The sequence below is a fragment of the Pseudorca crassidens genome, chromosome 3 (genome assembly GCF_039906515.1).
Source record: "Pseudorca crassidens isolate mPseCra1 chromosome 3, mPseCra1.hap1, whole genome shotgun sequence".
Lineage (NCBI taxonomy): Eukaryota > Metazoa > Chordata > Mammalia > Artiodactyla > Delphinidae > Pseudorca > Pseudorca crassidens.
Window position 1 is genome coordinate 169,660,609 of NC_090298.1, and position 140,690 is coordinate 169,801,298.

General features: G+C 44.3%; 4 protein-coding genes, 2 long non-coding RNA genes and 1 pseudogene across 16 annotated transcripts; 6 read left to right on the plus strand and 1 right to left on the minus strand.

Annotated features, from left to right (window-relative positions):
• The first annotated feature begins 7,982 nt into the window (after window positions 1-7,982).
• Window positions 7,983-13,931, plus strand: LOC137222659 (uncharacterized). Its single transcript, XR_010942532.1, has 3 exons — window positions 7,983-8,240; window positions 8,574-8,746; window positions 12,730-13,931. It is a non-coding gene; the product is annotated as an uncharacterized lncRNA (long non-coding RNA).
• Window positions 13,932-16,822: 2,891 nt separating this feature from the next.
• On the plus strand, window positions 16,823-33,537 carry LOC137222663 (zinc finger protein 555-like). The gene is given in 5 exon segments (XM_067734242.1): window positions 16,823-17,539; window positions 27,990-28,116; window positions 28,549-28,732; window positions 29,491-30,893; window positions 30,896-33,537. Coding segments are annotated over 5 exon segments (1,758 nt in total). The 5' UTR covers window positions 16,823-17,536; the 3' UTR covers window positions 30,937-33,537.
• A 4,601-nt stretch (window positions 33,538-38,138) lies between these two features.
• On the minus strand, window positions 38,139-48,555 carry LOC137222665 (zinc finger protein 709-like). Its single transcript, XM_067734246.1, has 4 exons — window positions 48,414-48,555; window positions 42,955-43,081; window positions 42,041-42,101; window positions 38,139-41,650 (listed from the first exon to the last, which is right to left on the minus strand). The coding sequence occupies exons 1-4, from the start codon at window positions 48,414-48,416 to the stop codon at window positions 40,609-40,611; spliced, it is 1,233 nt and encodes a 410-aa protein (XP_067590347.1). The 5' UTR covers window positions 48,417-48,555; the 3' UTR covers window positions 38,139-40,608.
• Window positions 48,556-48,727: 172 nt separating this feature from the next.
• On the plus strand, window positions 48,728-50,100 carry LOC137222660 (uncharacterized). Its single transcript, XR_010942533.1, has 2 exons — window positions 48,728-49,112; window positions 49,994-50,100. It is a non-coding gene; the product is annotated as an uncharacterized lncRNA (long non-coding RNA).
• A 4,323-nt stretch (window positions 50,101-54,423) lies between these two features.
• On the plus strand, window positions 54,424-84,919 carry LOC137222664 (zinc finger protein 77-like). Of its 2 annotated transcripts, XR_010942534.1 has the most exons (5): window positions 54,424-54,568; window positions 77,872-77,998; window positions 79,044-79,221; window positions 79,627-81,198; window positions 83,866-84,919. XR_010942534.1 is itself a non-coding variant. In XM_067734245.1 (4 exons), exons 1-4 carry the CDS (start codon window positions 54,566-54,568, stop codon window positions 80,816-80,818), a joined length of 1,500 nt encoding a protein of 499 aa, XP_067590346.1. In that variant the 5' UTR covers window positions 54,424-54,565; the 3' UTR covers window positions 80,819-84,919. The 2 variants fall into 2 exon arrangements, 1 of the variants encoding a protein (XP_067590346.1); XM_067734245.1 differs by having other exon boundaries at window positions 79,627-84,919.
• A 3,753-nt stretch (window positions 84,920-88,672) lies between these two features.
• LOC137222666 (heterogeneous nuclear ribonucleoproteins A2/B1 pseudogene) lies at window positions 88,673-90,807 on the plus strand (annotated as a pseudogene).
• Window positions 90,808-92,884: 2,077 nt separating this feature from the next.
• Window positions 92,885-136,603, plus strand: LOC137222662 (zinc finger protein 77-like). 10 transcript variants are annotated; one of them, XM_067734234.1, is made up of 6 exons: window positions 93,166-93,295; window positions 94,701-95,641; window positions 96,008-96,145; window positions 103,905-104,031; window positions 106,091-106,271; window positions 106,686-112,579. In XM_067734234.1, the coding sequence occupies exons 2-6, from the start codon at window positions 95,639-95,641 to the stop codon at window positions 107,791-107,793; spliced, it is 1,557 nt and encodes a 518-aa protein (XP_067590335.1). In that variant the 5' UTR covers window positions 93,166-93,295; window positions 94,701-95,638; the 3' UTR covers window positions 107,794-112,579. The 10 variants fall into 10 exon arrangements, with proteins under 10 accessions (XP_067590342.1, XP_067590332.1, XP_067590340.1 ...); XM_067734238.1 differs by lacking the exon at window positions 96,008-96,145 and adding an exon at window positions 97,554-98,051; XM_067734241.1 differs by lacking the exons at window positions 94,701-95,641; window positions 96,008-96,145 and having other exon boundaries at window positions 92,885-93,295; window positions 106,686-107,003; window positions 107,086-107,319.
• The last annotated feature ends 4,087 nt before the right edge of the window (window positions 136,604-140,690 follow it).

The following is a 140,690-nucleotide window of genomic DNA, read 5'->3' on the forward strand; positions in this document are numbered from 1 at the left end:
TCCTCCTTAAAAGGATAGTTTGAGTTGGGCATTGTGTTTCTCATAGCTGCAAACTACAACCCAACACTATTGCATATTTTATCAGTCACCGAAAGGAATGGACCCAGAATGACGCATCCAGAGAGGGTTAGAAGAAATCACGTTTGCTAAAAGCTGCTTGGAACCCTATTTATCTGCTGAATGAAAGGATGAAAAGACAATTGATATGGTCATTACCAAAACAATACGTTTCTTAGGCAGAGAGCATTGGATTCCTTCAGTGAATCTCTGCACATCACCTTTGATTTAAAAATTCAACATATTCAATTAACTTTGAATCACTGCATAATTTTACATTTGCCCAAATTTGGAATCGCAAGTTTGTTCTTTAAGTATGATGAAATAAAATTTATATTTTAAGGCAGGATGAGAAAACTTATAAAATTCTCTCTGTGTCCATTTGGACCTCCTCCCTCCCTTCCATCTGCATTACACATGAACCAGACCTCCTCAAAGATGGAAACACCTGCTCAGCCTCAAAGATCAATTTTTTTCTTGCTTCTGTCACTCTCAATGTAACTTCTTAAAAGAATAGTGTTCTTTCCCAACTTTGTAGAAGGTCATGATGACTTACTACTCACTTTGTATGTGCTTACCTAGACTATGTGTCTTTGGTGAACTTTGTATAAAATGTCATTATGTCATTTTGATGTACGATCTTTTGTCTTGAAAACGTTATGTGACCGTGCCTTCCACTTTAACAGGTGGAACAATCCTCAGAGCTTCTGAGAGCCTGTCTCCTGGGTTATAATCCTTAGTTTGGCTCGAATTAAATTCTTTTTTCTTCTTAACTTGATTGTTAATTGAATTTTCATTGCCAACTACATAAATATTCAAAGCTTTAATTTGGCAAATGTCACCATACACAGGTAAAAGAATAAAATGAAACAATATTTTCAGCTTATATAGTGGGGAGGATGGTATTTATAAAGAGTTGTTAAAATCAACAAGAAGATGACAATACTCTGATAAAATATGAAGCATGGGTTGGGGAATTTAGCTAATACATATAGGAAAAGATATTCAGCCTCACTAATAATCCAGGAATGTGCTATAAAATGACGGCATACCATTTTATTAGCAAAAGCTGTTTACAGTTGCAAACCCTAGTGGTAAAGGGATGAGGTTTTTGGTAAATAGGTACAAAGCATTTGAGAAAGCAATTTGGTAAAATGTATCATAGGGCCTTAAAATGATGAGTATGTACATATGCAAATGACTCAGCAATTGCATTTATAGGCATTTATCCTACAGAAAATCAAAATGTGTTTTTTTTAAACTTTTTATTGGTGTATAGTTGATTTACAATATTGTGTTAGTTTCAGATGTACAGCAAAGTGAATCAGTTATACATATATCCACTCTTCTTAAGATTCTTTTCCATTATACATTATTACAAGATACTGAGCAGACTTCCCTGTGCTATACAGTAGGTCCTTATTAGTTGTCTATTTCATACATAGTAGTGTGTATATGTCAATCCCAATCTCTCAATTTATCCCTCCCCCCTTAGCCCTTGGTAACCATAAGTTTGTTTTCTACATCTGTGACTCTATTTCTGTTTTGTAGATAAGTTCATTTGTACCCTTTTTTAAGATTCCACATATAAGTGATGTCATATGATATTTGTCTTTCCAAAATGTTGTTTATACACTATTGGCCCAAGTGTGCAAAAATGCATATACAGGGATAGTCACTGTATCCCTCCCCTTCACTTGCAATGAATTTCCAGTCTTCAGTTCTAATTCCCTCCTACGAGTGCACCACTCATGAAGTGACTGCTTAAGCATGCAAATCTGATGATGCAATTGTTTAAAACTGATCCTATGTGCTTCTGGGTAGAGTTCACACTCTTTAGCCTATAGCAGGAGATGCATTTTATCTACTTGAAATCCTCCAAGCTTGAAATGCTCCTGGCTCATTCCCTCCCCTGTGCCCTGGCACATGTTTTTCTCTGACTCGAGTCTCCCTCTCTGTTCATAAGGGTGTCACTAGAAAACAGATGGCACCCTTCAAGAGAGTGATGGAAGAACGTTCCCTGAAAAGACTATGTGCAAATACGTGGATACGTTTAAAGAAAGCCAACAAAGGATTCTGTGGCATTCTGCAGTGGGCAAGAGTGGGAGCGGTTACTACCTTTGACCTCAAGGGGAAAAAGGGACTAAATCATGGAACCCAGCAAGAGCTCAACATGACAGCAGCTGAAGCTTTCACTAGACCAAGAGCCATGGCCAAACCATGACCCAGCATGGAGGGAGACAGGAAGACATATCTCTTAATTATTTCCCCTCCCTGCCGATCTTGTGCTGCCGATCCCAGTTGGTCAAAGCCAAATGGAAGTCAGGAGGCAAATGACCTTGGTTGGTGTGATCCGCAGAAGTCAGTTTCCCAGGGTAGAGGGTGGGGCAGAAACACGTGTACGGTAGGTCTGGCAGAGCAAAAGTTTTCTACTTGGCTTCAAAAACTCAGCTCAAACTACATCTCCTTTGGGAATCATTCCCAGATCTTTGAAGACTGTCATGTTCAAGTTTCTTGTGCAAGCTTCTTCTCATCCAGCCTTTTGCACGGTGGTGAAAGAATTTGTGTATTTGCCATGCTTCATTCATTAGACTATAAAATTTCAAAGACCGTGTGATGTAGTTGAAAGAGGAGATTTTGAATTCTATAGACTCAGAATGAATTCTGCACTCTGCCGCTTACAAAGGCTTTGCTTTTAGACGTACTTCCAATTCTTCGAGTAAAATGCTGGTCATGATAGGACTCACCCCGTGGGGCTGTTGTGAGGACTAGACAGCAAAAGTTTCTTTAAAATAACTTACGTGACTGAGGAGATTTTCAGTGAGTGAAAGTGTATTGTATACGTTATACTGGCGGCTGGACATAAATTTGGGATTAACCTTCCTGTGTTTGGAGAAAGTCAAATCTTACAAAGCCAGTCTGACTGGAAAGCTCCCCATGTGGGTGAGTGGTGCAATCAACACAGCAGATAGGCTTCCCTTCCTGAGGGGTTTTCATGAACCCAGGACCACAGCCCTAGCTGCACACAGAGTGGGGAATCAGAACAAGAGAAGTTCTGACAATAAAAATGTCTTATTAGCAGCAGGTGAAGTATCCATGGATCACAAGGAGAATGATAGTGGCTCTTAATCTTTGCACTTAGAATGATATTTCATTGAGTTCAAAGTACTTTCTAATTTCCGTTTTTTTTTGGTTTTTTTTTTCTGCGGTACACGGGCCTCTCACCGCTGCGGCCTCTCCCGTTGCGGAGCACAGGCTCCGGACGCGCAGGCTCAGCGGCCATGGCTCACGGGCCCAGCCGCTCCGCGGCACGTGGGATCTTCCCGGACCGGGGCACGAACCCGTGTCCCCTGCATCGGCAGGCGGGGACTCTCAACCACTGCGCCACCAGGGAAGCCCTCTAATTTCCGTTCTTGTGTCTTCTTTGGCTCCTGGTTTATTTGGATGTCTGGTATTTAGTTTCCAAATATTTGTGGGTTTTCCAGAGATCTTTTTGTTATTGATTTTAAATTTAATTCCTTTGTGATCAGAAAACATCTTGTATAACTTGGATCCTTCTGAGGGTATTGAGGTTTGTTTCTTTCATGGTCCAGAATAGTCTATCTCTGCTCTGTGCACAATCGGGAAGCAAGTGTATCCCACTGTTGTTGGGTCTAGTGTTCTATACACATCAGTCAGGCCAAAGTGGTTGGTAGTGTTTTCCAAGTCTATATCTTTGCTGATGTTCTGCCTACTTGTCCTATTAATTATTGAGAGAAGGGTGTGCTGGTTACTTTTTTGTGTCTCCTTGGCTAGGTTATGGTACCCAGTTGCTAGGTCAAACATCAGTCTAGACGTTGCTGAGGTCATTTTTAGATGTGATTAACATTTAAGTAAGTTGACTTTGAGTGAAGCTGATTGCCCTCCATACCGTGGGCGGGCCTCATCCAATCAGCTAAAGGACTTGAGGAGAAAACAGGCTGATGTCCTCGAAGGAAGAAGGAACTCTGCCTCCGGACTGCCTTTGGGTCTTCATCTGCAATATCAACTCTTCCCTGGGTCTCCAGGCTGCCTGCCTGCCCTGAAGACTTGCCAGCTCCCACAATCATGTGAGCCAATTCCTTAAAATCATTCCCTCTCTATATCTCTGGAAACCTTGACTGATGCAAGGAGTACTGAAATATTCTCCAACTATAATTGTGGATTTATCAATTTCTCCATGAAGTTCTATCCATTTGTGCTTCATGTATTTTGAAGCTCTGTTATTAGGTGCATAAATGTTTTGGATTGTTATGTCTTCTTGATTAATTCGAACCTTTTATCATTATGAAGTGACATTTATCTCTCGTAACATTCCTTGCTCTTAAATTGACTTTGATAATAACACAGCCAATTCTACATTCTTTTTGTTCTTTTGCAATTTTTTTGGGGGGTCCACACCCCTTGGCTTGTGGGAATCTTAGTTCCCCGACCAGTGATTGAACCCAGACCCTCAGCAGTGAGAGTGTGGAATCCTAACCACTGAACCACAAGGGAAGTCCCCAAATATACCTTCTTTTGACTAGTATTGACATGCTATATCTTTCCATTTCCTGTATTTGGTCTTCATACTTAAAGCACATTTCTTGAAGCCAGCATAGTTTTGGGTCAACTTTTTTCTCTGACATTCTGTGACTTATTTTTTTTGGCTGTGCCACCACACAGTAAGTGGGATCTTAGTTTCCCACCAACCAGTTATCAAACCCAGGCCCTTGGCAGTGAGAGCATAGAGTTGTAACCACTGGACCACCAGGGAAGCCCAACAATCTCCGACTTTTAATTGAGGTATTTATACCACTAACATTTAATGTAATTTTTACTTTTTGTCTCCCTTTCTAAATTTTTATTTTATTTATGTTTTATTTAATGTTATTTTTAATATGGTGATATTTGAGTCTATCATCTTGCTATTTATATATTACTCACTCCATCTTACCCTTTTCTCTCTTTTCCTGCCTTCTTTTGGAGTAATTGAGTATTTTATTTATTTATTTATTTGGTTGTGCCTGGTCTTAGTTGCGGCTTGCTGGCTCCTTAGTTGTGGCATGTGAACTCTTAGTTGTAGCATGCATGTGGGTCAGTTCCCTGACCAGGGATTGAACCCATGTCCCCTGCATTGGCAGGCAGATTCTTTTTCTTTTTCTTTTTTTTTTTTGGCAGGTGGATTCTTAACCACTGCACCACCAGGGAAGTCCCTGTAAGTGTGTTTTGACATTTTGTTTGTCAGCTACTTTAGGACTTAGAGTACATGTCTAACTTGTTACAGTCTATCTTCACTTGATATTATAGGACTTTATGTGTAGTATAAGAACCTCACAATAGTGTTATACGTTTCCATTTCTCCCTTTCCTGCCTTTAGGCTATTTTTTTGTTTTGTTTTGGTTTGGTTTTGGTTTGGTCTTTTTTGCGGTACGCGGGCTTCTCACTGTTGTGGCCTCTCCCGTTGCGGAGCACAGGCTCCGGTCGCGCAGGCTCAGCGGTCATGGCTCACAGGCCCAGCTGATCCGCGGCATGTGGGATCTTCCCGGACCGGGGCACGAACCCATGTCCCCTGCATCGGCAGGCGGGGACTCTCAACCACTGCGCCACCAGAGAAGCCCACTGCTATGATTTTTTTTTTTTTTTTTTTTGCGGTACGCAGGCCTCTCACTGCTGTGGCCTCTCCCGCTGCGGAGCACAGGCTCCGGACGCGCAGGCTCAGCGGCCATGGCTCATGGGCCCAGCCGCTCCGCGGCACGCGGGATCCTCCCGGACCGGGGCACGAACCCGCGTTCCCCGCATCGGCGGGCGGACTCCCAACCACTGCGCCACCAGGGAAGCCCTAATTGAGGTATTTATACCAGTAAAGTCAGTCTGAAAAAGCTGGGTTGGAAAATTGTTCAACACATCGTCCTATACCATTGGGGATGCTCTAACGATTACCATGGACTGGGTGGATTAACCACCAATTTGCTTTTCACAGTTCTGGAGGCTGGAAGTCTGAGGTCAGGGTGCCACCATGGTCAAGTTCTGATGAGGAACCTCCTCCAGGTTTCAAACAGCTGACTTCTCCTGTGTCCTCACGTGGTAGAAGGGGAGAGGGAGCTTTCTGGGGTCCCTTTATAAAGGCGTTAATCTGACTAGTGAGGGCTCTACCCTCATGACCTAATCGCCTCCCAAAGGCCCTGCCTCCTAACCTATCACATTGGGGATTTGATTTCAACTTACAAATGTTGTGGGGTCACAAACATTCAATCTGTCACACACATCATGTTTATTATTGAGTTGGCTTGGGCCATATGTCACACAAATTCATACAAACGTCAGAGCTTTCTAACCTGATGTTTAGCTAACCTGATGTTTATTCTATCTAAACCAAAGCTTGAAACAAGTAAAATGTAATTTTAGAGAAAGGATCCTAATCCATTTTGCCCAAGAACCGGTTGATCATATGGCAAAGTCACAATGAGAACGTTTATAATTACATAGCACATAAACACCATCAAGTGCCAGTGGTCATCAGTTGTAACGGAGGAAGCATTGTCAACTTCTCTGCACTTTCTGGGGACTTCATTTCTTCTCTAACATAAAACATGCTGTAGGGACTTCCCTGGTGGCGCAGTGGTTAAGAATCTGCCTGCCAAAGCAGGGGACATGGGTTCGAGCCCTGGTCTGGGAAGATCCCACATGCTGCGGAGCAACTAAGCCCGTGTGCCACAACTACGGAGCCTGAACTCTAGAGCCCGCGAGCCACAACTACTGAAGCCTGCGCGCTCTAGGGCCCGTACTCTGCAACAAGAGAAGCCACCGCAATGAAGAGTAGCCCCCGCTCACTGAAACTAGAGAAAGCCCGCGCGCAGCAACGAAGAACCAATGCAGCCAAATAAAACAACAAAAACATGCTGTAGGGGAGAGGACTTGGGATATTGCAGAGACAGCATCACATAGAGAGAAAAAGAGTGAGAGAAGTAGTATCAGGGAAGAGAGATAACACATTATGGCTTGGTCCAATAGTAACAATAATAATAATTTAAATACATAAAAATATTTATATAATTTATTAATAAATAGCTATTGTTTTATCAGTGAATGATAACATTTACTATATTATATAATATATATTTTAATAATATATTATATTGTTTTAAGAATATATTACCAACCTATACTATATTAATTATGGTAGTTTTATTATTTAACAGAATATTATTAACATAAATCAATATATTAATATTACTAATAAATACACATTATCATTAAAACAATTTTACTAGATATATAATGGATTATACACTTATTAATGTGTTAATAAATAATACTGGTTATTATTATTGTTTTATTGGCAAAGCTATGTTTTGGGCGTGGCGCTGAATATACCGTATTTCCTCCCTTATTTAAGAAAAGGCCGCTCATGTGTTGTAGTTTTTCTTAGGACAGGGCCGAAAGTCGGCTCATCACACGAGATGAATTGTGCCGAAACACAGCAGTAGAGGGCTGCCGCTCGCTCAGGCAAAACAGCGCCGTCTGTCCTGCTGTGGTAGCTTTTATTTAAGCATTATCTATGTTTACATTTTAAGACTTGTTTTCTTAACATTCCAGAGGTGCCAAAGCAGCAACATATGCTTTTATTGATTATACAAGCAATAATGGGCTTTCTTGAAAACATGCCGTGCTTCGTCCTTGAGCGCCAAAGCAGCACAAGGACATTGCCTTGTGTTCCCACCATTCTGATTATACTGAGGACATCTCATGGATCAGTGCCCAAAGCACTCAATGCTTATTCGCAGGTCTCCGGTTTGCCGGGGGCGCTCAAAGCAATCAGGACTGTTTGCAGTTCTGGCTTATTCGCCGGCCCCCAGTTTGCTGGGCGTGGGGGGGGGGGCTCATGGGTCACGTCTCCTTTCCATGTCCTCAGTTATTCCACTACACTCATGCGCCTGAGCTTCTCAGGGAGCGCGCGTGTGCGCCTGGGACCGGAGGAAGTGCTCAGCTGCAGGAGGCATCTCAGTCCTGAGGAGACACCGCCCGCCCTCAGAGAGCGCTGTGACTCAACTCGCTGCCCCCGGAGGGACGGGGACCCTGGGTCGCGCCCGGAGCCTTCTGGGACTTGTAATTCACGGCCTCGTGGCGCGCAGGCGCACTGCCGGGTCCGTCCTGGGCGCGCGTCCGGGGGCGGCGGCAGCGGCGTGAGTTAACTGGGGCGCCAACGGGGGGCGCGGGCGGGCGGACGGGGTGCTGACGGGTATCCGGGACGCGCTGCACCGAGGGCCTCCGCCGCGGCGGGACCCGGGCAGGACCCGGCGGCGCCGGAGCGCTCCCCCACGCCTGTGGCCGCAGCACCCGGGGAGCGTTTGTCCGAGCCGCGCAGCCGCGCTGGGATGCAGACCCCGAGCCTGGCCCCCGCTCCTGTGCGGGTAGTTAGGCGGGCGGGGGTTTGGACGGGGTCTGGGGCGGGGTCCCGGGCGGGAGGGGTGGCCTGGGGTGTTCCCCTTGGGTTTGCTCCACCCGTCACTCTGCAGGCGGCAAAAGAGAGGCAGAGAGGTCGAGCAGCTTGCCCGAGGCCGCCCAGCACCCAGAATGGCAAAGTCCGAGCCCTGCCCTGTGGAAGTGCCCCTGGATGACAGGTCCATGGGGCAAACTCTGTCGTGAAGTAAACGGAGTTTCCAGAGGCCGGACGTTACAGGGAAACGAGGTAAACCGAACGCCCGGAATCCGGGGTGTAGACTTATTGGGCACTTGGGCTAACCCAGGGGTTCTCACCTGGGGTGGCTCTGCCCCCCGGCGGACACCGGGCGGTGTCTGGTGACATCTGTGGTTATCATGACTGGGGGGTTCTCCTGACATTGAGTGGGTGGGGGCCAGGGATGCTGCTCAACACCCTACAGCGCCCAGGATGAACCCTCAGAGAACGATCCAGACCCAGGTCGCCCGTGCCAAGGGGTCTTACACCTTAGCGTTGTGATTCTAGTGATAAGGTATCAAAAGTCCACTCCATTGATTCCTGACACACCTGCTCAGGAACAAGCTGACCATTCTGCCAATGTCCCAGCAACAAGCTCACCGACCTCTCCCCTTCCCTGGGGTTGATTGCACTTTTCCCTGCCAGGAAGTCCTCATCAGCCCTTTCTTGTGGAGAAAGGATGAGTTTCAGTGGTTTGAAAACTGAAAGGGAAGACCCTGAACCAGGTGCCACAGGCCTGGGTGAATGAGGGTCCAACGGGATCACTGACATCAACCACGAGGGACGGAGGGTCCTGCGAACCACCCAAGGGTGGGAGAGGATTGGTCTGGAAGAGCTAGGAAAGGACGGGGGTCCTGGACCCATTGCCATCAGCTGCAATTTAAAGTTCCAAGAGCAGAGAGATCAGGGTGTCCCAGGGCTCTGCTCCCTCTGAAGGCTCCAGGGGAGGGTCCTTCCTGCCTCTTCCAGCCTCTGGTGGTGGCCGTCATGCATCACTCCAGTCTCTGCCTCTGTAGTCACATGGCCTTCTCCCTGTGTGTCTGTCTCTCTTTTAAGGACACCAGTCATATATCGCATTAGGACACTCTCTGCCCCAGTATGACCTCATCTTAACTAATTACATCTGCAAACAGCCTGTTTGCAAATAAGTTCCAATAGTAATAGGGTCAGGACTGGAACGTATCTTTTAGGGGACGTGATTCAGCGCATGACAGTCTTAGCAGCAGATGTTCCCCCTGGGTAAAGTGTTCTGTGTCCTCGGGGTGCATCTGGTACAGTTTGGGGGCATGGCTCGGCACAGCATTGTGCGCCCACAGTTCCCACCACCCACGTGGAATGAGTCAGAGCCAGCTCTCGGGAAGAGAATTTGCATCAAATCCCCTCTGGTCCCTCGGAAGCTTAGCGAAAGCTGCCGTCATTTTTAGATTTTTAAACTTTTCTATTTTATCTCGATTTTATTTCGAGAAGCTGACTGCACATCACGTTTTCCTTGATACTTTTCATAATTCCAGGTCCTTGCTGGAGGTAACCGTGATATCGTTTGGTGTCTATCCTTGCTGGCTTTTTGCTGTATATTTACACGTGTGTGTGTGTGTGTGTGTGTGTGTGTGTAGTTAGATTATGTCTAACTCTGGAGCATTCCATCACCCCAAAAAGAAACCCCGTCCCCATCAACAGTCATTCCCCTCCCCCTCCCCAGCCCCTGACAACCAGGAACCCACTCTCTGTGTCTGTGGATTGGCTTGTACTGGACATTTCCCATCGATGGAATCACACACTGTGTCCTTCTGTGTCTGGCTTCTCTCACAGAGCGTCGTGTTCTCAAGGTCCATCCACGTTGTAGCGAGTGTCAGGGCTTCTCTCCTTATGGCCAAATAATCTTTCATTGTGTGGATGTGCCTTAAGGGGATTATCCATTCCTCACTTGATGGACATTTGGGTTGTTTCCACCTTTCACCTGTTGTGGGTTATGCTGCTGTGAACATGGGTGTACAGGTTTTTGTGTGGATGTGTTTTTTTTTTTCTTTTCTTTTGAGTAGATACCTAGGAGTGGAACTGGGTCTTATGGCAACTCTAACCATTTGAGGAACTGCCAGACTGTTTTCCACAGTGGCTGCACCATTTTACATTCTCACTAGCAATGGGTGAGGGTGCCCTTGGCAACACTCATTATTGTCTGTCTTTTGGGGCTTTTTGTTGTTGTTGTTTTAGACAAAGGGGTAATGTGCTATTAAAATTTTATTATAGTGCAGTTTTATTTCTTTGTGCGTGAGCTCTTTACATTTTATTACACCTCTCTTTATTTATTTATTTATTTTTATTGGAGTCTAGTTGCTTTATTTGTCTTTTTTTTTTTTTTTTTTTTTTTTGCGGTACGCGGGCCTGTCACTGTTGTGGCCTCTCCCGTTGCGGAGCACAGGGTCAGCGGCCATGGCCACTCTGCGGCATGTGGGATCCTCCCGGACCGGGACACGAACCCGTGTTCCCTGCATTGGCAGGTGGACTCTCAACCACTGCGCCACCAGGGAAGCCCTTGTCTGTCTTTTTGATCCTAATCATCCTGTTGGGGAGATGAGGTGCTATCTCAGTGTGGGTTTGATTTGCATTTCCGTGATGGCTGGTGACCCCTGAGCATCTTTTCATGTGCTTATTAGCCATTTGTATGTTGTCTTTAGAGAAGTGTCAATTCTTTTTTTTTTTTTTTTTGGCTTCGCCCTATGGCTTGCGGGATCCTAGTTCCCTAACCAGGGATCAAACTAAGGCCCTCGCAGTTAGAGCGCAGAGTCCTAACCACTGGACCACCAGGGAATTCCCTTCTTTTTTTTTTTTTGGAAGTGTCTATTGCCAGGATGGTACGGAGAGTTCCCATGTACCTTCACACAGCTTCCCCTTGGGCAGTGTTCTTAGCCTTTAAAAAAAATTATCACCCCCTTTTTAGGCATTTTTTCCCTAATCAACCTTTCCCATGAAATTCTTTTTTTTGGGGGGGAGACTACTATTTTTTAAAACTTTAAATTTTAAACAAATTACGGACTCATAAGAAGTTGCAAAGACAGGGCAGAGTCCCATATAGCCACCGCCCAGCCTCCCCCTCGGTGGCAGCTCATATAACTATAGAAACAGAGGGCAGGGGTTTTCGCTGAAGTCACTTAGCAGGGTTTTTGCCAAAACTGTGCAATGCAGAGACAAACTCGGGAGCCCAAAGGTCGAAGCCTAGTTGGGACGAGGGATCAGAGGGGCCTAACGTTTGGTCAAGGACAGAGTCCTGTCACTGTGGAGAATTCCAGAATCAGCACAGCCCAGATCCACCTGGAGCTCTCCCGCTGGAAGGCAGGGGGTCCCCTGGGTATGTGGGGAGCTCAGAATTCCCCGCGGGCATTCAGGGCCACGTGCTCCTCTTTCTCATAAGGCGGGGCAGGCCCATCTAGATCCTTCCTGCTACAGCATGGAGCAGTTTGGGCAGTTTGGCCTAAGAAAGGAGGGCGGAGAGGGATTCGGCTGTGGGGAGGGAGAGGTGAATCTGATTGATGCAGAGCCTGGGGATGGGGGGTCTGAACTGAGCCTTACAAAACGTGGGCCTGGGAGGTCCTCCTGGTTTGAATTGTGTCCCGCGCCCCCAAATTCACGTCTACCCAGAAACTCAGAATGTGACCTTTTTTGGAAACAGTCTTTGTAGATGTCATTAGTTAAGATGAGGTCATCCTGGAGTGGGGTGGGGGTGGAGTCCCTAAGCCAGTGGCTGGTGTCCTTATAAGAAGAGGAGAGAGATGCACAGAGACAGAGAGAAGGGGAGGCAGAGACTGGAGTGATGGGGCCACAAGTCAAGGATGCCTGGAGCCCCCAGAAGCTGGAAGAGGCAGGAAGGACCCTGCCCTGGAGCCTTCAGAGGGGGCACGGCTCTGCCACACCTGCATCTCAGGCTTCCGGCCTCCAGAACTGAGAGAAAATAAATTTCTGAGGTTTTAAGCCCCCTAGTGTGTGGTCATTTGTTACAGCTGCCCTGGGATGCTAATACAGAGCGCTTCACAGTAGAACTTGTGTGCTTCCAAGACCTTCTGTATCTTCATCCAGAAAATGGAGCCATTAAGGCCCCTGGCCTGTCCTGGCTTCCATGACCATCCTCTGTGGCGGCGGTCATCTCAAGTGGTGGAGGGGATTCTGGGGTCTGGGGACAGGCTGGGTCTGGTCTTCACTCTGCCTTTCCTCTCCTGCAGCCCTTCCTGCCCGGGAAGCTGCTTTTGCCCAGGAGGGTGGAGAGGATGGCTGCTGGGTGCCTGCTCCCCTGGCCCCAGTGGGGTTTCCTCTTCCCCCGAAAGGCACCCAGCATGTCAAGAGGGAACACACCTGTCAGAAGCGGAGTGCCCTTGCTTTGTGGGAAAGGTGGGAGAATTCACCATGAGTGTCTAGGTCCAGGCACTCAGGCTCCTCCTAAGTGTAGGGATAGGTGCACTGTATCCCCAGAGGAGGGCTGTGCTTCCTTCCCAGGGTCTGGAACATCTCTGTACCACCTGAAGACCCTGCAGTTTCCCCCATAGGGCAGGGAGGGCCCCCCCCCGCAAGGTGCCATCCTCTTTAAAACATTTATATTTTTAAAAATTGTGGTGAAATACACATAACATTAAATTTATCATCTTAACCATTTTTCCTCTTTCAAAAAAAATTTTATTGTGGTTAAATACATATAAAGTTTACCATTTTAACCATTTTTAAGTGCACAGCTCAGTGGCTTTAAGTACATTCACACTGTCGTGCAGCCAACCCCACCATCCATCTCCAGAACTTTCTCATCTTCCCAAACTGAAACTCTGTCCCCATGAAACCCTGACTCCCCACCCCTCCCCCAGCCCCTGGCCCCCACCATCTACTTCCTGTCTCTGTGGATGTGACTCCTCTAGGGACCTCTTGTGAGTGGAATCAGACAGTATTTGTCCTTCTGTGTCTGGCTTATTTCACTGAGCATAATTATTCTCCACATCAGAAAAACAGGGCTGGTCCACAGTTCGGTTTCAGGTCCCCTAGGGAAACAAGCCCTTTCTCGTGGACATTTGTAAGTCTCCCAGATGGTCCCCGCAGCATCCGTGAGATTCTCATAGTTAGAAACCTTGGTCAGGTGTCCTGGATCTGCTTTGGTCCTTGAGTCGAAGTCCTGGTTTTTGCGCCTGGACCCGCTCTCAGGTCAGCCTGGCTGAAACAGCCCACACGGACACGGTCAGGTTTCAGCGCGGAGCTTTGCAAAAAGCAAAGAAGTTGTGTCCCACTAAGACTTTTTTTCCCGCCTTTCCCTGACTGGAATGATCTCTCTGTTATGAAATTATAATAATTATATCATTTATTATAATAATCAGAATAATGGATTATAATAATACTATAATGCTTATACTTATTGTAATATATTATTGTATTTAATAAATGCAAACCAATAACATTTCACACTAATTTTTTATTATGCATCCTATGTTAAGAGCCATTCAATACAGAGCCATTGACATTTTTTTCCTTGCAAATTCACTCAACCCTTTCAGTGATTCAGCAATTGCAGGGTTAACATTAAAGCCGCCAGCTGGAATGCAGGGGGCCCTGGGGGAGTTTGTAGCAGCTGCAGCCACTGGGGGAAAAAGGCTGTTTTTTTCTGCTAGGAGGAATAGGCAACATGGACACTGAATATGTTTTGTCCACTTCCACGCCACCCTCTTTGGGAATGTCTGAGCCCTTGCTCCTCCTGGAAGAGGGAAAAGACCAAAGGCATCACCAGTACTTGCTTTTTTTTTTTTCTTTTCTTTTTTTTTTAATTAAAAATCCCCTCATTTTAGCCCGAATGGCCCAAACCTGCCAGGGGATCCAGCACTCCAGCACACCCACTTTCCTGAGGTTGGGTCTGTCACTGTCCAATTCCACAGGTAGTTTTCCTTCTCAGGACAGCCAGCAGCCCAGCCAGCCAGGTACCATGCATCTGTCACCCCCCACCCCTTCATCCTCCCTTCCCCAAACTCGGCTCTCCCCGAGTATTTCAGGGAGCAGGTGAGTCTGGGGCAGGTAGCAAACCCCACTCCTTCCCCTCTGTGCTTTGTGACGTGGAACTCCAACTCATGGCACCAAAGAACCAGTATCTACGGACCTCAGGTTTGGGGTGAGGGTCTCCCTGGTCAGACAGATTGCTCAGTGTGGCTTCTAGGCTCTCTGGCTCTGTGGGCAGCAGAGGCCACGACCCATGTGAACTCATGAGCCCTCATGACCGCCCTGTGAGGTTGTCCAGGAAGAGTCAGTAATAGACCCTCCATCGCATGACCCTAGAGCAGATCGATCACGAAGAAGCAGGAGCAGCTTCTCAAGTGGGAAGGTCATACTCACGGATCCAGAAGTTAGAATCACCAGTTCAGCAAGAAATGGGGAAAGCATTCCCGGCGGCCCGCGTGCTGGTGGTCCGTGCTGCATTTACTGCGGGCCCAGCGTCTGTCGGTCCCTGAGCTGTAAGCCAGACAGGAACCCACCAGGCACTAGTGGAGTCTGACTTCTGGTTCTGCTGCGTCTGAACTCCCTCCTCTGGACGTTGGTTGGGAACTCCCCCTTTTTTTCCTTTTGGCCGTGCCCTGCTGCATGCGGCATCTCAGTTCCCCCACCAGGGATCGAACCCAGGCCCTTGGCAGTGAAAGCGCCGAGTCCCAACCACTGCGCCACCAAGGAAGCCCGTAGCCAGTTTATTCTTATTACAGTTCTGCAGGGCAGAAGTCCAAATTCAAGGTGTGGGCAGGGCCGGTCCTTCCGGAGGCTCCAGGGGAGCATAGGTTCCCGCCTCTTCCAGCTTCTAGAGGCGCCGCATCCCTGGTTTGCGGCCCCTCCTGCATCCTCACAGCCAGCAGCGCAGCATCCCCCGTCTCTCTCTGCCTCTGACCCTCCCGCCTCCCTCTTATAAGAACCCTGTGATGACACTGGGCCCCCCGGGGAATCCAGGGTCATCCCTGTCTCAGGGGCCTTAATCCCACCCGCAATGTCCCTTTTGCCACCTAAGGTGACAGTCACAAGTTCCAGTGATTAGGATGTGGACATCTTTGGGGACCTTTAATTCTATGGGCTGAACCAACCCACAAACCTTTTGCTTTGTGATGTGGGTGAAAACGCTGCAAACCGCATTTCTGCTTTGCCAGCAGCTTCTGCCAACTGGAGGGGGGACGGAATCTGGAGGAGGGAGAGGGATTGGCCCCTCTCATTCCTTGCGTGGTTGAGGATGTCTTTGTTACCTCTGTGCATGAATAATATCCCAGCGTGGCCTAAATATCTTGCATCGCCCCTCCTTTCCCTCAGATGGCTACACGTGTTACTCTGCTCTCTTGTGGCAATGGGTGTTTGGTGAAGAATTCAGAAACCAGCCTCATTTTTCACCTTAATACATGAAATGACGTGTTCTTTATGTGTGAGGCTCACAGGATAGATCTCTGAGCACATTATGGCAAACAGACAGGAGTGCTTGAGGGCCATGCCAGGACCCGATCTTAAGGCAGACTTCTAAATTCCATGCTGATTTATTGAAACTCGGCATGCATTATTAACCCATATTTTTAAAAGTATATATTTTATCTTTAATAGTTTATAAATCCAATGAGTAACTTATTTTTGCCTTGAAGCTTTTTTATGTTAATTCTCTGAACACTCATTTTTATGAAAACATCTAAAACCTTTTTGAAAACCGTAAAAAATAAAATTTTATTTTATTTATTTAGTTTTTTGGCTATGCCCCACGGTTTGTGGGATTTTGTTCTCCGACCGGGGATTGAACCCGGGCCCTCGGCAGTGAGAGCTCGGAGTCCTAACCACTGGACTGCCAGGGAATTCCTAAAAAAGGAATTTTTAAAGTTCTGTCTGTAAATAGAATGACAAACGATATCAGAATTTGGGCATCCACTTAATGTCAAATGAGAGAATGTTTTCTAAAAGAAGCAGGCATATTAAATGCAGTCGGTGTTTAGCCCCCATCTAGTAAGTGTACTAAGAGTTCTTAGGTCCATCCTAAATTTATATAAGCTTTTTTTGTTGTTGTTTTATATAAGTTAAAATAGGAATTCAGGGACTTTCCTGGTGGCGCAGTGGTTGAGAATCCCCCTGCCAACGCAGGGGACACGTGTTCCATCACTGGAAGGGGAAGATCCTACAGGCCGCGGAGCATCTAAGCCCACGCGCCACAACTACTGAGCCTGTGCTCTAGAGCCCGCACGCCACAGCTACTGAAGGCTGCGCACCTACAGCACGTGCTCTGCAACAAGAGAAGCCACTGCAATGAGAAGCCCGCGCGCTAGGGGGCTTAAACAAATATATGTTTCCACGGTGACCTCGCCCCCGGGCCGACTGCTGACCCCGGAAGTCACTAGACCCTCTCCTCCCCCGTCCCATCCTGTCCAGTGCCGGCTCCGGACAAGGGACGCTCCGCGTGGAAACTGAATCAGGACTTCCCGGTCCAGAAGGAGGACAAGGAGGGGCCGCCGAACTGCGGGAGGACGCCGGGTTCGACCGCCCGAGAGCACGTTCTGCTCGGGGCCCACGTCCCGCGCGGGCGGGTCGGTCCACAATGTGTTACGAGGGCCTGTCACTCAATAACCAGAGGGCGGGCCTGGGAGGAATGTCCAATCAGATGCGACGGGGCGGTGCCCGGAGAACAAGCAGGCGCTCGCGGGCCGGGCCCAGAGAACTGTCCAATCAGGGGCTCCAGGGGCGGGTCTCGGGAAACCGTCCAGTCAGGGGGCGGGCCTCGGGAAACCGTCCAGTCAGGGGCCCGGGCAGTAGCAATGCCCGAAGCACTGTCCAGTCAGGACGGTGGGGCGCGAAGCATCTCCCAATCAACAGCCAGATGGAAGAGAGTGCCAGGAGCACCGTCCAGTCAGAGCACACTCCCAGCCCGTGAGCGGGTAGTTCTCGGCCAGCCGTGCCGCTCCTGCGCACCTGCGCCGCGTGGGCCCAGGTGTCGGTTCCTCGTACCTCTCACCTGCGCGGGCTGCGGCAAGGACGCCTGGGAGAGCCGGGAGCCCGGCAGAGATGGTGAGTCCGCGGGACCGGGGCCCGAGACCGGGAGGGGCTGTTACGAACCGTCCGGAACCGGCTGGAAACGGTCGCGGGGTGGGGTCCCGGCGTCCTGTCCGGCCCCCGCTTGTGGGGCCGGTGTCTCAGGACTATCTGGGTGACCTAGATGTGCACAACTGCTCTCCTTTCGGGGGTCCGGGAACATCAGTCCCTGGTCGGCTCCTCCCAGCCGACAGCCTGCGGGGGCGGGCGGGGAGCCTGGGGTGACCTGCTTGGGGGCCCTGGGCTGGGAGGGCGTCTCCCGGTAGGTCCTCCGTCCTAAATGACCCCAGCCTCAGTTCTCATTTCATGGAGGGACACTATTTGTCAGCTGACTGGACGCCTGAGGGGAAAAGGCGGAAATGATTCCTGCCCCCTGGGTTCTCACAAGAACCACACAAGGGAGAAAAACTAACGCAAAGGTCAAGGAAAGCCCACTGTGAGGTGGGGCAGCACCCCTCACCCCCTCCCACCCCCCAAGTCAAATGCACTGGCGACACAGCGGGGACACAGCCGGTGTCCTTTGTTCAGGGAGCACGTTAGCAGTGGTGCCCCTCGTGGTAGCGTGGTTGCACTTGACCCTGAGTCATCTGTGTCTGGGTACCAGTTCAGCACAACCCCTCCGTGGGTTTTTCACCTTGAAAAGATGTATTCACTTACTGGAACCTCAGATTTTCAGCAAGTGTAAAATACATTGAATTAGTACAGCAGGAAATATAACATAAAATACTTTCAAAGGGGTGAGTTTCAGGTAAAAAAAAAAGAAAATGTCATACATTACGTTTGCTAAACATTCTTTTAAAATCTCCTCCTGTCTGTAGTAAGTTTGTCAGGTCTGTCCCTTCCTGAACAGCTGCAGAGAAGTGAATACAGTACCACATAGTGTGGTAGGTGAAGTTTCACCAAAAATACCAGTTATTTAATTTGTGACGGTAGATGATACTGTTGTTTTTTATTATCTGCAACACACTTTGCTTAAATCTGCAGTAAATTAGTTATTGCCCATGGAAGAGGTGGGAATACACGGATGTTACTTAGATATCAGTTTGTCCTGTCCCATGTGTGGAAGTGTCTGTCATTTCTGCTTGGCTCCCCGTGGGTACCCTGTGGTGAATCAGGTCTCCCCCTCCCCATAGCCACAGGCCTGCCTGGGGCTCTGTTCCTTTCTGTAGATTTAGTCGTCCATTCCTTTACCAATTCCGTCCTGTCAGGAGTTGCTGCTGCTTTAAAACCCTTGCAGTGTGATAGACGGATTCCTGCCTGGTACTTCAGAATATTTTGGCTGTTTGGGGGCATTTGTGTGTAAAGTTAGTATTTGTCAAATCCTAAAAAACATCTGGTTTGGCAATTTTATGGAATTTTATAAAGACTCTGTCTTGGGAGGGTTGATATCTTGGTAACACTGATTTCTTTTTAAGAACATGTGCCATCTTGTCATTTATTTCATTTTGCTTTGTTATTATCCTTCATGTTTTAAAATTTTTGTTAGGTTCTTTTTATAGCCTTCATTAAACTGATGTTGTACTACTTCAATTTGATTTTTACCATGGTATGTGTTATCTTTTTTTTTTTTTTGAGTAATAATTTTTATTGGAGTATAGTTGATTAACAATGTGTTAGTTTCTGCTGTATGTGTTATCTTTTTTACCTTTTTTAAAATTAATTTTTATTGGAGTATAGTTGCTTTACGATGTTATGTTAGTTTCTACTGTACAGCAGAGTGAATCAGCTATACATATACATATATCCCCTCTTTTTTGGATTTCCTTCCCATTTAGGTCACAACGGAACACTGAGTAGAGTCCCCTGTGCTATACAGTAGGTTCTCATTAGTTATCGTTATTTATTTATTTATTTTTTGCGGTATGTGGGCCTCTCACTGTTGTGGCCTCTCCCGTTGCGGAGCACAGGCTCCGGACACACAGGCTCAGCAGCCATGGCTCACGGGCCTAGCCGCTCTGTGGCATGTGGGATCTTCCCGGACTGGGGCACAAACCTGTGTCCCTTGCATCGGCAGGCGGACTCTCAACCACTGCGCCACCAGGGAAGCCCTAGTTATCTATTTTATACATAGTATCAATAGTGTATATATGTCAATCCCATTATCCCAATTTTCCCCCCCCACCTCTCCCTTGGTATCCATACGTTTGTTCTCTTTGTCTGTGTCTCTACTTCTGCTTTGCAAATAAGATCATCTGTACCATTTTTCTAGATTCCAAATATATGTGCGTTAATATACAATATTTGTTTTTCTCTTTCTGACTTAACTTCACTTTGTATGACAGTCTCTAGGTCCATCCACATCTCTACAAATGACCCAATTTCATTCTTTTTTGTGGCTGAGTAATATTCCATTGTATATATGTACCACATGTTCTACATTTAGGTTGCTTCCATGTCCTTGCTATTATAAATAGTGCTGCAATGAACATTGGGGTGCATGTGTGTTTTTGAATTATGATTTTCTCTGGGTGTATGCCCAGTAATGGGGTTGCTGGGTCATTTGGTACTTCTGTTTTTAGTTTTCTAAGGAACCTCCATACTGTTCTGCATAGTGGCTGTATCAATTTACAGTGGCTGTATCAATTTATTCCCACCAACAGTGCATGAGGGTTCCCTTTTCTCCACATTTATTGTTTGTAGACTTTTTTTTTAAGTTAAGTGTTTTTAAAATTAATTAAGTTTTTTGGCTGCATTGGGTCTTCGTTGCTGTGTGTGGGCTTTCTCTAGTTGCGGCGAGCGGGGGCTGCTCTTTGTTGCGGTGCATGGGCTTCTCATTGCAGTGGCTTCTCTTGTTGCAGAGCACAGGCTCTAGGTGTGTGGGCTTCAGTAGTTGTGGCTTGCAGGCTCAATAGTTGTGGCTCGCAGGCTCTAGAGGGCAGGGTCAGTAGTTGTGGCGCATGGGCTTAGTTGGTTCACGGCATGTGGGATCTGCCCAGACCAGGGTTCGAATCTGTGTCCCCTGCATTGGTAGGCGATTCTTAACCACTGTGCCACCAGGGAAGTCCTGTTTGTAGATGTTTTTAAAAAATTAATTTATTTATTTTTGGCTGCATTGGGTCTTAGTTGCTGCGCGTGGGCTTTCTCTAATTGTGGTGAGCGGGGGCTACTCTTTGTTGCAGTGCGCGGGCTTCTCATTGTGGTTGCTTCTCTTGTTGCAGAGCACGGGCTCTAGGCGCATGGGCTTCAGTAGTTGGGGCTCACGGGCTCAGTCATTGTGGTGCGTGGGCTCAATAGTTGGGGCTCACGGGCCCTAGAGCACAGGCTCAGTAGTTGTGGCACATGGGCTTAGTTGCTCTGCGGCATGTGGGACCTTCCCAGACCAGGGTTTGAATCTGTGTCCCCTGCATTGGCAGGCGGATTCTTAACCACTGCGCCACCAGGGAAACCCTGTTTGTAGATTTTTTGATGATGGCCATTCTGGCCGGTGTGAGGTGATACCTCATTGTAGTTTTGATTTGCATTTCCCTGATAGTGATGTTGAGCATCTTTTCATGTGTTTGTTGGCCATCTGTATGTCTTCTTTGGAGAAATGTCTATTTAGGTCTTCTGCCCATTTTTTGATTGCAATGTTTGTTTTTTTGATATTGAGCTGCATGAGCTGTTTGTATATTTTGGAGATTAATCCTTTGTCCGTTGCTTCGTTTGCAAATATTTTCTCCCATTCTGAGGATTGTCTTTTCATCTTGTTTATGGGTTCCTTTGCTGTGCAAAGCTTTTAAGTTTCATTAGGTCCCATTTGTTTATGTATGTGTTATCTTTTTAAAGTGAACTTTCCAACTTGCTGTTGCTATTAATTAGAAAGGTAATGAAATTTATTTTTATGTTGAATTTTTATCCTGAGATCTTGTTCAGAATCTTATTGTACGATTATCTTTGTGTTCTGTTGGTGTCATACATGTGCAGCTGTTGAGTTAGGCATTAAGACAAGTGTCTCCTGGCATTGCACATTTGTGCATTTTCCAGATTGGATTGCTAATGTAATGTTGACTGAGAGTCAGGTCATCTGTCCACACTTCATTTGTACCTGATTGTCTTGGAGAAAACAGTGAATTTCATACCATTTATATGTTCTTTGGTCTCGTTTGACTATTCCTTTGTCCATTTTCCTTTATCCAGTCATGCACATTACCATCTATTCCCCATTGGTAAGAGTGTTTTTTTATGTATGACTGTTGAATATTATAAAATGGCTTTCAGCAGCTCTAAGATGATTACAGGTAAATCCTGTGAATTGATTTTAGAGTTTTCTGTTGTATCATATAACATCAGTGCAGGAAAGTGCATGTGACATATGTACAGTTGACAGAAATGTTTAAAAAAAGTAATCCTCTGTTAAATGAAACTCAGCCCTAAATGTAGAACAAGCTTTCTTAAAAGGCTTGAAATGAACCCCAGTGGCAGGCCCCTCTGCCATTCTCCAAATATGACCAATATGTTGAATTACGTGAAGATATATATAATTATATGTAATTATGTGTGTATATATATGTATATATTTGTTATTTAGATTTTTAGGTGCCAGTTTGCAGTCTTATCTCAAATGGTTATTTTACTGTTCTCCCTTACTCTGCCCTGCAGCCATTCATTCATATATATGTGTATCGATATCAACGTGTATATACACACACGTGAAAATCTCTGCCCCCCCCATATATATATACCCCTCCAAATCCCCTTGCTCTGCCACATTTTCCTCAGTAATTATGTTTGATTTGCTTATTTACTGCTTTCCTCCAAAAGAATTTAAGATCCACGTGGTTCAGAATTTTTGTTTTGTTAGTGCTGTAGCCCTAGTGCCTGCAAGTACTGTAACCTAAACAAATTTTACTAAATGAAAGAGCCAGAGGTCAGGTCTTCAAACAAAGCGTTTTTGCATGGGCACGGGGCTTTGGCAGGAGAAGCAGTGTGAGATGTAAGGATGGAATAGGATGTTTCTGTTGGCTGCTCTCCACAGCGCCCGGCAGAAGCTAGTTTATCTCCTCATCACAGTGGGAAGTAACAGTCACACTAGCAAAACAACTGTGAGGTGTGTGTGAAAGAAGGGCAAGTGTGCCAAGCTGGCATGATGTTATTAATTCACTGTTCTGCATTTCCTCTGCTGTGAACTCGTTTTAATCATGTCTGCTTTACAGAGTTATTATAAATATATTTGTCTTTCTCATATAATGTGTGCTCAATGGCACATTTTAAAAATTAGTATTGTAATATAACAAAAATTTTTTTTAAAAAAGAACGAAGAAAATCTCACAAAAACAAAAAAAAAAGAAAAAAATTAATATTGTAAAGTGTTAAATATTTGATGGTTTCAAGCTAGGTGTGTTGGGAGTCCCTGTCTTAGTCAGCTGGGGCACCTGTAAGCTGGGTGGCTTATACACAGCAGACCTTTGTTTCTCACAGTTCTGGAAGTCCAAGATCAAGGCACCAGAAGATTCGGTGTCTGGTGAGAGTCTGCTTCCTGGTTTGTAGGTGGCCGTCTTCTCACTGTGTCCTCACACAGCAGAAGGGTCCAAGGAGCTCTCTGGGGTCCTTTTTATAAGGGCAAATCCCATTCCTGGCCACCTCCAAAAGGCCCACCTCCAAACACCATCACATTGGGGATTAGGTTTTGACATGAATTTTGGGGGGACACAAACCTTCAGTTTGTAGCAGTCCCCATGACCACTCTAGGTTCAGAGATTCACTAGGAGGCCTCCCAGGCTTCGGTGTATAGTCTGCTCATGGCTGTGATTTCTGACCGCAAGAATAAAGCAAAGTCAACAAGATTGGGTACCTTTCTCCCTGCATTGAGACTGTCCTAATCCCTTCTTGTCTTGTCTGCCTTAGAGTCCCAGCTAAGCCCCTGCTGGGCAATCAGCCTCTGAAGGTCATCCGAAATAGGTTTTCAAAAGAGCTTTTTAGCAAACTGAAAACTTCTACCTAAAATTCCAAAAGTATATCTTTACTTAAAGATTGCCTGTTTTTTCATTTTGTTTACCTCTTTTTTAAAATAATTAATTAATTAATTAATTTTTGGCTGTGTTGGGTCTTCGTCGCTTCATGCGGGCTTTCTCTAGTTGCAGTGAGTGGGGACTACTCTTCATTGCGGTGCACGGGTTTCTCATTGTGGTGGCTTCTCTTGTAGCAGAGCACAGGCTCTAGGCGTGTGGGCTCAGTAGTTGTGGCTCATGGGCTCTAGAGTGCAGGCTCGGTAGTTGTGGCACATGGGTTTAGTTGCTCCATGGCATGTGGGATCTTCCTGGATCAGGGCTTGAACCCGTATCCCCTGCATTGGCAGGCAGATTCTTAACCACTGCACCACCAGGGAAGTCCCTGTTTACCTCTTTTTGAACCTCCAGTGGGTAAAAGTCATAGTAAAAAATCATTTATGGAGACCTAATCTTGTTTCTGATACTTAGGGTTCCAATTCCAATCCAGGCACCAGTTGGAAACAGCAAGGAAGCTGTGTCTCATTTTTCTTAGCACTGATGGGGATGATCTCTCTAGCATTTATAAAATTACAAGCAGATACCATTAGTATCCATTTTTACCATCCAAGCAGGTGCAGTAGCCACAAAACAAAACCATATTAAGTATATAAAAAAAAAAAATCCCCCCCCCCTTTTTTTCCCTCATTGCAGTCAAACCTTGTGTTCATTTCCGAGGGCTGCCATAACAAATTACCACAATGTGGGTGTTCTCTCACATTTCTGGAGGCTGAAGTCCGAAATGAAGGTGTTGGCAGGGTCATGCTCCCTCAGAATTCTCTAGGGTCCTGGGGTCATTTCCTGTCTCTTATACCTTCTGTATCCCCAGGCGTTCCATTGCTTGTGGCAGCATGATTCCAGTCTCTGCGTCCATCTTCTTCCTCTGCTGCCTTCTCTGTGTGGCTCTGTCTTCACATGGCATTTTCCCTGTCTCCTATGGACACCAGTCATTGGATTAGGGCCCATCCTAATGACCTCATCTTAGTTTGATTACATTTGCAAAGACCCTGTTTCCAAGGAAGGTCACATTTATAGGTATCAGGGGTTAGGATTTCAGCCTATCTCTGTAAACGTATTTAGCGTTTACAGCGATAGCGTTACAGCTGGGAAGATACTGGCTGGCACATGTGGGTGGGCCAGGAGGCCCAGCAGCTAGGCTGAAGAAAGGCTGGCTGTCTCCTCCCCTTTGGTTTGTCTAAAATTTTGTTTCAGCTCTAGGAACTGATTTAAGTTTTTTTCTCCTGATGCAGTACAATCTTTTAATATTTTTTGCCTATCCAAAGCTCACTTTTGGGAACTTGCCAGCCCTTTCTCCTCCTGCCTGGAAGAGAGAGCAAAAATCACAGGTGTCACCTGTGCTGAACTTTGATTTTCTTCTCACTTGGCCTCCATGGCCACAGGCAGCTGGTATATCCAGTGAGCCAGACCTCCTGGAGTTGGATTGCTTATTTCTACCTCAGTCAACTTTTTTTTTTTTTTTTGCCCTGGCACAGCTTGTGGGATCTTAGTTCCCCGACCAGGGATGGAACCCAGGCCCCAGCAGTGAAAGCGCCGAGTCCTAACCACTGGACAGCCAGGGAATTCCCACACCTCAGTCAACTTTTAGCCTCACACCAGACAGCTGCCCTTTCATACCCTGGATGACTCCATAGCTACCCTGCTGCAAAGGTTTGCCATCCCCTCCTCCTTCACTCTCCCACTTCCCAGACAGTGCTTTTGCCGTATTTTAGTGAATCAGGGTTGCTCTAGCAAATCCCAGTTCTAATGTGTCTGGTGTCCCCAAAACCGCCCCTAGGTCCTGCAGGTAGGACTCACGTGACAGCGTATCGTTGGAGTCATGACTATGAATTGTTACAACAAAAGAGCACAGCAGAATCAGCAAAGGGAAAAGGCGCATGAGGAGAAATCTGAAGGAAACCAGGTGCAGGCTTTTAAGAGTCCTTTCCCAGTGGAGTCGCACATAACACACCTGATAGCCCCAGCGATGAGTTGTGACAGCATGTGAAATACCATCTACCGGAGGCTCACTGGGGACTCAGTTCACCGGGGGTTTTTATCAGCTCACAGCTGATCATGTGAGCATCCTCTGCGCAACAAGGACCCAAAGCCCAGACTCCCAGGCGAAAAGCAGGTGCTCAGCACTAACAGTGTTGTCTGCACAGTCAGAGACAGGGAGTAATAATTAGGGTGATGTGAAACCTTCAGAAATTAAATTTCCCACACACTGGCCAAGGCCAACCTTGCTAGCAGTCACTGCCAAGGATAAAGTTAAGGTTTGCAATGTCAACTCCTTTCCTGCACACTAAGTAGAGGAAACACTACAGATAACTGTACAGAGAGCATCTCACCTCCAGAAGCTCCAGAAGCTCCTGTTGTTCCCTGTACAGTAGAGATATTCCTGTTATGCTGCTACTCTGTTGAATATGTACTAAATACTGGCATCAGGATTATTATATGAGAGTGTTTTCTTTCCCATGCTCATGGATGTCAGCGGGTTGATGAACTTTTTAAAAAACCATGGCTTAAGGGAGGCATGCAGCTCAGTGGTCCCTGTGCTTAGGGGTTGGCCTGACACGCTCATGTGCCCACCAGGGGAGGGACACGGACGTGAGAGAAATTGAGAGTGCAGCCTCTAGGATGGTTTGTGTGGAATCACTGTCTCCTGGAATTTGAGGCAAGGGAATGTTTCCTTTGTAGGAAAGCACTGCTGAATCCTCTATATATTTTATACTCAAGGCTAAATTTGCTGTCAGATGTTTTCTTTTTTAAATTAATTAATTAATTTCTTTTTGTCTGTATTTGGTCTTCGTTGCTGCACGTGGGCTTTTCTCTAGTTGTGGTGACCGGGGGCTACTCTTCGTTGTGGTGCGTGGGCTTCTCATTGTGATGGCTTCTTTTGTTGTGGAGCACGGGCTCTAGGCACGCGGGCTCAGTAGTTGTGGCGCACGGGCTTAGTTGCTCCGCGGCACATGGGATCTTCCCAAACCAGGGCTCGAACCTGTGTCCCTTGCATTGGCAGGTGGATTCTCAACCACTGCACCACTAGTGAAGCCCACTGTCAGATGTTTTTGATGTTAAAGTCCTTTGCAAAGTACGGCTCTTAACCTTATCCTCAAGGTCAGCAAGAGTACTCTTTTATGGGTCTGGTAGAAGAGCTGTTTTGGCATCATGTAATGTGTGTGTGTGTGTGAACTCAGAACTGGTGGGCAGCAGCACTGGCTCAGGAGTGTAGGGAACATATGCAGTTCTGACTTCCTATTTTCATGAAAATACACAGAGGAAAAGAGTAGAAACTGAGCTGGTGATAACTATTACACAAAAATGTTAAAATAAATACTTCTTCAAAAGAAATATTTCATTCAGCCAGTTGGACTGTCCTGATGGCCTGGAGTTCTTTAAGACAGTATGGCTTGGATGGACCTAGAGTCTGTCATACAGAGTGAAGTAAATCAGAAAGAGAAAAACAAATACCATACGCTGACACACACACACACACACACACACACACATATATGTATATGGAATCTAAAAAAAAAAGGCTCTGAAGAACCTAGGAGCAGGACAGGAATAAAGATGCAGATGTAGAGAATGGACTTGAGTACACGGGGAGGGGGAATGGTAAGCTGGGACGAAGTGAGAGAGTAGCATGGACATATATACACTACTAAATGTAAAATAGATAGCTAGTGGGAAGCAGCCGTATAGCACAGGGAGATCAGCTCGGTGCTTTGTGACCACCTAGAGGGGTGGGTTAGGGAGGGTGGGAGGGAGACGCAAGAGGGAGGAGATATGGGGATATATGTATACTTATAGCCGATTCACTTTGTTATACAGCAGAAACTAACACACCACTGTAAAGCAATTATACTCCAATAAAGATGTTAAAAAAAAAAAAAAGACAATATGGCTAGCAGACCCTTGCAGCAAGTTGGGTTCCCACAGGCCCATGGGCCTCTCATATTTGGTGGTGGAAAGAGAAGGAAAAGTTCCCAGTCCTTCATTGTGTTTGTATTCCTTAAACCTCATCCAGGTTGACCTTGGGCTTCATGTGCTTATGGATGTTGTACAGTAGGAAGGAGCTAAAGTCACTTGTGTCACAAGGGATTGATGGGTCTTAAAATGCAAATATTATTTCATTTGTATAGCATTTTTTTTCGTTTCTCCAGTGTGGTCTAAACCCTTTGGTTGGAGAAGAATAAGCCTTGAATGGTCACAGTAAAAGTGTAGAGATAAGTTCAGTGTGTTAGTGCTGTTAACTAACAGCACTGTTAGTGCTGTTATCTATGCTGTTATCTATGAGGATAATCTATGATTGTGGACATAAAGTAGCAGGTGTGATGACTGGATCACAGAGTAGATGTTAGATGACCATGGAATCTTATTTGAACTTCCTGTGACTTGAGTCCAGTTGTTCAATGCTGTGAGTCTCACCCATGCACCTGCACATATCTTGGGTGTTTCAGAACTCGGTGGTCTTTGAGGATGTGGCCGTGGACTTCAATCTGGAGGAGTGGGCTTTGCTGGATTCTGCTCAGAGGGAGCTCTACAGAGATGTGATGCTGGAAAACTTCAGAAACCTGGCCTCAGTGGGTAAGAATGACATTATTCCTTCACTTAGTCATTTAGAGACAAGCATTTCTGGCACATCACTGTTCCAAGAATTGGACCGTGGAAAGGGAATATGTTAACTAATAAGACAGACATGGTCATAACCATCAGAGACTTAGAATCTAATAGTTTCTCCCCATGAGACTGAGAATCTGTATTAAACTGAGTTCTTCTTTCTGTAAAGAAAGCTCCCTTAGCATCATTGGTGGATATAGATTTCATGGGGCCTTAAGGGGCCCAGTGAGGTCTGTTTTTGAACCATATGAGAATTTTACTGTGTTTGTTAAAGTGCTTACCATTTTGACCCCTTATACTTGTTATTGATGAAGTCTTGACATAGCTAAACTCCTCCGTGTCCTTTTTGGCTAACAGGTACCTCCTTTCTTGTAAGATTTGTTACCTTTTTGCTTTCAGAGGATGAGACTCAATTTAAGGCCAATGGGTCAGTTTCTCAGCAGGATATTTATGGGAATAAAATATCCAAGGAGCATAAAATATCAAAGTTCACTGGAAATGATTCCTTGGCCTCCGTCTTAGGAAAAATTTGGGAAGAACTCAGCCTTGAAGATCAGCACATAGATCAAGGGAGACATCTGAGGTGAGTTGCACTCTTGAGAGAAAGCAGTATTTCAGGAGGGAATCTTAGTATGTCATAAAGTTTAAAAAGCAAACAAAACACTTGTAAGCCTAGATCAAATTTGTTTATTCATAGAGATTTTCACAATGATTTTTTTCTTAAATGCGACATTGATGTTGAGTGATAGAAACAGCTGAAAACAATCAACAGAAGAGCCCATGTTTAAGAAACATTGTTTTTGTAATCGTTGTGGTTGAGCCCCCTTCTGTGGCATTGAGCTCATTCCACTTTAAAAGTAGTCAGATAGGGCTTCCCTTGTAGCACAGTGGTTGGGAATCCTCCTGCCAGTGCAGGGGACGTGGGTTCAAGCCCTGGTTGGGGAAGATCCCACATGCTGTGGAGCAACTAAGCCTGTGTGCCACAACTACTGAGCCTGCACTCTAGAGCCTGTGAGCCACAACTACTGAGCCTGTGTGCCACAACTACTGAAGCCCGTGCACCTAGAGCCTGTGCTCTGCAGCAAGAGAAGCCACCGCAGTGAGAAGCCTGTGCACCGTGTCGAAGAGTAGCCCCTGCTCACCTCAACTAGAGAAAAGCCCTCGCACAGCAATGAAGACCCAATGCAGCCAAAAATAAATAAATAAAATAAATTTATTTTTAAAAAAAAGTCGGGGAGAAAATCTATCCATCCACTGAAATTGGTGAAAATGTAATTCTCGTACTTACTAATAAATCATTATTAATCCAGCCATTGATAACATGCTTCTCATTTTTAACAGAAATCACGGGGTGGAGAGACTCCATGAAAGTAATGATCAATGTGGGGATGGCTTCAGCCAGACTCCAAATCTTAACCTGTACCAGAAAACTCTTACTGGAGTAAAAAGGTATGAATGCAGTACACGTGGAAAAGTCTTCACACATCATTCATCCCTCAAGAGTCACATCGCTGTTTGCACTGGACACAAACCGTATCAATGTCAGGAATGTGGGCAGGCCTACAGTTGTCGTTCACACCTAAGGACGCATGTGAGGACCCACAGTGGAGAGAGACCCTATGTGTGTAAATTATGTGGAAAAACTTTTCCTCGTACTTCTTCCCTCAACCGGCATATAAGGATTCATACTGCGGAGAAAAGCTATGAATGTCAGCAATGTGGGAAAGCCTTCATTGATTTTTCAAGTCTTACTAGTCATGTGAGAACGCATACTGGAGAGAAGCCATATAAATGTGAGGAATGTGGGAAAGCTTTCAGTTATTCCTCAACTTTTCGAAGACACATGATAACACACACTGGAGAGAAGCCCTATAAATGTATGGAATGTGGGGAAGCCTTCAGTTACTCCTCAACTTTTCGAAGACACATGATATCACACACTGGGGAGACACCACATAAATGTAAGGAATGTGGGGAAGCCTTCAGTTATTCCTCGGCTTTTCGAAGGCACATGATAACACACACGGGGGAGAAGCCCTATGAATGTAAACAGTGTGGGAAAACCTTCATTTATCTCCAATCCTTTCGAAGCCATGAAAGGATTCACACTGGAGAGAAGCCCTATGAATGCAAGCAATGTGGAAAAGCCTTCATTTATCCCCAGTCATTTCGAAGGCATGAAAGGACACATGGTGGAGAAAAACCCTATGAATGTAACCAGTGTGGTAAGGCTTTCAGCCACCCCTCATCCTTTCGAGGACACATGAGAGTGCACACTGGAGAGAAACCTTACGAGTGCAGGCAGTGTGGAAAAACTTTCAACTGGCCCATATCCTTGCGAAAACATACAAGAACACACACTAAAGAGAAACCCTACGAATGTAAGCAATGTGGGAAAGCCTTCAGTTTGTCCGCTTGCTATCAAGAGCATGTGAGAATGCATCCTGGAGACAAATCATATGAATGCAAGCTCTGTGGGAAAGTTTTCAGTTGCCACATCTCGTTACAAAGACACATGAGAAGGCACACTGCTGAGAAGCTTTATGAATGCAAGCAATGTGGGAAAGCCTTCAGCTGGCCTGAACTTTTGCAACAGCACGTGAGGACGCACACTGCAGAGAAACCTTACAAATGTAAGGAATGTGGTAAAGTCTTCAAATGGCCCTCATCTTTACCAATACATATGAGAATGCACACTGGAGAGAAACCATATGAATGTAAGCAGTGTGGGAAGGCCTTCAGTTGTTCCTCATCCTTAAGAAGACATGTGAGGATACATACTACTAAGAAACACTACATATGAAACTCGGGAAATCCTCCTGCAAATGAATTCATGCACAGTGCTTCAGAAAATTCACATCAGGAGAGAAATCTTACAAAAGTTGTAAACCTGGTATTGCCTTTATGAGTCCTTCATCACTAAAGTGGACCCATAGGGAGTGTATTTCCAGTTCTTTTGCAAATAAACATTTAGATGAAAATTAACTGTTGAAGTACTCTTTTGGCTACAGTACATAAATTTTGCAGGAAGTGTTTTTTCTTATGTTTTAGGAAATAAATCATCTTTACAGTTTGTTGGACTCATGGGTGATTTGAAGTGTATTTTTAATATATAAGTAGCTTTAATATGTTAGTTCTTTAAATTGTCCTTAAAGGGGTTATTGGAACAATGACAGTGTGGTATTTGTTTGTATTTTCCTACTGGCTTAGTGTGGCAGATACTGGATAATCAACCATTATATGTTTTCCACCATGGATTGAGAGAATATTTGTTTATTTAGGCCAGTGGAATCTTATTCTGTTTTTCTTCTAAATATTTGGCAGAAATTTTTAATTATGCAGAGTTCTTCCAAGTGTACAGTCTCATGTGAATTGTTACTTTCAGCTTTTGCCCTTCGCTTTGTCCTTGCTTGTGATAGCGAATTAAACAGTGAGTTTTTACTTAAGAGACGCTTGTGATGTGATCATGAGATACAGAGTTCTGGATTGTGTTACGTCAGCATGGGTAATGTTAGGAGCTACAGTTCCCAGAATCCCTTCCTTTTATGATTCTGTGTTCGAATTTACCAGTAGCCTATTGGCATGAGATTTGGAAGGCAGAAATAAAGCCATTACTAAGTTTTTGCAGCCACATTAAAGTATGAGAGAGAGATGCATAGGGGCTACTTGGAAACCAGCTTTCAGCCCGTTTTCCTGATTGTTGGCCTTACCAATCAAGAGTATCATCAAAAGAAATGCCAAGTACTTGATTTCTATTTTTCTCAGAGTTATAGGCTTCCATAAATACCTCCAAGAGCTTGGTGTCAGGGATTCAGTCATGTGGTCAGGCACTCACAATTTGGATTTTCCTACAAACCCTAACATGTCCTGCAGACCACTAATTCAGACTCATGTTTACTGATCTCTGATGCTGTGATTCCACTCTTCTCTAGATGTTAACATATTTTACAAGGTCTAATTTGTATAGCAGACTCTTTGTTCTCAAAACTTTTAGTGACTCTCTGATCGTGATTCTACCACAAAAGCTACAATGTTGTAGGAAAACAAAACAACCTGTGGGACTTTGTTAAGGTATTGTATTTTTTTCCTTTTTTCTTTTTTTTTTTCCGGCTGCATCATGTGGCACGCAGAACTTCCCTGACCAGGGATCAAACCTGTGCCCTCTGCAGTGGAAGTGCAGAGTCTTAACCACTGCATCACCAGGGAAGTCCTACTGTATTTTTAAATGCGCTGACTCAGTCCTACATGAGAACAAACATACTCCTCGTGAATTTGGGGAGATGTCTGTTAGAGCTGAATGCAGTTCCTTGATATGGGTTTAATTATTATGTTTGATTCTAAGTCACTAAAAACAGTGTTTATTTTCAAGAAAAATCTTCTGTAGGTATGTCTTAGAAATATCTTGTTTACTGTGTTCCCAAATCACTTGTATACAAACTGTATTAGTTTCCTAGGGCTTCTGTAACAAAGCACCACACAGCTGGGTGGCTAGGGCAACAGAAATTTTTGTCTCACAGTTCTGGAAGCAGAAGTCCAAAGTTAAGATGTTGGAAGGACCATGCTTCCTCTGAAAGTGCTAAGCAAGGATGTGTTCCAGCACTCTCCTAGCTTCTGTTAGCTCATTGGCTTGCAACAAGCATAACTAATCTTCTCATGGGGGCTTCCCTCGTGGCACAGTGGTTAAGAATCCGCCTACCAATGCAGGGGACACGAGCCCTGGTCCAGGAAGATCCCACATGCTACAGAGCAACTAAGCCTGTGTGCCACAACTACTGAGCCCACATGCCACAGCTGCTGGAGCCCATACACCTAGAGCCAGTGCTTCACAAGAGAAACCTGCGCACTGCAACGAAGAGTAGCCCCCGCTCGCTGCAACTAGAGAAAGCCCACGTTCAGCAACGAAGACCCAACGCAGCTCCCCCCCCCCAAAAAAAAATCACATGGCATTCTACTTGTGCATGCCTGTCTCTTCATATGGCGGCATTCTTTTTATAAGGACACCATACATATTGGGTTAGGGCCTATCCTATTCTAGTATGACCTCATCTTAACTACTTATATCTGCAACAACCATATTTTCAAATAAGGTCACATTCTGAGATACTGGAACTTTTAACATATGAATTTTGGGGGGAACACAGTTCAATCCATAATACAAATGTTATTATTTTTCATGTACTGAGAATATGTTAAAGTATTCCATTGCAATTATGGATTTAAATCAACTAATATTGTTAATTTAAGCATTATACAGTCTGAGACAATATTAGCTGGCATATACAAGTTAAGGTGGTTTTTGTCATATAAACATTTTTATTGTTACATACTTCAACATCTGTCATTAAATGGATTGCTTATTCTTTGTTAATAATAAAAGCTTAAATAATGGTTTTGTCAATGGTCTCTAGCCAAAAGCCACAAAGACCACATTGGTTTGACCAAAGAAAATGGATGTATTGAGTTAAAGCAATTTGAATGAGTGCACAGACAGTGGGATGTACCAGTCAGAGGTTGTTTGGAAGAATATATTTTCCGATTTGGGCTGGTGCTTGGTGAGTGTAGAAAGCATAAGTAGTTGAGGTTGTCTAAAACTAATTGGTAGAACAGAAGCAGTCAGTTATTTTTATTAAAGAGCAGTTGATGTCTAATCTCTAATTTTTTTTTCCGTGCTAACTTAGGTTTTCATAGCACTCCATAGTTTGATGTGATTTGACAATCATCTGTACCTCCTTCCCTCCTATCATTCAGATGATGACAAGCACGGGGAGCACAGAGTTGCCCAAACTCATGTAGCTCATAAAAATGGAATGTCACGTTTGAAGGTTTTAGTTTTGCTTAATCTTTATTGGGAAGTGTTGGACATTTAACACTGGAAGGCAAGTGTGATTTCTGAATTTTAGAAAAATGGCATCAAGTTTTACAAAAAGACTCCTAACAAAGGAAGGCTTTCCTTTTATGAGATGTGGATAGGACAAGAGTATAGGAAACAAACAGGTCAGTGATTATGGATGGGGCATTTGAGAACAAATGGGCACCTGTTCTTTTCAGGGTGATGGCGTGTTCATTTTGACTGTTGGTGTTATCTCTGCACTTATAAGAACTCATGGCGCTTCACTTAAAATAGTGAATTTTACTGCATGTATATTAAAAATAATAGAAAAACAAAGCCTTCGTTTGCTAAGGGAATTTTAATACTCCTGAACCTTGACACCCAGCCCACCTCCATCTTGGGATCCTCAATAAATGCTGAAGGACCTGGAGGGGGCCGGGAGAAGGACTTGGGGCCAAACAGATTATTGGAACTCGGTCTAAAGTTAGGAAACACCCGCAAGGACCATGTCTGTCCTTAGCCTCACACAACAGGAGAGAAGTGAAAGGGCTCCTGGAATCTTTCTCCGAGTTTATGCTAGCTTCCTCCAGTGAGATCTCTGGGAATGCTCTGGTCTGAACCATAAAAGTGCCCCTACAGTTCTCTCCAAGAGACCTGCCTGGGGGCATCTTAATCTTTGGGCATCAGCGTCATGCCTTTCCTGGGCCTGTCTGGAGGCCATTCAGCTCTAAAATTGCATCAGGCCGGGTCCTGTGACTTCTTGCTGGGAGACGTCATGAGGGTTCTACACTCCCACATGTGGAACGTTGCGGCAGCCGCATGGGTCTGGGAGATGACAGAAACACAGCAGTAGCAGAACCTGCGACAAAGCGACAGACGGCCTGTGGCCACAGCAACCCCCGCTTCCTCAGGAGCATCAGCTCAGTGCCCACAAGCTCCAAGGCGCACACCAATCTCAAAACCTCCAGGGACGTCAAAGGGACACCCAGCCATGGCCCGCCCGTTGGCGCCCACGCGCATACACCCACTGCCCCACGATCATCCACCACCGGAGGATTTAGGTTGCAGGTGCACCAATCCTGCTCAAACTTATCACTTCCAGTCGCGCCTCCTCCGCACCTCCCCTCTGGGTCGTGCCCCACTGCGGTGCATGCACACTTCTACCAACGCCTGCCCTGAGCATAGTCTCAGCCGCTGTGGCCTGTGGGAAATGAAGATCTCAGAAGCAGACGCCCAGAGCCCCGCCCCCAGACTCCTCCCGGCATGCGACTGCCTCTTAAACACCGCTGGACACCAGGGATCGCAGACTTCGCAGAAGTGCGCAGGTGCTCGTGGGTGGGGCGACTGAGAGGCCGCCCAGGGAAAGATGGAAGTCGGGTCACCACGTCTTGCGCATCAGCAAGACTTACCTCTGTGGCCTGGAGATGTGTGGTCCATGCTCCCTAAGCGCCCATCCTCGGAGTCTCTGGGAGGACATTGGGGCCACCCAGGGTGGACGGAGTGGAGTCTACGGGCACATGAGACCAGCAGAGAGCGCTGCCAAGGGGACCACAGTGCAGGACACATGGCTGCCAGTCGACAAGACAGACACCATTGCTGCCCGCATTGAGTTTCCAATTGGAAAGCAGAGTGACAACGGGTAAAGGTAGTGATGAATGTGTTGCTGGTAGAATCCTCAGCAGTGTGGGGGGCTGGAACATCATAACCCAAGCCACGTTGGGCCCCTGACACTTCTTCCACAGGTTGGGTTCTTGTGGTTCTTAGGGAGAGAGGCGTTTTGTACTGTGCAGGTTCAGGAAGTGTGAAGTTCCTGTTCCAGGAGGAGAGATAACAAGTGAAATAGATGACGTATCTGATGTTGGTTAGTTCTAAGTAAAGAGAGCTGTTGGGGAGTGGGGGAGTCGCAGACACTGTAGGCTGTGTATCTCTGGGAGTGTATTAGTTTCTCTGGAGGCATCATCTTTGCCAGTGTGTCTGAATTTATATGTCTGTGTCTGAGTGTGTCCACGTGTATGTCCCAGTAACAAAGTTTGTGTGATTTTGTCATGCCACCACATGCATTTGTCTGGGAAGTTTCAGATGTTTGAGTAGTGGTTCCTGTGTCCTGACAGGAGTGCCGATTGTCTATGCATCTCACTGCATGGATGACTGTAGTGTTTCTCTGTCTCTGGGTTTTCCCCAGTGTGTGTACTGAAGTTTTTGAGATCTGCTCTCTTAGGAACTTTTAAATACACAGTACAGTATTATTAACTATAGTCACCTTGCTGTTCATTACATCCCCATGACTTTGTGTGTGTATGTGTGAGTATGTGTGTCTATTCATTGCTGCATCTCCAGCATGTAGAACAGGACCTGGTACATAGGTGATCAATAAACGCTAGTTGAATCACCAGGTTTAGATACTTATATATTCACACACAAACAATGAGGGTTTTGTTCAAAGCTCATAACAGACCCATACAGTTCTCACCCCCTTCCCATGTGGCAGAGTGATGTCCCTTGGCACTCAAAACAAATCCCAAAGGAGGGTCTTTCAGCCGACCTGGTGAGGGAGGGGACCTCACAATGATGAGCCCTCACCGTGCATAACATTCGAAGGCACTCACCGTAAGAAACTGCCAAGGGGACAGCACCACCACATGATAAGAGCCTGAGGCCCTGAGAGTCAATGGCCAACATCCCTTGTCAAGGATGCTCCAGCCAGCCACTCTGCTTTAGGTCTCTTCCAAGAACAGGCCCCTCACTACCTGACAATACAGAGGGTTTTGGTTGTCCCTTTGATTTCAGGGAGGAACTGCATTGGGGCTGCCAAGGTGTGCAATCCCTCTTTAGCTGTCGTATCCTCTACTAAGTCTCTCAGCATCTGCTGTGGTTTCCTTAGCACCTAGTTGCCTTCCCAGTGGCAGCCATGGTCGGGGAAGGAAGGGAGGTTGAAGCCTCAGGAAACCTCCCAACCCCTCGCCTGGCCTCAGTACCTGGTTATTGGCTGGAGGCGGAAGTGAGGTCCAGTGAGGCCGGAGTAGAAGGCAGAGATTTCTGCTACCTTCGGCCCTGCCTGGCATCCTTTCGGGCTTTTCCGGAAAACCAGAGGCCACAGCTACCAACACGGGAAGGATAATCCACTTGAACCTGGGCAGTCGACAAAGGTCAGAACGGCCAGCAGCCTCTGGGGGCAGCTGGTGGGGCATGGAGGCCGCGTTGTGTGCTGGAAGCAATGAGGGCCTGGAATCTAGTCTCTGTGGGCTGTCTTTCTTCCAGCTGCATTTTTCAAGGGGCTCAGGTTCCCTGGGGTCCCAGGAAGTGAGTGAACTTGGAGGACAAAGGGGAGGGCTCTTTAAAGCCAGTCTGGAGCCTGCGAATGACTAGGGAGCCAGAGTCTAGGTGGCTCTAGGTGTGGACTGCGCATGTGCAGCCCTGAGCCCCAGCCCCGATTGCTCCTGACGCATGGTGGTCGACTGCGACACAGGGGCTGTGATTGCGCATGCGGCATCTGTGGGTCCAGCGTCGAGGTGGTGGTGAGACTGAGGTAGGCGTGGTGACCCTGGTACTTGCTGCAGAGCTGAAGATGATCAAGAGCTGGTTCCTCTGCCCTTGGCCCAAAGTTTGTTAGTAACTGTCCTGGGCCCTGGTTGCCCTTGTTTTCTGTTCCCACTCACTGCCACATGGCATTGCTTAGGGGAAATATTCCCCAAATGGAGACAGGTGTGGATCCCTTAATGAGATCTCTCAGCAAAGACATAGAAATGGGCTTGGGAAAGGAATTTGAGAGCTGAAATGGATTTATGATGTGGAAAAATCCTGTCACTGACCGCACTTTTCCTTGCATCTACCGGGGCATTTCCGAGAGCTTGTATAGGTATCATTCTGCTCATAGGAAAAGGCACATGCTAGGGTATAGCTGTGCAAATGACCATATTCCTTTTGCAAACGAGGGGGCAACTCTGATTTCCAGGATACAAAACTCATTGGACTATACTATAATAGCAAAATGATAATGCCAAATATATAATCCAATTTACAGTTCTTTCAAAAGGATTATAAACAGCCACACTATGTGGCCCAAATAAATGATGGGACACTGATGACAGAAACCCTTTCCAATTCCTAAGTACATGTCACATGAGCTAGAGCTTTTAATTACTGCAAATTGAACCATGAGTAGAATTTTATTTTTCAAATTTTATTGAAGTATACTTGATTTACAATATTGTATTACTGCTGTACAGCAAAGTGATTCAGTCATATATATATATATTCTTTTTCATATTATTTTCTATTGTGGTTTATCACAGGATATTGAATATAGTTCTCTGTGCTATACAGTAGGACCTTGTTTATCCATCCTATATATAATAGTTTGCACCTGCTAATCCCAAACTCCCCATCCTTCCCTTCCCCACCCCCTCCCCCTTGGCAACCACAAGGATTTTATTTTTATGGAGACTCATTATTCTACTTCCCTTGAGCATTTCCTTTAGTAGTATTTACTTAAGACACTAGATGATGAAATTATAAGTTAGTGAACACATCCGCACTCACTGATGCCCCCCTGCCTTTCAGAGGAAAAAAAAATACAGACTACACCCTCCTGCTTTCCCTATTATCTCTCTTATCATGGATTATTTTCCTCCAAGACACATATTTCCATCTTTGATGCCAAATCAGAACTGCAAGCACTTGTTTCCTGCTTCTGCATTGAGAGTCTACCATGTGTGCCACGATTGGGCCTAATTTTGTTTTGAGCTTAGAATGGCTGGTGTATTAAGGAGGTTCAAAGACTAACATGCAGTGAAGAGCATGGTCTCAGGGCTAGAAGGTTTTGTTTTGAATCCTGATCCTGTCTTTACCACTTGCTAGCTTTGTAATCTGTAGGCCCCAGTTAACTCACAAAAGGAGATTAGAGTATCTACATTATAGTTTTGGAGGATTACCTCAACTTACATTAACTGAACTAATTTATGGGAAACAAAACAGTGGCAGATATATAGTAAACATACTAAAATGTTCACATAGTGAGAAAAAAGAATCAGCCCTTGAGACGGGGATCTACCTGGCCTGGTCTTCAATCCTAGGCTGTGGTGTTCTGCTGAACAGAAACCTTTTTTTTTTTTTTTTAATTTCTTGGCCATGCCACGTGGTGGCAAACAGGATCCTAGTTCCCTGACCAGGGATCGAAACTGCGCCTCCTGCAGTGGAAGTGCAGAATCTTAACCACTGGACCACCAGGCAGGTCCCTTAAACAGAAACCATTTTAAACAACACTGTCATCAGACAAGGCCACTGGGTGTTATGTTATAGAGTAAGGCACAAGCAAGAGCACTCCGTGATCATGTCGTCACACAGGATCAAAAGAATTATGCAAATCACAAAAATGATGAAATTTTCTCCTAGTCTAGCTAACAAAACTGACTTGTTTCCTTACAAGTTAATTTTAGCCCCAGTCCCTTCGTTTTGCTTTCTTTTATTTTAAATTAATTTATTAATTTATTGGCTGTGTTGGGTCTTCGTTGCTGCGTGCAGGCTTTCTCTAGTTGCGGCGAGCGGGGCCCACTCTTCATCGCGGTTCGCAGGCCTCTCACTATCGCGGCCTCTCTTGTTGTGGCCTCTCTTCCCTACGCCACCAGGGAAGCCCTCTTTTTTGCCTTCTAAACAAGAAATATTAAAATTCCCAGTCAGGGACTTCCCTGGTGGCACAGTGGTTAAGAATCCGCCTGCCAATGCAGGGGACATGGGTTCGAGCCCTGGTCTGGGAAGATCCCACATGCCGCAGAGCAGCTAAGCCCGTGCGCTACAACTACTGAAGCCCGCGCACTTAGAGCCCGTGCTCCACAACAAGAGAGGCCACCACAGTGAGAAGCCTGTGCGCCTCAACGAGGAGTGGCCCCTGCTCGCCACAACTAGGGAAGGCCTGTGCGCAGCAATGAAGACCCAATGCAGCCAAAATTAAATTAATTAAAAAAAATTAAGACAGAAATTGGAATGATGCATGCTTGTGCCTACTGGGACTTCCTGGCAGTCCAGTGGTTGGGACTCTGTGCTTCCACTGCAGGGGGCGCAGTTTCAATGCCTGGTCAGGGAACTAAGATCCTGCATGTCTCACAGTGTGGCCCAAAAAATAAATAAATAAATAAATGATGGCGTCCACAAGCCAAGAACACCAGGGATTGCTGTAGCCACTGGAAGTTTGTAGAGCACGTGGATCTGATTCTTCTTCAGAACCCTCATGAGGAACCAACCCTAATAACGCCTGATTTCCAATTTCTAGTACCCAGAACTGAAAGAGGATACATTTGTTTCTTTAAGCCACCAACTTTGTGGCAATCTGTTAGGGCAGCCCTGGCAAAGTAATACTTAAAGAATTATTATCTCCTAGCTGTTATCCTCATAAAGAACTGGAAATAATGTGATAGGGATCTACTTTAAGAATAAGGCACTAATAAAGCCCACAGTATATCCAAGACCTTTGTAAATATTTTCCAATGCTATGCAGTTTGTGGTGCACAATACATGTAAACTGCATGCAGGCCTTCCATCATTGGAACTGGCATGGAGTTTCCTTCCTTCCTGAGTTTCCATGTGTTTTCTTTAAGGATAGGGGAGTATAGAAGGCTTTCCCACACTGCTGACATTCAGAGTTTCTCCCCAGTGTGAATTCTCACATGTCTTTGTAAGGATGAAAGCCTACTGAAGGCTTTACCACATTCCTTACATTCATACGGTTTCTCTCTACTGTGAGTTCTCAAATGTCCTCGAAAAGATGATGACCAACTGAAAGCTTTCCCACATTGCTTACACACATAGGGTTTTACTCCAGTGTGAATTCGCACATGTGTTCTAAAGTATGAAGGACTACTGAAGGCTTTTCCACATTTGTTACATGCGTAAGGTTTCTCTCCAGTGTGAGTTCGCAAATGTCCCTTAAAGGATGAAGGAGAACTGAAAGATTTTCCACACTGTTTACATTCATAAGGCTTTTCTCCAGAGTGTGTCCTCATGTGAATCCTAAGGTCTGAGGGCCAGCTGTAGGCTTTCCCACATTCCACACATCTATAGGCTTTCTCTCCAGTGTGCATCCTTGCATGTATGATCAGGTAAAAAGAATGAAGGAAGGCTTTTCCACATTCCTTACATTCATAGGCTTTTTCTGCACTGTGAACCTTCACATGTTTTCTAAGAGAAGAGGGAGAAGAGAAAGATTTCTCACATTCTTTACAAGCATAGGGTTTCTCAACAGTATGAGTTTCTCTATGTGTCCAAAGGTTTGAGGGAGATCTGAAGGTTTTCCCACATTTTTCACATTCATAAGGCTTCTCTCCAGTGTGAGTTCTTATATGGACTCTAAGTTTGGAGAAATATATAAAGGCTTTTCCACATTCTTTACATGCGTAGGGTTTCTCTTCAGTGTGAGCTCTTATGTGTGCCCCAAAGGATGAGTAAGAAATAAAAGTTCTCCCACATTCCTTACACTGATAGGGTTTTTGTCCATGTTGAGATGATGCTATGGGACTCTTGAGGGTTGAAGAATCCATGATGGGTTTTTCAAACTTATTGTATTCATAGGATTTTACTCCAGTAGAAAGTCTCTTATGTACAATAAGATTGGAAATCTGGTTGGTTTCTCCACATTGATTACTTTCATTATTTTCTGAGGGTATCTCCACCACACGCCATCTGTTAAAAATAGGAATCATATTACTAATGATTTGTTAACAATTCATTATGGTTTTTAATGATTAATATGATTACACTTTTACCATTTTCTGTGAATGTGTATGTTTCTTGCCCTGTTAGAATTGTTTCAAAGTGATATAAGCTGAGTGCTCTGACAGGGGGCTCAACCTGAGGTACCATTTTCACTGTTCTTTATATATGGGATTTTGTTTCCTGACAATTGTTTACAACTGAACTACGTCTCAATCAGCCAACGTCTGTATCATGTTTATAAAACTGTCTTGTGAAAATTCTCTGTGAACACTTAAGATCTGACATATATCTACACACTTATTAATATCATGGCACTCTCTCCTGAGACCTACTTTCTCTAATGTATGTGTCACTCACCTCAAATGTGTTCCCTGGTTCTTGTGCTGATCTTCAATGCTATGGCATTTCCAGTTTTCTCCTAAAATGGAGAACCAGGAATCATTTCTTCTGAAACTTAACTATATTCTGTTCATTTCATACTTCCCCAAACATTCACTGTAGAGGACTTAACCCATTGATTTTAATTTGAGTGCCATAATATGAAAAATAGTAACAAGTTTACTTTCTTTGGAATGAACTCATGGGATTAAGGCAAGAAAATAAGTAGGAAACATGTACATTTCTTTCCAAGAGCAACCCAAGAGAAATTTTATAAGGAAAAATGCACTTTTGAGTAAAAAAAGAATTGGAGGAGTTCTGGCTACTTGAGGACTTCGACAATAATAAGGACAAGAAGACAAAATGGTGGGCAATTTACTGGAAATACTTCCATGAAGACTGAGACTTCTGGTGACATAAATGCCCTATTGTCAGGAAGCAACATAGGACGGAATTGGACAAAATGCATATGCCCAAATATAAACTTTCAAAGAGGAAATATGGAAGGTCTTTCAATGTGGGCAAGGCTATTCATGAGGATGGATGAAAAGTCAAAAAAAGGGAAGCTAACGTATCTGCAAAATTCAACTTCCACAGAAAGAAGTAATTTCTTTTTCTAATTAATATTTCCAAATGTAATGTTCCCCAACAAGGGCTGCTCCTCTTAAGGAACAGTTATAACCCTTACAGAGGCTAAAAACATTTAATGAGAAAGTAGTAGGTTTCATACATACATGAGAAAGCTGTTAGACTATATGCTCCATAGTAATGTGACCATGTCTGTCTTACTTAGCAATAAATTCCCACTGTTCAGCCCAAGTTCTAGAGCAAGCTCAATAGCTTGGGGATACCTGTCCTCTACAGAGTCAGTAAAGGAATGATGTCATCCTTACCCACTGAGGCCAGGTTCCTGAAGGTCTCCAGCGTCACATCTCTGTAGAGGTTCCTCTGAGCCGGATCCAACAAAGCCCACTCCTCTGGGGTGAAGTCCACAGCTACATCCTCAAAGACCACTGACTCCTAAAACATCCAACAAATTCTGGTTTAACGAGGTACCACTCTCCACCTGTGTGTGCAGAAGGAAGGGGGAGGCTGACAGCATTGGGGAACCAGGACTCAATTCACAGCAAGTTCATCCATGGTTCTGTGGTCTCCCATCAACTCTAGGGTTCTGTCATCATCTCTTCCCCTCTCTTCAGCGCTGACTTCCTCTGAGATGCCAGCCTGCCTCATAGATTTAACACCCATCTCTCTAGTTTGACTCTGGCTCCTTCCACTCTTCCCCTCCATCTGAAGGATCCAGAACAGTCCACAATACATTGGAGATATGGAAGAAATACTGTACAAATAAAACAATTATTTTATCTTTAAAAACATCAGTTCCTTGTAATGAAAATGATTTCATCTCCTTCTTCATGGTCCAATACAGGCCAAAGTGTGATATGAAACCAAGTCAGGCCTGGATGAGGTTTTAATGAATTAAAACACAGTGAGGGTCCAGGGGCATTTCTTGCTTGCCCCCTCACCAACAATTTGATTCTCAAGAGGCCTGATTATGCCCAACCTTCAACCCAGGCCCTGAGATGGATATAGTTCCTTGGAAAATTCCAATCCATCATAAACTGGCAGGTCCACCTTTATGCGAAGCATTAATATTTACTTATCTGTCTCCTGTTCTTTTATAAAACAGCACCTTTTCCTTTCTCTCCATGCTCTCCAGGAGGCAGTCAGTGTATTGACAAGTTGGAGCCCAGCCAAGAGAAGGGAAGCCTAAGACTTCAGACCTCACGACAGTGCCTGCATTCAGGGGCCTGAGTGCTGATAATTATGAGTGATGTCAAAATTATGGGTGGTGGCTCTTCCTCAACTGATGTCACTGATGTCACAAGACACCAGAACAGCCTTGCCTTCCCCAGAAAAGAGTGCCCTGGTCCTTCCTGCCTGTGAAGAGGCAGTTCTGAGCCCACTGTGGAAATGAATTAATTGAAGTCCAGAAGGGTTTGGCTGTGAATCTGCCCAGATCATAAAAGGTATAAAGGGATCAGGTGGCATCTTCCTCCCGAAGGACATCTGCTCCCACTGAAAAGCCAGAGGCACTGACTTATACACCAGCCTCCTAGGGGCACTACAAACAGCAGTCATTTCTGCACCCCGTGGATGCAGACAGGCATAACTGCCCAACCCCTGAGCATGGAATCTGATGGCTTGCAGGGTCCCCCAATAGCCTGGCTTTTGAGGAAGTGCATCACTCCATCAGCTTCCACACACAGAGGTGTGAACATAGGCTGCCACACTCCAGTGCAGGGGATACAATTTACCTGTTCAATAAACAGCAGCAGAATGAGAATGCTTCAGAATGGGAACACTCTCTCATGAGGCTGGTAAGTAAAGTCAGCTGCTTTGGGCATCCCTAATTACTAATTACCAAGGTACTCTGGTATGTAGCACTGTCTCAAGACAAACTTTTATCCACAGATAAAATTCAACTAACTCTTCCACCACTGTGTATCAGGTGACATTTAAAAGCCATCAAAACCTGTAACAGTCTCACAACAGCATTAATAAGAAAATGTGCTATTTGAGCAACCATGATGTGTGAAATATTTTGCACACCTGAGTTCATTTATGTCTCATAATAAATCTCACAGTAGATATCATTACAATCAGTATGTAGCAGAGGAAACTCCAAAGGACAGAATCAATTAATAATATGCTCAATGTTACCCAATTAGAACCTTGTATGTAGGTCTGACTGCTTTAAAAGCCTAAATGTCTAGCAGCTGCATTTCTGTACATACATGTTACAGGATGATTATGCCCATTATTCCTCAAAATGTGTACAATGACCTAGAGCAGAGATCAGCAGACTTTGTCTGCAAATGTCAGAGAGTACATTGTTAGGCTTTTCTAGCCACGTGGTCTCTGTTACAACTGCTCAGGTATGCCTTTGTCACACAGAAGTAGCCAGAGACAACACGTCAAAGAATGGATGTGGTGGTGTGCCAATAAAACTTTATTTATTGCAAGTAGGTGGCAGGCTGGGTTTGGCCTGTGGGCTGTAGTTTGCCAACCCCTGATCTACAGCAGTGCCATTAAATAGGAAGACAATACAGACAACATATCCAAATTTGAATTTTCTTGTTGCTACCTTATAAAAATGTCGTATTGAAATTTTTAATATTTATTTACCTATTTATTTATTTGGCTATGCTAGGTCTTAGTTGTGGTACGTGGGATTTCATTGCAGCATGCGGGATCTTCACTTGTGACATGTGGGATCTAGTTCCCCAACTAGGGATCGAACCTGGGCCCCCTGCATTGGGAGCATGGAGTCTTAACCACTGGACCACCAGAGAAGTCCCTGTATTGAAATTTTAATAATTTTCATTTTGCCCACTAAATACAAGTATACAGATCGTTTCAGTACATAACCAACATAATTACTGAGATAGCCTATGTTATTTTTGTCATACTTAATGCTAGAAATCTGGTATGGATCTCACACATGCACCCAACTCAATTTTGATAGCTGTACAAGAGCTCAACAGCCATGTGTGGCCAGGGGTGCTCTAGTGGACAGTGCAGATCTAGACTCTGCCTGTCTCCTGGAGAGGACAGTGGAGACTAGAAAACTGGAACATTCTCTTCACATCAGACATCCTTGGGCTCTTTCTACTGGCAAAGCCCTCTGTCTCAGGCGAGTTGCTTCTCTATACAGCTGTAGCTCTGACTCATTCATTTGCTGAAAATCTATTTAGGTGATAATTCCTACTACATGCAGTTATAGAGATACAGCACTTGAGAAAAATTCTGAACCACATGGATCTTAAAATCTCACAGTGGAAGACAATAAGTAAATTGAATATTATCTAGATGAAGGGGTAAGTGCTGTAGGTAAAATACAGGACAATGAAGGCATTTGGAACTAGGAACATGAGCAAAGGGACTGGGGCAGAATGAAATCATAACAGTGACATAACCATCTGGGTAACATTGGAAATGGATACCATGGCTTGGTTTTTTGTTTGTTTTTAATGCCACTGCGTTTTTAAACTATAGGGATTAGAAACAGAATGTTGTGATTTCACAAAATCTCTGGAAAGGTTTCAAGTGCTTGTTAACTTCACCATGTCCCACTGGAGAGAGACTAGAATCAAAGTGTCCCCAGCCAAGAGCAGAAGCACCATCTACTCCCAGAAAAAGAAAGAAAGAACTAACAGTACCAATGGGCTAAAAATGAACTCAAGAATCTGGAAAAAGAGAAGCAGAATAAAAGAAGAAAGCACAGAATGAAATGTGAAGGGCAAAATGAACTATATAAAAGGGAGGCTAAAAACACATCTCTTGGGAATTCCCTGGTGGTCCAGTGGTTAGGACTCTGTGGTTTCACTGCCAAGAGCCTGGGTTCAACTCCTGGTTGGGGAACCAGGATCCCACAAGCTGTGCGGTGAGTCCAAAACAAAAAACCGTACAAACCACATCTCTTAGAACTGATCAGATTGCAACCTCTGACAGTTTTTTTCAAGAAAAACAAAGCATGGGCAAATAAAGTTACAAATGAAAAAGCAGGCATAATTAGGGATGTTCTAGGGATTAAACACGAGAGGAAGGGAATGGTCTAAAATAAAATTTTAAAATATGAGTACTTCCATACTACTCAGTAGTCGAAAGTAATTTAAAGATAATAAAAGGGTATTTTCAAACATTCACAAAAAGGAAACAAAAATCCCAAATTGTTTTACAGGCTAGTTTTATTAAATATTAACGAGATCAATAATTTTGTGTGCAGAAAACAATTCCTTTTTCAGAGACATGCCAAGAACAGAATAGTACAAACGAAAAAAATAAACTATCATTAACAAACACAGGTGCAAAGTTCTATTAAAAATTAGTTCCCTAAATAATGAGTAATGTGCATAATCAAGCACAACCAAGCTTTTTTTTTTTTTTTTTTGCCGAGCCATGGGGCATGTAGGATCCTAGTTCCCAGACCAGGGATCGAACCCGTGCCCCCTGCAGTGGAAGCATGGAGTCCTAACCACTGGACCGCCAGGGAAGTCCCACAACCAAGCACATTTTACTCTAGGAATGCAATAATGTTTAAAAATTAATCCGTTTTATAAAACCAGGAACTCTACTCAGTGCTCTGTGGTGACGTTAATGGGAAGGAAATCTAAAGAAGAGGGGATATATGTACACGTATAACTGATTCATTTTGCTGGACAGCAGGAACTAACACAACATTGTAAAGCAACAATACTACAATAAAAATTAAATAGATTTTTTTGTAGTTTTCAGTATACAAAAGTTAATCCATTTTACTATATAATAGAAATGCAGAAAAATCATAATTCGTTGTCCTCAAATCCAAAACAATGACTATCATTAATGGACATAAAAATTTAATACATCAGAACTAGAAGGAACATGGCTACCTGGGGAAGATGGTGCATAAAAACACTGCAATGTTAAATGAAAAATCTGAAATAGTAAAACAGCTCTCTTGTCAAGAAGACAAGACACACAGAGTACCTTATTCTACACTGGACAGGAGGTCCTGGGAATCATTTAAAAAGAAAAGAAAAAGGTAAAATGACAGGACAAGAAAAAAGCTGAAGTATAATTATTTGCAGGTAAGATTTTGTAAGTAAAGATTCAAAGATTTTACAGATCAATAATTAAAATCTATGCTTGCACCTAACAAAGACACTAAGAAAAATGCTCAAAAATGAGTTTACTTCTATGTACCAGGAACAGTATTTTTTTTAAGATACCATTTAAATCAGCATCGACATTACATGCAGAACAAGTCTAACAAAGGTTTTGTAAAACATGACGAAAACAGTAAAACATTATTAAAGGAAATTAATGGAGAGACATACCAAGACCGTGGATCGCAAAGTTCAATACCGTAAAAGGTGTAGATCCACCCTCGAATTCATCTACAGGTTCAATGTAATTGCAACTCATTCTTTGTACTTGAAATGCTGACTAATCCTAGGTTTTTACATGCGAGAAACTCAATCCCATGGGCACCAGAATCCATCCATTTAATGAAAAATACCTTGAATGTCTAATAAGTGCTATATACCCTCCCCCCTGTGGTTGCGATAAACGAATGAGAAATTAAAAGATCCCCTCATTTAAAGCCTCATAGTTTAGGAAGCTTGGTGAGTCACTAAAGAAAAAGCAGGGGATACAGGGGGACCCCTCCACCCCGCGACCAAGGGCGGGGACTCTGGCCGGGACCCTGGGGGAGGGGCGTGGAGACCCCGGCCCGCGTCAGCTTCCAGCTGGTTCCTGCCGGTTCGAACCAGCCCCTCGCAGTCTCCGACCCGGTCAGCGCACTCACCATCTCCGCCCCGCTCCGGACTCTGCCGGAAGTCCTTCCCGCGGTCTCGCGGCCCCGCGACCTGGGCAGGTGAGAGCGATGGGGAAGATTAACCTCGGGCTGCGCGGAGTAGCGCACCAGCACCACTGCCTGCCGAGAACGACCCCCTACATGGGCTGGGAGCGTGCCCGCCCCCCGGCCCTGATTGGACAGTGTTCCGGGCCCCGCGCCCTGATTGGATAGAATTGGGATTCCCCGCACTCTGATTGGACGGTTCTCCAGGTAATCCCTCCCCGTGGGGACTCTGATTGGGTAGTTTCCCGAGGCACGCAGCCTGATTGCACAGCGCTTCGGGCACCACTTTTGGAGCCTCTGAGGATAGTGCTACAGGCCCCGGTGCTCCTGATTGGGCAATCTGAGTGTCTGCACCGACCCTGCCTGGGAGATGGACGGGGGCAGGGATCACGTGGAAAAGCCGGGCGGAAACTTGGATTCTCAGCTTCTGCCCTGTTTTTGTCCGGTCTTCTACCCTGGACGCGGAACTGCCTTCCCGGGATGTGGCCTCCGAGCAGAACTCGCTCCGGGCAGGTCGGACTTGGCGTCAGCCCGCAGCTCAACGGCCCCTCTTCGTCCTCCTTTCTGGTCTTGGATGTCCTGATCCAGTTTCCACGCGGAGCACCCCGTGTCTGGAGGCGGGACTGGACAGGACGCGGGAGACTGGTGACTTCCAGGGTCAGGGGTGGACTTGGGGCTTTAGGGACCACGACCTCTAGTATATCAGCACCTATACTGAAAATTGATATCATTGTGTCTGAGTTTTCTGGGAAACCGTATTTTTTCCACTTTGGTCTCGAAATCTGATTTTTTTTTTAATGCACTTAGATCTGATTCTGGTTTGCTTCTATAAGATTTCATTTCTATCATTTTAGCGTATGATCAGGATTTTTCTTGTCAGTGTTCCCATTTATATTCTTTGTCCTTCCCTCCGTTATTTTCTCTATTATTTTTCCTTTGTTTCGCCGCGCGGCTTGAAGGATATTAGTTCCCGGACCAGGGATGGAACCCATGCCCCCTGCAGTGGAAGCGCCCTGTCCTAACCACTGGACTGACAGGGAATTCCCTTCCCTCCGTTATTTTGTTTAAAATCTGTGCGGAGGCACCCCTACTCCTCCAGCTTCTGTTGCCATAGGTCTGCAGGGGTCCAACACCACCCTCTCTCCATTCTGCAGATCTAATCCATCAATTAAAAAATCAGTGACATTTTCCCTGTAAGAAAACATCCCCTCCTCTCTCTCCCCACAGTCGGACACCTCGTGTTCTACTCCTTGGTCTCAGTGTAAAGGTCTCTCTCTCACGTGACTTTTGAGGAGTCCCCCCGGAAGCATTATCTCTCCTTTTGTTAATTGCTGTAATAGGAGTCTCTCTTGCATTTATACTCCCCATTTTCTGTGAGCTTATTTGGTGCTTATTGCCTGTCTCCCCGACGTAATTTCAGCACTATTGGAAAGAAGTCTGTGGCCTTATTTCACAATCTTAGCTGCTAGAGACACTGCCATTATTATTATTATTATTATTACTAAATTTTCTCTGATCGATTTTAGGCAATGACTGCCGGGCCAGGCTGCGACTCACTGAAGGTGTTTGAGAGCCGGAAGTAAAGAGGAACTGATATCAGTAGGACTTCCGACTGAAAGGAACAATCAAACAATATGTCTATTTTCACCTCAATTATTTATCATTGCTTTAATCTGTAATAAGATCATGTCAGAATAGACAATGAGCTGTATAAAGGATAGGAATAAATATTGTGATTGGAGGTGATAACATTGCTTTCTTGAGAAACTAAAGATGAAACAACTATAAAACTGTTAGAACTATTGGCAGTTTACTAGTTACTGATTAAATATATATGATTTACATAATAAAATACATTATTGGACTAAAATTGCATTTTCTGGGAAACTATATATTAGATATTGCAGGATAGGCTTAATGCCATGTGCTGGATCCATATAAGAACATTTAAAATGTTTCCTGATGAAGTGACAAAGGTGTCACCTTCATGGATATATAAATAACATTGTTGGATTGAAGACTCCTCAGTTCAAAGATGCAGGTCTCTCTAAACCTAGCCATAAAATTTAGAGAAATTTCCAACCAAATTTGCATCAAGAAGTACTTTATGCCTCATAATAAGATAATTATAAAAGAATTTCTGAAAATAGTGCAAGGAGTAGGTAGTCAAATGTAAATGAAGAATGAGGAAGAACTTCTGATCAGATCACCAGTTAAAATAACAAATGAGTACAAATAATTGAAATGGCCCTCAGAAACAAGGAATTATCTGACTCAAAATAACAGTAGTGCCATTGTTGAGAAATCTTGGAATGAACATATGCACCCTTGAGAGTCTATAAACAGACACAAGGATATAATAAAATACTGTATATGATGATTTATGGCAAGAGATGATTCAATCTCAGCCCTCTTTCTACTTACATCCACATAAATTCCAGATGAGATAAAGATTTAAACTTAAAAAAAGAGGGACTTCTCTGGCAGTCCAGTGGTTAAGACTCCACGCTTCCTCTGCAGGGGCACGGGTTCTATCCCTGGTTGGGGAACTAAGATCCCACATGCTGCAGGACATCTAAGCCTTTGTGCTCTAAAGCCCGTGCGCTGCAACTAGAGAGCTTGTGTGCCACAAGTACTGAGCTTGCATGCTCTGGAGCCCATGCGCCACAACTAGAGAGAAGCCCATGCTTCAACAAAGAGTCTGGGTGCTGCAATGAAAGATCCCGCATGCCACAAGGAAGGTCCCACGTGCCGCAACGAAGACCCAATGCAGCTAAAAAAACCCCCAAAAACCTAAAAGAAAACATCAGTAAGTATTTCTGTATACTTAGGGAGTGAAAGTCACGACATCCAAAGAAAAACTATAAATAGAATGATGACAAGATTTGAAAAAAATAAAGTAAAAACGTCATAAATGATAAGATGAAAGATATAATAACTTGGAAATGTTTTCAATGCTGTCATAGCAAAAAATGCAATATCATTAATAATTTTTTTTTTTTGGCTGCATTGGGTCTTCGTTGCTGGGCAGGGGGCTCTGCCTTTGGGGCGAGCGTGGGCCACTCTTCTTGCAGTGCACGGGCCTCTCATTGTGGTGGCTTTTGTTGCGGACCACGGGCTCTAGGCACAAGGGCCTCAGCAGTTGTGGCTGGTGGGCTCTACAGCGCAGGCTCAATAGTCGTGGTGCACGGGCTTAGTTGCTCCGTGGAATGTAGGATCCTCCTGGGCCAGGGCTTGAACCCATGTCCCCTGCATTGGCAGGCGGACTCTTAACCACTGCGCCGCCAGAGAAACCCTAATTGATAGTTTTAAAAGCGCTTATAAATCAGAAGCAAAATGTTGAAGTCCAAGAAAAATGTGCAAAGCCTGTGCACAGAAACTTACAAAATCATAAACTACAAAATGCCCTATAAAAATAACGAAAATAGATTAGTTCCTCAGGCTCAGGATGGATTGTAGAAATAGATACACTTGCTAACCACTAAAATTACCATTTTGGTTTTCTTGAGGCATATTGTTGGGGAAAGGTCAAAGAGATGCTTCTAGAACTGTTCCTTAAGATAATAAGCCTGGGGCTTCCCTGGTGGCGCAGTGGTTGAGAGTCCGCCTGCCGATGCAGGGGACACGGGTTCGCGCCCCGTTCCGGGAGGATTCCACGTGCCGCGGAGCGGCTGGGCCCGTGAGCCATGGCCGCTGAGCCTGCGCGTCCGGAGCCTGTGCCCCGCAACGGGAGAGGCCACAATAGTGAGAGGCCCGCGTACCACAAAAAAAAAAAAAAAAAAAAAAAAAGATAGTAAGCCTGAAGCAACACCTCACTCATGGAGGAATTTCAGAAATTAGTACTGCCATCAATATACTGAGAGATGCAGGGACTGTTTCTTTAACTACCTTTTCTTTAATTTGAATGGTTGTTATAAAAGCTATGGAGGTTGAGTTTGGAATATCACAATCTTTTTTTTTAAGGTTTTTAATTTTATTGAAGTATAGTTGATTTACAATGTGTTAATTTCTGCTGTACAACAAAGTGATTCAGTTATATATATATACATTCTTTTTCATATTCTTTTCCATTACGGTTCATCACAGGATGTTGAATACAGTTCCCTGTGCTAGACAGTAGGACCTTGTTTATTTTATCACTGATACATTATTATTGACTAAAGTCCATGCAGGCTAGTGCTGGAGTTCCAACCTCAAAATACAACCATATGTATTTTAATTGGCAAACAACCTGATACCTTATGAACCACATACACCCAAATCTGGTCATATGATTTAAAACCTATTTGCAGCAGAACCATCTCATCATCCTTCTGGGCAACACCTTGGACTGTTGGGAGCTTCTAGATTCAGCCACCCATAACTGAGGCTTTAATTGTGCCAGTTAAGTCCAATGATGGCAGATTCAGAGAGGCTGCCATCACCCTTGCTAGCTGTGCACCTTGATTTGAAAGGTATTTGCAAGTCAAGCTCCCAGGCCCACAATTGCCATTGAATTCTGCAAGTGGCTCAGCCACTATGGCTCTACCATAGAGCCACAAAAATTGGATGCATGTCAACCCAAATGGGTATCCACTGGGAAAGGATATCCCACTGCCATATCACCCTGGGCAACATGGCCCTAGAACCAAGCTCTCAGGAAGCTGCAGGATTCATCATTTTAAAAGTATGTTTATGGGATTTCTCTGGAGGTCCAGTGGTTAGGGCTCCATGCTTCCACTGCAGGTGACACGGGTTCGATCCCTGGTAGGGAAAGTAATATCCCACATGCCCCATGGTGCAGCCGAAAAAATAAAAGTATGTCTAATAAAAAACTAATCTATACTTAAAGAGAAATTTTATTCACAAAGATTGTTGCAACAGGGCTGAGGCTCGGATCTCAGCGATGTGTCAGCCTCTCCAGCCACAAAGAAAAGGGCTTTTCTCGTCTATGTGAGAAAGGGAGGAGGGAAATTGGGCGAGTGAGGGCGGTGCGTGGACTGCGGGTCAGTGTGGCTGGACTGGACAGGGCTCCCTGGGTGGCCTATTCTCTGGAGAAGCTGACCAAGGACTTGCTCTGAACCTCAGGGTTGCTCAGACGTGGGGGCGACCCAACGGTACCCCCGTCCTGTGGGGAGGGAGCCTGATGCTGTGGGGTAAGAAATGGGACACAGAGAACTTGGTCAAGCCCAGATACGCGGGCGGGTCAGGAGGGCGGTAGGTGTCAAAGGTCACACGTCAAACCCGGCCGGATCCTGCCTTACAGGCGAACGTTTCTTTGTTCTTAAAGGACACAGACACATGGTGACCTTTGATCCCGGGTCGACCATTGACCCTGGAGGTCACCAGCCTCTCCCGGCCCATCTTGTCCAGTCCCGACTCTGGACAGGGGTCTCTCCGCGGGGAAACTGAGTCAGGACGTCCCGGTCCGGGTCCGCCTGCCCGGGAACAAGTTCTGCTGGGAGCCCACGACCCCGGGCTCGAAAACAGCACTTCTGCCCGGCTTAGGGACCTGACCAACGTCCCAGCTTATCAGTGAGGCCTTAAGGACTATAACACTGTCCAATCAAGGGAGACGGGGGCGGGGCCCGGGAAATAATCAGAAGCGCTAGGGTGGAGCCCGTGAAACTGGGCGGAGGGACGGGGAGGGTCTGAACAATTGTCGAATCAGAACCCGGAAGCTTGTCCGCGCACTATACATTCAGAGTCTTCAATAGGGTGAGCGCCTGGAGTACCGTCCAATCAGAGCGCCGGTTCCCGGAGAACAATCCAATCAAGGATTGCGGGGGCCGGTTCTGGAGTCCTTTTCTAAAAGGCGCCGGGGGCGGGTCACGGAGTAGCGTACACTCATAAGCCCCGGGGAGGGGAGTGCTTGGAGCACCGTCCAATCAGAGGGCGGAAGCCCGGAGCTCCGTCCAATCAGGGTCGGGGGTGGGTGCCTTCCCAGCCCTCCCAGCCCTCCCAGCCCTCCCAGCCCGCGCAGGCGTCGCTCTCGGCGCATCTCGGCGCGCCTGCGCACCTGAGGGGCGCGGACCCAGGTGTCCAGTGTCTGTGGCTGTCACCGGCCCAGATTGCGGGGCCGCGGGAGGACGCCCTGGACACCCAGGACCTGGGCGGAGATGGTGAGTGCGCGGGCCGGGGCCAGAGACGGAAGGGGCTGATTAGGACCGCCTGGGAGCTGAGGCAGGCCCGGGTCTTCCGCGCCCGCTCCCCTGGATTCCGACCCGAGTCTCCCCCTCGGCCGCGGGGTGGGGTCCCGGCGTCCTGTCTTTCCCGTCTTCTCGTGGGGGGCGGGGGAGTCCCGACCTGAGTATGCGTCCCTTGGGGGTCCCAGGGAGGACCAGGTGACCCGGGCAGTGGTCAGGGGCGGGGGTGAGGGAACGCGCCGTGACCTGACAAAGTCAAACCCTTATTGGGTAAGGAGAAACTTTATTCCCGTTAAAAAACAGAATCCAACTGAGTACATTTTGAAGCTCTTACGTCTGTATGCAACAATTCATGAATCTGGCAGCTCCCATCCAGCATATCTATAAGGGCGCTGCCAGGAGCTGTACGGAATGAAAGTCTTCCGTAGGCAGAGGGAGCGGGACAAAGAAAGTGGCGAAAAGTGGATTGTCTGTGGCCAGGTTACTCTACGGAGGGCAGGGGTCTGTCAGGCAGATCACTTCACTGTGCTGACCAGGTAATTCCTGACTGACTGGTTTCAGATTCCGTTTCTGGGAGAGGCTGAAACTGTAATTAAGTCTCTGTTTGGTGATTTGGGACTTAGAATAACCGATTCCGTTTGGGGCTGTGGTCTTGTTTTTAATATTCCAAAGACTTGGAATAGGGACAGGGCTCGGATACCACAAATGTTCCAGGGTCTCAGACTAAACAGAAAAGGGCTATGAGTGAGGAGGGTGAGAGCAAGGCTGTTTGACAGAATGGGGCGTCCCTGTGGTCAGCGCATTCTCAGCCCGGGGTCGGGGAGGGGGGCCGAGGGGAGGGTTTGCTCTGCAGCTCAGTGCTTCTCAGTGGGGGCCGGGGGGAGGGAGTGGTGACTCAAAGTCGGGCCTGTGGGTAGATAGGAGCCTAAGTAAAGTTTGAGTAAGAAATGGGTAATTGTGAACACTGGGTCAAGCCAGTGTCAAATAAAAATCCAAATTTCCTAAAGGCAGACTTTCATTCAAATGATTTCCTGCAGGGGAGAAGGGTCTGCTGCACGAGGCACAGGGGGTTTTGCAGGAAGGGGGACATCTGACCCCAAGATCTGCAAGCGTCTCAAGAGTTGGGCAAAGAGTTTCTTTTACACAGAGGCTTAAACAACACCAGGAGGGACCAGGTGTGATGCTCGGATAGCAGATCCCTGAGGCCAGCCTGTCCTTAGGGGTCTGTCGTCTGGCTGCGGTGAGGCCAGGTCAGGGGGAAGGAGAGGAGCTGAACCAAAGTTTGGCCAACAAGCATTTGTTCTGCTTGGTCAGTGGGGGGAACAGTTCTGCTAATCACTGATGAGGTGGAGATGGGGCTCTGAGGGGACTGCGTCTGGCCTTGTCCTGGATGAACAAGGGGCCTCCGTGTGAGTCTTATCTGAGTCAGGTGGGGCACGGGGACGGTTTCTTGCAGTCTGCCGTTTTCCAGAAGAACAAAGGGTGGGGGTCCTTTCACCTCCCATCGAAGTTTCCAGGAGCACAGGGCTCAGGGAGGGTTCAGCATTGTCCCCTGACACCTGTGAGCAGCCTCCTCTGGGTCCAGCTCAGCACTAATAGCTTCCCCTGATCCAGCTTCCGGTTTCAGCAAGTGTAAAATTCCGCATTCTTTCTGCCTGGTTTCTTCTCCTTAGTGAGGGTAGTAAGCGTCTCAGGTCTTTGCCCTTTCCTGCTGACTTGTATTATTCTGGGTATTTGGGCCTTAACCAGAGATGCCTCTGGGGAGAAGTGTCTCAGTACAGAAAATGTCTTCTCTTCCATTAGAATTTCAGGAAATGCAGGCAGTCCCACCCCTTCATGTGAAATGGGTGGACATACTGATTAAAAAGATTCATAGGAATCATAGTGGCTCTTCCATGCAGGGTGCAGAGTTCTGACACTGTCTGATTCTTGTCTACTTCCTGTTATTAGCTGGTCAACAGAGATGAATGGAAATTCTGTGAAATGTGACCAGTGCTACTGAGACTTGCTCACTTCTTTTTAGATGAGTTACAGCTCGTCATCATGAGGATATTAGTGAACTGATGCCTGTCTTCTGAAAGGGATGAGCAGTATCCTGTTCCTCAAATCATAAAAGTGCCCCAGAATTTCCCTCTCCTACATTATCCGTGAACGCAGGAGGGAGCAGTGATCCTGCAGGTTCTCATTTACACACTGAGACAGGGGTCTTTGTCTCCTGTGAATGACCCACAGTGCTTGATGTGGATGCATCCCCTGGGGCGGGGACAAGCTGAGCCTATGAGGGAGGTGAAGGAAGGTGCTCTGGGCCCTTGCTGCCACCCCTCCCCACACCTGTGGCCTCCAGACTGTAGAACCACCACAGAAGGAGGTGTTTATGGCATGAGCATGGGGTAGGGGATCCACCTGAGGAAGGGCTGGGGGTGGTTTGTCAGCCGAGGTTTTGTTGTCCTCAGCTGTTTCCTGACCTTTGCTTTTGGCCTCATCCAAGGAGTTGGTGAATTGAGTGTGATGTGTGCACCCTGAGTGAGTCTGTGAAGGTCAGACTTAGGGAAGGCTCCTTGGGGTCAACTGCCGCTGAGAAGGTTGATGAATTGGAGAGCTTCTCTGGGTCAGAACTTCAACTTGAGTGTTTCCTCTTGGGTGAGAATTGAGGTCCTCAGGAGGGGGCATTTCCACACTGATCTCAGGCGCTCAGTCCCTCCCCCTGCCCTGGGGGCGCCCAGCCAGGCTGTGTGTCAGCAGGGGGATCCCAGCCCCCCAGCTCGGATGGCTTTGACCTTCTGACTTGGGGTTTCCTTGTGCACTGTGGGCAGCAGGCCGCTGATCTGAGCGGCTCACACTTGGCTGCTCTTCCCTTTTGTTTCTTTGATGGAATCTTGTGTCATGTGACTCAGTGTGAGTACTGAAGACTTTTGTTCCATTACTTGAAGGTGTAGATATTTATTCCCTTGGTCAGTTGGTAGCACTTCCCAGTGAGTGGCCCCCAGGGTGCCCATCATCCTGGTCTTTTTGGTATTCTTTGCAGCTTTACACCTGTTCCTCATCACCGAGCAGCGTTTTGATTTTGCTTCTGCTGAATCTGCAATAAGTGAATATAACCCGTACCACACCAGTAATGGCACACAGAATGCTTCTACGTGGTTCTTGGCCCCAGTCTGTTTCACATGTGCTGGTTTCAGAGGAAGGGAGTCACCAGGTGGTATCCTCCATCCAGTTCTGTGGGGATTGGGTTGTCTCATGGTTAGTTTTGATTTATCAGCCGTGCTATTATTTATACTCCTTGATTTTTGTCTCCAAATGCCAGTGCAATATAAATTTTTACATGTGGAAGGAAAATTGAAGGACTGTAGATTATGGATATTTTCAAAATACTAGGAAGTGTGGATGGAGGGCTGGAGTCTAGTGTTGATTCTACGCCATTTCCAGCACTTGGAGTATTACCGACCAGGGTTCTTGGACTTGAATCAACAGAAGTTGATAAGAGGCCAGACAAGAAATTCCAATCAAGGCTTTATTGGGGCTCCTGCGGCAGCAGGAGGGAGCGAAAACAAGCAACAGGTTTCCTTGCTCACTCTCTGAGGACGGGGTGGGGGTGAGCTGCGTTCTGTTATATTGGGTGGGGGGACTCTAGTCCAGCAGCTGTGCCGGAGGGGTGGCTTGGGTGGTGTGCCCACCCCCTTGGTGGTGCTGTGTGCCAGGTGCATGGGCAATACCCTGCTTTTGCTCCGGACTCCTCAGAAGTGGCAGTTGGATTATTTGGTCTTTTTGTATCTTCTTGTTCCTAATTTGCCCCAAGCCTGCCGTGCAGTTTTTTAAGTCCCTTATAGTCTCTTTGTATCTTGTTGCTGGAGGAGATGGTTGTCCAGTTGCAGGCACTGCAGCAAAGCTTCCAGGTTCCAGCCTGGCGCAGGAGTATCCAGCTTAATTTTGTCCATCATAATATGCGAAGTGGGATCTCCTTGTGATTGTATATTGGTTTTTACTGTTAACCATTGGGGTTGAGCACTTCTTATAAATGGTGTTCGTCTTCTGTGAAATAGTTTTCAGTCATTTTCTCACCTGTAATTCATTTGTATATTTACTGATTTATTATACTTTCTTTACATACTCTGGACATTCAACCTTTTTCATTTCTCGGTATGGCAAATATGTTCTCTCAGATTGTGGTTCATCAGTTCTCTCTATTCTATTTGATGGACACGTCTTAACTTTAATAGACTTGCCATTCTCCATCTTCCTTTGTAGCTTACTCTATTTTTCCTCTATAAGAAAACTCCCCCGATTGTCGAGTCATAATGCATTTACCTGTAACTTCTCAATGTGTTCTACTTTTGTCTCTCATAGTTAAGCCCACAGTGAATTGGTTATTGTATATGCACTTATAAGGAAAAAGATTTCTTATTCCCCTGTAGATATCCAGTGGTCACTGCCCCATCAAAGTGTCATCATCTGGCCCCTGCCCAGCATCAAGTGCTCTGGCGTTGATCCACATGCTGAAAACATGTGGGTCTCTTTCAATGTGTTGTGGTTTTTTTCCATTGGTGTATTTGTCCATCCCTCTGTTAACACCATCCTGTCCTAATCACTGCAGCTTAAGAAGTTTCAATGTCTGTTAGGGAAAATCCCACCACCTTGTTCTGTAGAAAGTCTTGGCTATTTTAGAAGTTTGTCTTCCATTTCAGTTTTTAAAAGTAGTTTTTCTTAAGTTCACACAAAACAGAAACAACCCCCAGACCAAAACCCAAAGCAAACCTTCAATGGAATTGAAGATCCAGTGGAATTTTCTTAAACTCTTGACCTGTTTGGGAGAAGCCGATGTCATGGTGACATCAAGTCCCCTTACTGAGAATATGCCCATCTCTCCATTTATTTCATTTTACTGTGGGGTCGTTTGATAACATTTTGGACTTTATCCACAAATCAGCTTATATCCTTAATTAGACATAATTTAGGACTTAAAGAAAATTAGTTTTGTAGCAATTAGTTTTAAAGGTCTAATATTTAAATTTTTTACTTTTTTTCTTTTTTTTTTGGCCGTACTGTGCAACATGTGGGATCATAGTTCCCCAACCAGGGGTCGAACCTTCACCCCCTGCATTGGAAGCTTGGAATCTTAACCACTGGACTGCCATGGAAGTCCCGAAAATTTTTACTTTTCAATTGCTTGTTTCTACTGATTCAAAATACACCAAGATTTATTTTTATGAGTTTATATACTGGAAACTTACTAAAAATCTCATTCTGTGATTATTTTCATATTCTTTTGGGGCGTGACATACACAAACATTTGAGCAATGAATAAAGGTAAATGTTTTCTTCTATTACTATATTTTTTTCCTGGTGAAACTTACTCTATTAGTGTCCCCTATTAACAGTTTTTTAAAATCAAGCATGTACTACAGGTCAGCATTAGAGAGATTTCTGTGTCTATTATTATTGAGAGATCAGGGTGATAAATACATTTGAATACTTGAAAAGATTCTCTGAAAAGAAACAAAACTTGAAATGTGGTTTTATGAGAAACCATTTAGAAGACCTCAGTTATTAAACAACTAAAAACACAGAACACAGATTTCCTTGGTGGTCCAGCAGTTAACACTCTGCACTTCCAATGCTGGGGACACGGGTTCAATCCCTGGTTGGGTAACTAAGATCCCACACACCGCCCGGTGCAGCCAAAATAAATAAATTAATTAAAAGTAAAAAAATAAAAAATAAAAACACAGAACAGAAGATAAACAGGCATTTACCAACCTCATTGTCTCCAGCACATGACATGTGACATATTAAGGCATCTTTTGCTCCCATCCTGGTATATGCAGGTTAAGAGACAGGCTTTAAATAGGAACCAGCACTTCTGCTCAAATGCATTGGGCAGATTTGTTTTTTATATTCTCCCATTCCACACACCCTGAAAGCTTTCGTGATGAAGCACATCTTGACCCAGAGCAACCCAGTGGTGTACACAGATATCTGTTTAGTAAAGAGGAGCAGTTCCCCGTTGAACAGTAGGAAAGAAGGAAAAGAAGATTATGTAAAAAAGTTCCAAGACTGGTATTTCAATTGCTCTCAAGAAATTTATGCTTCAGTGATAAGGAGATAGACGAGATGAAGTCTTGCTTGACGATGAGATTCCATTAACATGGATCCTCCTGGGGAAGAATTGTTCATTGGTATTTTGCTGCATTGGGATGAGAGTTTGAAAAGCACTTCATACGCCTTAAAAAACAAAAATCACATCCACTAGAAAAAGATCATTTAACTTAATACTGATTATTTATTATTTCCCGTATTTGACCATTTTCAAAGCTCAACAGGCTCCATAAAGTACATAGAAGAGTGACCTGTTCACCTGTTTTTTTTGTTTTGTTTTTGTTGTTGTTGTTGTTTTTTGCGGTACGCGGGCCTCTTACTATTGTGGCCTCTCCCCTTGCGGAGCACAGGCTCCGGACACGCAGGCTCAGCGGCCATGGCTCGGGCCCAGCCGCTCCGCGGCATGTGGGATCTTCCCGGACCGGGGCATGAACCCGCATCCCCTGCATCGGCAGGCGGACTCTCAACGACTGCGCCACCAGGGAAGCCCATGTTCACCTGTTATTAAGGCAGGTGTGTGAAAATAGTGTACTAGAACTACATCTTTCATGAACTGTCAGCTTGCAACATTTATTTATTTATTTATTTATTTATTTATGGCTGCATTGGGTCTTCGTTGCTGCGCACGGTCTTTCTCTAGCTGCGGCGAGCGGGGGCTACTCTTCATTGTGGTGCACGGGCTTCTCACTGCAGTGGCTTCTCTTGTTGCGGAGCATGGGCTCTAGGCACGTGGGCTTCAGTAGTTGTGGCTCACGGGCTCTAGAGAGTAGGCTCAGTAGTTGTGGAACATGGGCTTAGTTGCTCCGTGGCATGTGGGATCTTCCCGGACCATTGCAGTGGCTTCTCTTGTTGCGGAGCATGGGCTCTAGGTGTGCAGGCTTCAGGAGTTGTGGCACACGGGCTCAACAGTTGTGACTCGCAGGCTCTAGAGAGCAGGCTCAGTAGTTGTGGCCCACGGGCTTAGCTGCTCCGCAGCATGTGGGATCTTCCCAGACCAGGGCTCGAACCCATGTCTCCTGCTTTGGCAGGCGGATTCTTAAGCACTGCGCCACCAGGGAAGTCCCCCATGAAGCATTTTGAACCCAGTTTCCTTTTTTCTTTTAAAGACTTATTTATTACTTACTGACTTATTTTATTTATTTTTGGCTGCGTCAGGTCTTAGTTGTGGCATGCGGGATCTTTCGTTGTGGCTCTCGGGCTCTTCGTTGTGGTGCTCGGGCTCCTCTCTAGTTGTGACGCACAGGCTCTAGGGCGCATGGGCTCTGTAGTTTGTGGCACGTGGGCTCTAGTTGAGGCACATGAGCTTAGTAGTTGTGGCTCGTGGGCTGTAGAGCGCAGGCTCAGTAGTTGTGGTGCGTGGGCTTAGTTGCCCCGCGGCACGTGGGATCTTAGTTCCCTGGCCAGAGATTGAACCCGTGTCCCCTGCATTGTAAGGTGGATTCTTTACCACTGGACCACCAGGGAAAATCCCCTGTTTCCTTTTGAAAGGACGCTCTTTCCTTGCTTTCAAGTCTGAGGGCAAATCATCACATTTAGGGCCAGTTGTGTTTAAAGCCTTACGAGATTATAGAAGATATATGTTGGTCTCTGCCCCTGGCTCCTGACACCCCTCTAATCTCCTGGGTCACAGAAGTGCCTTTTGTTCTAATGAGATGACTCTGGGCTCATGGATGCCTCCTGGATGAGGTCAGGTCACTGGAAAGACAAGCCATAATAAGAAGCTTGGAACTGTCAGCCCCACATTCTCTTAAGGGAGAGGGCTGAAAATGGACTTAATGACCATTCCTGCCTCTGTGATGAAACCCCCACAAAATCCCAGTTGTTTGGAGTTCAGAGAGCTTTTGGGTTGGTGACCAGGGGTAGGTGTGGGGAGGGTGATGCCCAGAGAGGGCATGGAAGCTCCGTGCCGCTTCCCACATTCCTCACCCTACTTGTCCCTTCATCAGGATGTTCATCTGTATCCTTTATCGCATCCTTTATTAAACTGGTGAACGTGGGTAAGCGCTTCCCTGAGTTTTGTGAGCCACTCTGGCAAATTAATGGAACCCCAGGAGAAGGGGTCGTGGGAACCTGTGATCTATAGCTGGTAGGTCAGAAGAAGCACAGGTGACAGCCTGGTCTTGAGACTGGCGTCTGAAGTGTGTGTGCGTTCGGGGGTTGGGGTCAGTCTTGAGGGACTGAGCCCTTAACCTGTGGGATCTCTCCAGGTAGAGTGTATCAGCACTGAGTGAAAGTGTGGGAAACCCAGTTGGAGTCACAGAGAATTGCCTGGTGTGGGGAGAAACCGCCACACACTGGAGACCAGAAGTGTCTGAAGTGAAGTGTTCTCTGTGAAGGAAAAGAGACACACAGGGAAGAAACACACAGTAGGGAAAACTGTTTTTTTTTTCCCCCAGCACAGAAGAAGGAAAAACTACTTTTCCCTCTACGAGGCTTCACCACATCATCAACCCAGCCCGTCCTCAGGGAGCTTCTCCTGGCTGACTCCGTGTATCTGCCAGCTCTCGATTCTGGGCTTTTGAAAGTGGTTCTTTTTGTCTTTTTTCTTACTTGATGCAGCTGTGATAGGAGTTTCAACAATGATGATAAGGCTTATGGATGGTGCAGGGTAATGGGCGGACTCTTCTCCAGGAACTGTCCTTGGCAGATACAGACAATACCTAGGTGGTGGCGGTTCCTAAATGAGCCTGGCTGACCTGCTCTGCTTTAAGCTGGCACATGGAGGAGTCTGGGGCCATGTTTCTATTCAGGAAGCCTCTATTATTAAGGTAGCTTTGGGATCACCATTTTCACTCTGTTGTATTGAAAGGAGACCAGGGACTTCCCTGGTTGGCACAGTGGTTAAGAATCCACCTGCCAATGCAGGGGACACGGGTTCGGGCCCTGTGCCAGGAAGATCCCATATGCCGTGGAGCAACTAAGCCTGTGGGCCACAACTACTGAGCCTGCGCTCTAGAGCCCACGAGCCACAACTACTGAGCCCACATGCCACAATTACTGAAGCCCACGTGCCTAGAGCCTGTGCTCCGCAACAAGAGAAGCCACTGCAGTGAGAAGCCCGTGCACCACAATGAAGAGTAGCCCCCGCTCGCCACAGCTAGAGGAAGCCCACACACAGCAACGAAGACCCAACGCAGCCAAAAATAAATAAATAAAATAAATAAATTTATTTAAAAAAAAAAACAGAGTTACAGATGTAGAAAACAAACTTATGGTTACCAGGAGGTAAGGGGAAGGAGGGATAAATTGGGAGACTGGGATTGACATATACACACTACTATAGATAAAATTAACTAATAAGGGCCTACTGTATAGCACAGGGAACTCTACTCAATCCTCAGTAATGGCCTATATGGGAAAAGAATCTAAAAAATAAAGAGTGGATATATGTTTATGTATAACTGATTCACTTTTCTGTACACCTGAAACTAACACAACAGTGTAAATCAACTATACTCCAATCAAAATTTTAAAAAGAGGGCTTCCCTGGTGGTGCAGTGGTTGAGAATCTGCCTGCCAATGTAGGGGACATGGGTTCGAGCCCTGGTCTGGGAAGATCCCACATGCCGTGGAGCAACTGAGCCCGTGAGCCACAACTACTGAGCCTGCATGTCTGGAGCCTGTGCTCCGCAACAAGAGAGGCCGCAATAGTGAGAGGCCTGTGCACCGCGATGAACAGTGGACCCCGCTCGCCGCTACTAGAGAAAGCCCTCGCACAGAAACGAAGACCCAACACAGCCAAAAATAAATAATTTTAAAAAAATTCTAAAAAGAAAAAATTTTTTTTTCCCTTGTGACAAGAACTCTCAGGATTTACTCTGTTAGCTTTCATGTATAACATACAGCAGTGTTAATTATATTAATCATGTTGTACATTACGTCCTGGTGCTTATTTAACTTGTAACTGGAAGTTTGTACCTTTTGACCACCTTATCCACTTTCCACTCCCCCAACCCCTTGCCTCTGGTAACCACAAATCTGATCTCTTTTTCTATGAGTTTCTTTGTTTCTTGAAGTATAATTGACCTACAGAACTATGTTAGTGCCAGTGCACAAAATAGTGATTCACTATTTCTGTTCATTACAAAATGATCACCACTGTAAGTCTAGTTACCAACTGTCACCATGCAAAGATATTATTATTGATTATATTCCCTACACTGTACATTTTATCCCAGTGACTTATTATTTTATAACTTATAAAGGAAGTTGTTACCTTTTTTAAATTAAATTTATTTATTTATTTTTGGCTGCATTGTGTCTTCATTGTAGTGCGGGCTTTCTCTAGTTGTGGCGAGCGGGGGCTACTCTTCATTGCAGTGCGCAAGCTTCTCATTGTGGTGGCTTCTCTTGTTGCGGAGCATGGGCTCTAGGTGCGCGGGCTTCAGTAGTTGTGGCTCGTGGGCTCTAGAGTGCAGGCTCGGTAGTTGTGGCGCATGGGCTTAGTTGGTCCGAGGCATGTGGGATCTTCCCGGACCAGGGCTCGAACCCATGTCCCCTGCATTGGCAGGCAGATTCTTAACCACTGTGCCACCAGGGAAGCCTGGAAGCTGTTACTTCTTAATCTTCCTCAACTATTTCAGTCATCCTCTCAACCCCTTCCCCTCTGGCAACTGCTATTTGTCTGTGCATCTCTGACTCTGTTTTGTTATCTTTGTGCATTTGTTTTGTTTTTTAGATTCCACATATAAGTGAAATCATATGGTTTATGTCACAAATGGCAAGATTTCTTTATTTTATATGGCTGAGTAATATTCCATTTTATATATATATATATGTATATATACATATATATATATATCCATATCCATTCATCTATCAGTGGACACTTAGGTGGCTTCCATATCTTGGCTATTCTAAATAATGCTTCAATGAATATAGAGGTACCTGTATCTTTTCAAATTTGTGCTTTTGTTTTCTTTGGAAAAATACCCAGAAGTGGAATTGCTGGATTGTGAGGTAGTTCTATTTTTAATTAAAAAACATTTTTTTAATTGGAGTATAGTTGATTTGCAATGTTGTATTAGTTTCAGGTATACAGAAAATGAATCAGTTATAAATATACATATTTCCACTTTTTTAAAAAGTTCTTTTCCCGTAGAGGCCATTACAGAGTATTGAGTAGAGTTCCCTGTACTATAGAGTATATTCTTAATTTTTTGAGGAAACTCCATACTGTTTTCCGTAGCAGCTACATGAATTTGCATGCCCACCAATAGTGCACAAGGGTTCACTTTTCTCCACATCTTCACCAACACTTGTTACCTGTTTTCTTTTTTCTTTTCTTTTTGCGGTATGCGGGCCTCTCACTGTTGTGGCCTCTCCCGTTGCGGAGCACAGGCTCCAGACGCACAGGCTCAGCAGCCATGGCCCACGGGCCTAGCCACTCCGCGGCATGTGGGATCTTCCCGGACCGGGGCACGAACCTGTGTCCCCTGCATCGGCAGGTGGACTCTCAACCACTGTGCTACCAGGGAAGCCCCACTTGTTTTCTTTTTGATAATAGCCATTTGACAGTTGTGAGGTGATATCTCCTTGTGGTTTTGATGAGCATTTCTCTGATGATTAGTGATGTTGAGCACCTTTTCATGTGCCTTTGGGCCTTCTGTGTGTCTTCTTTGGAAAAATGGCTGTTAAGGTCCTCTGCTTATTTTTCAATTGAGTTGTTTGTTTTTGTCTGAGTTGTGTGAGTTCTTTATATGTTTTAGATATCAATCCCTTACTAGACATATCATTTGCAAATGATATGTCATTTTCCCAGTCAGTAGGTTGCCTTTTCATTTTATTGGTGGTTTCCTTCACTGTGCAAAAGCTTTTTAGTTTGATGTAGTCCCATTTGTTTATTTTTGCTTTTGTTTCCCTTGCCTGAGGAGACATATCCAAAAAATATTGCTAAGACATGTCCAAGAGCATCAAGCCTATGTTTTCTTCTAGAAGCTTTATGACTTCAGGTCTTATATTTAAGACTTTAATCCATTTTGAGTTTGCTTTTGTGTATGGTGTAAGAAAGTAGTCTGGTTTTGTTTTTTTTGTTTTTTTGCATGTAGCTGTCCAGTTTTCTACTTATTAAAGAGGCTATCTTCCCCCCCACCCCCGTTGTATATTCTTGCCTCCTTTGTCATATATTAATTGACCAAATGTGTGTTAATTTCTGGGCTTTCTATTCTGTTCCATTGATGTATGTGTTTGTTTTTGTGCCACTGCCATACTGTTTTCATTCCTGTAGCTTTGTTGTATAGTTTGAAATCAGAGAATATGATACCTCCAGCTTCATTCTTCATTCTGAAAATTGTTTTGGCTATTTGAGGTTTTTTGTGTTCCCATACAAATTTTGGAAGTGTTCATTCTAGTTCTGTGGGAAATGCCATTTGTATTTTAGTAGGGATTGCCTTGACTCTGTAGATTGCTTTCAGTAGTATGGTCATTTTAACAATATTTATTCTTCTAATCAATGAGAACAATAAAACTTTCTATTTCTTTGTGTCATCTTCAGTTTCATCAATGTTTTATAGTTTTCTATGTACTGTTCTTTTACCTCCTCAGATTTATTCCCAGGTATTTTATTTTTTGATGCAGTTGTAAGTGGAATTATTCTTAATTTCTCTTTTTGATAGTTTGTTGTTAGTGTTTAGATACTGAACAGATTTCTGTATACTCATTTTATATCCTGCAACTTTACTGAATTCATTTAATCTAACAGTTTTTTTTGTGCGTGTGGCATCTTTAGGATATTTTCGTATAGTATCATGTCATCTGCAAACAGTGACAGTTTTACTTCTTTCTTTCCAATTTGGATTCCTTTTATTTATTTTTATTGTCTGATTGCTGGGGCTATGACTTCCAATACTGTGTTGATTAAAAGTGGCGAGAGTGGGCATCCTTGTCTTCTTCCTGATCTTCTAGGAAATGTTTTCAGCTTTTCACCATTGAATATGATATTGGCTCTAGGTTTGTCATATATACCTTTATTGTGTTGAGGTATGTTCCCTCTATACCCACTTTGTTGAGAGTTTTCATCATACACAGATGTTGAATTTTTGTCAAAAGCTTTTTCTGAATCTACTGAGGTGATCATATGATTTTTAATCTTCAATTTGTTAATGAGTTCTATCACGTTGACTGATTTGCAAATGTGGAACTATCCTTGCATCTTTGGGATAAACCCCACTTGATCATAGTGAATGATCCTTTTAACGTATTGTTGATTTTTGTTTCCTAGTGTTTTGTTGAGGATTTTTGTGTGTATGTTCATTAGTGATATTGGCATGTAGTTTTCTTTTTGTGTGTAGTATCTGTCTGATTTTGGTATTAGGGTGATGCTGGCCTCATATAACGATCTGGGAAGCATTCCTCTTCAATTTGTTGGTATAGTTTGAAAAAGATAGGGATTAACTCTTCTTTAATTGTTTGGTAGAATTCATCTGTGAAGGTATCTGGTCCTTGACTTTCGTTTGTCAGGAGGGTTTTTTTTTTTGTTTTTAAATTACTGATTCAATTTCATTACTAGTAACTGGTCCACTCATGTCTTATGTTTCTTTTTCTTTTCTTTTTTTAAAAAATATTTATTTATTTGGCTGCCCCAGGTCTTAGTTGCAGCATGCAGGATCTTTGTTGTGGCATGTGGGATCTTTAGTTGCAGCATGTGGGATCTTTTAGTTGCGGCATGCAGGGTCTTTAGTTGCAGCATGTGGGATCTATTTCCCTGACCAGGGATTGAATCCAGGCCCCTTGCACTGGGATCAAGGACTCTTAGCCACTGGACTACCAGGGAAGTCCCTCTTATATTTTTTTCTGATTCAGTCTTGAAAGATTGCACATCTAGGAATTTATCCATTTTTTTATTAGTGTGTAATTGTTTGGCGTAATCTCTTATGATCCTTAGTATTTCTGTAGTTTGGGTTATAATTTTTCCTCTTTCTTTTTTGATTTTATTTATTTGGGCTCTCTTTTTTTTTTCTTGATGAGTGGGCCAAAGGTTTATCAATTTTGTTTATCTTTTAAAAGAAGCAGCTCTTCATTTCATTGATCTTTTTCGTTGTTTTTCTTTAGTTTCTATTTCATTTATTTCTGCCCTGATCTTTATTATATCTTTCCTTTTACTAACTTTGGATTTTGGTTGCTTATTCTTTTTCTAGTTTCTTTAGGTGTAAGGTTAGATTGTTTATTTGAGGTTTTTCTTGTTTCCTGAGGTAGGATGTGTCACCATGAACTTCTCTCTTAGAACTGCTTTTGCTGCATCCCATAGATTTTTGAAACATTGTGTTTCTATTTTCACTTATCTCCAGGTATCTTTTTATTTCCTCTTTGATTTTTTCAATAAACCATTAGTTGTTTAATAGCATGTTGTTTACCCTCCACATTTTTTGTGGGGTTTTTGCTGTTCTTTTCTTATATGTATATATATAAGAATATATTTCTCATACTGTTGTGGTTGGGAAAGATGCTCGATACAATTTCATTCTTCTTAAATGTATTGAGACTCGTGGTCTAGCATGTGATGCATCCTGGAGGATGTACCATGTATACTTGAAAAGAATGTGTATTCTGCTGCTCTTGGATGGAATGTTTTATATATAAAAACTCGTGTGTGTGTGTGTGTGTGTGTGTAATTTAAAGTCCATCTGACCTAATGTGTTGTTTAAAGCCAGTGTCTCAGTACTGATTTTCTGTCTGGATGATCTGTCCATTGATGTATGTGGGGTGTTAAAGTCCCCTGCTATTGTGTTACTGTCAGTTTCATTCTTTATGTTTGTTAATATTTGCATCATATATTTAGGTGCTCCTATGTTGGGTGCATATATATTTACAAGTGTTATATCTTCTTGTTGGATCGATACTTTTTTTATTAAATAATGTCCTTCTTTGTCTCTTGTTACAATCTTTGTTTTAAAGTTTGTTTTGTCTAAGTATTGCTATTCCAGGTTTCTTTCTGTTTCCATTTGTTTGGAATCCCTTTTTCCATCTCCTCACTTTTAATCTGTGTATCTTTAGATCTGAAGTGAGTCCCTATGGGCAGCATATATATGGGCCTTGGTTTTGTATCCATTCAGCCACTTCGTGTCTTTTCTTTTTTTAATGATTTTTTCTCTCTAACTGATATTTCTTCATTTAAAAAAAAATTTAAATCTCACCAGAATGTGAGTCATTCTTTTTTGTTCAATTTGTTAATTTTTTTTAATTTTATTTTTTATACAGCAGGTTCTTATTAGTTATCTGTCTTATACAAATCAGTGTATATATTTCAATCCCACTCTCCCAGTTCATCTCACCATCACCCCCTGCCCAACACTTCCTCCCTTGGTGTCCATACGTTTGTTCTCTATTTGTTTCTCTATTTCTGCCTTGCAAACGGGTTCATCTGTACCATTTTTCTAGATTCGACATATATGTGTTAATATACGCTATTTGCTTTTCTCTTTCTGACTTACTTCACTCTGTATGACAGTCTCTAGATCCATCCACGTCTCCACAAATGACTCAATTTCGTTCCTTTTTATGGCTGAATAATATTCCACTGTATATATATACCATATCTTCTGTATTCATTCATCTGTCAGTGGGCATTTAGGTTGCTTCCATGACCTGGCTATTGTAAATAGTGCTGCAATGAAAACTGGAGTGCATGTATATGCCCAGTAGTGGGATTGCTGGGTCATATGGTAATTCTTTTTTCAGTTTTTTAAGGAACCTCCATACTGTTCTCCATAATGGCTGTATCAATTTACATTCCCACCAACAGTGCAAGAAGGTTCCACTTTCTCCACACTCTCCCCAGCATTTGTTGTTTGTAGATTTTCTGATAATGTCCATTCTAACTGGTGTGAGGTGATACCTCATTGTAGTCTTGATTTGCATTTCTCTAATGATTAGTGATGTTGAGCATCCTTTCATGTGTTTGTTGGCCATCTGTATATCTTCTTTGGAGAAATGTCTATTCAGGTCTTTTGCCCATTTTTGGATTGGTTTGTTTGTTTTTCTGATATTGAGCTGCATGAGCTGCTTGTATATTTTGGAGATTAATCCTTTGTCAGTTGCTTCATTTGCAAATATTTTCTCCCATTCTGAGCGTTGTCTTTTCATCTTGTTTATGATTTCCTTTACTGTGCAAAAGCTTTGAAGTTTAATTAGGTCCCATTTGTTTATTTTTATTTCCATTTCTCTAGGAGGTGGGTCAAAAAGGATCTTGCTGTGATTTATGTCATAGAGTGTTCTATGTTTTCCTCTAAGAGTTTTATAGTGTCTGGCCTTATATTTAGGTCTCCAATCCCATTTTAAGTTTATTTTTGAGTTTGGCATTAGGGAGTGTTCTAATTTCATTCTTTTACATGTAGCTGTTCAGTTTTGCCAGCACCACTTATTGAAGAGGCTGTCTTTTCTCCATTGTATATTCTTGCCTCCTTTATCAAAGATAAGGTGACTATATGTGCATGGGTTTATCTCTGGGCTTTCTATCCTGTTCCATTGATCTGTATTTCTGTTTTCGTGCCAATACCGTATTGTTTGGATTACTGTAGCTTTGTAGTATAGTCTGAAGTCAGGGAGTCTGATTCCTCCAGCTCTGTTTTTCTCCTTCAAGTTTGCTTTGGCTATTTGGGGTCTTTTGTGTCTCCATACAAATCTTAAGATTTTTTGGTTCTAGTTCTGTAAAAAATGCCATTGGTAATTTGATAGGGATTGCATTGAATCTGTAGATTGCTTTGAGTAGTATAATCATTTTCACAGTACTGATTCTCCCAATCCAAGAACATGGTATATCTCTCCATCTGTTTGTGTCATCTTTGATTTCTTTCATCAGTGTTTTATAGTTTTCTGAGTACAGGTCTTTTACCTTCTTAGGTAGGTTTATTTCTAGTTATTTTTTCTTTTTTTGCAGCGGTGAATGGGATTGTTTCCTTAATTTTTCTTTCCAATCTTTCATTGTTAGTGTATAGGAAAGCAAGAGATTTCTGTGCATTAATTTTGTATCCTACAACTTTACCAAATTCACTGATTAGCTCTAGTAGTTTTCTGATGGCATCTTTAGGATTTTCTATGTATAGTATCATGTGATCTGTGAACAGTGACACTTGTACTTCTTCTTTTCCAATTTGAATTCCTTTTATTCCTTTTGGTTCTCTGATTGCCATGGCTAGGACTTCCAAAACTATGTTGAATAATAGTGGCGAGAGTGGGCAACCTTGTCTTTTTCCTGATCTTAGAGGAAATGCTTTCAGTTTTTCACCATTGAGGATGATGTTTCCTGTGGGTTTGTCATATATCGCCTTTATTATGTTGAGGTAGGTTCCCTCTATGCCCATTTTCTGGAGAGTTTTTATCGTAAGTGGGTGTTGAATTCTGTCAGAAGCTTTTTCTGCATCTATTGAGATGATCATATGGATTTTATTCTTCAGTTTGTTAATATAGTGTATCACATTGATTGATTTGCATATATTGAAGAATACTTGTGTCCCTGGGATAAATCCCACTTGATCATGATGTATGATCCTTTTAATGTGTTGTTGGACTCTGTTTGCTAGTATTTTCTTGAGGATTTTTGCATGTGTATTCATCAGTGATGTTGGTCTATAATTTTCTTTTTGTGTAGTATCTCTGTCTGGTTTTGGTATCAGGGTGATGGCGGCCTTGTAGAATGAATTTGGGAGTGTTCCTTCCTCTGCAGTTTTTTGGAAGAGTTTGAGAACGATGGTTGTTAGCTCCTCTCTAAATGTTTGATAGAATTCACCTGTGAAGCCATCTGGTCCTGGACTTTTGTTTGTTGGAAGATATTTAATCACAGTTTCAATTTCATTACTTGTGATTTGTCTGTCATATTTTCTATTTCTTCTTGGTTCAGTCTTGGAAGGTTATATCTTTCTGAGAATTTTTTTTTTTTTGGCTGTGTTGGGGCTTCGTTGCTGCATGCGGCCTTTCTCTAGTTGCGGCAAGTGGGGGCTACTCTTCATTGCGGTGCGCGGGCTTCTCATTGTGGTGGCTTCTCTCGTGGAGCACAGGCTCTAGGCCCACGGGCTTCAGTAGTTGCGGCATGCGGGCTCAGTAGTTGTGGCGCATGGGCTTAGTTGCTCTGCGGCATGTGGGATCTTCCCGGACCAGGGCTCAAACCCGTGTCCCCTGCATTGGCAGGCAGATTCTCAACCACTGCACCACTAGGGAAGCCCCTCTTTCTAAGAATTTGTCCATTTCTTCCAGGTTGTCCATTTTATTGTCATAGACTTGCTTGTAGTAGTCTGTTACGATGCTTTGTGTTTCTGTGGTGTCTGTTGTAACTTCTTTTTCATTTCTAATTTTATTGATATGAATCCTCTCCCTCTTTTTCTTCATGAGTCTGGCTAAAGGCTTATCAATTTTGTTTATCTTCTCAGAGAACCAGCTTTTAGTTTTATTGATCTTTGCTATTGTTTTCTTTGTTTCTATTTCATTTATTTCTGTTCTTATCTTTAGGATTTCTTTCCTTCCACTAACTTTGCGTTTTGTTTGTTCTTTCTCTAGTTACTTTAGGTGTAAGGTTAGATTGTTTATTTGAGATTTTTCTTGTTCCTTGAGGTAGGATTGTATTGCTGTAAACTTCCTTCTTAGAATTGCTTTTGCTGCATCCCATAGGTTCTGGATCATCGTTTTTTCATTGTCATTTGTCTCTACCTATTTTTTGACTTCCTCTTTGATTTCTTCAGTGATCTCTTGGTTATTTAGTAGCGTATTGTTTTAGCTTCCATGTGTTTGTGTTTTTTATGGGTTTTTTTTCCTGTAATTTATTTCTAATCTCATAGCTTTGTTGTTGGAAAAGATGCTTGATGACGACTTCAGTTTTATTAAATTTACCAAGGCGTGATTTGTGACCCAAGATGTGATCTATCCTGGAGAATATTCCATGTGCACTTGAGAAGAAAGTGTAATCTGCTGTTTTCAGTTGGAATGTCCTATGATATCAATTAAATCTGTCTGGTATGTTGTGTCATTTAAAGCTTGTGTTTCCTTATTAATTTTCTGTCTGGATGATTTGTCTATTGGTGTAAGTGAGGTGTTAATGTTCCCCCCTATTTTTGTGTTACTGTCAATTTCCTCTTTTATAGATGTTAGCATTTGCCTTATGTATTGAGGTGCTCCTATGTTGGCTGCATATATGTTTATAATTATTATATCTTCTTCTTGGATTGATCCCTTGATCATTATGTAGTGTCCCTCCTTGTCTCTTGTAACAGTCTTTAGTTTAAAGTCTATTATCTGCTATGAGTATTTCTACTCCATCTTTCTTTTGATTTCCATTTGCATGGAATATCTTTTTCCGCCCCCTCACTTTCAGTCTGTATGTGTCCCTAGTTCTGAAGTGTGTTTCTTATAGGCAGCATATATATGGGTGTTGTTTTTGTATCTGTTCAGCCAATCTGTGTCTTTTGGTTGGAGCATTTAATCTATTCACATTTAAGGTACTTATCAATATGTATGTTCCTATTACCATTTTCTTAATTATTTTGGGTTTGTTTTGTAGGTCCTTTTCTTCTCTTGTGTTTCCCACTTAAGAGAAGTTCTCTTAGCATTTGTTGTAGAGCTGGTTTGGTGGTGCTGAATTCTCTTAACTTTTGCTTGTCTGTAAAGCTTTTGATTTCTCTGTCAAATCTGAGTGAGATCCTTGCTGGATAGAGTAATCTTGGTTGTAGGTTATTCCCTTTCATCACTTTAAATATGGCATGCCACTCCCTTCTGGCTTGCAGAGTTTCTGCTGAGAAATCAGCTGTTAACCTTACAGGAGTTCCCTCATATGTTATTTGTCCTTTTTCCCTTGTTGCTTTTAATAACTATTCTTTGTCCTTAATTTTTGTCAATTTGATTACTGTGTGTCTCAGTGTGTTTCTCCTTGGGTTTATCCTGCCTGGGACTCTCTGTACTTCCTGGACTTGGGTGGCTATTTCCTTTCCCATGTTAGGGAAGTTTTTGACTATAATCTCTTTAGATATTTTCTTGGGTCCTTTCTCTCTCTTTTTTCCTCCTGGGACCCCTTTAATGTGAATGTTGGTGCATTTAATGTTGTCCTAGAGGTTTCTGGCTGTCTTCATTTCTCTTTTCTTTAATCTGTTCCTCAGTAGTGATTCCATCATTCTGTCTTCCAGGTCACTTATCCATTCTTCTGCCTTGGTTATTCTGCTATTGATTCGTTCTAGTGTATTTTTCATTTCAGTTATTGTATTGTTCATCTCTGTTTGTTTGTTCTTTAATTCTTCTAGGTCTTTGTTAAACATTTCTTGCATCTTTTCAATCTATGCCTCCATTCTTTTTCTGAGGTCCTGGATCATCTTCACTATCATTCTGAATTCTTTTTCTGGAAGGTTGCCTATCTCCACTTCATTTAATTGTTTTTCTGGGCTTTTACCTTGTTCCTTCCTCTGGTACATAGTCCTCGGCCTTTTCATTTTGTCACTCTTTCTGTGAAAGTGGTTTTCATTCCAAAGACTGCAGGATTATAGTTCTTCTTGCTTCTGCTGTCTGCCCTGTGGTGGATCCACTCTATGTCTTTTGATTGGAGCATTTAGTTCATTTACTTAAAGTGATTATGGATAGGTATGTACTTATTGCCATTTTGTTAATTGCTTTCTGGTTGTTTTTATAGCTTTTTTTTTTTTTTTTGTCCTTTATTCTTCTTTTGCTTTCTTGTGATTTTATGACTATCTTTAGTGTTATGTCTGGATTACTTTCTCTTTTGTGTGTATCTATTATATTAGTTTGTGGTTACCATGAGGTTTATACATAGCAACCTTTCTATATACATGATTACCTTAAGTTCTAACAGCCCTGCATTTTTAGTCCTCCCACTTGTGTTTAATTTTTTTAACTTTATTTATTTATTTATTTTTGACTGCATTGGGTCTTCATTGCGGTGCACTGGCTTCTCATTGCGGTGGCTTCTCTTGTTTCAGAGCACAGGCTCTAGGCACGTGGGCTTCAGTAGTTGTCACTCGCAGGCTCTAGAGCACAGGCTCAGTAGTTGTAGTGCACCAGTTTAGTTGCTCTGTGGCATGTGGGATCTTTCGGTACCAGGGCATGAACCTGTGTCCCCTGCATTGGCAGGTGGATTGTTAACCACTGCACCCCCAGGGAAGTTCTTTAATATTTTTTTGTATCATATTTTACATATGTTGTTTTCTGTATTCCTTAACTACTTATTATGGATATAGATAAATTTACTAGTTTTGTCTTTTAACTTTCGTACTAGGTTTGTAAGTGATTGATCTACTACCTTTACTTTATCTTTGACTTTACCAGTGCAACTTTTCCTTTCTGGTTTTTATATTTCTATTTGTGGTCTTTTCCACTTAGAGAAGAACATCATGAAAAGGTGATGTTCTAACAGATACTTTTCCTGAGTCTGTTGAGGTGATCATATGGTTTTTGTTCTTTGTTAATAAGGTATTTGATACCAATGCTTTGTTTCTTTGAACCAAACTTTTTATTCCTGGGATAAATCCCTCTTGGTGATGGTGTTTAGTACTTTTTATATCTCTCTAGATTTGGATTGTGGATATTTTTGAGGAATTTTTTTGTCTATATTTATATGGAATACTGCTCTGTAGATTTCTTTACATGTGATGTCTTTTTCTTGTCTTGGTATCAGGGTAATACAAGCCTCATAGAAGGGGTTGGGAAATGTCTCTCCACAATTCAATTTTGTATATGGATCACCAATTACTCATGCTATTGAGCCTCTTTTCATATGGTTATTGGCCATTTGTATATCTTCTTTGGAGAATTGTCTATTCACATTGATTGCCCCATTATTTAACTGTATTATTTGTCTTTTATATTCTTATCTTCTATTTTTTTTATTGTTGTCATATGAGTTCTTAAAATACATTTCTGATACAAACCTCTCATCTGGTGTGTGATTAGCAAACCCAGTTGCAACCCTAGTTGAAGTAACCTTGCCTTCTTTGTAGCTGATATTGTGGGGATTTGTTTTTCCTCCAGATTTTGAGACCATATTTTTTGTTTTAAAAAATCTCTAATTTTTATTTTTGTCATTGTCTGTTTATATCATCAGCGCAGTGTGGTCCCATATTTCTTTTTTTAAAAAATTTTTTTGATTTTTGGCTGTGTTGGGTCTTCATTGCTGCAGGCAGGCTTTCTCTAGTCGTGGTGAGCAGGGACTACTCTTTTTTGAGGTGTGTGGACTTCTTATTGCAGTGGCTTCTCGTTGCAGAGCGTGGGCTCTAGGTGCACAGGCTTCAGTAGTTGTAGCAGGTGGACTCAGCATTTGTGGCACGTGGGACCTGGAGCACTCAGCCTTCAGTAGCTGAGGCACGTGGGCTCAGTAGTTGTAACACACAGGTGCAGTAGTTGTGATGCATGGGCTTAGTTGCTCCACGGCATGTGGGATCTTCTGGGACCAGGGCTCAAACCCGTGTGCCCTGCATTGGCAGTTAGATTCTTAACCACTGTGCCACCTGGCAAGTCCCCAATATTTCTCTAAAAATCATAATTAGGTTCTTTTTTCTCCCTGTTAAAGTCAACTTGACTCCATTACCATTAGATCCTTCAACAGCTCTTGTTTGTGGGGCCTGTTCCTTGAATTCCGAGGACTCTGTTATTAATTTGAGAGGCCCCACTGGCTTGACAGATTCCTGAGGAACCAGGCCTTTGCTTACCCAGTGGATGTGCCAGGCCCTGGGCCCTGGACTGCCTGTGTACCCCTAGTGTCCATCTCATCTTGGCAGGGGGTCGTATCTCTGCCTCTGTTGGATATGATGGGGCTAGACCAGACTCCCTGCTGCTTTTGCCTTCAAGTTAAGTGTTATTCAGATCCAGCAGCACTGACGTTCTGTTTCCGGTTCTTGGAGGTGACAAGGTAGTAATAACTTTTGACCAAGCCAGGTATCCATTTCCATGTTATCTGAATGATGATTTCATTTTTCAGTCTTTATCATACCTTAGGATATACTCTTTCAGTAAAAACAATTCTTTCTAATTATGTGTTTGTGAGTATCTATCAAGTATTGCTGTTACACTTTGCTTCAGTTTCCAGCACTTAGCATCACTGAGTAAAATGCATTTGATTGGCTTGTGTGTGTTCATTTCCCACAAGAGTGTAAGCTCAGGAGTTCTAGGAATTGCGTCCAGTTCCCGACTTTTGGCCTCCCCATCCTCCCACACACGGGGGTGAAGAGGGAGCCTTGCTGACATAGAACCTGTGGCTGTTTCAGGACTCGGTGGTCTTTGAGGACGTGGCTGTGAACTTCACCGTGGAGGAGTGGGCTTTGCTGGACCTGGCTCAGAGGAAGCTCTACAGAGACGTGATGCTGGAGACCTTCAGGAACCTGGCCTCTGTGGGTGAGGATGGCTTCCTCCCTGCACTTAGTCTTTAGGGAACAAATATTTCTTACAATTGTCCTTTCTTATTAGGGACAAGGATGAGAACATGTTGGAAAAAAGACAGACACAGTCCAACCTTTCATGAAACCTACCTAGGGTCAGGTAGCTTTTCCATGAAAACAAAGTTTACTGTATTGATTGACTTTTTGTCACTCTTGATTAGAATCCTGAGAGTCCCGAATTTTATAAATGTGAGCCTATTCTGCAGTGTCACCTAGAGCAGTGGGAGCAGTGTTATGGTTTTCACCCTGTGAAAGTTACACTGTGATCGGTATACATTTGACATAATTTTGCTGCAATTAAACCCACACTTACCCATTGTCAGTGACTTGAGGACCAGAGAATTGGCCCATCTCATGGATGCTTGTTGTCCTTCATCCTCCCCATGAGGAGCTTTTCTCCATGAGCAAGACAGCAGCCACACACCATCCTATCTCCCAGTGGCAGCTGGGTCAGTGGAGATAGACTTTGTCTAGGGCCTCTGTGCCTGCGATCACCAGGAGGGCACACGTCTCGGGAGGAGAAGGTTCTGGATCAGGGAGTGATATTTGGACATACCTGTTAGAAATATGACTCTGTCTTTGAGAAGGTGATGTTTGTCATTAACCTGGCTTCCCTCTTGGAGTTTTCATCCATCCTTGCCCACTTGGGAAGTCTTTCTGTAGCTCCTCTTACAAAGGGAGCACTTGGGAATGTGCATTTTACCCAGTTCCATCCTACTTTACTTTTCTGAAAATACTGATCTCGACATCAGTCTCCATTCTTTTTGAAGTATCTCTTAGTGAACAAGCTGCCACTTTGACTCATTTCTCATATGATGGCCAAAGTTCCAAATAGCTAGGGTCCTCAGAGTTTTTCTTTGTTCCCATGTCCATTTTTCCTTATAAAATGTGTTTACATTTTTGGGTCAGTATATGGAAAGAAATCTGCATATGGTCTCTTTTCTTTCCTTTATCCCACCATTTCTTTCCTGAGGGTTTAGTTATGTTACCAACTGTTGCAGGTTCTTGCCCTCAAGTTAAAACCAGTGGATCAAGTCCTCAGTGGGATATTTTGGAGAATGAACTATGCAGTGAAAAGAAAATAGTAAGATGCACAAGAAATGATTCCTGTTCTGTTTTTGGAGAAAACTGGATATTTCATAACATCCGAGGTCACCAAGCTCAGGAGAGGGATTTCAGGTGAGTGGCACAGATACAGGGGAAGGCAGATCTCTGCAGACTGTTAGACTAACTTGAAACTAAAGAAAAGGTATAAACCTAGCTAAACAATTTTTTACTTAGAAAATTTTCACAAGAGAATACTTTCATAAATGTGAGGTATCTGAAACATAATTCAGTTGGAAACAACGACCAGGCAACCCTGTATGTAAGAAACACAGAACATTATGGCTCTGTCTGAGCCCTCAGCCAGAGCATTAAGCTTGTTACATGTTGTCACAATGCAGACAGTGCCTACAACATACCCATTCCTTGAAAATGGCAAATACATAGTGAAAATAATAATGAACAACCATCAATAAATCATTAATGAAGAAATCAGTTATAATCATTAATCCCTAATACTGTTCTTCCCATTTTGAACAGAAATGGTTTGGTGGAGCATCTCTGCAAAGGTAATGAAGGTCATCAATGTGGAGAAACCCTGAACCAGATTACACATCTTACTGTGCATAAGGGTTATCCGACTGGAATTCAGCCCTATAAATGCACTAAATGTGGAAAAGCCTTCAGGGATTGTTCTTTCCAGAAGAATCAGCAAAGATCTCACCCTGGACACAAACCTTATCCATGTGAAGAACGTGGGGAAGCCTGCAGCTGTGTCTCGTGCCTAAATCCTCCTGGGGAAACACACATTGTAGAGAAACCGGAAAAACATCAGGATGCTGGGAGAGCATCTAAGAGATATGTGAAGAGTGGCAGTAGTAAACAGTCTTTAGAGTGTAAGAAGTCTGGAAAAGCTCTCACTTGTCCCTCATCCTTTAAGGGACGTGAGAGAGGTCACCATCGACAGAAAATCCATGTGTGTAAAGTATGTGGGAAATCCTTTATATATTATTCCTACCTTGCACGGCATGTGAGAACTCACACTGGAGAGAAGCCCTATGAATGTAAGGAATGTGAGAAAACCTTCCGATATCCTGCATCCCTGGTAGGACATGTGACAATACACACTGGAGAGAAACCTTACGTGTGTAAGGAATGTGGGAAAACCTTCAGTTGTCCCAAATACTTCAGAAGACATGTGAAAACACACAGTGGCATGAAACCCTATGAATGTATGGAATGCGGCAAAGCCTACAGTTGCTCCTCATCCCTTCGAGAACACGCACGAACACACAGCGAAGAGAAACCCTATGAATGTCAGCACTGTGGGAAAGCTTTCAGGCATCAGCGATATTTTAAAAAGCATGTTAGAATGCACAGCGGAGTGAAACCCTATGAATGTATGGAATGCGGGAAAGCCTACAGTTGTTCCACATCCCTCCGGGAGCATGAGAGAACACACACTGGGGAGAGGCCCTTCGAATGCCAGCACTGCAGGAAAGCCTTCACTCGCCACGCCTCCCTTCGAGGACACATGAGAACGCACAGTGGGGAGAGAGCCTACAGATGTACACAGTGTGGGAAAGCTTTCTGTTGGCCCTCGTCCTTACGAAAGCACGTAAGAATGCACAGTGAGGAGAAGCCCTATGAATGTCAGCAATGTGGGAAAGCCTTCTGGTACCCCGCAAACCTGCGAGGACACATGAGGATACATGCTGGGGAGAAACTCTGAATCCAAGGACCGTGGGAGAGACTTCATTCTCTCTTCAAACTTGTAATGTGAGCAGCACACTGTAGAGAAAAACTTATGAAAGCAAAAACGTGGGAAAACCTTCAGCACTTCACTTACTTTGTACATGAAAACTCAGAGCACAATAGAAATCTTTTAACAGAGATAAATATGGTTTTGCCTTGGTAAGTGCCTCATCCTGAATAGGGATCCCAGTGTATTAATTTGTAGCTCATATTGCTGATCTGAATACTGAAGATAATAACTATCTCTCTATGTCTACTTCATCTGTACTACTTATATTTTGTTATCTCCAACTTTAAATAATCATACAGTCATATAAAGCTTGCCTCATTTCCATTACAGTGTCTTTTTTTTTTTTGGTTGCCCTGCTCAGCCTGCGGGATCTTAGTTCCCTGACCAGGGATCAAACGCATGCCCCCTGCAGTAGAAGCACAGAGTCCTAACCACTGGACTGCCAGGGAATTCCCATTATGATGTCTTTTGAACCCAGGGGTGATAAGTGGTTTTCAGTTTTTGTTTTTTTTTTCATGTGTAACTTGGTATAATTTTTAGGTGAAAAGCTTTTGATTCTTACTTTGCATTATCTTCCTAATATGTGATCATGATATGAGGTCTGTATTGTTGAAATGTCTTTCCTGGTCCACTGTTACAGATACTGGAATTTTCTGACTCAATATTTACCCTCCCCTTGCACCTTCATTACCGAAAGGTGTGTCTTCCAAGTTGTTTGTTGCTAGTAGATACCATATCTTTGTTTCTCACAGAAATTAGTAATTGTGGAAGGTCTTGGAAAATAACATTCTCATCTGATTATGTTTGTAATTTGGCCTCTGTTCATGTCCATGATCTTGGTTGGAAATCGGACATGATAATTGAGTTAAGAAGTGCAACTTGCTGGCATGAAGATGAAAGCTCCTGTCCAGACGGTTCTACTGAATTGTGTTGTCAGCTTGGGTAAGGTGGGAAACTGTATATCCAGAGTCCTTCTGTTAGTGGTTCTGAGTTAAAGTTCTTAAGATGAGGAAGAAGCATGAGGTCTGGAAAGCAGAAGTGTGGAAACCATGATTCTCAGGTCTTCTGTATCATCAGGAGACAGAGATGCATGGCAACCTGGTGAGCCTGAGTTCCAGCACCATTTTTTGACTTCTGGCTCTGCCCATGTGGAACAGTCCCAATCAGACATGTTTGATGAACCCAACCCTGTGGATTTCTGGCTACAGAATCTGATCCATGATGGGGGTTTATAGAGGTTACGTGTGGAAGCCAGGACCCCTAGAAAATGGAAGAGAAAAAGTTGGCATCTGGTTTGATTACTTACTTGATTGACCTGGCTGGTGATCACGAGCTCCTACCTGGTTGCCCCACAAGCCCCTGTGCACTGGTCTGTCTGTATATGGTGGTTCCAAACCCTGGGAGGAATGATTTCTTCACTGGTGCCTTCCAAATCTCATATGAGTTAAGCTCTTGGTGAATTGTAACCTGGAATCGTAAAGGCGGGGATCCTGGGAAACATACCTCCCAGCCTTACCCTCAGTGAAACAACAATTCAGCAGTAACATATCTACCTTTAGATTTCATTGACCTTTCACAGTAGTACCAAGAAATGTAGCACAGTGGGGGTGAGAGGGATATGGAGATGGAAGTTTCATTCATTCATTTATTCCAGGGAATATTATAGCAGAAGTTTAACTATTTCAGATAACACTGGAAGTTAATACCTAAATGGATTATTAAAATATATACAAATGTGTAGGACTTCCCTGCTGGTCCAGTGGTTAAGACTTCACGCTCCCAATGCAAGGGGCACAGGCTCAATCCCTGGTCAGGGAACTAAGATCCCTCGTGCCACATGGCACAGCCCCCCACATAAAATACATACACACATACTGACTTAAGTAGTGTGTCCTCCCCTGCCCCACCACCGATTTCATGTCCACCTGGAATCACTGACACAACCTGATTTGGAATAAGGTCTTTGCAGATGTAATCAGGATGTGGTCATATTGGATTGGTGTCGGTCCTAATCCAATGATGTGTATCCTTATAAAAAGAGGGAAATTTGGGCACAGAGACCTGCACAGGAGACAGACATGTCTTCACCATGTAAAGACAGAGCAGAGATTGGTGTGATCTCTGTACAAGCCAAGTCATGCGAAGGATTGTTGGCAACCTCCAGAAGCTAGAAGATATGCCTAGAACACGTTCCTCCTCAGTCTCCAGAAGTAGCCAGCCCTGCTGATCACTTCATTTCATACGGCCAGCCTCCTAAACTGTGAGAAAATAAGTTTCTGTTGTTTAAACCACCATGTCTCCGGTGCTTTGTTAGGGCAGCCCAAGCAGACTAATGTAGTTCCTAAGGAGGGTGTGGGCCTTGGATATTTGAAGGACAGCCAGAGGCCAGTGTTTCTGGAGCAGAGTGAGCTGGTGGCAAGAACAGCAGAGGTGAGAGGAGAGCAATGATGGTGGGTAGGCACATCATGTCCTGATGCACTGACATGCTGTGGTGCACTGACACTGGCCATGAGTGACAGAGCCTAAAAGTGGCCAGATGAGGGAGCTTTACAAAGTCCCTGTGTTACCTTGAGAATAGACTCTAGGATGTTGTCACTTAAGGTGGTGGATCAGATGGGGTTGGTAGCAGTGGCAATGATGTGCCAGGTTGGAGCCCGGATGTAATTTGAAGTAAGAGCCATCGGAATTTCTTGATGGCTTGAAGGTGGGGTGAGAGGAAGAGTCAAGAGTGGCTCTATTATTTTGTGCAGGAAAAACTGGCATGATGGTATTGCCATCAACTGACATGTAGGTCGTGGGCAATGGAGAAGAATATTGCTGGAGTGTAAGGAGTTGAACTTGGAGTGTGCTGAGATGAAGATGAGATCAGGGCATACTAAGGCAGAAGATAAACTTATGAGAATTTTATTACAATTTAAAAAATATTTTAGGGACTTCCCTGGCGGTCCAGTGTTTAAGACTCTGAGCTTCTACTGCAAGGGGGTGTGGGTTTGATCCCTGGTCTGGGAACTAAGATCCCACATGACCCGTGGTGTGGCCAAAAAATAAAAATAAATTAAAAAATAAAAACATATTGTAAGAGAATGTTATTACAAACATTGGTCCCAATGGCAAAAATGTGGGGGAAAAAAGCTCCTACCAGTTGAATCATTTCATGAAAATGGTATAGTCCTACAAGCATAAAAATAGATTAATAAAAGTGCATAAATTACCAAGCTGTGGACGGCAAAACATTTTTGAACAAAAGACACTTGATAGGAACTTCTCTGGTGGTCCAGTGGTTAAGAATCCACCTTCCAATGCAGGGGACACGGGTTCAATCCCTGGTTGGGGAACTAAGATCCCACATGCCAAGGGGCAGCTAAGTCCGAGTGCCACAACTAGAGAAACCCTTGTGCCATAATGAAGACCCAGCACAGCTAAAATTAAAAAATAAATAAAATTTAAAAAGTGGACTGTTAAAGCTGATATTTAAAAAAAAAGACACGATATAAAATGATACATACCATTTGACTCTATTTACATGCAATATAAAACAGGAAAAATGATTGATGAAACTAAAAGTAAATGAAAGGAAATGATTTTTAAAAGTTTGGGATATTGGTAACTATGAGAGGGCAGGGTGGGGCTTCTGATGGGGCATAAACCCAAGTGGGATGTGGGGGGTGTGACAGCAGCCTCCCTGTCTTGTATGGATTATGACACCATGTGTTAAAAAAAAGGAGACATAGGGCCCAAAATGTAGTCACTTGTGCTGAATCCCATGTCAGCAAGCCAAAACTTACTACCTAGCCAAATTGCACTTTCAGTCTTTCCCAGGAGTGTGACCTTTAACCAGTCGATCTGGGTTTTCCTGCTCAGCACTAGTGAGGTAATCCCCTCGATAGGCCCCCTCCATCCCCCTTAGGAGGGCGGCATTGCCTGAAACCATGCATTCTTTGCTAATAATTTCCTTTCCACTTTTGAAAACCTTTCCTATTCTGAAGCTCAGTGGTGTGCCTTTCTACTTGCCAGACGGGACACTGCCCAGTTCATCAATTGTTCAATAAAGCCAATTTGATCTTTAAATTTACTCAGTGAATTTTTGCTATTTAACAGATGTGGTGGCAGCAGTGGGATCAAAGGATTTTCCAACGGTATTCAGAGATGACCAGAAACAGAGGCATGGGGGACTTCCCTGGTGGTCCAGTGGTTAAGACTCTGCACTTCCACCACAGGGGGCACAGATTCATCCCAGGGAACTGAGATCCCACATGCCATGTGCCATGCAGCACAGCCAAAAAATAATTAATTAATTTAAAAAAACACACACACAGGCATGGTACCAGCAAACCTTTTTTCAAGTTCACTGTCTTTCTCACCATTTCTGAGGGTTGTGGATAAGTTCCTCTCATTTCTGAGCTCTGCTCTCTGTTGTACTCCCAATCGAATTGACTTTCCAGTCAAGGGTTTAGTGGGTCAGCTTGAGCTGGAAGATGGTTCCATCCAGAACCCTAGTCCCTAGTTCTTAGTTCAGTCTGCAATCTCCTGCTTGTTTGGAATCCCTTTCACAAGTTGCACCCTGCATTTCCCCTTTACTGGGGTTGCTGATACAGTCCTTTCCCCAGTTCCAGTCTATTGATCCCATTTGCTGGAGTCTCCTTATTTAGTCCATGCTGGGATTTTTTTTTTAATTTGGCCATGCCCTGAGGCATGCTGGATCCTAGTTCCCGACCAGGGATTGGACCTGTGCCCCCTGCAGTGAAAGTGCAGGGTCCTAACCATTGGACTGCCAGGGAAGTCCCCCATGCTGGGAGTTACTGGTGGTGTACATGGACTTCTGCAGCAGTGTGTCTTGGTTGCTGCTGGTTTGTTTTGGTGAACATGTTTATCTTGTTTTGTATAGAATAAGGCTACTGCTAACATGGATCTCAGAAACCAAAAAGCCACAAAACTTGGTGGTCACAGATCAAGAATTTAAGAACTGTTAGAACACTTGCCACCTAACTCAAAGACTTCCATGTTGGGATAAGTTGGTCACAGAATGGGTTGGAATGGTACAAGGTCCCTTGCCAAACTCAAGAAAATTTCTATGCAGTGTAGTACATTGTAAACTACCACAGTTTCCAACTGAGTGGCATGTCCCTTTTAGGTATTAGTTTGACTCCAAGTGACCGAAAGTATAAGAAAGAAATAGAGGGAGGGAGGGAGGGAGGAAAGAAAGGTACATACATACATAAATAAATAAGATCCTTAAATCCACATGGTTAATAAGCATGCCACCTTCCAGTACACCTGTTAGGAACTGTGGTCCCAGAAGCTATAAATATCTGTAAAAATGGCAAAATCTTACTGACAACAACCTACAAATTTTGTGTCTTGAGAACACGGCTTGGGAGCCCCAAAATATGGCCAAACAGAAATGTATATTAATCTCCATTTGCAGCTAGGGTCCTACCAAACTGCTCTCATTCCTCAGGGAAATTAAAACCTAGCGTTACAATGGTTGTTATAAGGAACATTCCAATTAGATAAGATCATTTAAGAAGTGCACTTGGGCTTCCCTGGTGGCGCAGTGGTTGAAAGTCCGCCTGCCGATGCAGGGGACACGGGTTTATGCCCCGGTCAGGGAAGATCCCACATGCCGCGGAGCGGCTGGGCCCATGAGCCATGGCTGCTGGGCCTGCGCGTCCGGAGCCTGTGCTCCGCAACGGGAGAGGCCACAACAGTGAGAGGCCGCGTACCGCAAAAAAAAAAAAAAAAAAAAAAGAAGTGCACTTACTAAAAATTTTTAAAATAATAAAAATTTTTAAGAATTAAAAAGAAAGTGCACTTAAAAGTGAGGGCTTCCATGTGAAACAAACAGAATGAGATTAATTGGCATGTAGGGGCCTCCAAAAGTCAAAAAAATTTTCTTAAAAATTCATTACAAAAGGCTAATAGAAAATTAAAGCTATAAGAGGTACCTAGAACAAAAGAACTCATAAAGACAACACTGAACATAGTGGTTATTTTGACAAAACATGTCCACCTTTTATAGTCTCTTATTATCACGAGCAGACCACTAGAAAAAATATTCATTCTTTTAATAGAACAACCAATTTTTACTTTTGCACTAACTTACTTGTCATATTAAAACTTGTTCACCTAAATTTATTCCAATTTAGCCAGTCCTGATGACACAAAAAAATCCTTTCTAAAGATTCCTTTTTTTCACAAAACTTTTACAAATTTCTATGTCCATTTTACCTGTCCTTTGTTTTCTTTCCCGTTTAGAAATAAGTGGCTTTAGGACAAAGTCACTTCGTTTTCCCTTAACAAAATGCATTCCCATTCCTTATACATTTTTCTTTTAATTTTCTTGCATACAAGGATATATTCCTTATTAATCTTAGTAGTTTTAGAAACCTTAATTTATAATGAAACTAAGAAGTAAGCAATTGTGAACTGTTTGTTATACCAATATTTCTTTTCCAATTCAGTAAAAAGTATCTTATTAATAGATCCAAATATCTTTTGTTTTCTGTAATAAGGCAAAAGTAGGTACACTTAGACTTGTTTAGTATTGAATAACTAATGTTTCAGTATTTTGTCTTACTCAGAAATGACATAGACATTCAATGAATTCCCATCATTCAATTTAACGTAGCAAACTCTAAGGGTGTAAATTACCCCCTCAAAATTGGTAAGCTATTCTAAATAGATCTAGCATAAAACAATTATCACTTAAAACTTCACGTAGGGAAAATGGCGGACTAGGAAGACGCAGAATTCGCGTCTCTGCACAACTAGGGCACCTACCAGGCACCAGTGGGGGACCACAGACACCTAAGGGGATGGGAGGAACCCCCAGCGACTGGTTGTTTCAATTATATTTTTATTTTACCTAATATATTTTTCATCTTTCTAATTTTATTTTGTTCTTTGATATTGTACTTCTCCCTTTTTTCTTTCTTTCTTTCTTTTTTTTTTTTTTTTTTTTTGCCACACCACGCAGCTTGCAGGGACCTTGGTCCCCAGGCCGGAGGTCGGGACCGAGCTCCTGTGGTGGGAGCTCCGAGTCCAAACCGCTGGACTAACAGAGAACCTCAGACCCCAGGGAATATTAATCGGAGTGAAGTCTCCTGGAGGTCCTCATCTCAGCACCAACACCTGGCTCTATCCAACTGCCTGCAAACTCCAGTGCTGAACGCCTCAGGCCAAACAACCAGTAAGACAGGAATACAGGTACTAGCAACACAAGAAACAAATAGATAAACTGGAGCTTATCAAAAGTAAAATCTTATATATATATATATATATATATTAAAAAAAAAAGTAAAATCTTTTGTGTATCCAAGGACACTATCAAGAGAGTGAAAAGACACCCCACAGAGTGGGAGAACATATTGGGAATCATACATGCGATAAGGTTTTATTATCCAGAACACATTAAACAGCCTTGCATATCAATAATAAAAAGGCAAACAACCCAGTTAAAAAATGGGAAAGAAGTTGAATAGACTTTTGTCCAAGAGTGATAAACAAATGGCCAATAAACAGATGAAAATTTTCTCCACATCGCTAATCATCAGGAAAATGCATGTCAAAACCACATGAGATAACCACTTTGCACCTACTAGGATGGCTAGAATCATGGCCAGAAGTGTTGTCGAGGAGAAAAGCAGCGGCGGCGGCTCTAGCGGCAGTAGCAGTAGCGCCGGGTCCAGAGAGTGGAGGTGCTCCTAGAGCAGCGGCAGTTCTGACTACAGCGCGGGGACGAGTCCGGTTCGTGTTCGTCCGCGGAGATCTCTCTCATCTCGCTCGGCTGCGGGAAATCGGGCTGAAGCGACGGAGTCTGCGATGGAGAGAGAAAAGGAACAAATCCGTAAACTCTTTATTGGTGGCCTGAGCTTTGAAACTACAGAAGAAAGTTTGAAGAACTACTGCGAACAATGGGGGAAAACTTACAGACTGTGTGGTAATGAGGGATCCTGCAAGCAAAAGATCATGAGGATTTCGTTTTGTAACTTTTTCATCCATGGCTGAGATCGATGCTGCCATGGCTGCCAGACCTCGTTCAACTATGGGAGAGCGGTTGAACCAAAACATGCTGTTTGCAAGAGAGGAATCTGGAAAGCCAGGGGCTCATGTCACTCTGAAGAAGCTGTTTGTAGGTGGAATTAAAGATGCTGAGGAACATTATCTTAGAGATTACTTTGAGGCCTACGGACAAATTGTTACCATTGAGATAATTACTGATAGGCAGTCTGGAAAGAAAAGAGGCTTTGGGTTTGTTACTTTTGATGAGCATGATCCTGTGGATAAGAGTGTGTTGCAGAAATACCATACCATCAATGGTCATAATGCAGAAGTAAGAAAGGCTTTGTCTAGACAAGAGATGCAGGAAGTCCAAAGTTCTAGAAGTGGAAGAGGAGGCCACTTTGGTTTGGAGATTCTCGTGGTGCTGGTGGCAATTTTGGACCAGGACTAGGACCAGGACCAAGTTTTAATATGATAACTTAAGAGGAGGACCTGATGGGTATGGAAGTGGTCCTGGATTTAGAGATGGGTATGCTGGGTATGGAGGAGGGCCTGGAGGTGGCAGTTTTGGAGGTGGCCCAGGTTATGGAGGAGGAGGATATGGTAGTAGAGGTTCTGGATCTGGCAACCAGGGTGAGAGCTCCTGGGGTGGGTATGGCATCTATGGAGGAAGAAATCGTGGAAGTGGAAATGGCAATGATTTTGGAAATTATAACCAGCAACCTTCTAACTACGGTCCAATGAAGAGTGGAAACTTTGGTGATAGCAGGAACATGGGGGGGACCGTATGGTGGAGGAAACTATGGTCCAGGAAGCAGTGAAGGAAGTGGGGGTTATGGAGGGAGAAGCCGATATTGATCTTCTTCCTATTTACCATGGGCTTCACTGTATAAATATGAGAGGATTAGAGCCCAGAGGTAACAGAACAGCTTCAGGTTATGGAAATAACAATGTTAAGGGAACTCTTATCTCAGTCATGCATAAATATGCAGTAATATGGCAGAAGACACCAGAGCAGATGCAGAGAGCCATTCTGTGAATGGATTGGATTATTTAATAACATTACTGTGGAGGAAGGATTGTAAAAAAAAAAAAAGTGCCTTTGAGACAGTTTATTAGCTTTTTTTTTTGTGGGCCTCTCACTGTTGTGGCCTCTCCGGTTGCGGAGCACAGGCTCCGGACGCGCAGGCTCAGCGGCCATGGCTCACGGGCCCAGCCACTCCGCGGCATGTGGGATCATCCCGGAGCGGGGCATGAACCCACGTCCCCTGCATCGGCAGGCGGACTCTCAACCACTGCGCCACCAGGGAAGCCCTCTTAGCTTTTTATTTGTTGTTTCTTTCTAGCGGTCTTTGTAAGTGTAGAAGCATTCCTTCTTTGATAATGTTAAATTTGTAAGTTTCAGATGACATGTAAAAGCTTTTTTAAGATTTTTCTCAAAGTTTTGAAAAGCTATTAGCCAGGATCATGGTATAATAAGACATAACATTTTTCCTTTAAAAAAATTTAAGTGTGTCTTAGAGTTAAGAAGCTGTTGTACATTTATGATTTAATAAAATAATTCTAAAGGAAAAAAAAAGAAGTGTTGTCAAGGATATGGAGAAATTAGAACCCTGTACACTGCTGGTGGGAATGTAAAATGGTGCAGGCACTGTGGGTAAGAGCTTGGTGGTTCCTCAAAAAGTTAAACATGAAATTAACCCTGTGAGCCAACATTTCCACTCCTGCCTATACTGAAACAGATGCTCAAATATGTGTACGTGAATGCTGGTTGCAGCACTATTCACAATAGCCAGAAGGTGGAAATGTCCTGAATGTCCATCAGTGGCTGATGGAAATGTCCCAAATGTCCATCAGTGGCTGAATGGATAAACTAAGTGTAACCTGTACATAGGATGAGAATAATAGTCATAAAAAGTAAGGGAAGGGCTTCCCTGGTGGCACAGTTGTTGAGAGTCCGCCTGCCGATGCAGGGGACACGGGTTCATGTCCCGGTCCGGGAGGATCCCACATGCCGCGGAGTGGCTGGGCCCGTGAGCCATGGCCGCTGAAAGAATTTTTTTTTTTTTCTTTCTTTGTGGTACGTGGGCCTGTCACTGTCATGTCACAAAAAAAAAAAACAAAACAAAACAAAACTTTCTGTCTGTGAATTCCCTGGCAGTCCAGTGGTTAGGACTCTGCAGTTTCACTGTTGAGGGCCTGAGTTCAATCCCTGGTGGGGGAACTAAGATCCCAGAAGCTGCAAGGCATGGCCAAAAAAATTCTTAAAAAAAATTTTTTTTTCTGTATTTGGATTTACCTAGTCTGGACATTTTATATACCTAAATGAAATCATACAATATTGGTCTTTTGTGTCTGGCTTTTTTCCTCAGCATATTTTCAAGGTTTCATTCATGTTGCAGCATGTGTCAGAGCTTCCCTTACTTTCTTTTTTTTTTTTTTTACCGGTACGCGGGCCTCTCACTTTTGTGGCCTCTCCCATTGTGGAGCACAGGCCCCGGACGCGCAGGCCCAGCAGCCATGGCTCACGGGCCCAGCCGCTCCGCGGCATGTGGAATCTTCCCAGACCGGGGCACGAACCCGCGTCCCCTGCATCGGCAGGCGGACTCTCAACCACTGCGCTACCAGGGAAGCCCCCCAAAAAGTATTTTAGTGGTGACCAAGAGGTAGGGTTATCATGGCTATAATCGCCTTATAATTTGTTTTTAAATGAGTATACAGTTCATATACCATAACGTTCACACTTTTAAGTGTGAAACTCAGTGGCTTTTTGTACATTGCACAGCTGTCCAACCATCACTATACAGTGTGAAAAAGGAAATATAACTTCTTACATTTCAAAATTCACAGAGACTGACTAAAAGCTGATCTGACATAAATTTCCCTGCAGTATAAAATGCACACCTGAGAACTGTGACATCTCAGTGTCTGTGCTGAGACCAGTTCTGCAGAGAGACTGGGATCTCAGGGTCTGACTTCCCATGGGGTAAAGTTCCCTGGGCCTTGGGTAGCTGACCTCAAGCCCCAGCGGTGGGAGCTTGGACTAAGGGCAGAGCCTCCTGCTGTTAAAGGTCACACATGGACCAGGCCTGACCCTGCGTTGCACATGGTGGGTGGTGTCACTGAGTCTTTGTTCTTAAAGGGCACGTTTCCACCATGACCTTGCCCTGGGCCATGCCCTGACACTGGAGATCACCAAGCTGATGAAAGAAATTTTCACCTATTGAGGTATGGGGAAGTTATTCGGATTTATACATGATTTAACTCGAATTTTATACCAATTAAAATGGCCTGTTTGTGGCCTATCAAACACATTGTCTGTCTGCTTTAATTATTAAAGGACACATTGACCAGAACAAAAGATGTCCGTGTTAAAAATAAAGACTAGATGTCTCCCTTCCTGGGACACCAATCCTGGTCCTCCTTCGATAGCTACTCGTTGCCTCCTGCTGCAGCCTATGTGCTGATCTGTTTGTTTGTTTGTTTTTTGTTATTGTTGTTTGTTTGTTTTTGCCGTTTTTTAAAAAAATATTTACTTATCTGGCTGCACCGGGTCTTAGTTGCAGCACGCGAGATCTTCGTTGTGGCATGCGGGGTCTTTAGTTGCAGCATGTGGGATCTAGTTCCCTGACCAAGGGTTGAACCCACGTCCCCTGCACTGGAGGCACGAAGTCTTAACCAGTGGACCACTGGGGAAGTCCCTGATCTGTTCGTTTTTGAAACCTTGGAGGAATGTTTCCCTGCATTGTTTGCTGTTAAGAGTTCTTACAAGACAGAAAACGGTGCTAAAAACCATGCTTTTCCTGAGCAGGTCGTCTGAGTTATCTGAGAGGCCGTCTTAAGGGCTCTAGTCTTCAGTTTGGCTCAAAAGATTTTTCTATTCCTATTATAGATCGTTTATTTTTTATTTCCATCAACAAAGCCCTATGACCCGTATTTTCTCATCCTCATTCCGGGTATGGAGCGATCCCCGGGGAAACTGAGTCTGGACTTCCAGGTGCAGGAGGAGGACACAGGGGAGCCACCGAGCAGATGCCACAGGGTGTGCCGCGCCCAGAGCCCGTTCTGCGCGGAGCCCAATTCCCAGGCCGGCGTATCAGCCACGCGTGTCCCTGTGCCCTGTCATTCGGATGTAGGGGCGGGGTCTGGTTGAACTGTCCAATCAGCGGCCACTGGGCGGGGTCCGGACAAAGCAATCAGGATAGAGTGGGACTAGGAGGACTGTCCATCAAGGCAGGGGCGGGGCAAGGATTACTGTCCAATCAGAGCCCGGGCCCCGAAGAGGGCGGGCGGCGTGCGCGTTCCCAGCCCGCGGAAGTTTTTCTGCGCTTGTGCGAACTTGTCCTGCGTGGCTTCAGGTGTCGCGTCCCCGTCGGTTTCACCTGCCCAGGTCGGAGGGTCGCCCCGAGGACACTTCGCAGAACCCGAAAGGAGGCACAGATGGTGAGTGCACCGCTCAGGGCCCTAACACGGAAAAGGCTGGTTCGAACGGTCCGGAACTTGCCGAAAGCGACGGCCGGGCCAGGGTCTCCCCGCCTCCCACCCACCCCGGAGTCCCGACCCGAGTCTCCCCCTCGGCCTCGGGGTTGGTACCCGGGATCCGGACCCGAGTCTCCCCCTCGGCCGCGGGCTGAGGACCTGCCGTGTTGCTCCGTCACTGCTCGGGGTCCGGGGGCGTCCGGACCGAGTCTTTGGCCCCGTGGGGGTCGGAGGGAGGACAGGACTATTCCCGACGCGGGCCGTTAGGCGCTGGGGCGTGGGGGACCCGCCCTGGACCTGACAGATAAAGTCAAGCCCGGACTTGTCAAGGAGACTGTATTGCAAATACTGTTGCGATAGCGCCGAGGCTCGGATCTCAGAGATGTGCCAGCATCTCCAACCACACAGCAAAGGGCTTTTCTGTGTGAGGAGGGCGAGCAGGAGGGAAGTTGGGCGAGTGAGGGCGGTGCGCGGAGTGCGGGGCCAGCGTGGCTGGACTGGACAGGGTTCCCTGGGTCACTTATTGCCTGGAGAAGCTGACCAGGGGCTTGTTCGGAACCTCAGTGTTGCTCAGACGTGGGGGCGACACCCCGTCCAGGAACCTGTGGGGAGAAATCTGACGATGTGGGGTAAGAAACAGGACACAGAGAACTTGGTCAAGCCCAAATGTGTGGGCAGGAGGGCCGGATCTCCTGGTGTCAAAGATAAAATGTCAAAGTGGGGCTGGCCCCTGAATACATGCAGGGAGCATCACAGAGTGTCTTTGTACTCTGGGAACAGATTCACAGTGACCTTGCTCCCAGGCCGACCCCTGACTCGGGAGGTTCCCCAGGCCCTCCTGTGTCATGTGGAACAGTAATCAGTATTGAGCTTATTTGAGGTCTTAGGAATTGCAACTTGGGGGACCCAGATTTGAGTCGATGGAATACAATTTATGTTTTTGAGGCATAAGAAAGAAAATTTAAGCATAACATTACTCTCTGCCCTTATTGGGCCCTCCCTAATGTACATTGTGCATCTGCATTATGCATTAAACAGACCTTCTCAAAGGTAGGAATGTCTGCTCCACCAGAAAGATCAAATTTTTTTCCTCGTTCTGCCACCAGCAGTGTAACTCCAAGATAACGTAACTTTCCTAATCCTGTCAGGGGTCATGCTGATCTGCTGCAGATCTAGACTATGTATTTTTGGTGAACCTTATGTGAGATGTCATTGTGTCATTTTGATATATGCTCCTTTGCCTCAAAAATATATATGATGGTCTTAGACTTCTAGTAAGTGGAACAGCCCTCTGAGTTTTATGAGAGACTGTCTCCTGGGTTATAATCCCCTCATAGGCTTAAACAAAATTTTCTATTTTCTCTTTTAGATCGACTATTCATTAATTTTTCATCAACAGCGTAACATTGAAAGTGTTGTAGGGAGGAGGAAGAGTAACAGACTTATTAAAGGAAAAGCCACAGGGTTGTTAAAGTTGCCTGGCATGAATTTATGATAGACTGACACAGGGAATGAAGTATTTGTCCTTAAGGAATAGGCTGTCACAAGTTATTTAGGGGAAGGGTCCAATAAGTATCTTGACTTTCTGGGTCATTGGGCAGATGTTCTGGATGCCTGCGTTAAGGCAGTAAGTGGTCAAAAGTTCAGATTCCATCTGGGCTGAGACCTGCATAAGCCCTACATCCTCAGTGGCCTCCTGCCTGCATTTTAGAGTGCTCTCTTAGCAATACTGACTCCATTTTGATTTTCCTTTCACACCTGTCCCCTGCTGTCCTGGCTCCCGGACTTAGGGGGGCAGCCCTGGACAGGGGGCACTGAGGGGAACTGAGTGGCACATTTCTGTTCAGGAGAAGGGGACTGCAAGCTGTGGGCTGATGCTGTGTCTGTCTGGCCAGCAGTACATTCGGCTTAGAGTCCACCAGGGCAGCCAGGTCTGGCGCCCCATAGAAAGCCAGGCAGTAAAGGGCTGAAGCCAACCACCCGCACTTCCGCCCTGCTCCGTCACGTGACCTACAGCCTGCCCTTCACTCAGAATGCAGGCCTGCACTCGTTGCCAATCAGGGCCCAAGAAGGGGGTGTGCCTAGAGACCCGTCCAATTAAGGTGCGAAGGCTTGGAGCCTCATCCAATCAGAGACGGGGGCGGGCGCATTCGCTTACGGTGTGACGTCGCTCTTAGCCGCCCGGGCGTTCCGTCGCACCTACTTCAGGGGACCTCAGGTGTCCCGTCGCTGTTGCTCTAACCTGCCGGAGCTGTTGGGCTGCAGGGCCGCGGGGAGGACGACCTGAATGCGCGGAGAGGGGCTGAAATGGTGAGTGCGTGGGGCTGGCGCCGAGACCGGCTGGGGCTGGTTCGAATTGGCCGGAAACGGCAGCAGGATAGGACTCCCTGACTCCGGTCCAGACCCTAGTTTCCACCCTCGACCGCGTCGCGCGGTCCCGGGGTCCTGTCCGGTCCTCGCGCGGGGTCTCGTGTCCCAACTCGGGTCTCCGCCCTCGACCGCAACTTGGGATCCCATGAGTCCTGACCCAGTCCCTGTCCCGGTGGGTGTCTGAGCGAGGACGGGACGAGCCGCCGGAGCGGGCGGTCAGGCGCTGGGGTCCCGCCCTGGACCTGACAGATAATGTCAAGTCCAGGGTTGGTCAGGGAGACTGTTTTGCAATTAATGTTGCGATAGGGCCGAGGCTTGGATCTCAGGGATGTGCCAGCGTCTCCAACCACACAGCAAAGGGCTTTTCTCTTCTGTGAGAGCAGGGTGAGAGGAAGGCGGATTGACAGAACCAGAGGTCCTGTGGTCAGGGCGTCCTCGGCCCAGGTGAGAGGGGTTTTGTTCTGCAGCTCAGTGATGCTCAGTTTGGGAGGTGTAGCGGGGTCAGGGGCATTTGGGAAGAAGCTTGAGTAAAGTTTAGGTAAAAAAATGGATGTTGAGCTTAAAAATAACAGTTATTTACTAGGAAAAATGGATTTATTTGGGAACAGCAAAAAATTGCAATTCGGGACAGACAAGGTATAGCAAAAGCCATAGGCAAGTCCAACAGACTTATTTATTGGAGAAAAAGGAGGGAGTTGGGAGGGGTTGTATTGATGTAAAGTCCGTGGAGAGATGGAGAATTCAGGTTGATGCTGGTTTCTCATTGGCTAGTTGCTGGGGTAGCCAGTTTCTTGAGAAGATGCAATGTATGTACATCTTTTTCTGTTGGGGCCTGTAATTGTTGATTCTTTCGTGTTTTCAATTTTTCTGTTCGGGGCTGTAATTGACACTTCTTCCTGTAATTGATGTCAAGTGGTTCTGGGTGAGGCTCTCCCTTCTGCACCCACCCCCACTTCTTTTTAGTGCGTTTTCTCTTTTTTAATTTTCACAAGGGCCGTTGAGAACACTTGGTCAACCCTGTGGCATTAAAAAAATTACAAACTTTACAACAAGAGACCTTTATTCAAATGAGTTCCTGCAGGGGGAGAAGGGTCTGTTGCAACAGGCACAGGGGGCTCTGCAAGAAGGGGGACATCTGACCCTAAGATCTGCAAGTGTCTCAAGAGTTGGGCAAAGAGAGTTTTTCTCTTATACAGAGGAATAAACACCACCAGGAGGGACCAGGTGTGATGCTCGGATAGCAGATCCCTGAGGCCAGCCTGTCCTTAGGGGTCTGTCGGCTGGCTGCGGTGAGGCCAGGTCAGGGGGAAGGAGAGGAGCTGAACCAAAGTTTGGCCAACAAACATTTGTTCTGCTTGGTCAGTGTGGGGAACAGTTCCGCTAATCACTGATGAGGTGGAGATGGGGCTTTGAGGGGACTGCATCTGGCCTTGTCCTGGATAAACAGGGGGCCTCCGTGTGAGTCTTATCTGAGTCAGGTGGGGCACAGGGACGGTTTCTTGCAGCCTGCCGTTTTCCAGAAGAACAAAGGGTGGGGGGTCCTTTCACCTTCCATCGAAGTTTCCAGGAGCACAGGGCTCAGGGAGGGTTCAGCATTGTCCCCTGACACCTGTGAGCAGCCTCCTCTGGGTCCAGCTCAGCACTAATAGCTTCCCCTGATCCAGCTTCCGGTTTCAGCAAGTGTAAAATTCTGCATTCTTTTGCCTGGTTTCTTCTCCTTAGTGAGGATAGTAAGAATCTTAGGTCTTTGCCTTTTCCTGACGACTCGTGTTATTCCGGGTATTTGGGCCTTAACCAGAGATGCCTCTGGGGAGAAGTGTCTCAGTACAGAAAATGTTTTCTCTTCCATTAGAACTGCAGGAAATGGGACTTCCCTGGTGGTGCAGTGGTTAAGAATCCACCTGCCAATGCAGGGGACACGGGTTCAAGCCCTGGTCCGGGAAGATCCCACATGCCGCGGAGCAACTAAGCCTGTGCGCCACAACTGCTCAGCCTGCGAGCCACAACTACTGAAGCCTGCGCGCCGAGAGTCTGTGTTCCGCAACAAGAGAAGTCACTGCAATGAGAAGCCTGCGCACCGCAATGAAGAGTAGCCCCCGCTCGCTGCAACTAGAGAAAAGCCCACGCGCAGCAATGAAGACCCAACACAGCCAAAAATAAATAAATAAATTTATTTTTTATAAAAAGGAAGAAGAATTTCAGGAAATGCAGGCAGTCCCACCCCTTCATGTGAAATGGGTGGACATACTGATTAAAAAGAATCATAGAAATTGTAGTGACTCTTCCATGAAGGGTACAGAGTTGTGACGCTGTCTGATCCTGGTCCACTGTTACTACCTGGTCAACAGAGGTTAGTGGAAATTCTGTGGAATGTGACCAGTGCTACTGAGACTTGCTCACTTCTTTTTAAATGAGTTACAGCTTGTCATCATGAGGATATTAGTGAACTGATGCTTGTCTTCTGAAAGGGATGAGCAGTAACCAGTTGCTCAAACCATAAAAATGCCCTAAAATTTCCCTGTCCTGCATTATCCATGAACACAGGAGGAAGCAGTGATCCTGCAGGTTCTCATTTACACACTGAGACGGGTCTTCGTCTCATGTAAATGACCCACAGGGATCATCATGATGCAGGTGCATCATCTGGGTCGGGGACAAGCTGAGCCTGTGAGGGAGGTGAAGGAAGGTGTCCTGGGGTCTTGCCCCACCCCATCTCCCCCATCCCCCCATTGCAGGTGGCCTACAGACCATAAAACCACCACAGAAGGAGCTGTTGATGGCACGAGCATGGGGCAGGGCATCCAGCTCCAGAAGTGCTGGGGGCGGTTTGTCCTCTGAGGTTGTGCTGCCCTCGGCTGTCTCCCGACTTCGCTTTTGGCCTCATTCAATGAGTTGGTGGATTGAGTGTGATGTGTGCACCCTGAGTAAGTCTGTGAAGGTCAGACGTGGGGAAGGCTCCTTGGGCTCAACTGCTGCTGAGAGGATCGATGAATTAGAGAGTTTCTCTGGGTCAGAACTTCAACTTGAGCGTTTCCTCCTGGGTGAGAATTGAGGCCCAGGGAGGGGGCATTCCTATACTTAGGTGGAGCTCAGTCCTTCCCCCTGCCCTGGGGGTACCCATCCAGCTCGGATGGCTTTGACCGTCTGACTTGGGGTTTCCTTGTGCACCGTGGGCAGAAGGCTGCTGACCTGAGTGGCTCACACTTGGCTGCTCTTCCCCTTTGTGTCCTCCTCAATGCAGTGTTCTGCCCTGTGACTCAGTGTGCAAGCATGTAAGACATTTTTATTCCATTACTTGAAAATGTAGGGTTGTTTGGTTTTTATAGATTTCACCAATTTTATATGTATGTGTATGTGTGTGTGTACCGTTTTATCATGTGTACATGTGTATAGCCATCACCATAATCAAGATACAGCACTATTCTATCACTACAAAGATAGTTCCTGCTATCCCTTTATAGTCACACAAACCCCACTTCCTTCTTACTCTCACCCCTAACTTCTGACAGCCACTCATCTGTTCTTCATTTCTATAATTCTTCTAGTAGTTTTTTAAAATTTTATTTGGTTGCACTGGGTCTTAGTTGCAGCAGGCAGGCTCCTTAGTTGTGGCATGCAAACTCTTAGTTGCGGCATGAATGTGGGATCTAGTTCCCTGTCCAGGGATTGAACCCGGGCCCCCAGCATTGGGAGCACGGAGTCCTATCATCTGTGCCACGAGGGAAGTCCCTCTTCTAGTAATTTTCTATTGCATACTTTTTTCCACTCTTTCTGAGACTCCAGTGATACTAATGTTTTATCTTTTGTGTTTGTCCCACAGGTCACTAAGACTCTTTCACTTTTTTTTTGGTCTATTTTCTTTGTTGTTCAGATTGGGTAAATTCTGATGTTCTACCTTCAAGTTGACTGATTCTTTCCTCTGTCATATTCATTCTGTATTGAAACCATCCAGTTTTTTAGTTCAGTTATTGTATTTTTCAGTTCTAAAATATCCATTTGGTTCTTCTTTGTATCTTTTCTTTCTTTGCTGAGACTTTCAATTTTTTATTTGTTTCAGGTGTGTTTGTAATTACTCACTGAAGTATTTTTCAGTGGCTTTAAAATCCTTGTCAGATAATTCCATGTGTGATTTTGATGTTGGTGTCTGTTGATTGTCATTTTTTGTTTGTTTGTTTTATTATTATTTGGCTGCGTCGGGTCATAGTTGTGGCACACGGATCTTTGTTGCGGCACGTGGGCTCTTCCTTGTGGCGCGCAGGCTTATTTGCCCTGCGGCATGTGGGATCTTAGTTCCCCCACCAGGGATCCAACCCTCATCCTCTGCATTGGAAGCCAGATTCTTTACCACTGGACCACCAGGGATGTCCCTTGCATTTCAGTTTTTGTTGCACTTTGCAGATACTGTGTTGTTTGCAAATTGAAGGTGTTGTGCAACACTACATCTCAGCAAGTCTGTGGGTGCCATTTTCAAAAAGTATTTGCTCACTGATGGTCAGCATTTTTTAGCAATAGTGTTTTTGCTAATGTATGTACAAGGTTTTTTAGACATAAGTCTATTGAACACTTAAAAGACTATGTGACTTTTACCTGTACAGGGAAGCAAAAAAATTTGTGTAATTCACTTTATTGCAATATTTCCTTTATTGTGGTGCTCTGGAATTAAACCCACAGAGTTGCCAAGGCCTGCATGTATTATTTCCTGGTAAAATGACACCATTAGTTTCCTCTATTAATGATTTTAAAACTCAAGCATGTACTGCAGGTCAGCATTAGAGAGATTTCTATGTCTATTATTACCAAGAGATCAGGGTGAGAAATACATTTGGATATTTGAAAAGACTCTCTGAACAGAAACAAGACTTGAAATGTGGTTTTATGATAAACCATTCAGAAGACCTCAGTCATGCAATACTAAAAACACAGAACAGAAGATAAAGAGACACTAAGCTATTGTCTCCAGCATGTGACACGTGACACATGACATATTACGGTATCTTTTGCTCCCATCCTGGTATGTGCAGCAGAGAGAGAGGCTTTAAATGGAAACCAGCACTTCATCTCAAATGCATTGGGCAGATTTGTTTTTTATATTCTCCCATTCCACACACCCTGAAAGCTCTCCTGATGAAGCACTTCTTGACCCAGAGCAACCCAGTGGTGTACACAGATATCTGTTTAGTAAAGAGGAGCAGTTCCCCGTTGAACAGTAGGAAGGAATGACAAGAAGATTATGTAAAAAATTTCCAAGACTGGTATCTCAGTTGCTCTCAAGAAATTTATGCTTCAGTGATAAGGAGATAGACGAGATGAAGACTTAACTAAAGATGAGATTCTATTAATATGGATCCTGCGGGGGAATATTGTTCATCGGTATTTTGCTCCATTGGGATGAGAGTTTGAAAAGCACTTCATATGCCTTAAAAAAAATCATGTTTACTAGAATAAGATCATTTAACTTAATACTATTTATTATTTCCCATATCTGTCCATTTTCAAAGCTCAACAGGCTCCATAAAGTATACTGAAGAGTGACCTGTTCACCTGTTATTAAGGCAGGTGCGTGGAAATAGTGTACTAGAACTACATCTTTCATGAACTGTCAGCTTGCAACATTTTCCCCCCAAGAATGGTATCAAAAATTGTGCTTTATGGAAACCTCCCTCCATACTAGGGAAGACTATGAAAGATTTTGAGCCCAGTTCCTTTTTGAAAAGACAGTCTTTCCTCATCTCCAAGACTGAGCATCGTTCATCATCTTTAGGGCCAGTCGTGTTTAAAGGCAGTTTGGGGAATCACCATTTTCAGCCTGTAGTCTTGAAAGAAAACCAGACTGAATTTTTGTCTCCTGTAGAAATAGAACATCATGTATCAAGTTCCATATCTGGGCACTTGTTGCATCCTTGACAATTGGTTTGTGGTATCTCCTCAACCTACTGGATCTCTGAAACGTTTGTAACTTTGTTCCTTAAGCAATTCATATTCTTTTATTTGCCCAAGTTGTGGTGCTTTTGAATAAAATTGCCATTAGATTAAGAAGAACATATTTTTAGCTAGTCTGAATCTATTTTTTTTCTTTCTTTTTTTTTTTTTTTTTTTTTGCGGTACGCGGGACTCTAACTGTTGTGGCCTCTCCCGTTGCAGAGCACAGGCTCCGGATGCGCAGGCTCAGCGGCCATGGCTCACGGGCCCAGCCGCTCCGCGGCATGTGGGATCTTCCCAGACCGGGGCACAAACCCGTGTCCCCTGCATCGGCAGGCGGACTCTCAACCACTGTTCCACCAGGGAAGCCCTGAATCTATTTTTTAAACAGTTTTTATTGAGGTATAATTTATGAACCGTAAGGTTTCCTAGTTTAAACTGTAAAATTCAGAAGTGTTAGAATGTTTACTGTATTGTGCAACCGTCCTCATATTCTAATTTTAGATATTTTTATCACCCAAAAGAACTTGTACCTGCTGGCAGTCACCTCTCATTCCAAGCCTCCACCCGCCCGCCCTTCGTCTAGGCAGTTTATTAATCTAATTTCTGTCTCTATAGCTTTGTTCATTCTGTACATTTCACATAAATGATATGATACTGCCTGTGGGCTTTTGTGAAACCTGTTAATGTTTTTAAAGTTCATTGATTTTGTGTCGTGGATTACTACGTCATTCCTCTTGTTGCAAATAATATTCCGTTGTGAGATTACTGTGTTTGCTTATCCAAATCAGTTGATAACCTTTTGAGTTGTTTCCACTTTTTGGCTGTTATGAATCATGCTGCTGTAAACATCTGTGTATTACATTTGGGGTTTTAAAAAATATTTATTTATATATTTGGCTGCATCAGGTCTTAGTTGTGGCACGTGGGATCTTCTTCGTTACAGTGCACAGACTTAGTTTCCCTGCGGTGTGTAGGATCTTAGTTCCCTGACCAGGGATCGAGCCTGTGTCCCCTGCACTGGAAGGCGGATTCTTAACCACTGGACCACCAGGAAAGTCCCTGTGTATTAGTTTTTGTGTTGGTGTTTGCTTTTGCCTCTCTTGGGTAGATAGATACCTAGGGTGGAATTGCTGTGTTATATGGTGAAACTGTGTTTATCATTTTGAGGATCTGCTGGACTGTCTTCCAAAGTGGCTTCATTTTACCTTCCCACCAGCAGTGTGTAAGGTTCCAACTTTCCCACATCCTCGCCAGCATCGGTTTGTCTGTCTTATAGCCTTCTTAGTGGGTAGGAAGAGGTATCTGCTTGTAGTTTTCATTTGCATTTCCCTGATGACTAATGTCCCATATTTTCAGGTGTGTGATTAGCAAACCCCAGTTGCAGGCCCGGGTGAGATAGCCTTGCCTTCTTTGTAGCTGATGTAGTGGAATATTTTATCATTTCAATTTTTGGAATATATTTTTAATTAAAATTCTAATTGATAAAGATAGTTTGCTTTATATTTCAAGGGTGTAGAGTCATACCATATTGTCCTAAAAACATTAATTCGGTGATTTTTCTCTGTGTTAAAGTCATCTTTGGCTCTAATGCCATCAGATCCTTCTATGACTCTTCTTCGTGGGGCATTATTCTTGATTTCTTGATTATTTATCTGAAAGGCCTTGCTGGCTTGACAGATCCCTCAGGAACCTGGCCTCCTCTTACACCACAGGTGTCCCAGGCCCTGGGCCCTGGCCTGCGTCTGTGCCCTCGGTGTCCACCTCATCCTGGCAGGGGGTTCGTATCTCTACCTCTGTCGGATATGAGGGGACTGGCCCAGGCTTTTACATGCTCTTCAGTCTAGGCGAGAGTTGTTCAGATGCAGCGGCCCTGGAAAATCAGTGTTCACGACCTCCTGACAGTCTGCTCCAGTTCTAGGAGGTTCAAGGAAATAACTTATGAGCAGGCCAAGTGTCCATTTCCATGTCGTCTGAATGATGATTTCATTTTCAGTATGCGTCATACCTCACTGTCTGCTCTATCTCAGTAAAAACCGTTCTTTTTCATTATGTGTGCATGAGTGTTTATCAGGTATTGTTGTTACATTTTGTTTCAGTTTCTAGCACTTACCATCACTGAGTAAAATGCATTTGATTGGCTTGTGTGTGTTCATTTCCCACAAGAGTGTAAGCTCAGGAGTCCTAGGAATTGAGTCCGGTTTCCGACTGCCAGCCTCCCCATCCTCCCACACGTGGGGGTGAAGAGGGAGCCTTGCTGACACGGAACCTGTGGCTGTTTCAGGACTCGGTGGTCTTTGAGGACGTGGCTGTGAACTTCACCACAGAGGAGTGGGCTTTGCTGGACCTGGCTCAGAGGAAGCTCTACAGAGACGTGATGCTGGAGACCTTCAGGAACCTGGCCTCCGTGGGTGAGGACGGCTTCCTCCCTGCACTTAATCTTTAGGGAACAAATATTTCTTACAATGTTCTTTCTTACTGGAACCAAGGAATAGGAATATGTTGAGAAACAGGCAGACGTGGTCCCCACCTTTATAGAACCTACCTAGAGTCAAATAGCTTTTCCATGACTAAATATTTCTATATTGAATTGATTTTTATTGCTCTTGATCAGAATCCTGAGGCTCTCTAATTGTATAAATGTGAGCGTGGTCTCCAGTGTTACTTTGGGGCAGTGAGAGCAGCGTTACGGTTTTCACCCTGTGAAAGTTACACTGTGATCAGTACACATTTGACATGATAATCTTGCTGTAGTTAAACTCACACTCACCCATCCTCAGTGACTTGAGGACCAGAGAATCGGCCGATCTCATGGAGGGCTTGTTGTCCTCCATCCTCCCCCTGAGAAGCTTTTCTCCACGAGCAGGACAGCAACCACGCACCATCTGATCTCCTAGTGGCAGCTGGGTCACTGGAGATAGGCTTCCTCTAGGGCCTCTGTGCCTGCGATCACCAGGAGGGCACACCTCTTGGGAGGAGCAGGTTCTGTATCAGGGAGAGATATTTGGACATAACTGTTAGAAACATGACTCTGAGAAGGTGACGTTTGTCACTCTGTCTTTGAGAAGGTGACCTGGCTTCCCTGTTGGACTTTTCATCCATCTTTGCCCACTTCAGAAGTCTTTCTGTAGCTCCTCTTACGAAGGGAGCATTTAGGAGTGTGCATTTTGCCCACTTCCTGCCTGCTTTGCTTCTGTGAAGTATCTCTTCTGAAGTATTTCTTAGTGAACAGTCTGCCATTTTGACTCATTTTCCCTATGATGGCTAAAGTTCCAAATAGCTGAGGTCCTCAGAGTTTTTCTTTGTGTGTGTGTTAAGTTTGTTTTGGACCCAATTCCAATGTGTGTGTGGGTGTGTGGGTGTTAATTTTGTTTTGGACCCAATTCTAATGTGTGTTTGTGTGTGTGTGTGCACGCGTGCACATGTGTTAAGGCACCTCACACCAACAAACAATTATTGGACCAGCAGCACATCATAGAATTCAACTCAATCCTGACACCATCTACCCAGTGATAGCCACAGATTCCACAGCTTAAGGTTTCAGTCCTTCAAGACTTACTCCATATTCTCCCACTTCAGATGCCAATCTCAAGTCCAGGCTTTTACCTGTCCTCCTGACCAACTGGCTATAAATCAGAGGTTCCCATGACTCTCTCCTTGGGTTCAACTAATTTATTAGTGTAGCTCAGAGAACTCAGAGAAACATACTACTTACTAGATCACAGGTTCATTTTAAAAGGATATAATTCAGGAACAGCCAGATGTAAGAGATGCATAGGGTAAGATTTTGAAAAGGATTTTCTGTGCCTCTCCAGGTGCCAGTCTCCCCACATCTCCACGTGTTCATCAACCAGAAGCTCTCTGAACTTTTTTTTCATGCCTTCATTACATAGGCATGGTTGATGAAATCATTGGCCATTGGCAGTGGATTTGATCTCTAGCCCCTCCCCCATCCCCAGAGGTGTTGGGGTGTCTGGGGGTGTGGGTGGGATTGAAAGTTTCAACCCTTTAATCACATGGTGTCTCCATTGGCAACGAGCCCCCATACTTCTTTCTAACAATTTTTTTCATTAACATAAACCCAATTGGGATGGAAAGGGTTTTTATGAATAACAAGACACCTATTTCACCTTTCTGATCCTGAAGCGTTTTCTGGAAATGAGCACAAGAGACCACATATTATTCCATTGCTTTTACTGCTCAGGAAATTCCAAGGGTTTTAGGATCCCCGAGCAGGAAACTGTGGATAAGGACCCAATTTATCTGAGAAATATATGTTGGTCATCTGAATGACCAAATATATATATATTTCTGATAAATCACAATATCACACATCTTCTTCCTTCCTTTATAAAATTATTTTACATTTTTGAATTAGTCTATGGAAAGAAATCTACATGTGGTCTCTTTTTTTTCCTTTATCCCACCATTTCTTTCCCATGGATTTAATTATGTTACCAATTATTGCAGGTTCTTGCTCTCCAGTTAAAACCAGTAGATCAAGTGCTCATTGGGATATTTTGGAGACTGGACTATGCAGTGAAGAGAAAGTAGTAAGATTCACAAGAAATGATTCCAGGTCTTTTTTGGGAGAAAACTGGGCATTTCATAACATGCAAGATCAGCATCTAACTCAGGAGAGGCGTTTGAGGTGAGTAGCACTCCCACAAGGGGAGAGGAATCTCGGCAGAGTATTAGACTCACTTAAAATTAAAGAAAAAGTGTAAACTTAGCTAAACAATTGTCTATTCACAGAATTCTTACAAAACTACTTTTATAAATGTGTTGTAGATATGGAGCTCCTAAAACTTAATTCAGTAGGAAACACTGGTCAGGAAACCTCATATGTAAAAAACACTGAAAGTTATGGCCCTGCTTGAGCCCTCAGCTGGAGCATTAAACTTGTTGCACTTTGTCACAATGCACAGAGTGCTAAAAACATGCCCATTCATTGAAAAGGGCAAATGTGTAGTCAAAATAATAATGAATAACCATCAACAAATCACTAATTAAGAAATCACTTATAATCATTAATCCCTAATACTGTGCTTCCTATTTTGAACAGAAATAATTTGGTGGAGAGTCTCTGTGAAGGTAAAGAAGGTCATCAATGTCTAGAAACCCTGAACCAGATTATAGATTTTACTGTGCATAAGAGTTATTGGACTGGAATTCAGCCCCATCAATGCATTAAGTGTGGAAAAACCTTCAGGGACCATTCTTTCCAGAAGAATCAGCAAAGATCTCACCCTGGACACAAACATTATCCATGTGAAGAATGGGGGCAAGCCTGCAGCTGTATCTCATGCCTAAGCCCTCCCAGGGAAACAGACATTGTAGAGAAACCCGATAAACATCAGGATGCTGGGAGAGCATCTAAGAGGTGCGTGAAGAGTGACTGTAGTGAACAGTCTTTAGAGTGTAAGAAGTCTGGAAAAGCTCTCACTTGTCCCTCATCTTTTCAGGAACATGAGAGAGGTCATTATGGACAGAAAATCCACATGTGTGAAGTATGTGGAAAATCCTTCAGTTATTATTGCCAACTTGCACGGCATGTGAGAACTCACACTGGAGAGAAACCCTATGAATGTAAAGAATGTGGAAAGGCTTTCACTCGCATCTCACACTTCCGAGAACATGTGAGAATGCATACTGGAGAGAAACCCTATGAATGTAAGCAGTGTGGCAAAGCTTTCAGTTGGTGCACTTACCTTCGAGAACACATGAGAACACACAGTGGAGAAAAACCCTATGAATGTAAGCAGTGCGGCAAAGCCTTCCCCTATCTCAAATCCCTGCAAGGACATGTGAGGATCCACACTGGAGAGAAACCTTATGTGTGTAAGGAATGTGGGAAATCCTACAGTTGTCCCAAATACTTTAGAAAACATGTGAAAACACACAGTGGAGTAAAACCCTATGAATGTACAGAATGTGGGAAAGCATTCATTACTTCCTCATCCCTTCGAGAACATATGAAAACACACAGTGAAGAGAAGCCCTATCAGTGTCAGCAGTGTGGGAAAGCCTTCAGGTATCCCAGATCCCTGCAAGGACACATGCTAACCCACAGTGAAGGGAAGCCATATAAATGTCAGCAGTGTGAAAAAGCCTATAGGTGTCTCATATCCCTTCAAAGACACATGAAGACACACACTGGCGAAAAATTCTGAATAGAAAAACTATGGGAAAGCCTTCATTCTCCCTTAAAATCTTATAAATGGAGCAGTCACAGGAGAGAAACGTTATGAACGGAAAGAATGTTGGGAAACCTTCAGCACTTCACTTATTTTATACTTGAAAACTCAGGGTAGACAAAATTTTTTAATGGAAAGAAATATGATTTTTCCTTTTAAGTGCCTCATCCTGAATAGGGATCCCAGTGTATTAATTTCTAGCTCATGTTAACTGATCTGAACACTTAAGATAATAACCATGCCTCTATGTTCCCATCATCTTTGCTACTTATGTTTTGTTATCTTGGACTTTAAATAGTTATACAGTCATATAATACTTGTCTCAATTCCATTACAATGTCTTTTGAACCCAGAGTGAAAGTCTTTTTGGTTTGTGGTTTTTTTCATGTGCAACATGGTATGAGTTTAGATGAAAAAAATTTGTTTTAATGAATTTATTTATTTTATTTATTTTTGGCTGTGTTGGGCCTTCGTTGCTGCGCGCAGGCTTTCTCTAGTTGCGGTGAGTGGGGGCTACTGTTTGTTACAGTGTGTGGGCTTCTCGTTGTGGTGGCTTCTCATCACACAGCACGTGCTCTAGGCACACGGGCTTCCGCAGCTGTGGCTTGTGAGCTCTAGAGTGCAGGCTCAGTATTTGTGGCGCACAGGCTTAGTTGCTCCACGGCATGTGGGATCTTCCCTGACCAGGGCTCAAACCTGTGTCCCCTGCATTGGCAAGAGAATTCTTAAGCACTACACCACCAGGGAAGCCCCTAGATGAAAATATTTTTGATTCTTACTTTGTCTTATGTTCCTAATATGTGATCATGATGTGAGACCTGTGTTGTTGAAATGTCTTTTCTGGTTCCTGAACAATACTGGAATTTTCTGACTCAGTATTTATGCTCCCCTTAGTTTATATTACTAAAAGGTGTATCTTCCATGTTTGTTGCTAGTGGATACCATATTTGTGTTCCTCACAGAAATTAGTAATTGCGGAAGGTCTTGGAAGACCTTCTGTCTCATCTGATTATGTTTATTAATTTGGCCTCTCTTCATTGTCCATGATCTTGGGTAGAAATTGCACACAAAACATTGAGTTAAGAAGAGCAACTTGTTGGTGTGAAGTTGAAAGCTACTATCCAGGTGGTTCTACTGAATTTTGTTGTCAGCTTGGGCAAGATGGGAAGCTATGTATCCCAGAGTCCTTTTGTTAGTGGTTCTGAGTTAAAGTGTAGAGAAGAAAAAGATGCGTGAGGTCCAGGGCTTCCCTAGTGGTGCAGTGGTTAAGAATCCACCTGCCAATGCAGGGAACACGGGTTCAAGCCCTGGTCCAGGAAGATCCCACATGCTGCGGAGCAACTAAGCCCGTGTACCACAACTACTGGGCCTGCGCTCTAGAGCCCGTGAGCCACAACTACTGAGCCCGTGAGCCACAGCTACTGAAGCCTGCACACCTACAGCCCGTGCTCTGCAACAAGAGAAGCCACCGCAATGAGAATCCCCCCCACCACAATGAAGAGTAGCCCCCGCTCGCTGCAACTAGAGAAAGCCTGCATGCAGCAACGAAGACCCAATGCAAACAAAAATAAATAAATTAATTAAAAAAAAAAAAGATGTGTGAGGTCCAGAAAGCAGAAGTGAGGAATCCATGATTCTCGGATCTTTTGTACCATTAGGAGACGGAGATGCATGGCAACCTGGTAGGCCTGAGTTCCAGCACCATTTTCTGACTTCTGGCTCTGCCCATGTGGAACAGCCCCCAACCAGACACATGTTTGGCATTTGGGGACAATGAGAAACACAGGTATGGTACGAGGGAAACCCTTTTGAGTTCACTGTCTTTCTCATTGTCTCTGAGGACCATGGGTAAGTTCCTCTTGGTTCAGATCTCCAGTCTCTTCACATTGAGCTTCCCACTCTACTTGGCTTCTCAGTTTGTAATTTTCAGGTGTTTGGAAAATCCCAACCTTTTTTCTGTCCCAAGATCCACATGGGAACTGTTAGTGGCAGCTTGCAGTTCCCCAACCATGTGGAGCCCTGAGTCCACAGTCCCCATTTGTTGAGGTCTGCTGGGTCAGCACTTCCCCTAGTCCAAGTTTCCACAGAAATTGCTCGTGGTGCACACGGGGCCTTTTCTTGGGAAGTCTGCAGTAATTTCTAAGCCCCAGCCCTTGGTTCTGTTCCCAGTTTCCTTACTGGGATCTGCTGGTGGTTTAGTGTATAGTTCCCTATGTATTAGAATTTTCCCCCACAGTCCACATTGGGAACTGCTGATGGCAAGTGCAGTTCTCCATTTGTTAGGAATGAGTCCACAGTGCCCATCTGTGAGGTCTGCTGGTTTAATCCTTTCCCTGTCTCTAGTTCTTTGGTTGCTACTGGTGTCCACAGCTCCATTTCCTTGGTTACCATTGGATGCTGTTAATGTGCACATGAGGTAAAGACTATTTGCTACATGGGAATTTCAGAAGCCATAGCCACAGAAGTTGGGCAAGGGATGCAAAGTTCAATGCTGTTAAAGCACTTGCCACCTAACTCAGACACCCATGTTAGGTTAAGTTGGTTACGAAATGGGTTAGATTGATACTGGGTCACCCTCAAACCTCAAGAAGATCAATTCTCATGTAGTGAGGTACAGCGTAATACATCACACATCTTCTAACCCAGCATCATGTCCCTTTTAGTTATCAGATTGTCTCTAGAGACCCAAAAGCTTAGCTAAAAATACAAAACCAGTAATACAGTGGGATCCTTAAAATCTAAAGAATCAAGTGTATCCCCTTCTGGCACACTTGCTTTTTTTTAATATCTAAGAACGGTGGTCCCAGAAGCTGTAGATATTTGTAGTAATGGCAAAATCTTGCTAAGCTTGTTTTGTTTCCTGAGAACTTGGCTTGGTCACTGTCACGTTGGGGACCCCAAAACATGGCCAGACTGAAATGTGGGTTGCACCTAACCTAAGAGACTAGGGTCCTACATAACTGCTGTCAGCCCCCAGGGGAATTGCAATGCCCATTAGAAGAACCTCTCTAATTGGATAAGATCATTTCAGAGGTGCACTCAGGAGTTCCCAAATGAAACAAACAGAATGGGCTACTTACTTTAACTGGCACCCAGAAGCTCCCAAAAGGCTTCAGAATTCCAAAAATACCTTCATTAAAAGCTTCCTTGCAAAAAGCTAATGAAAAATTAATGATATAAAAGGCAACATAAACCCAACAAGTTAACAGCCTCATATACACCCTCATACCTACCTTGAAAGGAGGATCCCTCCCAGAGTTGATGAGACTCAGAGATTTTCTGGTAAACTGCTGCATTATTCTCTTTAACAGCCTAGGGGAAACTAAAATTAAAATTAATTTAAAACCCTAGCCAAATTCTAGTAAAAATCAGAGCTATGCTCTCCACTTTCTACCCCACTCAGAACCTGCAGATGTGATCCTGGAAAAACTGGCAAAATCAGCTAAAGGTGAAAATTCTTATCATAGCACTCCCAAATCTCTGTACTGCCCAGTCAAGAGAGGGAAATAACATTTCACAGCTGTTCCTTTCCAAAATCCATACCAAATGGTTATTGGTCCTTTCTCTCCCAGGGATAGATTTGGTTCCTTGCATGTCTTGTTTTATGTCGTAGGAACTTGGCTGGGGGACTTCCCTTGGTGGCGCAGTGGTTAAGAATCCGCCTGCCAATGAAGGGGACACGGTTCGAGCCCTGGTACGGGAAGACCCCACATGCCGCAGAGCAACTAAACCCGTGCGCCACAACTGCTGAGCCTGCGCTCTAGAGCCCACGAGCCACAGCTACTGAGTCCACATGCCACAGCTACTGAAGCGCACATGCTTAGGGCCCATGCTCCACAACAAGAGAAGCCACCATAATGAGAAACCCACGCACTGCAACGAAGAGTGGCCCCTGCTCACCACAACTAGAGAAAGCCCACGCACAGCAATGAAAACCCAATGCAGCCAAAAGTAAATAAATAAATAAATAGGAAAAAGAAAAAACTTGGCTGAGCTTTCTGCTTTCCTGGGACATACAAGTTGATGGCGCTTTCTTTGGCTCTTTTGTGAGTGACTCTAGATATCGTGAAGATAATATATTTTGTACCTCTTTGGGGACACTTCTTGAATCCAAGACGTTGTTCATATTGCCAAAAATATTCACTGCTCCTGGCTGAAACCTGACACGACATTTGAAAGGACTTAATAACTTTAAACCAGAAATTTGGCCAGATTAGAAGCTGATATGCAGAGCCTGAAAGAAAAAAATTTCATTAAGCCTTTTACCTTAAGTTAAATGTACCCATAGGGAAAGAAGAACATTCCAGCAAAGGTGGAGAGGTGGAGCAACGCATGATATCATTTACACTACAACCCAATTCTTTGAGGAACTGAGAGCAACTGTACTTATCTTAACAAATAAAAAAAAAACAGCTGTAGAGGCAATCCAACATCTATTTCTTTTTACCAATCCTAAAACCTTCCCTATTTATCTCAAAAAGCTTTTAAGTTATTGGTCTTAGGAAGCCAGAGTCCTTCTTAGAGGAATTTATATCATTTCCCTGTGCCTTTGAGATAAAAAATGTTAACTCCTAATCTAGGCCGTATGTTTAAAGTACAAACTTCAGGGATGTATTTGTAATGAGAAGTAAAAGGAAAGGGGAAAAGTTATTTTCAACTTAGAAAAACAAGAAACCCTTAAAGTGTCTTCTAAGGTCTCTGTTTGGATCTGTGTGTTTGTGTATGTCTATGAATGTACATTAAAGATACGGTGTTTTTTTTACCTCTGGATGGTATTGACAAAATTAATTTATATTGTAAAAGGAGCTCTATTTAATTGCCTTAAAGAAAATAAGCACTTATATAAATTAAATTCCCAGAACTGTAATGGAAACTAACCAAAATGCTTTTCAGGTTCACGTCATCTGGGAGAATATTCACTAGTGAAGCTAATTTACATTTGTTGGTTTAATTAAAATAGGCATGTCTTTAGAATTATCAGCATTAAATATAAAAATTTTACTTAGAGGGGAGATATGGGAACATATATATATGTATAACTGATTCACTTTGTTATAAAGCAGAAACTAACACACCATTGTAAAGCAATTGTACTCCAATAAAGATGTAAAAAAAAAAATTTTTAGACGCAAGAGGGAGGGGATATATGTATACATAAGCTGATTGACTTTGTTATACAGCAGCAACTAACACAACAATGTAATGCAATTGTACTCCAATAAAGATGTTAAAAATTTTTTTTACTTAAGTTTACCTAAAGTCAAGTAACTTCAGTTTATCTCTTACAAAATTTGTCAGGAAAAAAAGTAACGATTTAATTAAATTTTCAAAACTAATCGAAACATAATAGTTGAAAACAAACAAATAGATTGCAAGATAAAAAGGTTTTAGGTGAATTTTCCAAAAGACTCCCCAAGTCTTTTGGTAACCTAGAATCTTAAAGTTTTCCTAAGTTAAATGATGATTTAAGTTAAATACATGGAATATCCAGATCATTTCCAAATAAGAAAAAAATACTGAAACATTAGTTACTGAGCATAGGTTTATCCACTTTTTGCTTCCTTTTATGGAGGAATTAAAGATATTCCATTGGTAAAAATGAGAAATTTTCTATGAAACAGCACGTTTCTAGAAAGTATAAACAGTTCTTGTAAGTTTGACAATTCTCCAAATGTTAATGTAAAGACAGTTGCTTACTTCTTAGTTCTAACTGTTAAGAATTCTAATTAATACATGTAATTAAAACTACTAAAAATAATTAGGGAAATAATTCTATTTTCGAGGAAAGTAAGATATGTTTTTTGTTTAGAAACAGTATGAGGTATGAGGGAAATGAAAGTGATTTTGTCTTACGGGACTTCATTGGCGGTCCAGTGGTTAAGACTCCCTGTTTCCACTGCAGGGGGCATGAGTTCCATCTGTGGTGGGGGAACTAAGATCCTGCATGCCGTGTGGCACGGCCAAAAAAAAAGAAAAACAATTAAAAAAAAGAGAGAAAGTGATTTTGTCCTAAAGTAAAACTGGTTATTTCCAAGAGAAAGAGAGCAAGGGAGAAACTAAAATGGACATAGAAAATTACAGAAAATTTATAAGAATGGAATCGGGGAAAATTTTTGTGTGTGATCGATAAATAAATATAAGAATTTTTAAAATTAGCTTTAATATCAATAGTGTACTTTTGTAAAACTGGGACTTCATTTAAATAACTAAGTTTGCTCAGAACTGTAATAGAGCGCTGCAGTGTGCAGCCCTTAGCCCTAGGCCGTTGCTACGAGCAGTTACCCCCCACCACCCACCACCTCCACCCTGTTACCAGGCAACTGTTACTGGGAGACCATTAACGCGGGAAGGTTAGAGCCACGTTAGAGGTCATGCTCAGCCATTGGTCGGCACAGTGGGCCCCGCCCCAAGCTAGCAGCTGTCAATGAGCAACCAGTGGAGGGGCATCGAGCCAAGGGTCGCCGGAGTGGTGGTCGTCAGGTGGAGAGTGGGGTAAGAGGCAGATCCTGGCCTTCTCCCCGGTGCCCTCCAGCTCACCCGGCCTCGGGTTGGCGGGTGAGCTGGGGGGCCCAGGGAACAGGCTGGGGGTGTGTCCTGCAGGGTTCCAGAGCCCTCACCAGGACCACCCACTGGCCGGGCCCAGGTCCTGAGGGGGCGGTGAACCTCTCCCCCATCCCCGCCTCTGCGACCTCATGGCAATGGTAGTCTGCGTGGGACACAGTCTGTGGGACCTGGCCCCCGCTGTTTGGGTGGCCTGAGGAGCCTGAGGGCCAATTGGGTCATGGGTGCCTTGCTCCCTCAGCGATGACAGCTGGGCAGGGTCTGGGGGCCTGGCCCTGAGGGAGCCACCAACCGAGATCTGCCTCCTCTTAGCCAGCACCTGGACCTCAGAGAGTGAAAGTTGTGTCTTGGGACCTTGCCTTTTCTTGTCAGAGCAGAGAGTAACATTTGTTTGGTGGAGGTTTACAGGAATATCGTGACCTGACCGTGACCTGATCTCAAGAGCAAAGGCTCCGACACCAAGAAGTTGGCAACAACTAACTACGCCCCTCCCTCACTTTTCTTATAAAAGGGCTTTGCTGAAAGCTTTCGGGGAGTTTGGGGTTTTTCAGGCATGAGCCACCCATCTCCTTGCATGGCCCTGCAATAAACCTTTCTTTGTTCCAAACTCCAATGTTTTGGTATTGTTTAGCCTCACTGTGCGTTGGGCACACGGACTTGCGTTACGGTAACAGTTCTCCTTGGGCCTATGAATGCTTGAATGGCTACCGCATAGCGGGCAATGCCTCTCACATTATCTAGCTGGGCTGCCACCTGTTTACAAACTTACTGAGACACCTTATTGCTCAACTCCCCTAAATTTACATTGTTAATTTAGAAAGGATTTTCCAGGAGGCGTCGATGTCTCAGGATTTGCTTCCTTTGGCAGGACCCTACTTCCTGGTGAGGAATAAAGGTGAATGACACTTGATCAGGAACTGCCCCATAACTTCTGAAAGTATGGCAGAATCCACAGCTGCCCAACAAAGAACCTTAGACACTCTGGCCAGAGTTTTTCCTGATAATAGGATAGGCCTCGGTTATCTTACAGCTGAGCAAGGAGATGTGAATGCTGTGGCCAGCACCACCTGCTATCTGGATTAACACCTGGGAAAGTTGAAACCCAGTTACATGAGCTCACTGAGCAAGCCCCTTGGCTGAAAGAGGTGACTCTTTCGGTGGGGTCTTTCTTTGACTTACTTGATTTTCGATGGTTTGGATCTTGGGGAACATGGCTCTGAAGTGCACTCCGAACATTGGGCATTTTCCTGCTTATAATAATAACAATCATCATCATCATCGTCGTCGTCATCATCTTTCTGGTGCACTGTATTCATTCAAGAGCTTTATTATGTTTTATTTTTTTAATTTTAATTAATTAATTTCTAGTTGTCTGCAGTGAACATGGATTACTTGTAAAATTAGAAAGAAAACAATAAATGTCATTAAAAACAAAAAACCTGGGCATTAACTATCCCGCTACGTCCCCTTCATCCGTACTGCATATATTTTGTTATCTAGGTCTTTAACTAATTGTAGTTATATAAAACTCGTCTCATTTCCATTACAATGTCTTTTGGCCCCAGGGATGATAAATCGGTTTTGATTTGGGGTTTTTTTCTTTTGCAATTTGGTATAGGCTGACGTCCTTTTAGTGCACGTCGCTTTTTTTTTTTTTTCCCCTCCCACCCCCGCGCCCAAAATGCACATCGCTTTAAGCCCATTGCAGATACTGGGGGTTTTTTTAATTTTTTTTTTTTTTTTTTACAAATTTGTTTGTTAACACCAAAATAGTGGCTGGCAGTTGAATCAATACACGAAAATGGTATAGTCCTAGAAGGATAATAATAGATTAATAAAGTGAATGAAGGGCTAAGCGCAGGAAGATTGTAAATATCTTTGAACAAGAGATATTTGATATAAAATGATACATACTCTTTGATTCTATTTACATGCAATATAAAACAGGGAAAATTATTGTATACTTAGGTGATGAAACTAGAGGGAGAAAGGAAATGACCTTTTATAAGTTTAGGATATTGGTGACTAAGCGGGCAGGTGGCTCTCCTGACAGGTCATCATAACCACTGGGATGTGAGGTGTAGCCGCAGGCTCTCTTTCTTGTCCAGTTTGTGATGTCATGATGTTTATTTTGTCATATTTCTGTCGAGTGTACATTTTGTGCATTTTTCTGCATTGCGTTTTCAAATATAAAATGCTGTGATATCATCAATATAACTCACCATAGTACCACATTTATAAAAAGCTATCTCAAATAATCTCAATGCATGGATAAAAAGTGTTTTATACTATTTAACATCCATGACAAATTTCTTACTAATTTAAGAATAGATGAGAACTTTCATAATCTTTTGAAAGGCATCTTCAAAATTTTTTTTCATGATAGAAAGTACATATAAGTAGTCAAAGGTCACTTATTCAATAAAATTGCATACCCATCACCCCTTTAGCAGTCTCCTACATAGCCTAGCTGGTGCCAGGAGAAATAGGTATTTGAATTATAAAGGAAGAAAAAAAGTATCTTGTTGCTGAAACAGTTGTGCATATAGAACCTCAAAACCACATGGGGGTAACCATAAAAACGAAAGTGATTAACAGGTTTTCAGAATGCAAACCATATAAAAATAAACATCAATACCTTTCTAATCGTTACCAAAAAGAAGTTGAGTGTATAACTTAAAAGTTAACATGTCCAAAGGTAAAAATGAAATTATTCAATTATCAAAATAAGTCTAATTAATGAAACATATAGAGAGAACCATATGCAAAACATTTTTAATTATATTGAATGACATCAAAGCAGACTAAAATAAACGGAATGATGGAAAGGGTTCTAGGAAAGGAGAGAGCCATGTCACCACAATGTCAATATTTCACAAAGAGCTGTATGGTTGGTTTTTTTATATGTATACATTTATTTTATTTATTTATTTTTGGCTGCGTTGGGTTTTTTTTTAATATATAAATTTATTTATTTATTTTTGGCTGAGTTGGGTCTTTGTTGCTGTGCGCGGGCTTTCTCTAGTTGCAGTGAGCATGGACTACTCTTCGTTGCGGTGCGCAAGCTTCTCATTGTGGTGGCTTCTCTTGTTGCGGAGCACGGGCTCTAGGCGCGCGGGCTTCAGTAGTTGTGGCGCACGGGCTTCAGTAGTTGTGGCTCGCGGGCTTAGTTGCTCCGCGGCATGTGGGATCTTCCCGCATCAGGGCTTAAACCCGTGTCCCCTGCATTGGCAGACGGATTCTTATCCACTGCGCCACCAGGGAAGTCCGGGGATAAGGTTTTATTGTCCAGAATACATTAAAAACCTCACAGATCAGTAACAAAAATGCAAACAACCCAGTTAAAAAAACAACAAAGGACTTGACCTGCTGGAAGTCAAAGGCACAGTAATATATTTTCAATTTCATGCATCAAAATGACATACTGATATTTTACATGAAGTTCACCAAAGATACACCGTCCAGGTAAGCATGTACAAAGCAACCCCGTAAGTAACCATGACCCCTTACAAAGTTGGGAAAGAATGCTAATCTTCTAAGAAGCTACGTTGTTAGGGTCAGAAGAAAGGAAAAAAAAAAAAAAAAAAGATCTTTATGGTTGAGCAGGCATCCCATCTTTGAGGAGGTCTGGTTAATATATAAGGCAGATACTGCCCACTAAAGGGGAGGGAGGGAGGAGGCCAAAAAGGACAGAGAGAAATTTACATTTAAATTTTATTGTCCTGCCTCAAAATATACATTGTATTTCATAAAATGGATAAACAAAATATAGTCTGTACATAGGATGGAGCAGTATTTAACCATAAAATGGAAGAAAGCTCTGATATGGTGCAATGTGAATGAACCTTGAAATTATTATGCTGAGGAAAAAAGCCAGACACAAATGGCCAATATTGTATTATTCCATTTAGATATATAAAATGTCCAGAATAGGTAAATCCAGTGAGACAGAAAGTATTTTAGTGGTGATCAGGAGGTAGGGTTATCATGGATATAAAATAGCCTTATAATTTGTTTTTTTAAATGAAGATATATTTCACATACTCTCACATACGTTCACACTTTTAAGTGTAAAACTCAGTGGCTTTTTGTACATCGCACAGCTGTGCAACCACCGCTATACAATCTGAATAAGGAAATATAGACTTCTACGTTTCAAAATTCACTTGGACTGACTAAAGCCTGATCGGACACAAATTTCTTTGCAGTGTAAAATGCACACCTGAGAACGGTGACATTTCACACCTATGTATGTGCTGAGGCTGCAGGGAGGCTGGGGCCTCGGGGTCCGACTTCCCAGGGGGAAAGGTCCCTGGCTTTTGGGTTGCTGATCTCAAGCCCCAGAGGCAGGAAGCGGGGACGAAAAGTGGGACCTCCCCGTGTCAGGGGTCACACTTCAAAACCTAGCCTGACCCTGCCTTGCACGTGTTGATGTCACTGAGAGTTTGGTTCTTAACGGGCACATTCCCCCGGTGACTTCTCCCCAGTCAGTGTCCTGACTCCGGAGTTCACGAAGCCCTGTGTCTCGTCCTTTCTCATCCTCACTCCCGATATGGAGCGATCCGCGGGGAAACTGAATCTGGACTTCCAGGTGCAGGAGGAGGACACAGGGGAGCCGCCCAGCTGCGAGCAGATGCCACAGGGACCTCCTGGCTGGGAGCGGGTTCTTGCACGGAGGCCAAGTCCCGGGCTGGGGAATCAGCGACGCGTGTCCCTGTGGCCAGTCACTCGGAGCAGGGGCGGGGCCTGGTTGAACTGTCCAGTCAGCGGAGACTGGGCGGGGTCTCGACAACCAGCCAATCAGGGTAGGAAGGGACCAGGAGGACTGCCCATCGGGGCGGGGGCGGGGCAAGGGTTACCGCCCAATCAGGGCTCGGGCCCCGGAGCGCCGTCCAATGAGGGCGGGCGACGGGCGCGTTCCGAGCCCCCGGAAGTTTCTCTCAGTGGCCCGCACGCTGGTGCAAACTTGTCCCGCTCGGCCTTAGGTGTCGCGTCCCCGTCGGTCTTACCTGCCCAGGTCGGAGGGTCGCCTGGGGGACTCTTCAGAGAACCCGGAAGGAGGCGGAGATGGTGAGCTCGCGGCCCGGGGCCCGAACAAGGAAAAAGCTGCTTCGAACTGGCCGGACCTGCCGGAAGAGGCAGTCTGGCCAGGGTCTCCCTGCGTCCCACCCACTCCCGTGTCCAGACCCAATTCTCCCCCTCGGCCGCGGAGAGGGGACCCGGCTTCCAGTCCCGGGATCCCAACTTAACTCTCCCCCTTGGCGGCGGATTGGGGTCCGGGCATCCGGACTGAGCCCTGGGCGGAGTGGGCTTGCGAGGGAGGAAAGGACGGTCAGAAGCTGGGGGCGAGGGAGGTCTTCCCGGGATCTGACAGATAAAGTCAAGCCCGGACTTGGCAAGGAGACTGAATTGCAAATACTGTTGCGATAGCGCCGAGGCTCGGATCTCAGAGATATGTCAGCCTCTCCAACCGCGCAGAAAAAGGCTTTTTCTCTTCTGTGTGAGGAGGGAAGTTGGGCGAGTGAGGGCGGTGCGCGGACTGCGGGTCAGTGTGGCTGGACTGAACAGGGTCCCCTGGGTCTCCTGTTCTCTGGAGAAGCTGACCAGGGGCTTTTTCGGAACCTCAGTGCTGCTCAGGTGTGGGGCCGTCCCAGCGTTCCCTCCTCCTGTGGGGAGGGAGCCTGGTGATGTGCGTAAGAAATGGGACGGGGAAAAGTTGGTGGAGCCCAGATGTGTGAGTAGGTCAGGAGGGCCGGACCTCCTAATGTCAAAGGTCAAAGTCAAACTGGCTCCTGCTTTGTTATAAAGCAGAAACTAACACACCGTTGTAAAGCAACTATACTCTAATAAAGGTGTTAAAAAAAAAACCCACCAAAAAAACTGGCTCCTGCAATGCCTGCAGTGGTGTCACAGAGTGTCTTTGTTCTTAAAGGAAGGGCACAGATCCACAGTGACATTGCCCTCCATCCGTCCCCTGACCCAGGAGTTCCCCAGGTCCTCCTCTATCATGTTCAATAATAATCAGTATTGATGCCGCAAAGAACAAAGCGGTTTATTTGGGGGTCTTAAGAATTTCAATTTGGGGTACACAGGTTCTGGCAAAACCAGAGTGTTCCGGGGAAGAGAAAGAGTCAGGAGTTTATAAAGCACAAGCCACAAGGTTGTTAAAGTTGTCTGGCAGAAATTATGATTGACTCTGACAGACGCGGAGGAAAATTCAAGTAACCATTAAATTAAGAAGAAAGGGAATTTTATTCGAGCCAAACTAAGGATTATAACCCAGGAGACAGTCTCTCAGAAGCTCTGAGAACTGTTCCACCAGTTAGAAGTCGAAAACACAGTCATGTACATTTTTGAGATGAAAGATCGTACATCAAAATGACATACTGACATTTCACATAAAGTTCACCAAAGATACATAGTCCAGGTAAGCACGTACAAAAGGAGTAGTAAGACAGAAGTTACATTGCTAGCCTCAAAAGAAAGGGAAAATTTTGATCTTTACGTTTGAGAAGGCGTTCCCATTTTTGAAGAGGTGTGGTTACCGTGTAGTGCATATGCTTAAACACTAAGTGGGGAGGGAGGAGCTCCAAACAGACGGAGAGAGAGCGTTTTATGTTAAAATTTACTTGTGCTTTCTCAAAGTATAAATTTTATTTCATCACACAGGGAAGGAAATATTTGTCCTTAAGGGATAGGCTGTCACGAGTTATTTAGGGGAAGGGTCCAATAAGTATCTTGACTTTCTGGGTCATTGGGCAGATGTTCTGGATGCCTGCGTTAAGTCAGTAAGTGGTCAAAAGTTCAGATTCCATCTGGGCTGAGACCTGCATAAGCCCCACTTCCTCAGTGGCCTCCTGGCTCCATTTTAGAGCGCTCTCTTAGCAATACTGACTCCATTTTGATTTTCCTTTCACACCTGTCCCCTCGTGCCCCAGCCCTCGGACTAAAGGGCAGGGGCAGCCCTGGACAGGTGGGGATACTAGGAGGGGAGACTGAGTCAGCACTTTTCTGTTTAGGAGAAAGGGTCTGCAAGCTTTGGGCTGATGCTGTGTGGCCAGGAGCAGATTCTGCGTATAGCCCAGGATCCTGGCGGCCAGGTGTGGCGTCCCATAGAAAGCCAGGCGGTGAAGGGCTGAAGGCAACAAACGGCACTTCCGCCCTGCTCCGCCACGTGACCTACAGCTGGCCCTTCTCTCAGAATCAAGCCTGCAACGTTGTCAATCAGGGCCTGAAGGGGGTCCGTCCAATCAGGGCGTGAGGGATCGAGCCTCATCCAATCAGAGCCGGGGGCGGGCGCATCCCCCCTGCGGGGACGTCGCTCTCCGCCTCCCGGGAGTCCAGCGCGCCACATGGGGTCCAGGTGTCCGCTCGCTGTCCCTCTCACCTGCGCGGGCGGTCGGGCCGCAGGGCCGCGGAGAGGACGCCGTGAGAACCGAGAGCAGGGCTGAGATGGTGAGTGCGCGGGCCATGCGCTGAGACGCGCCGGGGCTCGTTCCAACTGGCCGGAACGGGCCGCGGGCCCCGTCTCCCTGTCCGCAGTCCGCACTCAACTCTTTACCCTCTCCCACGAGTCCCATCCACGCACAGGGTCTGAGCGCCCTGATCTGTTCCTGGGCCGGGAGGGCAGGGGGTGGGGTCCGAGGTAGCACAAGCGGAGCAGACGCTCAGGCGCTGGTGGGGAGGGGACCCGCCCTGGACCTGACAGATGAAGTCCAGCCCAGACTTGTCAAGCAAGGAGCCTGTATTGCGAATGCTGTTGCGATAGCGCCGAGGCTGGGATCTCAGAGAGGTGCCAGCGTCTCCAACCACACAGCAAAGGGCTTTTCTCTTCTCTGTGAGGCGGGTGAGAGCAAGGCTGTTTTTCAGGATCGGGGCTCCCTGTGGTCAGCGCATTCTCGGCCCAGGTCTGCAAGGGCTTGTTCTGCAGCTCATTGTCTCTTGGGGTGGGGCTGCGGGTGAGGGTGGGGTTGAGGTGGGGGAGAAACCTAAAATCAGGGGCCTGTGGGTGAGAAGCCTGATCAAAGGTGGGCTAAGAAATAGTCGTTGACCTTAAAAATAAAAATCAGCTGTTTACCAGCAAAAATGGGTTTATTTGGGAACAACAAAGAATTGCAATTTGGGACAGACAACGAATAGTAAAAGCCATATGCAAGTCCAAGGAACTTACTGGAGAGAAAGGATGGAGTTGGGAGAGGTTATAGTACTGAAGCAACTTCCACTGGAGAAAATGGAGAGTTCAGGGTGATGCTGGTTTCTCACTGGCTAGCTGCTGGGGTAGCCAGTTTCTTGAGCAGATGCCATGCATGCACATCTTTTCCTGTTGTGGCCTTCAATTGGTGATTCTTTCTTGTTTCCATTTGTTCTGTTGGGGTCTCTAATTGACACTTGTTCCTGTAACTGACATCACGTGGTACTGGCCGAGGCTCCCTCTTCTCCCCACCAACATCTTTTTTAGTGAGTTTTCTCTTAATTTTCACATGGCCACTGAGAATACTTGGTCAAGCCTGTAGCATAAAATAATCTAAACTTCAAAACAAGAGACCTTTATCCAAATGAGTTCCTGCAGGGGGAGAAGGGTCTGTTGCACCAGGCACAGGGGGCTCTGCAGGAAAGGGGACATCTGACCCCAAGATCTGCAAGCATCTCAGGAGTTGGGCAAAGAGAGTTTTTCTCTTATACAGAGGAGTAAACATCACCAGGAGGGACCAGGTGTGATGCTCGGATAGCAGATCCCTGAGGCCAGCCTGTCCTTAGGGGTCTGTCGTCTGGCTGCGGTGAGGCCAGGTCAGGGGGAAGGAGAGGAGCTGAACCAAAGTTTGGCCAACAAGCATTTGTTCTGCTTGGTCAGTGGGGGGAACAGTTCTGCTAATCACTGATGAGGTGGAGATGGGGCTCTGAGGGGACTGCGTCTGGCCTTGTCCTGGATGAACAAGGGGCCTCCGTGTGAGTCTTATCTGAGTCAGGTGGGGCACGGGGGTGGTTTCTTGCAGCCTGCCGTTTTCCAGAAGACCAAAGGGTGGGGGTCCTTTCACCTCCCATCGAAGTTTCCAGGAGCACAGGGCTCAGGGAGGGTTCAGCATTGTCCCCTGACACCTGTGAGCAGCCTCCTCTGGGTCCAGCTCAGCACTAATAGCTTCCCCTGATCCAGCTTCCGGTTTCAGCAAGTGTAAAATTCCGCATTCTTTCTGCCTGGTTTCTTCTCCTTAGTGAGGGTAGTAAGCGTCTCAGGTCTTTGCCCTTTCCTGCTGACTTGTATTATTCTGGGTATTTGGGCCTTAACCAGAGATGCCTCTGGGGAGAAGTGTCTCAGTACAGAAAATGTCTTCTCTTCCATTAGAATTTCAGGAAATGCAGGCAGTCCCACCCCTTCATGTGAAATGGGTGGACATACTGATTAAAAAGATTCATAGGAATCATAGTGGCTCTTCCATGCAGGGTGCAGAGTTCTGACACTGTCTGATTCTTGTCTACTTCCTGTTATTAGCTGGTCAACAGAGATGAATGGAAATTCTGTGAAATGTGACCAGTGCTACTGAGACTTGCTCACTTCTTTTTAGATGAGTTACAGCTCGTCATCATGAGGATATTAGTGAACTGATGCCTGTCTTCTGAAAGGGATGAGCAGTATCCTGTTCCTCAAATCATAAAAGTGCCCCAGAATTTCCCTAGGTGAAGGAACGTGGCCTTGGGTCCTGCTGTCCACCCTACCCCACTCCTACGCCGGTGGCCTCCAGGCCATAGAACCACCACAGAAGGATCTGTTTGTGGCATGAGCGTAGGGGAGGGGATCCACCTGCAGGAATGCTAGGGGTGGTTTGTCCTCTGAGGTTCTGCTGGCCTCAGCTGTTCCCTGACCTTTGCTTTTGGCTTCATCCAAGAGAGTTGATGCTCTGAGTGTTACGTGTGCACCCTGAGTGAGTCTGTGAAGGTCAGGCGTGGAGAAGGCTCCTTGAGCTCAACTGCTGTTGAGAGGGTTGATGAATTGGAGTTTCTCTGGGTCAGAACTTCAACTTGAGCGTTTCCTCCTGGGTGAGAATTGAGACCCAGAAGGAGGGGGTATTTCCACACTGAGAGAGGCAGCACAGGCGTGTGGAGCTCTGGAGCTCAGTCCCTCCCCCTGCCCTGGGGGCGCCCAGCCAGGCTGTGTGTCAGCAGGGGGATCCCAGCCCCCCAGCTCGGATGGCTTTGACCTTCTGACTTGGGGTTTCCTTGTGCACCGTGGGCAGCAGGCCGCTGATCTGAGCATCTCACACTTGGCTGCTCTTCCCTTTTGTTTCTTTGATGGAATCTTGTGTCATGTGACTCAGTGTGAGTACTGAAGACTTTTGTTCCGTTACTTGAAGGTGTAGATATTTATTCCCTTGGTTGGCTGGTAGCACTTCCCAGTGAGCGGCCCCCAGGGTGCCCATCATCCTGGTCTTATTTATTTATTTATTTATTTCCATACGCGGGCCTCTCACTGTTGTTGCCTCTCCCGTTGCGGAGCACAGGCTCCGGACGCGCAGGCTCAGCAGCCATGGCTCATGGGCCCTGCCGCTCCGCGGGATGTGGGATCTTCCCGGACCGGGGCACGAACCCGTGTCCCCTGCATCGGCAGGTGGACTCTCAACCACTGCACCACCAGGGAAGCCCCCGGTCTTTTTGTTATTCTTTGCAGCTTTACATATGTCCTTCATCACCAAGCATCATTTTGTTTGATTTTGCTTCTGCTGAATTTGTAATAAGTGAATATGACCCGTACCACACAAGTAATGCCACACAGAAGGCTTCTCTGTGGTTCTCAGCCCCAGTCTGTTTCACACGTGTTGGTTTCAGCGGTCACCTGGTTAAATCCTCCATCCAGTCGTGTGAGGCTTGAGTTGTCTCATGTTTAATTTTGATTTGTCAGCAGCGCCGTTAAACTCCTTGATTTTGTCTCCAAGTGCCAGTGCAATATAAATTTTGTACATGTGGAAGGAAAATTGTAGGATTGTAGATTATGGATATTTTCAAAATACTAGGAAGTGTGGATGGAGGGCTGGAGACGAGTGTTTATTCCACGTCATTTCCAGCAGATGGAGATTTGGAAATTCCAGCTTAATTTTGTTCATCTCAAGTGTGTAAAATGGATCTGCTTGTGATTGTATATTGGTCTTTACTGATAATCATTGAGTCTGAGCATTTCTTATAAGTGGTGGCTCATCTTCTGTGAGATAGTTTTCAGTTGTTTTCTCACCTTTAATTCATTTGTATATTTATTGATTTTTTATGTGTTATTTACATACACTGGACATTCATCTCTTTTCATTTCTAGGTATGGCAAAGATGTTCTCCCAAACTGTGGGTTATCGCTTCTTTTTTTCTTTTTTTTAATGTTTATTTATTTATTTATTTGGTTGCACCTGGTCTTAGTTGTGGCAGGCGGGCTCCTTAGTTGTGGCATGCGAACTCTTAGTTGCCGTGTGCATGTGGGAACTAGTTCCCTGACCAGGGATCGAACCCAGACCCCCTGCATTGGGAGTGCAGAGTCTTAACCAGTGCACCACCAGGGAAGTCCCTATCATTTCTTTTTATTCTACACTTCATGGACAATTCTTAACTTTAATAGCCTTGACCTGAATTTATCCACCTCTTCCGTTGTAGCTCTTTTTTCTTTTCGTGTATAGGAAAATTTCCCCTACCCTCAAGTCATGAGTGAGTTTGCCTGTAACTTCTCAATGTGTTCTACTTTCTTCTTTCACAGTTAAGTTCACAGTGAATTGGTTATTGCATGTGCAGTTACTAAGGAAAAAGATTTCTTATTCCCCTGTAAATACCCAGTAATCACTGCCCCTCAGGTCAAAGTGTCATCATCTGGCCCCTGCCCAGCAGCTTATGCTCTGGCGTTGATCCACTTGACAAAAACAGGTGGGCCTGTTTCAGTGCGCTGTTTTTCCATTGGTGTATTTGTCCATCCCTCTGTTAACACCATCCTGTCCTAATCACTGCAGTTTAAAACGCTTCAATGTCTGTTACGGAATATCCCACCACCTTGTTCCATAGAAAATTTTGGCTATTATTAGAAATTTGTTTTCCATTTCAGTTTTTAGAAGTAGTTTTTCTCTAAGTTCAAACAAAACAGAATCAAACCATCCCCAAAACAAGCCAATTTTAGATTTAATGGAATTTTCTTAAAACTCTTAACCTGTTCGGGAGAAGCTGACATCCTGGTCTCTTTTCTGTGGATATGCGCCATCCCTTCATTCATTTCCTTCTAGGATGGTGTTAGTCAATAATGTTTTGAAATTTTTCCATTAAATTGTTTTATATTTTTTATTAAACATATTTTAGAAAGAAAGTTAATTTTAATGACAATTAGTTTAAATTATTTATTTATTTATTTTTGACTGCGCTACGTGTCATCTTAGTTCCCCAACCAGGGATCGAACCCATGCCCTCTGCAGTGGAAGCTCCAAGTCTTAACCACTGGACAGCCAGAGAAGTCCCCTAATGACAATTAGTTTTAAAAGTCTATGTTAAGAAAAGTCTGTTTAAACTTTTACATTTCTACTGCTTGTTTCTTTTTTTTTTTAATTATTTTTTAAAATTGAAGTATACTTGACTTACAGTGTTGTGTTAATTACTGCTGTATGGCAAAGTGATTCAGTTATTTCTTTTTTAAAATATTCTTTTCCATTATGGTATGTCATAGGATATTGAATATAGTTATCTGTGCTGTACAGTAGGACCTTGTTGTTTATCCATTCTGTATATAAAAGCTTACATCTGCTCACCCCAACCTCCCACCCCATTCTACCCCCAACTCCCTCCCGCTTGGCAACCACCAGTCTGTTCTCTGTGTCCGTGATTCTGTTTCTGTTTCAGAGGCAGGTTCATTTGTGTCATATTTTAGATTCCACGTATAAGTGATATCATATGGTATTTGTCTTTCTCTATCTGACTTACTTCACTTAGTATGATAATCTCTAGTTGCATCCATTTTGCTGCCAATGGCATTATTTCATTCTTTTTTATGGCTGAGTAATATTCCATTGTGTACACATACCACATCTTCTTTATCCATTCCTCTGTTCATGGACACTTAGGTTGTTTCCATGTCTTGGCTATTGTGAACAGTGCTGCTGTGAACATAGGGGTGCATGTATCTTTTTGAATTATGGTTTTGTCTGGACATATGTCTCAGAGTGGGATTGCTGGATCATATGGCAATTCTATTTTTAGTTTTATGGAGAATCTTCATACTGTTTTCCACAGTGACTGTACCAATTTACATTCCCACCAACAGTGTAGGAGGGTTCCCTTTCCTTTTCTCCGCACCTACTCTCCAGCGTTTGTTATTTGTAGACTTTTTAATGATGGCCATTGTCACTGGCATGAGGTGTAGTTTTTATTTCATTTCTCTAATAATTAGTGATGTTGAGCATCTTTTCATGTGCCTATTGGCCATCTGTATTTCTTCTTTGGAGAAATGCCTATTTAGGTCTTCTGCCCATTTTGGATTGGGTTGTTTTTGTTGTTGTTGTTGAGTTGTATGAGCTGTTTATATATTTTGGGTTTTTTTGTTTTTGTTTTTGTTTTTGTTTTGCAGTACACGGGCCTCTCACCGCTGTGGCCTCTCCCGTTGCAGAGCACAGGCTCCAGAGGCGCAGGCTCAGCGGCCATGGCTCACAGGTCCAGCCGCTCCGCGGCATGGGGGATCCTCCCAGACCGGGGCATGAACCCGTGTCCCCTGCATTGGCAGGCGGACTCCCAACCACTGTGCCACCAGGGAATCCCTGTTTATATATTTTGGAATTAAGCCCTTGTTGGTCGCATCGTTTGCAAATATTTTCTCCTGTTGTGTAGGTTGTCTTCACTCTCCTCTATTAATAATTTTAAAAATCAAGCATGTATGGCAGATCAGTGTTAGAGAGATTTCTGTGTCTGTTATTACCAAGAGCTCAGAGTGAGAAATATGTTTGAATACTTGAAAAGACTCTGAGCAGAAACAAGACTTGAAGTGTGGTTTTATGATAAACCACTCAGAAAACCTCAGTCATCCAATACTAAAAACACAGAAGATAAACAGGCATTTACTAAACTCATTGTCTCCAGCACATGACACATGACATATTAAGGCATCTTTTGCTCCCATCCTGGTATATGTAGCAAAACAACACGTTTTAAATAGAAACCAGCACTTCTGCTCAAATACATTGGGCAGCTTTTTTTTTTTTTTTTTTTTTTTTTGCGGTACGCGGGCCTCTCACTGTTGTGGCCTCTCCCGTTGCGGAGCACAGGCTCCGGACGCGCAGGCTCAGCGGCCATGGCTCACAGGCCTAGCCACTCAGCGGCATGTGGGATCCTCCCGGACTGGGGCACGAACCCGTGTCCCCTGCATCGGCAGGCGGACTCTCAACCACTGCGCCACCAGGGAAGCCCAGCAGATTTTTTAAAATATATTTTCCAATTCTACATACCCTGAAAGCTCTCATGGTCAATCACATCTTGACCCAAGGCAGCCCAGCAGTGTACACAGATATCTGTTTACTAAAGAGGAGCAGTTCCCCATTGAACAATAGGAAGGAACTACAAAGCAGATAATGTTTAAAGTTCCAAGACTGGTATTTCAATTGCTTTCAAGCAATTTATGCCTTAGTGATAAGGAGATAGATGAGATGATTGAACGTGAGAGTCCATTAATATGGATCCTGCAGGGGAATAATTGTTCATTGGTATTTTGCCCCATTGGGATGAGAGTTTGAAAAGCACTTCATATTTCTTTCTTTCTTTCTTTTTTAATTTATATTTTTGGCTGCGTTGGGCCTTCGTTGCTGCACACACGCTTTCTCTAGTTGTGGCGAGCTGGGGCTACTCTTCGTTGTGGTGTGTGGGCTTCTCATTGTGGTGGCTTCTCGTTGCGGAGTACGGGCTCTAGGCACATGGGCTTCAGTAGTTGTGAAACACGGGCTCAGTAGTTGTGGCACGCAGGCTCGGTAGTTGTGGCTCATGGGCTATAGAGCACAGGCTCAGTAGTTGTAGCACACAGGCTTAGTTGCTCCGTGACATGTGGGATCTTCCCGGACCAGGGCTCAAACCCGTGTCCCCTGCATTGGCAGGCGGATTCTCAACCACTGCACCACCAGGGAAGTCCTGAATCTATTTTTTAAACAGCTTTAGTTGACATATAATTTATGTACCATAAGGTTTCCCTGTTCAGAGTGTAAAATTCCAGGGTGTTAGTATATTTACAATTGTGCAAGCATCCTCATATTCTGATTTTAAATCATTTTTATCACCCCAAAAGAAAACTTGTATCTGCTGGCAGTCACCCCTCATTCCAGGACTTCACCCGCCCTTGGTCTAGGCAGTTTATTAATCTACTTTCTTTTTCTTTTTTTAAGGGGAACTTTATTTTTATTTATTTATTTTTGGCTGTCTTGAGTCTTCGTTGCTGTGCAGGCTTTTCTCTAGTTGTGGCGAGCGGGGGCTACTCTTCGTTGCCGTGCGCAGGCTTCTCATTGCAGTGGATTATCTTGTTGTGGAGCATGGGCTTTAGGTGTGCGGTCTTCAGTAGTTGTGGCACGTGGGCTCAGTAGTTGCAGCACACAGGCTTAGTTGCTCCGCAACATGTGGGATCTTCCCGGACCAGGGCTCGAACCCGTGTCCCCCTGAATTGGCAGGCAGATTCTTAACCCCTGCACCACGGGGGAAGTCCTATTAATCTACATTCTATCTCTATAGATTTGCTCATTCTGTGCCTTTCGTGTAAGTGTTATGTGGAGTCTTAATGTTCTTAAAGTTTATTGGTTTTGTGCCACCGATCAGTACAATATTCCTCTTCTGGCAAATAATATTCCGCTGTGAGATTATATTGTATTTGCTTATCCAAGTCACTTGATGATCTTTTGATTTGTTTCCACTTTTTGGCTGTCATAAGTCATGCTGCTGTGAATATCTGCGTATTAGTTTTTGTGTTGGTGTTCGCTTTCACCTCCTCTCTTGGGTAGATAGATACCTAGGGTGGAATTGCTGTGTTATGTGGTGACACTGTGTTATCATTTTGAGGATCTGCTGGACTGTCTTCCAAAGTGGCTTCACCATTTTACCTTCCCATCAACAGTGTGTGAGGTTCCAACTTCCCCACATCCTTGCCTGCCCCGCCTTGCCTTGTTTGTCCATCTTATATCCATCCTGGTGGGTGTGAAGTATCTGCCTGTAGCTTTGGCATTTCCCTGATGAGTGTCGTCCAGCATCTTTTCATGGGCTTATTGGCCACTTGTATTTATTCTTTGGAGAAATGTCTGCTCACATTATTTGTCCATTATTTATGCATTATTTGTTTTTCTCGTTGCCCTTTATTTTTTATTGTTATCCTATTAGTTTTTTAAAATGTATTTAAAATACAAGTTTCTTATCAGGTGTGTGATTAGCAAACCCCAGTCGCAGACTCAGGCAAGGCAGCCTTGCCTTCTTTGTAGCTGATGTATTTGGAATTTTTTATAATTTAGATTGTCAGACTATATTTTGGATTAAAATTCTAATTTATAAAAATAATTGCTTGCTTTATATTTCAGGGGTCTGGTGTCATCCATATTGTCCTAAAGATAATAACTAGGTGTTTTTTTCTCTCTGTTTAAGTCTCCTTTGGCCCTATTGCCGTCAGATCCTTCTGCGACTCTTCTTTGTGGAACATTTTCCTCCATTTCTGGGCACATGATTATCTGAGAGGCCCTGCTGGCTTGACAGATCCCTCAGGAAACAGGCCATCTCTTACCCCACAGCTGTCCCAGGCCGTGGGCCCTGGCCTGCCTCTGTGCCCTCGGTGTCCACCTCATCCTGGCAGGGGGTCGTGTCTGCCTCTGTTGGATATGAGGGGACTGGCCCAGGCTTTTACATGCTGTTCAGTCCAGGCGAGAGTTGTTCAGATGCAGCGGCCCTGGAAAATCAGTGTTCACGACCTCCTGACAGTCTGCTCCTGCTTGGAGTTTCAAGGAAATAACTTTTGACCAAACGAAGTATTCATTTCCTTCTTATCTGAATGATGATTTTATTTTCAGTCTTTACCACCTCAGGTTCTGCTCTCTCACTAAAAACAATTTTTTTAAAAAATTGAAGTACAGTTGATTTACAGTATTGTGTTAGGGGACTTTCCTGGTGGTCCAATGGTTAAGACTCCGAGCTTCCACTTCAGGGGGTGCAGGTTCAATCCCTGGTCAGGGAACTAAGATCCCATGTCCTGGGTGGTGCAGCCAAAAAGTTAAAAAAAAATAAATTGTGTGTTAGTTTCAGGTGCACAGCAAAGTGATTCCCTTATACACACACACACACACACACACACATATATGTCTGTATATATCTATAGTCTTTTTTTCCAATTATTTTCCATTATAGGTTATTACAGTATATTGAATATAGTTCCCTGTGTAAATCCTTATTGTTTATCTATTTTATATTTGGTAAAAAACAGTTCTTTTTAGTCATGTGTCTATAAGTCTACATCTGTTGTTGCTGTTACACGTTGCCTCAGTTTCCAGCACTTAGCATCACTGAGTAAAATGCATTTGATTGACTTGTGTGTGTTCATTTCCCACAAGAGTGTAAGCTGAGGAGTCCTAGGAATTGAGTCCGGTTTCCGACTGCCAGCCTCCCCATCCTCCCACACATGAGGGTGAAGAGGGAGCCTTGCTGACACGGAACCTGTGGCTGTTTCAGGACTCGGTGGTCTTTGAGGACGTGGCTGTGAACTTCACCACAGAGGAGTGGGCTTTGCTGGACCTGGCTCAGAGGAAGCTCTACAGAGACGTGATGCTGGAGACCTTCAGGAACCTGGCCTCCGTGGGTGAGGACAGCTTCCTCCCTGCACTTAGTCTTTAGGGAACAAATATTTCTTACAATGTTCTTTCTTACTGGAACCAAGGAATAGGAATATGTTGAAAAACAGGCAGACGTGGTCCCCACCTTTATAGAACCTACCTAGAGTCAAATAGCTTTTCCATGACCATAAATATTTCTATATTGAATTGATTTTTATTGCTCTTGATCAGAATCCTGAGGCTCCCTAATTGTGTAAATGTGAGCATGGTCTCCAGTGTTACTTTGGGGCAGTGAGAGCAGCATTACGGTTTTCACCCTGTGAAAGTTACACTGTGATCAGTACACATTTGACATGATAATCTTGCTGTAGTTAAACTCACACTCACCCATCCTCAGTGATTTGAGGACCAGAGAATCAGCCCATCTCATGGAGGGCTTGTTGTCCTCCATCCTCCCCCTGAGAAGCTTTTCTCCACGAGCAGGACAGCCACCACGCACCATCTGATCTCCTAGTGGCAGCTGGGTCACTGGAGATAGGCTTCCTCTAGGGCCTCTGTGCCTGCGATCACCAGGAGGGCACACCTCTTGGGAGGAGCAGGTTCTGTATCAGGGAGAGATATTTGGACATAACTGTTAGAAACATGACTCTGTCTTTGAGAAGTGACGTTTGTCGTTAACCTGGCTTCCCTGTTGGACTTTTAATCCATCGTTGCCCGCTTGAGAAGTCTTTCTGTAGCTCCTTTTATAAAGGGAGCATTTGGGAATGTGCATTTTGCCCAGTTTCTTGCTACTTTGCTTCTCTGGTAATATTGATCTCAACATCAGTCTCCATTCTTTTTGAGGTATTTCTTAGTGGACAGGCTGCCATTTTGACTCATTTTCTCTACCATTGCCAAAGTTCCAAATAGATGAGGTCTTCAGAGTTTTTCTTTGCTTGAGTGATAAGTTAGGTTCTGGACCCAATTGCATCATGTGTGTATCTGTGTGTTTGTGTGTTTAGGCTCCTCACAACTGGTCAACTCAATTCTGACAGCATCTACCCATGGTAGCCTCAAATTCCACAGCTTAAGGGTTCAGTCCTACAAGACTCACCCCTGGTCTTCACCTGCCCTCATCTGATACCAGTTTCAAGCTCAGGTTGTTACCAGTACTTGTGACCAACTGACTATAAATGAGAGAGGTTCCCGTGACCCCCCTCCTCAGGTTCAATTAATCTGCTAGTACACTCACAGGACTCAGAGAAACATTTCATGTACTTCATCACCAGTTTATTATAAAAGGATATAACTCAGGAACAGTCACATGGAAGAGATGCATAGGGCAGTATATGTCAGAAGGGTTTGGAGTTTCCATGCTGTCTCCAGGTGCCAGTCTTCCCATTATCTCCATGTTTTCACCAACATAGATGCTCTCTGAACTTCTTTTTGCTGGGGTGGGGGAGGTTATGGAGGCTTTATTACATATGCATGATTGATTAAATCATTGGCCATTGGCAAGTGATTGAAACTCTGGCTCCTCTCCCATCCCCAGAGGTGCTGGGGTGTCTGGGGGTGTGAGTGGGACTGAAAGTTCCATGCTTTAGTCACATGGTGTCTCCATTGGCAACGAGCCCCCATCCTGCGCTGCTTTTCAACAGTCACCTTCACGAATATAAACCCAATTGTGATGGAAAGGGCTTGTTATGAATAACAACACTTATTTCACCCTTCTGACCCTGAAGCATTTTCAGGAACTGAGAACAGAAGATCAAATATTATTCCATTGCTTTTATCACTCAGGAAATTCCAAAGGTTTTGGGAGCTGTGAGCAGGGAACTGTGGATGAGTACCTGATTTATGTGAGAAGTGTATGTTGGTCATCTGAATGACCAAATATATATGTATATATTTCTTATAAATCACAATATCACACATATATCCTTCCTTCCTTTATAAAACTATTTTACATTTTTGAATCAGCGTATGGAAAAAAAGTACAAATGGCCTCTTTCCTTTATCCCACCATTTCTTTCCCAAGGATTTAGTTATGTTACAAATTGTGGCAGGTTCTTGCCCTCAAGTTAAAACCAGTAGATCAAGTGCTCATTGGGATATTTTGGAGACTGGACTATGCAGTGAAGAGAAAATAGTAAGATTCACAAGAAATGATTCCTGCTCTTTTTTGGGAGAAAACTGGGCATTTCATAACATGAGAGATCAGCGTGTAACCCAGGAGAGGCATTTGAGGTGAGTGGCACTCCCACAAGGAGAAGGGGGATCTCGGCAGAGTGTTAGACTCACTTGAAATTAAATAAAAGATATAAACCTAGGTAAACAATTGTGTACTCACAGAGTTTTTACAACACAATACTTTTATAAATGTGATGTAGACATTGAGCATCTGAAACTTAATTCAGTAGGAAATTTCAATGATCAGGAAACCCAATATGAAAAAAACACTGAAAGTTATGGCTCTGTTTGAGCCCTCAGCTGGAGCATTAAACTTGTTGAACTTTGTCACAATGCAGAGAGTGCCAAAAACATGCCAATTCAGTGCACATGGCAAATACGTAGTCAAAATAATCATTAACATCCATCAATAAATTATTAATAAAGAAATCTTTTTTTTTTTTTTTTTTTTTTTTTGCGGTACACAGGCCTCTCACTGTCGTGGCCTCTCCTGTTGCGGAGCACAGGCTCCGGACGCACAGGCTCAGCGGCCGTGGCTCACGGGCCCAGCCACTCCGCGGCATGTGGGATCTTCCCAGACCGGGGCACGAACCCGTGTCCCCTGCATCGGCAGGCGGACGCTCAACCACTGCACCACCAGGGAAGCCCAAGAAATCATTATTAATCCCTAATACTGTGCTTCCTACTTTGAACAGAAATCATTTGGTGGAGAGCCTCTGTGAAGGTAAAGAAGGCCATCAATGTCTAGAAACCCGGAACCAGCTTACACACCTTACTGTGCATAAGGGTTATCTGACTGCAATTCAGCCCTGTAAATGCACTAAGTGTGGAAAAGCCTTCAGGGATTGTTCTTTCCAGAGGAATCAGCAAAGATCTCACACCAGACACAAACCTCATCCATGTAAAGAATGTGGGCAAACCTGCACCTGTGTCTCATGCCTAAATCCTCCTGGTGGAACAGACATTGTAGAGAAAACTGACAAACGTCAGGATGATGGGAGAGCATCTAAGAGATATGTGAAAAGTTACAGTAGCAAACAGTCTTTACAGTGTAAGAAATCTAAAAAATCATTCACTTGCCTGTCATCTGTCCAGCGACATGTGAGAGGTCATTATGGACAGAAAATCCACGTTTGTGAAGTATGTGGGAAATCCTTCAGTTATTATTCCCAGATTGCACGGCATGTGAGAACTCACACTGGAGAGAAACCCTATGAATGTAAAGAATGTGGGAAAGCTTTCACTCGCATCTCACACTTCCGAGAACATGTGAGAATGCACACTGGAGAGAAACCCTATGAATGTAAGCAGTGTGGCAAAGCTTTCAGTTGGTGCACTTACCTTCGAGAACACATGAGAACACACAGTGGAGAAAAACCCTATGAATGTAAGCAGTGCGGCAAAGCCTTCCCCTATCTCAAATCCCTGCAAGGACATGTGAGGATCCACACTGGAGAGAAACCTTATGTGTGTAAGGAATGTGGGAAATCCTACAGTTGTCCCAAATACTTTAGAAAACATGTGAAAACACACAGTGGAGTAAAACCCTATGAATGTACAGAATGTGGGAAAATGTTTATTACTTCCTCATCCCTTCGACAACATATAAAAACACACAGTGAAGAGAAACCCTATCAGTGTCAGCAGTGTGGGAAAGCCTTCAGGTATCTGATATCCCTACAAAGACACATGAAGACACACACTGGTGAAAATTCTGAATACAAAACTGTGGAGAAGCCTTCCTTCTCCCTTAAAACCTCATTGTAAATGGAAGCAATCACATGGAGTGAAATCTTATGAATGGAAAGAATGTGGAAAAACCTTCAGCACTTCACTTATTTTGTAAATGAAAACTCAGGGCACAACAGAAATCTTTTGTTATAAACATGGTTTTTCCTTTGTAAGTGCCTCATCCTGAATAGGGATCCCAGTGTATTAATTTCTAGTTCGTGTTGCTGATCTGAACACTTAAGATAATTAATTATCCCTCCATGTCCCCTTCATCTGTACCTCATATAAAACTTGTCTCGTTTCCATTACACTGTCTTTTGAACCCAGGGATGTTAAGCGGTTTTTGGTTTTGGGGGTTTTTTCGGGTGCAACTTGGTATAATTTTAGATGAAAAAAGTTTTGATTCTTACGTCCCATTGTTTTCCTCATACGTGATCATGAGACCTGTATTGTTGAAATGTCTTTCCTGGTCTACTGTTACAGATACTGGAATTTTCTGACTCACTGTTTACCCTCCCCTGGAGTATTAAACTGAAATGTATGTCTTTTCCATGTTTCCTTGTTGCATATATGTCCTCACAGAAATTAGTAATTGTGCAAGGTCTTGGAGGACATTCTGTCTCATCTGATTATATTCATAAATTTGACTTCTGTTCATGTCCATGATCTTGGTTGGAAATTGGACATGATCCATGGAGTTAAGAAGAGTGACTTGCTGGCATGAAGATGAAAGTTCCTGTCCAGACAGTTCTACTGAATTGTGTTGTCAGCTTGGGTGAGGTGGGAAACTGTATATCCAGAGTCCTTCTATTAGTGGTTCGGAATTAAAGTTCATGGGAAGAAGAAGATGCATGAGGTCTGGAAAGCAGAAGCGGGGAAGCCATGATTCTTGGGTCTTCTGTACCATCAGGAGACAGAGATGCATGGCAACCTGGTGAGCCTGAGTTCCAGCACCGTTTTCTGACTTCTGGCTCTGCCCATGTGGAACAGCCCCCAACCAGACATGTGTTTGATGTTAGTTCCCTGTTGGGCAGCAGATTCCACACTTGTCCACAAGTTCTCTCATGGATCTTCTTTGGTTTTCAAGTGCACACAGATACTTGCATGTTCCTATGGCTCTTTGGTGTCCATCAGCCTACTTCTTCAGGCTTCAGAAGATCACCTAGTGATTTACTCATATCCTGTGACCCCCCCCCTTCATGTCCAATGATTCTCATAATTATGTGATTTCTGTAAGAAGCATCTTGTTCCTTTAGTAGAGAGGCTGTTTCCTTCCCAACCAAATGCAGGAAACTTACTTCCCTGGTTGCACTGTTGAGGCTGCACTGACCCTACATTTGTTGTTTCTGGATACTTCTGTGATTGCAATAAGCACTTTTGAATGTATTTGGCCTATTGTGAGCGTTTTCTCTCTCTCTCTCTCTCTCTCTTTTTCTGACTCTGTTGGGTCTTCGTTGCTGCGCATGGGTTTTCTCTAGTTGATGCAAGTGGGGGCTACTCTTCATTGCAGTGTGCAGGCTTCTCATTGTCATGGCTTCTCTTGTTGAAGAGCATGGGCTCTAGCAGGCTCAGTAGTTGTGGCACTTTGGCTTAGTTGCTCCACGGCATGTGGGATCTTCCCAGACCAGGGATCGAACCCGTGTCCCCTGCATTGGCAGGTGGATTCTTAATCACTGCACCACCAAGGAAGCCCATGTTTTCTCTTATAGCTGACTGCTCTCTAAGCCATAAACCTACTATATTTACTTACCTTGCATTTATAGATGTGATTACCCAGTGTTTAATTATTTCATTTTTTAAATGTTTTGTTTGTATTCATACTTGATATACCAGAGTTGTCAATAATTATACAATAATCAGAAAAACAAGCTGCAAGTTGGTGTCCCACTATCCCCTATACATTGGTCCGTCTATCTGCATGATGGCTTATAGTACTGAGAGAAATAGCTTCTTCACCTGTACCTTCCAAACCTCTTGCAATTTAGGCTATTGGTGAATTATAACCTGAAATTATAAAGACGATTCTGGGAAGTATACATCCCAGCCTTACCCATAATGAAATAACGCAACGCAATAGAACCATATCTACCTTTCATTGACCTTTCATAATTAGCACAGTAGGGGCTAGAGGGATATGAAGATGGAGGTTATATATATATGAAGTATATATATATATATATATATGTGTGTGTATAAAATATAAAATATTTCTGGTTCCAGAAAATAGTATAAGCAGAACAGTAAAATAACTATTTCAGATAACACTGGAAGTTGATACTTAAATGGATTATAAAATATATAAAAGTATACATATACTGAGTTCAGTAGTGTCCCCCCAAATTTTATGTCCATCTGGAACCTCAGAATATGATCTTTTTTGGAAATAAAATCTGATTTTATTTTAAAAAATCTGGGAGACAGTAGGTCCAAAATGGGGTCACTTGTGTTAGGCAGCCAACCAAGACTTAATAACGAACCAAACTGCAGCGTCAACTTTTCCCAGGAATGTGGCCTTTAACCAGTGAACCTGGTATTTCCTGGTCTACAGTAGGAGGTATTTCACTGATAGACTGCCTACACTTCTGTTCCCCTCAGAAGGGTGACCTTGCCTGAAACAATGCACTCTTTGCTAATAACTTTCCTTTTTCTGTCCCTTCTCTGTCTTTAAAAAAACGATTATTTCTGCAGGTCTTTGGTCCTCCTTTCTGCTTGCTAGATGAAATGCTGCCTGATTCATGAGTCGTTTAATAAAGCCTATTAGATGTTTAAAAGTTACTCAGTTGAATTTTTGTTATTTAGCAGATTTGGTGGCAGTGATAGGATCTGAGGTGAACTTCTGATGGCATTTGGGAACAATGAGAAACACAGATGTGGTACGAGGGAACCCTTTGAGTTCACTGTCTTTCTGATTATCTCTGAGGGTTATGGGTAAGTTCCTCTTGGTTCTGATCTCTACTCTCTTTCCCTTGAGCTCTCACTCTTTTTAGTTTGCAATTTCCAGGTGTTTGAGTGGAAAACTCCAACCCTTTTTTTCTGTCCCAAGATCCACATGGGGACAGTTAGTAGCAGCTTGCAGTTCCCCACCCATGTGGAGTTCCTATTCCACAGTCCCCATTTATTGAGGTCTGCTGGATCAACCCTTTCCCTACTCCACAATTCCACAGAAATTGCTGGTGGTGCACACAGAGCTTCCTCTTGGGAAATCTGCAGTAATTAGGTTTGTGCTGTGACCAACACAACCTGCTGCACCTGGATCAACATTTCTGGGAAAGTTGAAACTCAGTTACGTGAGCTCACTGAGTAAGCCCTTTGGCTGAAAGAGGTGACTCTTTTGGTGGGGTCTTTCTTTGACTTATTTGATTTTGATTGGTTTGGGCCATGGAGAACGTGGCTGTAAAGTGCACTCTGAACATTGGGCATTATCTTCTTTCCACTAATAATAATAATACGCTTTCTGGTGCACTGTATCCCCTCAAGAGTCTTTAATGTGTGTTCATAGCTGCTAACCACCAGGCAAATGACCTAAGACTGGAATGTCAGAAAAGAAACAAGAGAATGACCAAATTTAAAATGGAAACCTGGGCTTCCCTGGTGGCGCAGTGGTTGAGAGTCCGCCTGCCGATGCAGGGGACAAGGATTCGTGCCCCAGTCCGGGAAGATCCCACATGCTGCGGAGCGGCTGGGCCCGTGAGCCATGGCCGCTGAGCCTGCGTGTCTGGAACCTGTGCTCTGCAATGGGAGAGGCCACAACAGTGAGAGGCCCGCATACCGAAAAAAAAAAAAAGGAAACCTAAAGCTGTGACCTGTGAATATCACAAGGATTAAGCAAAAAGTGTCATGACATATGGATACCACACAAAGGATCAACAAAATTCACAAAGCTGTGAGAACTACAGGGTAACAGCTGAGTGGTACTAATGCCTTAAATTTTGAACACATTTCTCAGTAAAGCTGAGACTGATCAAAAGAGGGAAATGTTTAAAAAAGGAAACTATAGGCCTCAAATGGAGTCACTTGTGTTAGGCCCCAGCCCCACTGCAGCAAACTAAGTCTTAATACCTAACTGAATAGCAGTGTCAATTTTTCCCAGGAATGGGAGATCTCTTCCCAGGAAGAGATGCCAACCTGGCATCTCTTGGCCAACTGTAAGGTACTCCACTGGTAGACCCCTTCGGTTTCCCTTAGGAAGGTGACTTTGCCTGAAACAATGCATTCTTTGACGATAATTTCTTTTTTTCCACCTCATTCTTTCATTTTCTTTAGCTCTTTGGAGCTCCTTTCTACTTGCTAGATGAGATGTTGTCCAATTCATGACTCATTTAATAAACACAATTAAATCTTTTAAATATGATCAGTTGAATTTCTGTTTAACAGGTCTTTTCAGATATACTCAACACGAGTTCATAACAGATTAGAGTAGGTCTGGTCCAACGATGGACGTCCTTTTAGAAAGAGGGAACTTTGGACACAGACCTGCACAGAAGATAGATATGTCCTCACCACATGAGGTAAAAAGGAGCAAATTGGCATGATCTGTCCACAAGCCAAGGAATGCAAAGGGTTTTTGGCAACCACCAGAAGCTAGGAGAGGGGCCTGGAACATTCTCCGTCACAGCATCCAGAAGGAGCCAGTGC

What these genes read in the sequence shown, in the direction of transcription:
- LOC137222665 (XM_067734246.1), bottom strand. An exon ending in CAGGAACCTGGCCTCAGTGG is followed by an intron (nt 42,102 to 42,954) that starts GTAAGGATGACA and finishes TCTCCATTTTAG; the next exon opens with GAGAAAACTGGAAATGCCAT. An exon ending in AACCAGGGAACACATTTGAG is followed by an intron (nt 41,651 to 42,040) that starts GTGAGTGACACA and finishes TATTTTTAACAG; the next exon opens with ATGGCGTGTGGTGGAGATAC.
- LOC137222664 (XM_067734245.1), top strand. An exon ending in CAGGAACCTGGCCTCTGTGG is followed by an intron (nt 77,999 to 79,043) that starts GTGAGGATGGCT and finishes CAACTGTTGCAG; the next exon opens with GTTCTTGCCCTCAAGTTAAA. An exon ending in GCTCAGGAGAGGGATTTCAG is followed by an intron (nt 79,222 to 79,626) that starts GTGAGTGGCACA and finishes CATTTTGAACAG; the next exon opens with AAATGGTTTGGTGGAGCATC.
- LOC137222662 (XM_067734231.1), top strand. Translation starts at nt 92,885, where the DNA reads ATGCCACAGGGTGTGCCGCGCCCAGAGCCCGTTCTGCGCGGAGCCCAA. An exon ending in CCCGAAAGGAGGCACAGATG is followed by an intron (nt 93,296 to 103,904) that starts GTGAGTGCACCG and finishes TGGCTGTTTCAG; the next exon opens with GACTCGGTGGTCTTTGAGGA. An exon ending in ACTCAGGAGAGGCGTTTGAG is followed by an intron (nt 106,272 to 106,685) that starts GTGAGTAGCACT and finishes TATTTTGAACAG; the next exon opens with AAATAATTTGGTGGAGAGTC.